The 105,650-nt window shown below is 39.0% G+C and overlaps 3 protein-coding genes across 3 annotated transcripts; 2 read left to right on the forward strand and 1 right to left on the reverse strand.

The window, feature by feature from the left end:
- The first annotated feature begins 5,653 nt into the window (after positions 1 to 5,653).
- Positions 5,654 to 71,587, forward strand: LOC140238418 (uncharacterized). The gene is made up of 39 exons (XM_072318324.1): positions 5,654 to 5,801; positions 10,814 to 11,119; positions 28,317 to 28,508; positions 29,100 to 29,183; positions 29,929 to 30,056; positions 35,775 to 35,940; positions 36,469 to 36,575; positions 37,127 to 37,354; positions 37,934 to 38,278; positions 39,289 to 39,463; positions 40,459 to 40,658; positions 41,461 to 41,643; positions 43,290 to 43,417; positions 43,979 to 44,142; positions 44,656 to 44,886; positions 45,412 to 45,588; positions 46,412 to 46,556; positions 47,169 to 47,338; positions 48,202 to 48,381; positions 49,126 to 49,260; positions 49,762 to 49,823; positions 50,177 to 50,352; positions 51,652 to 51,837; positions 55,683 to 55,801; positions 56,455 to 56,580; positions 57,465 to 57,744; positions 59,413 to 59,604; positions 60,179 to 60,396; positions 61,766 to 61,987; positions 62,544 to 62,786; positions 63,218 to 63,358; positions 63,965 to 64,104; positions 64,871 to 65,000; positions 65,851 to 66,051; positions 66,872 to 67,041; positions 67,981 to 68,122; positions 68,790 to 68,898; positions 69,520 to 69,747; positions 70,576 to 71,587. Exons 1-39 carry the CDS (start codon positions 5,763 to 5,765, stop codon positions 70,659 to 70,661), a joined length of 6,654 nt encoding a protein of 2,217 aa, XP_072174425.1. The 5' UTR covers positions 5,654 to 5,762; the 3' UTR covers positions 70,662 to 71,587.
- LOC140239099 (uncharacterized) lies at positions 19,214 to 23,637 on the forward strand. Its single transcript, XM_072318992.1, has 2 exons — positions 19,214 to 19,285; positions 23,053 to 23,637. The coding sequence occupies exons 1-2, from the start codon at positions 19,214 to 19,216 to the stop codon at positions 23,635 to 23,637; spliced, it is 657 nt and encodes a 218-aa protein (XP_072175093.1).
- Positions 71,588 to 78,816: 7,229 nt separating the features above from the next.
- On the reverse strand, positions 78,817 to 88,401 carry LOC140238781 (uncharacterized). The gene is made up of 4 exons (XM_072318676.1): positions 88,317 to 88,401; positions 80,201 to 80,327; positions 79,572 to 79,681; positions 78,817 to 78,845 (listed from the first exon to the last, which is right to left on the reverse strand). Exons 1-4 carry the CDS (start codon positions 88,384 to 88,386, stop codon positions 78,817 to 78,819), a joined length of 336 nt encoding a protein of 111 aa, XP_072174777.1. The 5' UTR covers positions 88,387 to 88,401.
- Positions 88,402 to 105,650: the final 17,249 nt, after the last annotated feature.

A 105,650-nucleotide genomic window follows, 5' to 3' on the forward strand; every position in this document is an offset into this window, starting at 1 on the left:
GTTACATTGAAATTTCGCTGTAACTGAACAATAAGTGATAAACAATAACATTACAGATCAGATAATTTTATAATTATTATTATAATGTTATAACACTTAATGTTATTATTATCATTATAATGTTATAACACTTAATGTTATTATTATCATTATAATGTTATAACACTTAATGTTATTATTATCATTATAATGTTATAACACTTAATGTTATTATTATCATTATAATGTTGCGATCTGAATTTTTATTTCGTTGTAACCAGAATTTCATTGTAACTGTGTTCGTTATAACAGGAGTGCGCTGTATTAGATACTAATTTTTTTTTTTTTTTTTTTCAGATCAGAGAAAAAGAGAGAAAAGGGGGGATGGGAGAGCACAAGAACAGTGATGGAGAAGGGGAAATAGAGGGGTTAGAGGGGTTAGAGAATGGAAGAGCCAACACAAGAAAGTGACTGCACAGTATGTGTGTAAAGGCATAATTAAAAAGCAATTAGAGTTTCACTTTGGTGGACTCGGTATGATGCTTCCAATATAAAAATATGATTTTTAGGGTATGAAAGAATTCACCAGTTGGATTATTTCAGATCCTCTGAAAGCACCGTATAGCACGTAGCTCAAACATCCCAATGTGTTATTCCCATGCTGCTTTATCATCATCATTTCAAGAGTAAACGGTACCGTTGGAACTTGGGTCGCGGCATGGCAAGTTGATTAGTACACCTCTTGATACTGCACTCATGCATTCCCGCAAAATTAATTGAAAAAATGCAATTTTAAAATTCAAGGCTTTTTAGCTGCAGGTATATCAAATGCCTTTGCTTGTTACAGTATTTAAGAGCAATGAAATGAACTTATTTTGCACCCAAGCCCATTATGAAGATTGGAAGAATATGAAGCCAAATAGGTATTTGATAGCAGAATGTGCAGCACAAATTTTGGTATAGATTATACATATCCTAGTGAAGCATGAAATAATTTTCAGCGTCAAGGTGTTACATGAATAATTAAGTTGATTAAATTGGGGAAAATTATTGTGTGGGGCCAAATGTGAAAGGGCGTCTGTTGTTTGAGACTACATGATGTGTGACCAGGCTTTGTTTCTCTTCAATATCTGGTTGCGCCACTTTGCTCATATTAAAAGCGCCTTGTAATGTGCCACTTTTGTGATAAAGGGTCGCTGCACAAATTGAAAAGTGAACTCGGAAGGCAGCTCATGGGTATTTCATATATCGGAAAGGACTTCAAGGGCATGACTGGAAAGCTAGCAGACAATGATCAAAGTTGCTCATTAAGATGATTAATCCTATGAAATGTTAGGATGATAACAAATTAATCATGTAATTGCATGCTAAGATTCTTTATAACAAGTTTGCAAAACTATGTACCTGCCCAGAGAGGCACTGAAGTTTATATCCATAAAGTTTCTCTGTGAGACTGAGATTATCTATTCATAAAGCATCTTAAAGGGATGGTATAGTATTGGTCGAGGTGACGATTCAGCTTTTAACATTTTGCGAGATACTTAAAATCCGCTTTATGACATGTCAAAGAGAATACAATTCTAAGATGATTTCAAAGTTTACTTGATGGAAATCAGTTTGAAATGGCTGACATATCCAAAAACAAAGTAAAACAAAGTAATCGTAATAAAAGGTAGGTCCACCTTTTATTAGGATTGTTTTGTTTTGGATATCTCAGCCATTTCAAAGCCAATTTTCATCTAATAAACTTTCAATTCATCTAAGAATTATTATATGTTCTTTTATATTTCATAAGAGATTCCTCATTATCTTTGAATGTTATCATCAAGAAGAGTTGGAAACCTGAAGCTTCATCTCAACCGAAACTGTACCATCCCTTTAACCTAAAAATATTGAAGATGTAAAGATATTCCAAAAAACAAGTTGTGTGTGTACGTGTGTCTGTGTGTTTGTGTTATGTCCTTTGTATCTTGTTAAACACCATAATCACACAGATATAATACTGCAAGCTGTCAGTCACTTACAGGAAGAACACATTCCTTATAAGGAATGCCCTGATGTGTAGAAGAAATGATATGCAGCGATAATATGTCTACAAGTAGAGTGTAGGTGTGTGTGTGTGTGTGTGCGTTTGCTAAAATAGGCTTGGTTGTGAGTTGAGTAAATGGCAGAGAAACTTGCAAAACTCGCTGTAAATGTATGAATAGACATTAACACTCTATAACTCGCTGTAAATGTATGAATAGACATTAACACTCTATATGTCAGTAGTTGAAACACAGGTAGAATGAACATTTTAAAAATCCCTAACTTTAGTGTAGCATACTTGTAACTTATTCTCAAAAGAATTTGAGTCATTGGAGACCACAACACTCTGTGTGGGAAATCTTAGACATGCTACTGGGTGTCTGTGAAGGGAAAGATCCCATTCACAATGACCTTCGACCTGAACATGAAGTCAGATCCGCAGAGAGACACAAGTGGGTATTATGTGTATTCCACTGACACCTCTTCTCACGGCATGTGGGCATTGATTTTGGATTAAAGTGCAACAGGTTGGATCAAGTTCGGCTTCACCCGTGTCCTCTTTGCTAACCGATGATGAAGGACGCCAAGAGATTGCGGAATAGTGGGCAAAGAGAATGCTGCTGGAACAATATCATATGTGGACTGCAGGCCACTGGTAGAGAGGAAATGAGCTTTCAATTTTCATAGGGGGCTCATTATGCGAGGCCATCAGGCATGGAGGTAAATAGAAGTGATGCAGGGGACAGGAGGGTTTAGTTGACGGCTGCATGGACTTTCCACAACCTATACATCTGATTTGTCCTGCTGCAAAAGAACACTGATCCTTTGTGCTCCGGCGGGTTAAACAAAAACTCAAGGAGGGAATGTTATGAGAGTTTTGCAACATCACAATGACAGAAGCCTCGGGCACTGTGTTTGCCCAAAATTGTGGGGCAGTACCATCAATACCTTTGAAAGTGGCTGCCGTGCGGGCTTTGCTCATGTTTGACGAGTACAGGCACTTATTCTGTAGCAAGTCTCTCTGCTGCATATCAAAGTGCATGCTCCATGGAACTGTGTAATGGTCATCAATCTGAGCATCTGTTGCACTTTGTGCCTGGGGATACTAGTGTGTGTGAGTGAGCCACGAAGATACACCTGGAGTGAATTACCTTCATAGAGATAATGTAACATAAGGAATATCATATGCGCCATCAAAATGAAGGGCACCCTCTACAGTCTGTCTGTGGCATGTCATGTGACCTCCTAGAGAAATTATGCCCAAAGTGACGATCCATCTGACTATGATCGTAAGTATAATTAATCAATTTTGTTATCTCAGTGTAATTGCGTTGCAAGTATCACCAGTATTTTAAAGCATCACCTTTGATCTACGAGATCCGCTAATTTGATGAATTCTCAACAATTCTTTTCTAATTCATTATTTATGTAACTGTTTTGGATAGTGATTAACAGCAAGCGTTAATTTATTTGATGACTAATAATGCTTGACTACTCAAAATGTTAGGGCATAATTCCAGGTAATATCAAATGATGTATCACTGCTTTCTCTTCTAGATTGTTTTTTAAACTTTTCATTTAAAAAAAAAACAAGAAATTGTACTGACGTTACAGGTAATTACAATCATTGAAGGTTCGGGGTTTGGTTTGCATCATCATAGTAGAAATAACTTGTAGGCCTATATAGGGGTGGGGGAGATGGGACTTAGTAATATATTTGTGTGTGTGTGTGTGTGTGTGTGCGTGTGTGCTCTTGGGGTCCAGAAATTGACATGGGAAATTGGAACCATTATCTCATATTTCATCCACCTGACAAATGGAAAGTGTTTGTTTTCATGTGTGAATGCTAAAGGTCCATCCCACAACATGTCTCTACTTAGTCTCATTTTCTAGACTTATTGTGACTGATGTGGAAAGAGAGTCATTTTCTCACTGAATATGTATCCAATTCTCATTGAAGAACAAGCTGGAATAATCCCTAGTGACATGTCAGCTTTCTCTAGATGAGAGCAAAAATTGGAAAAAGTTATTGTCTCTTGGACAAAAAAAAAAAAGTGCAACTCACCTCTGTAATTGAACTCTACATGGGTTTAGCGCACCAGGCTATGACCCATCTGAATCGGGTGACTCAATTCTTTAGTAGACTACTCTAATACCTATACATGTTTTATGTATGCTAAAGTATATACACACGTATGGGTGTACATGGGTACCTTGATGTCCTTTTTGTGTCGGGCATCCCTTTGCATCGTGTTTTCAATGTACTTTATGATTATTATATTTGTTCATACATGTATGTATATATGTTAATATCATGTTTGTTGTATTTTACTGTTACAAAGACATTGTAAATTTCTCATACTCCGAAAGGGGTCGCTAGAAATTGTTCAAATAAACTTCAAACTTCAAACTTCAAACTTCAAATCCTATGTATCATCAAAGAGCTCACTATAGATGCAGTCTCTTAGAAAGATTGATGAATTTGATCTATATAGGTCCTAGATTACTTACCTATACAGTTTGGAAAAAGATTGAGGAAATTCATAGAGGCTGGAAACTTTTGGAAATGTTGCTGTATTTCCAATTTCTCTGTAGAGTACAAAGACATAAAAAGTAATAGAAAATCATACTTTTATTTATGATTTATTGTAGTGAGTTTACAAGCTGAATTATGTAACATATACATAATTTTTGTTTATATTCTTCATGCTTTTATGCATTATCAATTATTGTGACTTTCATTAGGTCATGTTCATGATTGCTTTTCCATTGAAGTGGTCAACATATTGAAGTAGATTGATAGTTACACTCAATTGCAAGCAAAACTTTCTTATCTTGTCCTGGGAGATTGGCATCAATCGATCATCCCTATTGTGGGACTTTAAGTGACTAAAATAGCGTGCTTGCTTGCCTCAGGCCGGGTTATTTGCTTTTATCCCCTTCTTCTTCCTCTTCTTGGGGTGCCCGCTAAGTTTACTTTTCACCCCTATTAGCATAAGAAAAGACAGACGGACGCTCGGTATCTCTTTGGCAAAGTTCTTAACTCGTTACCAAGCAACGCAACGCTTGAATCCAAGAATCTGCTGGGGGCCGCGTGGGTGCCGCCTCCCGTAAATTGACCTTTGACCTTGCCTCGTCGGTGTCTGATCGACGAGATCGACTGGCTGCTAGCTGCAGCTCCTACTCACACACAAGATCCTCACATGCGCTAATACGGTTGTAAACGCGCTGCATGCTGTATGATACTACGTGGGGGAGAAGAGTCGCAAGAGTTCGGGAGAGCGTGGGAAAAGGGTTCGTGTTGTGAATGGGATCAGGGCTGCTTTACCGTACCGTAGTGATTTCTCTATACCGTCGGATACACTGTTCAAGTGGGTACTGTAAATTTGATGGTGTATTCTCTATCAGATCATCCAAACATATTTTAAGCGCACTATCGTACCTGCTGCTGCTCTCGTATTTGCCACGGTACGCAACGGTTTACCGACTTCTTACCCGCCGCCGCGCTCCGCGGTGTGTACTGCTGAGTTCACGCACTTGTACCGGATATCGACCAGCTGTCGTTTTTATCACAACTCATTCCGGTTCTGAAGGGCCAAAATACGGAATTTGGGCAAACGCTACACGTTCTAAACACAAGCGATCGACCACCTTGACATATGATGTGCCAATATTTAGCTTCATTTTCGCTTATTTGACGGAGGATATAGCAGGGAAGCCAAAGAGCTAAAGCCAGAGTCGACTGTTGATTAAAAATGTCTGACAAGGACGAGCGATTGGAACGTGTTATACAGGTTAGTAGCAAACAGTCCCAAACAAAGCGATTTCTGTTGGTTGCAACTAAGGTGAAAATGTCGCTCGTGTACAAGAATTGTAATATGTAATAAATGACAGTTTGATTATGAGATGGGTCATGGACATGGTAGCTGGTAGCACTTAATTCAGGAATATGTCTATGTGGAGATGAAATTGGAATATAAACAATAAACCTTACTTTTTTTTTAAAAATTACAGCTTTAAAACTCTTGTTGGTGTTCAGTTGGCTGCAAAATTAAATGAATGGTGCGTTGTGTTGCCATTTCAATTTTCATGTTGGACTTGTCAAACTGAAATCGGTGTCACTGAGACTTTGTTTCCCTTTCATTCAATACCCTTACTTGACTGTCCCTGATATTACTCTTGTTTTCAAAAGGTGAATGGTATGCTCGACGAGTGCTGTACTGTAAGAGTAGGCCTAAGGGTGTGAAGTTTAACCATCCCTGGTAACTATTTGTATACTGATAGTACAAACAGGGAATCAGAATCACACAGCACAGGGTTTGCCTCCTGAACAACTTTTAGGACTATTCGGCTTTTCATTACTGAAAACATAATTGAGCATCACAGACACAGTAGATTCTACAATCTCCATCTTTTCGCCGACCCTACTGGACATATATGTCCTATTAAACAGTTGGCATGTATCCACAATTGCACAAATGCTGGAGTAGTCACATCGCTAATCCACTTACAGTGCTGTGCTCAGGATATCTGGCACACTGAGTTCTAATCTTGTATACCGGTACTACACATGTGTGGCCAATGACAGGGCAAGCCAAATTAATATCTAATGTCACACTCTTTGTCACTGAATAATGCTACAAATTTGTACGTGGGTGAAATGACTTATTCTTTTTTTTTTTAAATCTTAGTGAACCATCATGTGAACATTATCTAAGCAGTGTGTAGTAATGTTGCTCCATGTCCGTGTGGCTGAATTATGTGTGGCCAATCTAACAGTAGCAGTACATTGTATTTGTACGTTGTATTGGCACCCGTGCCAAAGTTTGACCTTTTGCAAAAGCACTTAGTTTCTACGTATAGCAGATGGTCAATTTTTGGATGGTGTTGTGGTCGAATTATGGGCAGCTTGCCTTAATCCATTTAGTGAATAAAAGCAGTGTTGTGCTATTGCCATGGCACAGCCTATGACAACATTTTTATGTGTTGTAAAATTTGCGATCCAACAGTGATTCGTAAAATTCTCCAAAAACAAACAAACAAACAAACAAACATCAAACCCTCATGAAAATAATGGCTCATACAGTAATCTAATATTGTCAAAAGCTGCTCATATTGACAGAGGTTAGTGAACAATAGTTTCATGTTAAAATCCATCTAGGCAGAATACTCGTGAAGAAAGTCTTTTTTGATTTCCTACAACTGCGCATCATTTTTGATGCTGGGTATATCATAGTAGTTTCCAGGCTTGTTTGTGTTGGGTTTCCCCTGATCCATTGTGCATTGTTATAACTTTACTCTGGAGTGAGTGAAGCCTAGTGAGTACTGTACAGTAGTGCTTCACATTGAAAGATGCTTCAATGCACATTTAACCCATTGAGGACGAGCTGATTTTGCTACATGTACAACATGCATTTCTCATCTAGGCACCTGTCCGAGTGTACTCTGGACTAGTCTTCAACAGGTTAAGGTAACTCTAGGGCCTATATTGACCATGAGAAACCTGGCTTTTTTCTTCTTCTTTAGATTACATTGCATTTTTTTTTTAAGCCAGTAAATCATTTGAATAGCAAATATCGAAGCATGACATTTTTCAGACTGACCCTAATTTTGTATGAAGGCATAGATGCAGTAAAATACCCTGATTTGAAATGGTTGTCCAGTCAAAAAAAAAGAAAAGAAAAAAGATTAAAATGATTTTTGGCAATGGGTACATTTTATCGTGTGTAGATCATGAAGGAATGAGATGTTTTGTTTTGCCTGAAATCATGCGTAAAATGTATTTGAGTACGGTACTCTTATTTAGTCTCTTACAGTCTATTGAACTTTCATGGAGAGTTGTAACTAAAATATCCTGCCCAAAGTTGTCCTGAACAGTTTTGCTTTTGACTGGTAGTCATTCCAATAAAGTTAAGTCACACCAAGGCCAGCCAGAGCTTATTTGGTGGTAGTGACAAAGTTTGAGAGCATCCAACACTGAAGGTTTCCATTCTCTCATGCATCTTGGGGCTGGCTCTTGCTGATGAGATCATGGCTGTTGTAGTGTGACTGTGACCACGTGTTTGTACTAAATCCCCATCCCCCTTTCTTTGTTATATCCAGTGCAGAGCAAATTTGGGGAGTAATTACCCTGCTTGGGAGAGAAAGAGCTTTAGTAAATCAGCAAAGCCTGAAGATGCATTGTGATCCAACACAGGGTTCAATGGTATGCATGAATGGAGCAGGCCTGGGAGCTTTCCCTAACTGCTGAGAAGAGATAATTGAAAAGAGGCTCTGTACTATTTTTAAAGTCCATAGCCTTCTTGGCGGGAACTGCTCAAGCCTTGACTGATTGATCCCTTGTAATACACCTGTACATACAGGTAGATGAGATTGACACTTGAAAAGACATTAATGTTATTTTTACATTGTACATTCTAGGGAGACCCCCCCTTTACAGTCTTGTAAACTTTAACCTTTTAAGAAATAGCCTTAAGATTTGCCAATGTACAACTTTTACATTGTAACCCACACATTTTCACCCGTGACAAATTACATGTTGTGAATATCAAAGTAATTGATTTACAGTGTATGAAATATCTAAATGGACATTTTTTTTTTTCCCCAAATGAGAAGTGTCCAGAACACAAAATGTACATTGTACAAACACGGTGACAATGCTCTTCATGTATAAATGTATTTGGGACTCATGCATGTACATAATTGTAGTTTGTTGTGCTCATTGGGCTTTCTTTCTGATCATATATTTGTACTCTCTTGAGCCATTATACATGGAGCAATTCAAGCCTTCTTATAAAAAAAAAAAATGCAAAGTTCATTCTACAAATGTAGCTCATTCAAACCTTAACTACATTTAGAATTCAAGGAACAGGTTAAAGCTCAGTGTTGTTTTGTGTAGTAGTACAGTGTATGCAACATGTGGACTGTGTAATTCACTGTGCTTGTACCCCAATGGGATAATAGCTTTTAGCTGAAGCTAGAAGTAGAGTCAATAAGAGATCATGAAGTAAACTGGATTATTTAAGCTTTACCACATCAAAGACTCAGTAAAACTATTATGCTAAGTCAAGTTTGTACAAACATGTTTGCCTGTTATCTATGCCCAGGGTGTGTGTGACATTCCACCATCTCCAGGCATTCTGCCCATGTGCACAGTTGGAACTGTTGAGGGTCGCCATGGGAAACTAACTCGAACTGAGTTTGCAGCTTTTGCTAAAGAAAATGTGCTTTGCCCACAGTGGTTATTTAAAATATTTGTTGGGGGAGGTATGGTTCACTGTTAAATGTACAGCAGACTTAGTGTACATTATGTGTAGACCTGTGTCTTTCTTCAATATTCTCAGCCTCAGGCTTTTTTTTTTTTTTTTTTTTTTTTAGGTGCTGATAAAATAATGATAAAGGAGTCACTATTGATTTGTATGAATACGTTGTTCAATCAGAAATACTCATTAGTTCATTCATATTTAGCATACATTGCAATAATGGAGATGTTGCTTATCTCTAATACTGTACGAGCTGAAATTTTCGTGGTGGTTTTATTTTCGCGAATTTCGCGAATTGCCTTTGAACCGCGAAGATAACAACACACGAAAATAACAACACGCTAATAGCTAAATGTTCAGTTAGACCCTCGCAACCGCGAAATTAACAACACGCGAAAATGTCCTCCAAGTAGCAATTCGCGAAAATATCTGTACGCGAAAATTTCAGCTCGTACAGTACAACATGTGTATAATGCTAATTTAACATGTAATTTTAGGAATGTTCTGTTGTTTTACCATTTGACAATGCACCATACCTGTATGTACAATGTTGTACTATCAATATCATGTATTAAAGAATCAATGTGATAATCCAGCATGAATGGCTTTGTTACATTCATATTCTAAAGTATCTTTTTAGAAGATCATGAATGTATACAAATAGTACCAACAGGGTACTTTGTGACTTACACTCGGTGTTATATGACTCCCTCTGTCAACAAAGCATCGTTCATCAAGCCAGCCGTTGAGGTCTAGGGTTCTTGGTTAAATATTCTGATCTACCTGCAAAGTCTCAGATTTACATTTGTATTTTCTTGCAAATCCAGTATATCGCTTTATGTTCCCCTTGCATTCATTGGACATATTTGGGAGGAGAGATGGGAGAGCAAAATAGGGAGCTACAGAGAAAGGAATGAGGGGAAAAAGGAGAAGAAATATTCTTCCCACAGGGTACTCTTCAAGTTTGATTTACCCCTGCAGGGGGTTGCTGTTACAAAGCTGCCGGATCAGTACATTTGGCTAAGGATTGGAGAAAGATGGACAGTTGGAATCTAGTTTGTCGTTGTGCACATGTCTGTCACGAGAGGTTGTGTTCAGTACCACATGTCTTTAACCGTTGAGGACAAGTTCCGAGTATGCTCGTGCAAGCGTCTATGGGAAATGCGTGTTGTAGCAAAATCAAACCGTCCTCAACGGGTTAATGGCCTTCTGTATGGCTCTTCATACTTTGATCTTCAATGATATACTGTAGTTTAGTGACACAGGAGAGATGAATGTTCACATTCAGGTTGCAGGAAGAGTCAATTTCAATCTGATGGTGAGTTTTTCAGTGACTAAATTATACTGTATATAGATCTGAATTACATGCAGTAGATTGAAAAGAGTACAACTGACTCCCTGACTGATAGGGGACGAAGATTTGTTTTTCACTTTGGAGAAAAAAAAGAGTGAGTACAATTGTAGCAACTCCATGGACAAATTTCTGTTTTATAGCAGATATTCATCTCAGTTTACGTTGTAATTCCCTGTCCTTTTGAACTCAGAAATTGGAACAGACTGTACTATCTCACGAGAGCAGCAACGGAGAGATCACACCCCCTGTGAAGGGGGAAGGGGACACCACCACCAAGGTACCGGCCCGCATCCGGGAGATCGTCACCAAGAATCTCGCGGCCGACGACGCGGACCTCGACTTTGACGGGATGGCGGGGCGCCACCCCGCTGTGGACTCTCTCCAGGAGGAGAACCGCATGCTGCAGAACGAGCTGAGCAGGGTGGAGGACCTCCTCTCAGCCAGCAGGGCGGACCGGGATGAGCTGGCCATCAAGTACCAGGCTCTGGCAGACCGGGTAGGTATTGCATGAACTCTGAGACGTAACACAAACTTGTCATTCAAAACTTTCAAATTGCCACCATCAGCTTTGAAATGTTCTGTTGTAGGAAGACATCAGTGGTCTTATGCACATAGCAGCTTTGAAAGAATCCAGAGCACATTTGAAGATATTTCACCTGCATATTACAAGTGACTGTTGCTATGCTCTAGGTGATGTGTCTTTATATGTGGGGATGTTAAACCTTGAGCATCATTTCATCTTTCAGACACTCACAATGTATGATGAGAAAATTGAGCTGGATGCTACTACAGTGCACTTGTACTTTAGTGACTTTAGGTCGCCATGGGTAAACTACCATGCCTGTGTGTTTGCGAGTATTTGAACCAGAGTCTTCTGCTGATGTCTGTCTGGAATGAGGGAACATAATGTTTACCTAATCTCCCACTGTGACACAATCTGGTCCAGATACAGATGTGATTGTGCCCAACGAAAAAAAGATCAGTGACATGGCCACTATAAAATGCAACTAACTGGCCTGGCATAATACATTGTAGCAGTGCTGGTTTTTTTGGCTGATGGTGTCTGCACCAGTACTACGACTCATTGTTGCTGGTAGAGAAATTACAAATGTCTGGATTATATCATTTCAACACTGTATGAGATATGAAGTTCACTATTGCTAGTGTTCAAACTGATTTTAACACGATGTCTCTGTTTTAGCAATGCACTAAAATGCAGGTTTAAAAGTGAGCCTATTTCTTCTAGTTATTGTGTATTGCTCCATATGCATAAATTTGTATAAAGGAGTCTGCTGTGTGTGAATTATTGATCTCACATCAGTTTGGTCAAAGCTGGCTTAGAAATCTAGGTGAATACAGAATTTGCTCATTGAAGAGAGACAGAAAAGCAAAATATTCAAAAGTCGACTTCATGATTTACCCTGAATAAATGTAATGTTGACACAATGCTCCTTATTAAACAAGATGTGTAAGAGGAGAGACAAGTTTTCATTTCTCTTTCTCTAATGTACAATGTACCAAATTTTAATGGTGACATTCTAGTTTTGCCTTGGTATGAAATTACAATATCAGATATTTAACATGTACATTGACAGTTGTTTGCATGAATGCAAGCAGACGTTGTCTAGTAACCAGCATTGTCTACAACTGCAAGAGCAGCTGACCCATTGTGTAGATAAATCTGACTTTGATCTTTGTGGAGCCAGATGAATGTTTCTATCGAGATTTGTTTTGTGGCAAATGCAATTCACCTTTAATGTGCAAACTTCAGAAAATAATCATACAGATGAATAATAGACATACAGACTAGCTGACAGACATACAGACTAGCTGGTGTGAAGAGGAAGTTCACATTTCAGGTTTGACTGAAGCCATAGAGTGATCGTGAAACTGGGGTAATGAGTCGAAAAAACGACAGGTGAATACGACCATGCCCATTTTGACAAAAGGACGTCTGGTATTGACCCAAAGGACAAGTGTGATTCTGGTTTGCCAGTTCCAGGACAGGTACATACAACCTTCGGCTTATTTCAGCACACAAAGGCATTTATGTTTCACTTTGCCTTGAGAAGAAGATGGAACACGGGTGCAGACAATGGCCACCATTGATCTGTTGATGAGTGAATGCACCATTTCAAGGTCTGGGCAGTTCCATAATGTAAACAAAGCTGCGGGAAACAATGGACGGGTTCCCCCATTGGGTGTTTTTTTTTTCAAAACTCCAGGGTGAAAAAGGGACAAATGCGACGCGGACGATGCCTCAAACGCGTCCCCGTAGTAAAGTCATTTCGTGCGAACTTTGACCTCATCATGCAATCTTTAAGTGTTTGACGTTCACACAGTCTGTTTGAGCTGTCAGCTCAGGAGGGCATGATTTAATGATCCCAAACATAATCCCACACTGTTATCATCTATGTGCCGGGGGTCCAGTTTATATTTGAGTTTGTATGCGAGGGTTTATTCAGATAGCATGACAGTTGTTTCCAAATGCGCATTACCCTACATCTAACTCTGTGCAAGAGATTCATTTGTACACAGTGAGTACAATCTTTTTCTCAGCAAGTTTACTAGTGGTGGAGATTGTACATGGTGTATGTCATGCTTCACACCTCCTGAAGCTGAAAATGATTCAAGTTCTCATACTCAAGTTTTTGTGGAAGTTCATGGTGTATTCTCACATTGAGGAATCTTAGAAAGACAACTTTCTGCAGTTGGCCTAATTTTGGGAAATGAATCTACTTTTTTTTTTATTGTAATTTTTTTTTTTTGCTTTTTTTTTTGTAATTGACTCTGTCATTTATTTCAAGGAAACTTCATTTTACCAGAAATTAATACTTTGGGCCTCTTATTCATAAAAAGATGAAAAATAAGCTGTTTTTCTTTTCACTACATGTATGTTTATTGGCATTTAAATAAACTTGTACTATCTTTATGCAGAATAATGCCAAATACCGCACAGCAGAGACTGTCCAAAATATTACCGTCTTGGTCCAGTGATACATTTATTGTCACATTTTGGTATGAGATTCATAAACAAATTAAGACAAATGAGGAGGGCTAGCTATTCAAAAGCCACTGTTAGTGTTAGACTAAAGTAAAGTGCATCCAGGTATTTGTCTATTAGATGTATGGAACACCTGCCTAAAAATGCTCATTGTAATGCAAATGGGAACTTTTTCTTTTTCTTTTCTATTTTTAATGCCCTGCTCTTTTGCAGCAAACTGATGGCATTCCTTGGGTTAAGATAGACTGTAGTTGCAAAGTAATCAAAAGTGCCTAGTGCAAGGACAGAAAGTGGAAGCAAATGGGAGGCAATGTAATTATCAAGAGAGAGAGAGAGAGATTATCAATAAAAAAAGAAGCAAGCAAACAACTGTTCATTACGAGGATTACGTCCAAAGTATAGTTTCAGGGCCATCATTGTAGGTTGTAGTATTATGTTCCATAAAATGGGTTTGGCTTTTAGTCGTTGTAGCTCTCAGACGTGTGTGTACTGATGGGGAACGCGGAGTAATCACTTGGCACCCCATCAAACTCTAGTCGAGCATATCGTCAAGGTGAATTTAAAGCATGAAAATGTGGAAGTTTACAAAATGCTTGTTTAGTCGTCGAGGTGCTGTTCACACGGAGGGTGTTCACTTGTGCTGAGAAGTTACAGGAAGTTGTCCTGTTCGCGTCGCGAGTTTCCTCGAAAGACCGGCTCGCCGCGCTTGTCGCTGTTGACTAGTGATTAGTTTGGCCAGTTCCTGGACACGTTGTCAGGCAGTCTGCTCCTTGAGAATCACTTCCTAGGTCGGCCAGCCAAACAGGAAGTTTCCAATCTCAACCTTTCTGTGCACACGCGTAAAGTGCTGTACTAGTTTCGATGGCTTGTTAGGGCTTCTCTGTATACGTGTGTGTAGCAAAGGCAAGCGTCAGTAGGGCTGTGTGAAGCTGAACGTGTCACAGAGCCAGCGGCAAAAGTCAAAAGAGGCAGCTTCTTCTATGCTTCAGGATGTAAACTTCAGGACTGATACCTCAGAAATGTGAACAAGGTCCATCTGATTTTTAAAATCATGGTAAGGAGTAAATCTTCAAATTTTATCTTGTCATTTTAAAGTACACTTATACTTTAGGTCCAAGTAGAGGTAATTCTTGGGACCATAGTAGTCAATATTGCCATGTAAACGGCTCATTAGATGTTTTTGTGTGCAGTCCTCACTGGAAGACAAGGTGTACGATACAAATTCTAGTGTCAACTATTGCTTAAATCGATTAACATGCTAGCTATATCTGCTTCAGTATCCTATTAATAATTAGATGTTAGTATCTGCAGCAAAGTGTTACAGACACACGTGGGATGCAATGTTCTTTCACTGAGTGATTATTTGATATTGACTTTCAGCAGCATGGAATCCATGGATCTCTAGCCTCTATGGCATCAACATCCCATTATACATGTACTTTCAATGTGGTTTCCTGCAGAGTTTTCTTGTGTCATTAGTGCAAGGGAGCCAGTTTTTATAGAGCCCTGTGTTAAAACTGAAAGTGGGATAGCTGATAATCAAGTGATATGAAGAACATTGCAGGCTCTCTTTGTGTGGCCATGCTCATTAATGATCATTTTTATAAGATATCTAGTCATTTGTGAGTTCACCACTTCCTGACATTGTTTGTTCCAATAGTGTGAATTTTTTTTTTTTCTCCACTAGATTCAGAACAGTTTTCTTGGCATCGGGCCAATGAAAACAAGGAACACTAAAACAAGAAAGCAAACAATCCTGTACATTATGGTCCACACTACATTGTATGTAGCCTTTTGTGCAGATCTTTCACATATAATTAGTGAATCACTTTGTAATGATGTTCTGAGTTTGCATAAAAGCACGCTTCATCATTGAACTTTGGTCTGTCTGTCAATCTTTCTGTGCCTCGGGAGAGTTAAAGTTTGAATGCCCGATGAGTGCACACTTGTGTATTTAGTCTCATAAATCATGAGGACCGCCTGACCAATGAGATGATTTTAATAGAAAGAAAGCGGCTGAGGCGGAGTGCTCACAATATATCACTCAGTGCAGGAGATGCGCTGGTCTTTTGCTTGTAATGAGACAGAAAGCGACATACAGTAAACTCCTCCCTACCTGAATGAGTATGTACACACAATCTATGCCTTTTTGAGCTGGTTTAGTATGGAGAGAGTGTATACATTGTATTGTGCCTTTATAATCATGCAAAGTGTAAGCATTTAAATGCAATATGGCGATGAATCAGATCATGCAATTTCAGCATTGTACAGTATTTGTCATTTATATATTTTGTGAAGATGGCATTTCACAAGCATTTCAGATAATCTCTCAATTGCTCTAATTCATGAGTAATAATCACATTGGTATAAAATGAGAAATAAGTATCACCACTTTACATGAGAAAAATTGAGTGATTTCCCACATCTGTAGACAGATTTTACATTGCTGTGAGAGAGCACAGTTACATTTCTGTGATGGTAGGCGATATTTTTACCAGATAATTTCACGTCACTCAATTGACATAAATCAGAAAAACAAGAAGACTGTCAGGCTTTAATACGTATTTTGGAAATCAATTTAACGAACCAGATTTAGAAAGACGATTTGCTGTAATTGATTCAAGGGAAGTTGTAGAGTTATGTCAACAAATGCACACTACATCAAAGAATACATTGTACATGCTGTCTTGCCATGTAGTTTCATTTCTGAGTAGCTGAAATTGAGCAAACTCTGTTCTCCAGGCTGGTCTTCATGCGTATCCACTTTCCCGGATACCTGGAACAACATTGTACACACTGTACATGTATAACAAATGAAATGTACCAGTACTCGTTCCACAATGTACCAACCGGTATTGTACACTGTATTTGTAGAGCTGCATCACTTGATCTTGTTCTTTTTCCTTGGAGTTCAGTACATGATAGACCCAGTGGGCTCCCTGAGGTGTTCTCGTGGTCGGCCAGGGTGATTTCCCTGCTGGAATCCCTGGTTTCCCTTTTCACACCAGCTTTCATGGTTTCCACCACTGTAGTCATCCTTTGTTCATTTTATTATGACTGAATCACATGATCCTTACACTTGACCTCGGTCTAACCTTTGACCTTGATGTAAGAGTATATCCGTGGTACCAAGAATTTCCCTCAGAGATGCGTGCATGAAGTGCGCTGTGCAGGTGTGCATCTAGGCATGCATTTGAAAAACTAATGTCTCAATAACCTGATTGAAGGCCTATACCACATTACTTTCCTGAAATCAGGTTTAGGATTAATGGTCATTGTATTTTACACATTTTTTTTTTTTTCGCTATCAATACTTGTGTGTGACTTACCTAGTGAATGGTAAATGTCTACTGCGTCCTGTTTGAAGTACATGTATATGCATAGTAATCTCAGAGTGAGTAGTTTGGGAATTTTTACATTTCTATGATGTACAGTGTACAAAGCTGGGACCACCATTGATTAGGAATAAAGAAAATGTCTTTTTTTTTTTGCCAATTGAAATTCTGTTGTACTCCCTGTATAGCACCTGTATGCAATGTGCAAAGTTTGAACCACCATTGAATCTTTAGAAGAAGAGAAAATTTGGTCCTGGGTATGAATGTTCCTCAGCATGATCATCCTAATATTCCTATAGACAAGATACATAGTTTAATACCAAAACATGTCCTTCTTGACCAGTCTGTATAAATGGGTGCCCGGCAATCCCAGGGTGGTCAAATTAACAATGACAGGTCCCTCAGATGGAGCAGTGGTAATCCCAAAGAGGGACTACCCTTGATTAATGATACCATGTTATGATGATGATCGAAATGGTGATCATGGTGATGGCGATGATGGCGGTGATGGCATTGATGAAGGTGATGCTGCTGCTGCTGCTGCTGCTGCTGCTGCTGCTGATGATGATGATGATGATGATGATGATGGTGATGATGATGATGATGATGATGATGATGATGTTGATGATGGTGATGATGATGATGACCAGTGATGATGATGATGATGATTATGACAAGGAGGATGAGGACAAGGAGGGAGAGAAGGAGAGAGAGAAGGAGGATTCTCGATCGGTCATAACACCTGATAGAAACTTACAAAGATACGATGAGTCTCTGTAATATTTAGTCATGTGGTAGATGTACAGCTGTAGTAATGATGAATCATAACATACTTGGAACCATACCAGCATTGGGTGGGTTTGTGTGATTCAGAATGTTGTACAGGGTCAGAGAAAAATTTATTACGACACCAGTTGTAACATACTGAAGCTCCTGAGATCTTAAATAGATGTCCTGTTTTTGTAGCTCAGTTTGCATTTTTGCTATATTTTCCAGAAACTCTTATGACCTTCACTTTTTGCGTTTGGTGCATATCATCATTTTGTATGAGCCTCCAATGGCCAGGTCAGCACCCACCTCGATTAACCCCCCTCTTCTTCTATAATGTCTCCTATTCAAGATGATAATGTAGATTTCGCACCCAAACAAAAACCTGTACCCATTCTGCATTGATCGCCCCTGGTCAGTGGAATGATGTCAGTCCATTCAGCGGCACAAAGCTTGACCAATTGTCCACCCCTTCTTGCTTGAGTAGTTTCCGAAAAAATAATCCCCCTCCACTTCCTATAAGAGGATTGCTTGTGAGTGCCTTTCCCTCAACATCTCATTTGCATATGAAGGGGAGGGGACGCTATCCCTCTCAATCATGTGACCCCCCAGCTGAGACCAAACTGTTAACGGTTAAACAGGCTGCCCTATGCATATTCATGAAAAGCCAGGCAGCCAATCACGAAGCTCCTGACACTGAAGAGTATACCTGGGAACACCTTTTGATTGTATGATCTGAAAGTCCCTAAGAGCAGTGAGAGTTATTTAAAGCAAAAGGAATATACATGGCAGTTGTAAGATAAGAAGATTAAAGCTGAAGGAATGTTTCATTCTCACCAATTTTGAAACAGGCACTTGTCACCAAACAGCATCATGCACCTCCTAAGGGGTGTGAAGTTAACCTACTTACATCTCAATCAGATTAAAATGTCACAATAAGTTTGTCTCTGTGGAAACTGCTGCCTAGTATTTCAACAGACACCAACTTGTTGTAATATGAAAAGTAGAGAAAATGTTTTTGTTAATAAACAGATGATGTCCCAAAATGTATGAAACAGGCAGTTACAGCCTTCATGATCCATATTTCCAGATGTAACCCCTGTCAATTCTCATTTTAATCATCTACCTGCCGATCTCGATCGGGCGAAAAACACGCTTAATTTTACGCATTGTGGTGGGGCACACAGGTTGATTTAAATAATCAATACGACCTTTTGTCAATGCTGTTGTAAGGGACGCTACATGTACATCAGTATGTACAATAAAGCAACTGCAGCACCGTAGAATGGTTCCTACCATTAGGCATCTGACTTTAACGGGCTGGCTGTAAACACGCCGTGTTTAGCAGTCACCTGTTGGCGCGGTGAAAGTGAAGTGCCTTTGAACTTGGATGCAGCGAGTGGCAGGGTCCAGACAAGAACTGCTGGACACAATGGATTACTGAATTAATGGATTAGTTTTATAGAGAGAGATTAAGAGCGAGATGGATCAACACCAGAGGAGAGCGCTGGGACACAGGGACGAGCCTGGATGGGTCAAATCGCGGATACAGCAAGCAAGTTTTAGGCACTACCTCATTGCACTTTGCACTCTAACCACATGTCTATTTAATATTAAAAAGCATTTCAATTACAATGAATTTTTGATCACTTTTGTTGTTTGTCAGGACTAACTTTAATACTCTAGTTTTCTAACTGAGAGATTGCCATCTGATATTTTCTATATTTTCAGATAAAAATATTTACTGTTTCGAGAATATGTTTGAATTTTCCAAACCAAACATGAAAAGAAATTCAGTTCAGGATGTACAAGTTTATGTTGTGCTGCATACAACATTTATAGATGGCAGTGTTTTTCTTTCTTTGCTTCCTTTTTTTTTTTTTTGTAAGCAAGCTCATCATTTCAAAAAAGAGGCAAATTAGAAGACATTATTAATGAATTTGAGGGTAAAACAAAACAAAAAAACTTGATTGTGTTAATGTGTTACATTGATTCACTTGTGGTATTGAAAACAAAAATTAATCTCTTTGATGTGTCTAAAAACAGCAACGAGTTGCACTATACAGTATTTCAAGTCATTGAGAAACTGAAAGACAAACACAACATCTAGTTCAACCAAGGAGGTATTAGGCGAGCCTAGTACCTCCTTGGTTCAACTCTACTGAATGTTTGTTTGTTTGTTTGTTTGTTTTCTTAACAGTACAGCTAACCTTGTGATGATTTTATTCAGACCTGGTGCTTGCTGAAGAATTACCATGAATAATTGTTTAAAGTTCTACACGTGATGCCCCTTCTTGTAGAATGGAATAAAACAAAACCTGAAGTGTCCTAATACAAATTTCTACATCTAAACTCAATAATACTGACATTCATATTGATATCAGATGCTTACGAAGGCAGTATTTATTTTGTGTATGATACACAAAGATCAAGTACATTGTACCGTGTATGTAAACACCTGTTTGCTCATAATGTCTACATTTATATACAATGCTCGTTTTTGTGTTTTTTGAGGTAGAAGTTTTGATGAGGTTTTAAAATGACTAATGACACCTAAAGTGTGCACGCTTTATTCCTAACCTTGTGTTCAGATAATTCTGCCTGTTCCACAACTTTCTGTTAATACTGATGATATGGGTATTTGATATGAAGAAAAATATGAACTACAAATTTTTACAAACTTTGGATACAGTGAAAGTGAATAGCTGGTCACTGTACCTTCTTCTTTACATTGTATGTGTACTACATATATGCTTATCATTGACTATAATAATGAATATGAAATATTTTCCAAATTATTCCACAGAAGTTTTTTTTTTTTATTCAAATAATTCCACATATGTGAGAAATATACATGTAGATACACGTATACTCAAATATTATGGCATGCAAAAATTGAATGATCTGTACATGTCTGCAAAATATCACCTTCAAGCATGCAGTTTGGCAGAGGTGTGTTTGAATACTTTGTACACCCACTATTAAATACAAAATTTGTATGTGGGCATATGCCATAACTTTGTAAATATTTACTCTTTCATTAATCAGCATTTTTTTTTTTTATATTCATTCTTTGCCAAGTGCATTTGTTAAAGTGAAGGCATTTATGTTGTATGCATGATTTAACGTTTCTGCATTCCGTCAAAAACTCTGGCATGCAAAGGTTGTATACATTTGTAGCCTGTAATCATGCCAAACGCTTTGGGCAAAGACTTGCAGTTCGCAATATCTGCATACCCTGAATACATAATGTAGCATAACCCAGTGTCGGATACTGGCTCTGCACTGTGTGTATATTGAGAAACACCAATAATAGCTGTCCTTGATATAGAGGGGCAATAACTTTTTTATGCATAATATATATTTGGTATTGAATTACAATACGGGTTTATTGAGTGTGGATTTCTGTGTTGTATTCAGTAAAATGCCCTCTCATCCTATCCAGATACTTTATCCCACTTTTATACCTGTCTGCAATTACAGAATGTGTGTTGTGTGGCTTCTCTTCTTTCTCCTTTTCTTTTCTTTTTTCTCCTTTTCTTTTCTTTTTATTGACATTGATCCTTTACTGTTTTCCTCTCAAAGTACTGTATACGCCGAATATTTCGCAAGGTTTTTGTTTTCGCGAATTTCGCGAGTCGGGTGCTATTCGCGAAATTAAAGACGCGCGAAAATATTGACTCTGATCACGCTATGAATGTGACGTATGCGTATACATTAATTCTCCATTCGGTACAGGACTCCACAATTGCGAATTTAACCACTTGCGAAATCATTGGGAAGTTTCGATTCTCGAAAATCTACACAAATTATGGCGTATAGCATTAGGATCTTCTCTCTAAGAGTCTGTCTTGTTTCTCTTTTTTGATACGTCTCTTTTCATTTCATATTGTTGTATCTGTGTTTCATGTGTGTCTGTCTGTGTGTGTGTGTGCTTGTTTGTGTATGGGGTTTTAATTGTGTCCTTGCATTTCTCAGTTTTAATTTCCTGTAGTTATCACTCCAATCCAATAATCAGGAGTAGCTGTGTGGGAAGTTCCTAACTTTGATGCTTCTCTATCTATCATCTATAGCCTTGATTAAATTTTCCCATTATAATGCAGCCGCATTGCGCTCAGTTTTCACCGTAATGAGATATGAATGGCAATTATAAGAGATTATTGTTTTTGTTCATGGCCACAGCCTTCATAGTGAAAGTTTATGTCACAATCTCAAGCCTTGTGCAGTGCTGACAAATTGATACATTGGTGCAGTGCAGTTGCCAGTACCAGTAGTGTTGTTTATCATTACTCTGTCTCCGAAGTCCTATGGTGATCGTTCACACACACACACACACAAAGGACTGACATTGCACAGATGTTTGTTGTGATCCCTATTCTTGACTGCATCACAGTTTTCATGTTAATCCATTTGGTGTGTTGTTGTTGTTTTTTAAACCCTCTTCAAGGAGACTATCTTGTGCACCATTACATTTGTGATCAGATGTAGGGAAAGGGACTGACTGTAGAATTAAAGAAAATAAGGTGTTGTGCGAGATACTAACAAAGTCGTGGTTCACACTCTGTCAAGAAACTTTGCAGTGCAAAATGGGTAGCAAGGAAAGTGAATGATGAAGATATTGTGCAGTTATGCAGGAATTAGGATATTTTGAAAATTGTGGGGCTCATCCAAAGTGAGCCTGAAGGCATGAAAATAAAAGCAGCAAACCTTGTCTGTGTCTGAAGAGTTTTGGAAATCTCTCATAGCAGAGGAAACTACCTGTGGTAGATGGGTATCGGTATTCAAAGAAGTCAGAGAAAGTACTCAACAAATCTTATCAAAGCTCATTAATCATTTGGTGTTGAAATACATTTTGATTTCACAGAGAAATTATAACACAGATTGTGTAGGTGGTAGTTCAAAGTAAAGCTTTAAAATGTGAAGCAAAACAAAAACAAAAGTTATCAAAAGAATTAGAATAAACAGGCCATGGCAATATTTTCCTTTCACCATTACATGTATGCTTATCTGCCAATATTGATTATCTAGCAAATTATGAAAAGGTAGCATATTCAGCCTGATATAACTTGGTTGCTCCTCAGTGTGATTTCAAATCTTCTCTGAAGCAGCTGGTTGATAGTGTTTATACTGGGATACACATAGGTTGTCATTTGAAGGTAAAACAATGCTCAAAAGTGAGATAATATGAGGGCACCGTTTACTGAGCATGCATAGCCTGAATCGTGTTCAATAAGTTGCACTGCAAAGTCTTGAGACAGAAAAGACAGTGACCTAACTGAAGTGTTTTCCTTGCACGCAAACACACGCACACCCTCGCGATAGTGGGAAGACACGATCCGCAAGACAGACTCGCGGTACGCGGACGCGACGGACGAGGAGCTGACACAACACGTCCAGCACCTGCTGGATCAGCATGGCCACAACAGGCGGCACTCCGACTACAGCCTCATGGGGTTCTCCTACCTGCCGGCGAGCCCCACCCAGCAGGAGAGACTGTCGCCACGGAGACACTCCTCCCTGGTGGGCTACGCCCCCAAGATGCCCATGTACGAAGAGGGGCGGATGAGGTCCATGGAGCTCGAAACCCCCCTCGAGGAGGACGAACTCGAGGCGGAGAATCTCGAACATGACGACGAACGCGGTGCTAATGGCGAGGCTGATGGGGACTTTGACAGCGAAGACCACAATCACAAACATGACATGTACAATGATTACATTGACGGCAATAATTACCTCAATCATCATCAATCAGATTGGTATGAAAAGGAGCATCTAGGCCCCCATGAGGGAATGGACTTCGACGAAGACTTAGAAGACAATGCTGCAGAGAAATATGTGTATATTACGATGGTGAATGCCAGCTGTGATACCAAAGAGGTGCTTTTTTTTCTCTCATCTTTATCTTAACCACCTATTTGTCTGATTATTGTCCAATTCTTTGTCTTTTTTCTTCTTTTTTTTTTGGGGGGGGGGGGACAGGTATGTAAAAAGATCAGGTGACCTTCTCCTTTGGGCAGTGTCCTAGTTTGCAAGGGATGGTATCCATGGCAGTTTAGAGGACTTCGGTAACCAATGCAATCTGGGAAACATCATCTTTCCTCTGCCATGAAAAAAAAAAGAAGGACAATGCAATAGATGCCAAGTATCTGACATCTACAAAAGACTTTTATACAAGTGCTTTGATTCTCATTTATGCTCATTTCCATCTTGGTTTACAGGCATTCATCTCTTTGGTTTCTTGTGATGTACTTCCAGTCGAGTCTACCGTGCAATTCTAACATTTCAATGTACAAGTAGGTCAATCAGAGTTCAGAGTTGTAAATGGGGAAGGGGTAGCATGGTGCATTTTTTGAAATTCAGAAAGAAAAATAAGACCAAAAAACTGACAACAAGAAACAAACAAACAGACAAAATCTTGCAAGCAGCATTTTTCTTGTAACTTAGGATGCCCGGTCTCCTAAAGAGGGGATGACAAATACCCATTGAGTCCCATTCTGACAGTTTCCAAGCTTGTTTTAGTGTTTGATAAATGTGTGTAGAACTCTTTGTAAATTCTGTCCACATCGCAGCGTGTGGTAGAGGTGAGACTCGTAGTTTGCTTGCGTACAAAAAGATTGAGCTGGAGGAAATAAAAGATTCAATCAATTGCCAGTGTCTTTGTTCTGATTGTGAAATGCCACTCGAGCAGAACAGAGTAACAAACAATGTTTTTGAATGAACTCTAGCTCTCCCTCGACCCCGTTGATTGTCTGCATCCATCCATATTTGTATTTTTATCAAAAGTTCGACTGCTTTATCAATTGCCAAGGTTTTTACTGTTGCTTTTATCTGTCTGTCTGATATACCTGTATCTTTCTGTTGTAGTCTGTCCAAGTCTCTTTGAAAATTGGCTGTGTGTGGACTGGCTCTACATATGTATCTGCGCTGACCGCTCAAACTGGTCAGTGTTTACATTCACAGAAGAATGCCACACCATTTCATGCATATCAGTAGACCTCTTACTTCCTAAAAGCATTCATAGTATTTGCAGTTTTTCTATACCATGTGCTCAAATTGGTGTCAGAAATTTCCATTGAACAATTCAGTGTATGCATGCTGTGAAATAAGGACAAGGGGGGGGGGGCAGCATTATGACATCAGAATTCATGATACTAAAAAGTTTATTTATTTTTTTTATTTATTCAGTATTCTGTACCCAGGGTAGCCCCATTGAATAGCAGTTTATACACTGTCATTCTTGGGGGCCCTGCAACAAACTTTAATAGCCCCGTTTACAGTGCGAGCTGCGGCCGAGCCCGCCTTCATTTCAGTGTAAATGCGCAAAAGGCCAAATGCGGGGCCAAAATTGGCCTCGCATTTGGCCACGCTCTGGACTTGCAGTGGGCAAACTATTCACATTCATTGACTATTTTATTCCAGATCTGAAAGCAGATATGGGTATCAAGTGAACTGGTTGATAAAGAATGTATTATATTTCAATCTTTGACTTTTAAAGATGTTGGATAGCTAGGTTGATTGGGTGAGTTTTGTAGTTGTGCCATTTTTGTACATGTTATAGCCTGTACACAACAAACTTTGGTTTGAGACTGCCGCCGAATGAAGGAAAAATTTACAGTATCTTTTTGAGTGGATTCCAAACTATGATGTCGACATTTCATATTGGTAACAGCTGTTACAGGAAACCTTCCAGTGGGGCTCACCCTTTATGAAGCTGTACAGATGAACTTGCAGCTGCTTCTGGTTTCTCTCTTTATGTAGTGATATTATTTTTTCAAATTTAAGGTAGAATTTCACTTTTTTTTCCCTTTCAACCTCAGATTAATTAAACTCAATCTCAGCCAGTGCCTGTACTGGCCAGTCACAGCTTTAGTGACACGTACAGTTGTAGACCACCTTGTGGGTGTGTGTGTGTGATGATGAAGGAGATGTACATTGTAGCCCCCTCTCCCTTAATTACAACAGCATAGACAGGACTCTGTCAGCCAAATTGGCTACAAAGATTAATGGCAGAGGAGGGTCTGTTGCAATATTTGTGTGCTACCGCTTTTCATAACAATATGAATTTGACAAAGAACAATTTGAGCTCTAACCTTGAAAAACAACTAGTCATCAATTTCAATACGTAGTGTTAATCTGGTGTTGCAAGGAAAAAATATGCTATATTTTGGGTTGATGTTAAGGCGTTATTAGTTTTCGCTCAGTAAAAGTGCAATGGGACGATGACATGCAGTGTGCAACCTGTACGCACGCAAAGTGATAGATCACTCTGCGGTCGTTTCCCTCCTTGCCCGCCTTTGTGCGAATAATGGTGGTGAGAAAGAATGGATCGATCGGACGATGTCATTCTGTTAGAATAAGTGTGATTGGATAATTGCCGGGCATGTCCATTGAAACTCACTCCTTTGCTGATGCCAATTGGTTAGATGCGGAGCTGCGTGAATGTTTGCTGATTTGGCCGTTGTTTATTAATAGTTTGCTTGTGTGTGTCATTTCCATTCACAATTAGTTTCAATCAGCTCTTGTGTTTTAGGAGATTAATTTATTTGTGCGTGTGGCTGGTATGATGGAGAGTTATTCGCACTGTGGTGCGATGGCATTCGGATGCCATGGAATACACAAGTGTGTAAATTTGTACAGTAGGTGTAGAGAACATGCCCTCTTGAAAACAAAAACCTTTACCTAATAATCATTTTTGATTAGTAAAATGTTCCATAAAGCATGGAATGCATGAGTATGGTACATTAGCTAGATACTGTATGTTTCATTGTTAAGAGGTAGAGTTTATGCCTATATCCCGCTAGTTTTTCTTTGTGTGTGTGTGTGTGTGTGTGTGTGTGTGTGCAGAAATGTTAAATATGTTTCTAGGATAATATGTATGACACCTTTTGCGCTGCAGTACAGCATGCTTGTACTTCTCTGATACGATAAACAGCAATATTTTCTATTAGATTCTGGCGTTGAGCTGCTCAAAAACATAGTGGTGGATTCTTGAATTTGTGCTTTGCAATGTCAACCCATTTGAAATGTGCAGAGAAGATTATGAAGATATTTTGCGGGTTTTAGAATTTGTGCTGGCCAAAAGTAGCGCAAAATACATGAAAATTAAATGTACACCGCAAAAATTTAACTGCCGTTTACATTAAAAGATACGTAATATAAATGCAAGTGTTCAATGCACAAATGAGTCGAAAAACCTTCTGAGGATTTCTGCTTTAAGACATATGATACAATAACGTTGTCAGTGATCTTGATAATGAGACAACAAAGTGTTCTCAGCCTGTTACTTTCTCATTAAAATTTTATGCCGTACATACTGCATCCAGTAATGAGAGAGGTTCATAGATTATTAAGCAGGGACGTGTTAGTCTTGCTCATTGCCCTCGCAACAAATTCTTCTCTGCGAGTGTGAGGACAGAGATATAATACCCCCTAAAACTGGCTATCAGATTCAGCCATGAACATTTTAGAAGAAATTAGTCACATTGTTGAGAGTTGTTGAAAAGCTGGCGCAGAGCGTGTCGGGTTACAAATGCTCACGGATCTCGATGATAGGATTTCAGGGGCCAGCCGTGGAACATTTTTGTGCATGTGATCTCAGTTTTGTGATCATTCAGCCTTTTGACGGGATTCATCGCTGAACTTTTTCAAAGTCTAATTTTGGAACAAACATATCCTCTGATGCATCACCTTTACTGTATTTGGCCCCAGTATACACTTGTACCTGATCAGATTTTAATAGCTATTGCTTGACACAGCTTGGGAAGACTCAGTCATTGTATGGAAGGTTATGTACGACACGGTGGATTTCGCAGTGCCTATTTAGGAGGGTTTCTAATGTGAGGATCATTCCCTGCGAGCAGTTGTGATATATAACCCATAATGTATCTCATCAGCTTCAAGCGTTTTCGAACTGTGAGTGTGTGTCATTTTGATAATGTTATCTTGTTAAATAATGGGAGTAGAATGAGGTTTGGTGTGAGTTTACAGGCAAGTTCAGCAGACCCTTGCATTTATTGATTTAAATGCATATTGTAATGAAATTAGAATTGTATTGATTTAAAAGCATGTTGTAATGAAATTAGAATTGTATTGATTTCGAGCACTGAAGTGTGTACCTTTGTACTACACATATTATATGATAAACTATTGTGTGTGAATTAGCTGTGTTTTATAGTGGATCAGTTCAATTTGAGTGGGGATCTGAAATGGAAAAAGTCAGTCTTGATTTCTACAAAGATAGACTTGTTTGATTTTAGTCAGATGATGTTGAAAGGACCTTTATGTGTTTAGTCTCGCATTGTTGGGAGTTTCCAGTGTGCATTTTGTGTGAAAGAGTTGACATTTATTAGTCATACTGTACCAGGTAGACAGTGAGATGCAGGAAAAAACAGACATTGTTGAATTGGTGAGGTTTCCAGTAAATCGTCAGATGTGCTCTCTCTCTTTACTGAATATTTTTGCCTCTTCTTTCTGCCTCATTTCAAGAATTTTATTCTCCATTTTTTACAGTCAATGTATCATTAATAAAGAGAAATATTTACAAAATTAAATTTACTCTTAGCTATATTTTGTTTTTTCCTTGCCAGCTGGAACAGAGCTACAAGGCTGATGCGGGTATCGAGCGGGAACGGGAGGAGCAGAACCGGAGCCTCGTGTCACAGAACGTGGAGCTGCGGCGCAAGCTTGAGGATGAACACGCCAGCTACAAGCGCAAGCTGCAGGCCTACCAGGACGGCCAGCAACGCCAGGCTCAGCTGGTGCAGAAGCTTCAGGCAAAGGTGAGTCAGGGCAGGGTGTGTGCTACTTATACAGTCTACATGTATACAGTCATCACCGCATAAGTGTCTGTATGTGGGACAACATGAACACTTCTATGCGCTCTGACTGTAGATGTTACTACTTATGGAGGTATTTCTCATGACAGATTCAGTTATCTCAAATTGTAACAAACATACTGGGATATGACATAACCAAAGCTTAATACAAGAAGGTAGTTTATACTTGCAGACTATCTGTGCTTTTATTTAAGCAAATATTTTGACAGTAGATTGCTTGATTTTGCACTTTACATCCTTGTCTATTTGTCTATTCTACATAGCAAAGAATTACATATCATTCAGCATTCACTGAAAATCATTTTGTCGGTTGAGGATGATAAGGGCGTTAAGTTGCCAATAAAGCCATTGTAGTGTTTGAGGCACCTTAACGCCCTTATTCTAGCTCACCCAACGATTTGACCATTGCCAACTTGTACCTTTGTATCACTATAAAAAGGGTAAAAAATTTTACAAAATGCTGAACTTTTAACTACAGTGAGTTATTGAAAGCTTTTGTTACAAACTTTGTATATCATTTGTCTTTTCTCCCAGGTGCTGCAATACAAGAGGAAATGCGGTGAGCTGGAATCACAGCTTCAAGACAACCTCAATGACACTGAGAGGCAGAAGATTTCTGTGAGTATGAAAGGGACATGTGAAAACTGCACATTGGGACACACAATTCTTTCTTCAGCATTCCCAATTCCCCCATGGTTCATTTCATACATTCCTTTCTGCAACTTTTTCATGAAGAGAGTTTTAAAAAGGAAATGCAGTATGCAGGGATATGAAATATGACACTATGAAGGTACATTTTGAATTTACAAATTGATATAATACAGGCTTATCGTAAAACAATGAGTAATATAACTTGCATACATTCTATGGCAAAATGAGTGATAGGGTTGCAGGGGTTGACACAAATTGCAAATCTTGAACCTGCAACAACTCTGGAAAATATCTGTAATCTGTATTTACTTTCTTGATACAAGAGATGCAGGGGCACCTATAAGTGATTTGATAGTCATGAGAAATAGCCAAAATATGAGAATTGTGATCACAATCTCTGAAATGTTTCTTCTGTTGGTGATGTATCTCATTGGTAGAAGCAAAATCCACATGAAAGGATAAAATTAAAAAGGAACAAAATGCAAGAAGACACCACTATGTAAGAATGATGTCTGCAAAATTTTTGTTGCAGCTAGCAGGTCTATCTTGGATACCCCTGTGACAGTATTTTGCTAAAAGGGTTATTATTTCAGACACACTGTGCCCCTCACCCTATCAGAATCTTTCATCGAAAATTTGGGACTTCCCCTTTTCTAACTAATGGGACTTTCCCTTTTACTTCCCCCTCCCTGGCCCTCTTTGTTATGTACAGCTGCAGTCCACCACAGACAGCCTGCAGACCCAGCTGGAGGAGGCTGAGACCAAGCTGAAGATCAGAGAGGATGAGCACTCCACTGAGCTGGAGGGGACCCTCATTCGTCTGGAGGAAGAGCAGCAGAGGTAACTCCCCTCCTTACCTCCCCCCCTTCCCCTCTCCTTCCCTCCTCCTTCCCCCATAACTACAATTGTAACACCCTCCCATTCCCTTCCCCATTGCATGTTTTTTTTTTTTTTTTGTATTATAACTCCATTTCCCCTCCCTTTACCCTCCCCTCCCCTCCTTTCTTCCTTCCCCCATAACTAGTGCTCTCCCCATCCCCTTTCCCAATGTGTGCTGTTTGTCAGTCAGCCCCCCCCCCCCCCCATACGATACCTCATATTTTTATTTTTTCTATTTTTTCTATTTTCCTGGAATAGAACATTGATTTGCTGTTTTGCATTTTGTGTGTAGTTTTTTTTTTGTTCTTTTTTTTTTCAGTTTTAAGACAGAATAGAAACTTTACCAAAAGCTGTAGTATTATTGATACATGTACATTGTACATACAACTTCCATGCACACATAAAGTGTACATTGTGTACACATAATTATTATTTCTCTCTTGTTCTCTCAATGCATAACTATTACATCATGTATAAACTATTGTTCCATATGAACATTTTTCCTGTGATGCTCAAATCCTCATAAACTTTGCACATGACTCACCAGATTTCATGTCTTTCAGTAGTATATTGCAATGAGTGAAGCAGGGAGATGAAGGAATAAACTACAGCAATGTCACTCTATATTCAGTTATAACCATCAAGATATTGACTAAAAAAATCTGCATAACAGTTCACACATCATGAAAGAAATCTTATAATGTATGGAAGTGCTAGGTACGTGTATATTATATATTCCATATTATATATTATATCTGAGAGTTTTTAATATATTCATATAAAAATGTTGAATTGTAAGCATATATTACTCAAAACGTGATTGCTAACGGTTTATTCAAGTACATACAATCGACTTCAACTTTGACTAATTATTAGGAGTGATAACATCTATTTCTTATAAAAATAAAAAAAAAATGCTTTATTTCTATCTTCCCTTTATAACAGTACCATTGCAACTTTTAGCAGCTGTAGGTAATCTTTTTTTTTTTTTCTTCTTGTTCTTCTTAATTTGAAGGCAAATATATATGAAATATATAAATACTTTTTAGAAAATATTGAGACATTCATATGTCAGAAGCTTGTATGGTCCTGGAACACTAATGGTATATCTTAATCAATGAAATAGGAAGTATCTGCCTTTTGCTTAATTGAAGTGATTAGATAAAAACAAGACCACCTAAAATGGGCATATTCTCATGTTCATTAAATTTGCAAGATGAAGTAAAAAATCACTCACAACTGATTGGATATGTTGCTGGAAGAAAAAAAAGAAATGTGCCTAACATAACTCTGATATTAATTCCCCACAAATGCATGCATGGGAATGGAGAAGCTGTGTTGATGAGAAAAATTAATTTGCAAAGACCCCCCATCCCCTGTTCATGGGAGGCTCAGCAGGGTGTTACTGAACCCCTGTTCAGCCGAGCTAATCACCAAAATATGCTGCCTGTCACTCTTATTTCATACATAGAACACTTTTGTTGAATTGATTAGATGGGATGAGGGATGGATGGAGGGAGGGAGAGAGGGGCACGCGATCGTTTCTGGGAATAAAATATTTATGTAACCTTGATAAACATTAATGGATTCGCAATCCAGCGACTCCAAGCAATCATATTGATTTCAGGGGAGATGACATTTCTAGTCTGACTCGGCAGCCCTGTTTGGTCTTACGAGCATTTGATTTAGCAGTGACTAAATGTGACCCGCTACAACAAAACGGTCCTAAAGTTGCGCACGGTCGAAGCCGTGAAAATCGAGTTTGAAGTTAGAGCATCAAAATTGTTAAAAACTTACAATTTTCTGAATTTGACATATTATTAAAGTCTGACATGTCTTCTATCATCTGTCGAAATTTTGAAGCAAAATGATGAAAGGAAAGACCAAAATATAGCGTTTTTCTGGGCCATGTTTTTTTGGCGTTTCAACGAAGCAGAAACTGGTTCGAACATTTGGATTGAGCGCCACACATAGGCTCCGCCCCTAACAACGACCAGAGTGATCTCATTGGTCAGTTTGCTGCTTGCCGCTAACCGAAGCATGAAGCTCGCACACTGCCCAGTCGACTGGTGCGTGCGGGCGGGTTGCGCTATGCCTAGCCGCTTCTCCTGACATCCTGGTCACTGATTGGTCGGTGAGGAGACCGCCGACGCTGTGTTTGAATGAGCATTTCGGGGGTTGCTAGGGCTTAACTTCTATTGTCCGGAGGTGAATACTGACTTGCGTGTCTCTTGATTGTGATTGCGTCGCAAGGAGAACATTTGGGGCACTTTTCTCGAAACAGTGATTTCCCAGACGTCTTGACATGCTCTCTTTTAAACATCAACATCTCCGCAGCCGATTATCTTTATAAGACGTGTTATATATGAATTTAAAGCAGAAGGATTAGGGAATTGTGTCATGCAAATTTCAAATAATCGACCTCGCCCGACTTTAGGATCATTTTGTTGTAGCGGGTCACAAATGTCAATTTATCTGTCACAAGTCTTTTGAGTGTGTACTGTCCATGTATATTAAAATCTTTAGTTAAGGTGTCTAGTCTTCCTGGGCTCTTTGCTTGGTATGTTATGATATCAATTTAAAAAGAAATTGTTTTGTCTTTCTCCTTTAAGAGCCAGTAAATGTTACTTCCTTACATACTTTGGAGTATAAATGTCTGTCAATATTAAACACAATTTGTTATGTGAAAGTTATCTAGGCATGAATGCCTTCCTTGAAGGCCTTACAAATGAGCAATCATTCTGAATATCATGCCTTTCAAAGTTCACATTATGACCATACTATTCATGTGTGCATTCTTTTCTGATAAAACCAGAATTCTTGCTTTTAACTTTTTTGACACAGAAATCCAATTGAGCATTAATGTTATTGTTCGCTTTTGTTACAACTACAAATGGTATGGCAGGGAAAATGTCTAATCCTATTTCTTATTATTTGATGCTTGCAAAGTTTAAAACTGCAGCTCAAAGATGAACTTGAAAGGTAACTTGTGATAACAAGTGTTGATTTTCTCTTTAAGAGCAGAAGTCATCCATTAGTCTTTGGCAAAAGCTCTCGCTCATGCAGTTTCACAGCTTATTCTGCGGCCAATTTGTGCAGCAGTGGTCCTTTTCGTTGTGGTTCAAAGAAATAACACCCTTTTATCGTGATGAGCAAAATGCTCCCCCAAATCCTGTAATTCATGGCTTCTGGCGTACAACCTGCTCTCTTCTTCTTGGTTGCCAGGGGAAAACAGAAAACAAAACTTTACAGCACTCCTCTTCTGCAAGAATAATGTTTGCCTGCTTCAGTGTTCACATTCTGAATGCATGTTTCTTCACTCTTGTGACGTGGATGTCCTGATCAATATGTGCAGTGTACTTTATATGTACAAATGTCTAGGCTTTCTCTCAGAAAATTAGAGAAAAATGGTATGAGTACATGTGTAATTCACACCTTTCTCTCTTCACTCACTATCATTTGTGATAACTGAAAATGGCTGACCTACATATATTTCAGGATTATAGTCTGTCTAGATCTTTTGACTGGAGTGCTTTTATTACTTTTTGAATAGACATCCAAAAGTTATGCATCTTTGGAAATTCACGGAGGTACCCAGAAAGTCCAAATTATTCCCTAGAAGTTAGAATAAGCATTAGCCCCACATGGGAAAAAAAAAGATTGGAAATTTACGAAGGTTAACCAGAAAGTCCAAGTTATTCACTGGAAGAAAGAATTTTAGCGCGAGCCCTGCTTTAATAAACAGGAGAGAAGTTCATCTGCTGACCCCTGCTGATCAGGTTAGGGGGAGGGGATTGTTGCTGTAAGTAGACCTTTCGCTGGTGGTGGCACTATCATCATTGACTGTGCAAAAATATGAGGTAGACCTCATATCATGTTGTACTGCAAATTCTTGCTAAGCCTCTCCAGGATACAACTTCTTGCACAACTGTACTGATGTATGTTGTCATTCATCCAGTTTGAGTTGTAAATGTATTATTTACAATTGTGGTTCCCATTACTGGATGCACTTACACCATTTTAGGCCAATGTTCTTTGAGTAACCGTTTGCTTTCTTTTGGCCATCTTCCTCAGCTGTGAGGGAGAACCGCCTTACATTGTGTCCAGTAAGGGGAGTTATGATTGCAAATATTTAACACGTAGCTGCAAATGTTATAAATTGTTTACAAAAACTACACCAGCAAGCCTACTCTTTCACCTAGTCGGTACATATTGTTCTATGTCACTCTCATCACGCTACATGGTGCATGTACAAATAACAGTCCATGACCTTTCACTTTTACATATCACTTTTTCAATGGCAGTTGATATTGCATGGAAATTCACCTGTCTTCTATTCGTGAATTGTGTGTACATTGAGATTTAATGTGCATCACGATTTTCTGGAAATAGAAATTTGCATGGAGTCCATCATTTCTGCCTTTTCTTTTTATCTTGTTATGATTTGCAGCAGCCCTGAAATAGATCATTCTTCCTCTTAATACATTCCAATGCATAGACTGAGATTTGTCAGTGCAAATGTTTCTGAGGTTGTGGAAACTTGTGCATTGTAGGGCTATTTCAATTCTGATGGCGTATGTGTACGAGAATCTCTCTTCTACAGTCTAGTTCTTAAGCCCCATTCGTTGCAGCCTGCATGTAGCAAATTTTCTCTGTTTAGCCTGTACAGATGTACTTTACTCCAACTCTAGTATTTATAGAAAATGGTATTATAATTAGCAGACTAGCTGACGAAGTGCAACTAACATTACTTCAGTCTTCACATGAGCTGACTTCTAATAAATTCTTGTTAGCTGTAGTATATTTAGTGGTGGTGTAGGGTTCCCTTTATAATTTCACTTTCAGCTGCAGCTGAAAATAGAAAAATACAATTAAAAAAAATGTTTAGTTCCATTTTGAAAGATAAGCAGCATCATTAAGTATTTATAATACTGAGAGTAGTATGAATGAATATAATTCTTTAAGTACATACAGCGTATATTTGCAGAGTTTCTTTGTTGTTTCTTGTCTTTATTGTTGCTCAGAAGTGATGATTAGTGGGTCCATGTATACATTGTATAGAGGGTATTTCATGTATGTTTGCAATCGTGGCGAGTTTTAGCGAATATTAGGTCTCATCAGTGTTCATTGAATGCTGCAATCAAATTTGCAAACAGTTTTCATTTTTGCAAACAGTTTTTCTTGTCGCAAATGAAAACGGTTTGCAAACTTAATTCCAGCTGTGCATGAGTCTTGACGAAACCGTAAATTCACTTCGTTTGCAAACACTTGCCGCTTAGTGTGATATCCCCTGTGGCATTTGAAGAGCAACCATTTCTACAGAACCGAAGAGGCAGATGATGTATGATCTATCAAAGATTGATATCAAATACTAGTACTCACAACAGGGGTAAACTAAATTGTTAGACATCACAGCATCAACATACCACATTAAAGTGTAACCTGTGATCCATTTTTACCCTCTCTCCATCAATGTACCACATTAAAGTGTAACCTGTGATCCATTTTTATCCTCTCTGCGTCAACGTACCACATTAAAACGTAACCTGTGAATCGGCACTCAAAGCGCACAAAGGGGTAACCCTTTCTCTGCCAGAAACTTTGGACAGTGTGTTCAAAACTATGTGGTTTACTGTGTCCTTTGGCACTCAAAGGCTTCAAATGCTGCTTGTTTTCCAGGAGTACCAGCCTAGCCCAGGTGAACTCCATGCTGCGGGAGCAGCTGGACCAGGCCACCGCCGCCAACAGGTCACTCACCCAGGACATTGACCGGCTGAGTGGAGAGGTCAAGAGGTCGCAGGACGAGCTGGACAACCGAGAGGCCGAGTGGAGGGATGAAGAGAAGGTGAGGATGTGGCCACATTGCCATGACAACAGGAAATGCAGTCCTATTTGATTCATTGCCAATCATGACAGGATGTTTTGATAAGTGTGACAGAAATTTTCTTTTATTGTTTCATGCATTTGTTGTATTGCTGGTAGTTTCTTGCTATGTCCCAAATGCTCTACTGAGATATATTTACATATTCCACCGTGCAATAGAATGAAAGAATATCATATTTCCAAGATGCTTGAACTGTAAAGCACATCAGCCAGCTATTTCCTCTGGTTAACACTGAAATGTATTTTTACATTGTAGATCGCTTATTCTCTGTATAATGTAGTTATTTTCTTCTCAATCATAATAGTCAACATCCATGTATTTTGCTTTAAGTATCTGCTAGAGATCCAATTATCTCCTGATGTATTTGCAATTAGTAAAATACATCTTTTGTACACATTTGATATGAAAAAGGGGAAGAAATTCGCTTTGTTGGGCTTTATGCTAACTGAAAAGATCATAAGAGCATACTCTCTCTGTTTCTTGTACTAGTCCTTCAATGAATATTTCAACAATGAGCACAGTCGGCTGCTCGTTCTGTGGCGCAACGTTGTGGCATTCCGGCGTAACTTCTCGGAGATGAAGAGTGCGACAGAGAGGTAAGTCCATCAGAAACTTGTATAATACTTCAATCTGAAGGTTCAAAGAGGAACTGCTCTTGTGAGGTGCCTTTGCATGCATACATATTTAGCTTCAATTCTTTCTTTTTTTTTTGGTGGGGGTCCAATAGTCAAGATGTGTCAGGAATCCTTTGTAAGAGCCTTTCTGTTTTTTATTTGATTTTACATTTTAAATGTAGTTAATGAGAGTGTTTCATAGCTCATGGGGAATTTGAGTCCAGGTCCAAGTTAACTTAAAAAGAAAGAATGAAATTTAACAAATCAAACAGTTAAAATTGCATTTAAATCGGGGAGTAAAATCAGGCAAGACATAAAAAAATTAGTGGAGTTCCACTTGGTTTCGCAAGACAGGAATATCTTGTCATTATTGTTTATGTTGTATTGAATGCAGTGCTGATATTATTTGCTGACATTTTGTGCATGGTTTGCAAATGAATATACTGTACATGTCTGTATAATACTTACGCATATCTTACTATCTCTCCCCCCCCCCCCTCCCATCCCCCTCTTGTGTCATCATTATCACCCAGGGACCTGGCCCAGATGCGCTCGGACGTGACGCGCACCTCGCGCAACACGCACTCGGCGTGCCTGAACCTGCAGTCCACCCAGCGGGGCTCGGAGACGGGCACCGCCGTGGCCCTGGAGAGGGAGCGGGGCGAGCGGATGCAGCTGGAGTCGCAGCTGCGGGAGAAGCTGAAGGAGATGCTAGACATGCAGGCTAAGTTTGATGCGGAGAAGGCCGACCTCTCCTCTCGGTGAGTCACTTACTGGTCTAGGACGGGGTCGGATGTCGCAAAATTCTGTGAAAGAAGACGTTGCAAATTTACCCTTTGAGGAGCAAGATGCAGCAGGCAACAAATTGGTAGTATCAAATTTGTCAAAGCAATAAATTCATAGTATCAAACTTGTCAGAGCACTAAATTCTCAGTATCAGATTAGTCAATGCAATAGATTCTTAGCATCAAATTTGTCAAAGCAATAAATTCTTGAAAACAAGATATCATTCAGAGGGGTGAAGGTTCAGGTGTGAGTTTCTTCAATTTGTCTCCCTCTACAAATGAAATTTGTTATGGTTGCAACTGCTGATCTATAGATTGATAAATTCTTAGTATCAAATTTTTAGTTTGGCTCAAAAATAGAATTTAATCAGTATTGGTGGTTCTGATTCTCTGGTTTTGAGTTGATGGTAAATGGGTTCGCAATTTCACTGGTCAGTTTACACCTTGTTGTCAATATCCTCCATTCAGTAGTGTGCATATTGTGCCAGGTATTTACAAATCATGAGGAACATCATTTACTGAATATATGCACTGTGTTCCTTTCTCGATGTCCAGCATCAATGAGCTGACGATCGCCAACGAGCGCTACAAGATCCAGATCGCAGAGAAGGAGAACCAGATGCGGCAGCTCCAGCAGCGGTTGCCGTCCACCTCCTCCGCCGCCGGCGACCACCTGGACTCCGCCCACTCGGAGGTGTCGCACGACTCCTTTGTCATCCCTGGGGCGGACGGGAGCTCGCTGCGCGCCGTGCAGGAGGAGTGCGAGGCACTGCACACTGCCCTCAGGGACATCGCGCAAGCGGTCATTCAGGATGCCGACGTGTCCGCAGCGGAGATGGGCGAGCCGGAGGGTGAGAGCATCTCGCTGGCATCGCCCTACGCAAAGTCAACACCGCTCAGGTGAGAAAAATGAAGTGCTCTGTGTTGACATAACTAAAGACTTCTGCCTACTCATTTTCTTTTTATTGTAAGTAACGTTATCCTGTCATGTTGTAAGTGGATTTCAGTCATAGAACGAATGATGAATAATGAATGTGTTGTGAAAAACAATTTTACAACAAATTGCAAATTGCATCGCTTTGCCAACCCATGAAAGACAGCTTATAATACCTTGAATATCACCAAGACTTTGGACTAATGAATACTGATGGAATCGGCAGATACGAAGATTTAGTTTTTGATAAAAGTTCTTTCCAGAATCTTGAATGTCGTTGTGTGTCTTTACTGTGATTGCTTTGGTGATTGAACAGAAGTTTCAGTGAAGTTTTTTATCTAAACTTTATCATGTTGTGATCTTTTGTGTCTTTTCCTTATCAAAGTTTGTATCTTTCTCTTGTTTCTCTCATGCTCCTGTTTTGGAATACCGATTACCGTCCAACTCCTGTAATATTACAAATAAAAACTTATTACTTTTCACTACCAATGTATATATACCTTTTGATATTCAAAATATATCATGTGCACGCGTGTCATCTGTCTCTGCTTCTATTGGAATGTGATTTTTATGTTAATGTTAACATTATTTCTAACTCTGTCGCTATCTTCATTAACATTTCCAATGTGATGTATAATTCCTCTGTTGTTTTTTTTCCTGATGACACTCAATTGCTGATAATTGCTTGAAATATTTTTTTTCCTCTAACTCATATGAATAAATGATAATCTTTGTGGCATTCCCATGCATGAAATCTATTTGTAATAATTGCTGTGCCTACCGCTTGTCTTACTGCTTCTTTAACAAATTATTCTTTGTGAATTACATGTATGCTCCACTTAACCTCACGTCAAATTTCTCAACACCTGTGTTGTTTGATTTAATCTGATTCTCTCGCCTTTATTTGCTGGCTGCACAATTCTAATTTCAAACACACAAAAAAAATATGCTGGACCTTTGACCTTGCCGCAAGTAGGTCCCAATCACATTCCCCGTCCCGTTACCTCCGTCGTCGCTCCCCCTCTCCCCGCAGACCTGTCACTCCATCGCGGCGGTCCATGTCCCCGAGCAGGGCGCGGTCCCCGGGTTTCCCAGACTCCACGTACTCGGCGGTCCAGGCAGCGCTGCAGAAACGACAGCTGCAAGTGCAGGTGAGTCCATCTGGTGATCTCTCACTTGGTCTACTCCCACTTTGTCCAATAGCCATTTAGTCTCAATCCTCATGGTCTAATCCTGTTTCGTCTACAACCAGTTTGTCTCATGGCTACCATTTAGTCCGATTGCCACTTATCCTCATTACCAGTTGGCCTACTTCCATATGGGCTCTGCCCATTTTGTCTAATATGCTCAGTTTATTAGACCAAATGGGAACAAATCCCAAGGAGACAAAATTGCGATTAGACCATCTGGTTATTAGACGAAACGAAAATTAGCCGAACTGGGCATTGGACCAAGTGAGGATTAGACCATATAGGCATTAGACAAAATTGACAGTAAACCATATGAGTTTAGCCGTAGTGGTGTTAGACAAACTGGAAAGTAGACCATCTGATAGTAGACCAAGTTGCAATAAACCAGTCCAGACTTTTCGTCAAACACTGACAGACCGACCTTCTTCTTACTTCAGTCGACTTCAGGGGAAGACTCCACGCCACGTTCTGTTTGACTTTCATAGAAAGAGATTTGTCATACAAACAGAACAGTAAAAGATGAATGTAGAAGAAGGAAGGGTATGGACTTTGAAAGTTTCATACATTTTAATGCAACAGTGATGTTCACCACAATCAATTACATATGCAAATTAGTAGAGGCGACGATGTCATCACCCCACAACTCTTACATTAGTCTCTGCATGAAAGCACTTCTGAAAGCACTTTTTCCTTTGAAGTGAGAAAAAAAGAAAGCACAGGAAATTCAGTGAAGATTTCTGTACAGGCTAATGTAAGAACTTGATAGCTGCTCTATGGAGTACTTTAATTTTGATAATGCCTGTGGCAATAACTGTGTCATGAATAGCATTGTGTGTACCAGTGGGAGATGGATTCTCTGGGGCTGCCCATGTAACCAAGTACCACAGACTTGCCACTATTTGTCTTGACACCGTCTTCATGTCAATTGGGGTGTGGCCTATTGTTGTCGTCACCAGGAGCTGAAGGCCAAGCTGAACTCCGCCCGGGACCAGGCGGCCACGCTGAAGAAGAACCTGGACACGAGCGAGAACGAGCGACGCCAGGTGGAGCGCACCGCCCAGACCCACCGCGACAACCTGAGTCTGGCCCAGCGCCAGGCTGAGGAGGTGAAGAGGGACCGGGATAGGCTCAGAAACTCTCTGGAAGCCACTGGAAGGTAAGAGACCGCAATGTCTTTGTTGTGTATATTTATGACGATTACATTGTGAATATTCATGAGCTGTCCAACTGCGTGGAAAAAAGTGATACAGTATCATTGGTATCCATAAGAAATGAGTAATAGCTTTATATCAAACAGCAATGTGTGGATGATTTGAGATGATCTCCATGCTCTGCTTATGCATTTTTATTACAAATGCTCATCCACTTGTCAAAATGTTTTAGAAGGTATGAAGGAACTTCAATTCTGTAAAAATGCATAATTTTCATTACTTTTTCACTGTGGATAATTAGAGGTGAAGTATTAACAATACTTGTATGTATATCATTTTTAATGATAAATATTTACAAAATTATTAATGTATTTGGCAAGACATGAAGTGATGGCTTTTGCATGAGGCAAATGCAATCATGAATGTTTATCAAGTTGTTCACCTGCTTCGGATTAGGATATTAATTAGGATAGGATGCATGTCAAATTGGTAATTGTATGGGAAGGTATTATTCTGATATCACAAATGTAAACAATCATTTTAATCATTGCAATCATGAATATTGATCATATTTTCAAAATCCATAGAAGGAAATTGATGTCATATATATATATATAGATATGATTGTCAATATTCTTAATTGTTCACATGCATAAAGTTTTGCAGTAAAATAATTGAGTATCTACATGTTTGAAATACAGTCCACAACAATGAAATCGCCCTCATGTGCATATCCTGCCTCTTGTTCAAATTTTCCTGTTCTCTGCTGCTTCCAATAATTTTCCCTCTGCTTTTTCCGGTCAACAGCGAGAAATCCGGACTGGAGAACCTCCGCCTGTCCCTCAACGCCCAGATCGAGTCGCTGAACGTAGAGAACGAGCGTCTCCAGGCGGCCAACTCGGACCTCCAGAGACAGCGGGACCACCTGGAGGATGAGATGGAGGATAAGGAGAAGGATAGCCACCGGCAGAAGAAGGAGATTGAGAGAAGGTGAGAATGGGGAAATAAAACCTTCCTTTCATTTAGAGAAATATGCCCAGTTATTCTTCTTCCTCTGTAGTCTCCAAGGAGCTATGCAGACTGTCATGAAGACGAACTTGACTTGCCTGTTTTGGGAAGGAACATGGTCTTGCTCAGAGGATTTTGTAAAATGGCCTATAAGGAGATTGTTAAATCTTAATTTTAAAGTTTAATTTTTGAATGGAGCTTGGTAGATCATTCCACTCAGGTATTGATTATTGAACAAAGGCAAATTTGTCTATATTTCTCCTTGGATGGTATGTTTGGAGAGCCATGTTAGATATTTTTCTTGTTTTGATAGTACTTGAGTGAAAAAAAAACACACAAACAAATCATCTGAGGGTATTGCAGTGTTGATTCTATGTGCTGTCAATCATGGGAGTGAAGGGGTTGGACTGGAAACTAAGGGTTGCCTGTTTGTGTCTTGTGCTGTCCACTTCATACCAACGACACATCGTCCTCTTTGTGAGTGGTCATCTGCTTTTTGTATGGTATCTTGTGCATGGTTGATATTATTTATTACCTACAACTAGTCATTTGGACCGAGCCATTAAGGATTGGCATTGCTCAACTATTCTCCAGATTTTGTGTGAAGCAAATTGCTAGTCTACTGAGTTTTTCACCCTCATTCTCTGCAAGAGATACAGGCGTATGACGTATGTACCTGGGTTGAGGCTATCACTCATTTAGGGCCTCCAATATCATTTCCATGCGAGGAGACTAAATTCTTTTCTGCAAACAGAGGTTATGGCATGTAGCGCAGCTGGTTTGTGAAAGATTACCAGTCGAGATTAAAAAGGACATTTATGATGTATAAAGTCTCTAGAATTATAGTGACCTTTTTCTCAACTGATGTTATGTCTCACCGAGTCTCGTCTGATATATCGTTTTGGTCACCTTTTTGATTCTTTGATTTTTTTTTTTCTATCTCTGTTGAATTCAATGTTGTACAGCTCCATCATCAGTTAAAGCTATGAGCGCATTCAAATTCATGAAATTCTTCCGTCGAGATGTTTTCATTGCAACTGATTGACAAATTGCCCTACATCGACGTAAATAAGCACTGAATTGATCAGTGTTTAAGTAGCAGCCATGATAAAAAATCATGGGCGTACATACTCAAGCAGGATTCGAACCTACGACCTCCTGATCACCGGACAGGCGTCATCTCCACTAGACCACTGAGCTTTCGCCCGACAGCAAGTGTTTGGTTCTAATCCTGCTAACAAAGCAGTACCCACTGCACGCTATAAGGATTAGAACCAAACACTTGCTGTCGGGAGAAAGCTCGGTGGTCTAGTGGAGATGACGCCTGTCCGGTGATCAGGAGGTCGTAGGTTCGAATCCTGCTCGAGTATGTACGCCCATGATTTTTTATCATGGCTACTACTAAAACACTGATCAATTCAGTGCTTATTTACATCGATGTAGGGCAATTTGTCAATCAGTTGCAATATGAGCATATTTATGTATACATATCTGTAGAATCAATGGCCTACAGCTTCTATCCTAGTGTAGTATCCCTAGGATTCTCGCTTGCTAAATTCTTGATCTGACTTTCTCATACAATACATTGTTTCCCCTCTCGCTCTCCCTTTATCACACTTACTGCTCAGCCACAAGCTCCTTGAGCAGATGGAAGGGAAGAACTCGAACCTCAAGGAGGAGATTGTGACCCTGAAGGAGGCTCTCAACAAGGCCGTGCTGGAGAAGGAAGTCCTTGAGCAAGAAAAGGCCGAAATCAGTGAGTGACTCATTCTGCCTGTTGCCTCATTTACTCAACACAGAACCAAGTTTCATAAATGCCAGTACAATTGTGGTATAGTGAATACCATGGTAGTACTGTGTGCTGCACGGCTGGTATATTGGATTCTCAGTCCATGTGTTCCAACCCCAACATGGTACCAAGGAGTGCTGGAAGTGTTTGTAATATTGTCAGGCGCAGAGTGTGCGAGAGCTTTGCATAATTTGCACTTTGTACCGAAAATGTTAATAATTATTACTTGAAATGGACCAGCTATCAAATGATGTGTTGCTCTGAGAAGAGTACATACTCAACATTTTGCTTAGCTTTTCTTTTCCTGAACTCAATGCACATATACAGGCATTTGATAATAGTCAAATCTGACACCAAGTCTTCTAATACGTACTTCAACAAAAATTAGGGACTTGTTGTATTCCCTTCCTTCTGTCCATCCCTCTTTTATCTCATCCCCTTCCTCTGCTCTCACCACCCTGTTTCTCTCTCTCCTCCTCCTCCTCCCCCATCTCCATGTTTTACCCTCTCTTTCTTCCCTTGGTATAGGTGAGAGCCTCTCCCGTCTGGAGGTGCAGAGGGCGGAGCTAGAGCTGGAGCTAAATCGGCTGAGGACCGAGGAGGCTGGGCTACGGGATGCCCTGCTCAAGATGCAGGCCCTGAACGAGGGGCTGGGACAGGACAAGATTGAGCTCAACAAGATCATCATGCAGGTGGGGGCACAAGCCTTAAAAACCTCCCTTGACCTTTGACCCATGAATGCTTTGGAACAGTCTATAATTTTTCATCTCTGACTGTTATTTCATCTCTGTGTTTTTCTGTAATCTAAAAGCTTAGTGTGAAGTTCACATGAAAAATAAAGTGGTGTCATTGCTCTTAATCAAGATGGTTACTGTAGATATATCAAACATGTGGACTTTTCACTCTAGTCATTGAATATTACTTATTGAGCTTTTATATTTTGATTTTGATCTCCCAATTTCAACTACAAGTGATTCTTTTTATAACGAGGTCCTCGGGACCAGCAGTTTTCTTTGATTGTATAGAATTTTGTAATAGTCTAACACATGAAGTTTATATATATTTTTAGAAAACAATTTTGGGACCTGAATGTGTAGTTTGTTGTAATAGCATTTCACTCTGCTGTTTTCACAATAAAGGGAGTGCACTGTATTGTCATCAACACAGCTGCTCTATTGACTATTAATCCCTTTCCTTCCCTTCAGCTGGAGAAAGAGAAGAATGGCCTCATCGAGAGCAAGGACGCGGTGGAGCAGGAGCGGGCGTCCATCCGGGACGAGCTGATGCGGGTGGAGAGTGAGAAGGTTGACACGGAGACAGAGAAACTTGGTCTGAACCAGAGCCTGAGTCTCCTGGAGGAGAACCGCACCCGGCTGGAGGAAGAGATCGGTCTCGTCAGTCGGGAGAAGGGCGAGCTCCAGGAAAACCTCTCACAGGTGAGATAGTCTCTTTCAATTTTTGACCAGATTTTTGTTAATTTCTTATCTGAATTAATTAATGGTTTTTGCAGATTTCGGGTCTGGAAACTTATGGGGTCGTGACCGAGTGATCATACTTATTTCTGGTATAATGGCTGTCCACCATGTTATGATAACATCCATATCATATACTGTTTTTCTATCCAAAAATAAAAGCCATAAGTTTAATTTGTATATTTCCAGTGAGTACAACAGGGGACAAGGTAACAGGAAAACTAAACTGAAAATGACCACATGACAAAATGCAGTGGCATGAAACTGACATAAACAATGTAAAGGCAAACACAGCATGCCAAGGATGTTTTGGGAAAACCAATCAAATCTACTGCTGGATGAACACCACCTTTGCACAGACTGAAAACTTTGTGGGTACATCAAGAGTTGATTAGGCTTATCAAGAACGGCTGCAGTAATTGACAAACATCATCCCGATCACGCATCATCATCTATCATATTAAGCATATCATACTTTAAATTTTGCAGCTGAATAGACAGAAGAACTCCCTTGCAGAGGAGCTGCTTCAGACCAGGAGGGAGGCCGACCGACAGGTGGAGGCAGTGGCCCGCGTCACTAAGGAGAAGGAGGATCTTACCAAGGAGAAGGCGGAGCTTGTGGTGCAGTTGACAGCGTCAGAGCGAGAGAACCGAGCTCAGGCTGAGGTTAGGCTGAGTCCAAGCCCCTTTTCTTTCAGTTTCCCTTTGTGGAATTGATTCTGATCCTGAAGTCATTGCCCCTAAAAATGAATTAGTATCTTACAGTCTATTTGGGGAAATAACTCAAGTGTGAGCTGTTGCTCTGTTTTTTATAACTCTGTCATTGATTGTCAAGAATGATATGCATCTACAGTCATTGTTTTAGATGTCTGTTTCTTTATCTGTTGTCATGGAGACAAAGATGCATTTTTCTATAGCATAGCACTATTCATAAGGCATTTTTCGCAGAGTGAATTCATCTGCACTAGTTATGCTTCCTAAATGAGGTTTTTGGGTGCTGTCATGGCCAGCTTTGTCACTGCAGTCTAGTTATGAAAACAATAGAATATGAATAACATCTGTGTGGTGTTGAATCGTGAAAGGAATAAAGCCCATCTACCTATCTGCTGTTGTGATTGAGTGAAATGAAAAGAGCAGATTATAATTATGTGGTGAATGGCTGTGAATTGATGACCTACCAACGCGTGAAAATACATGTGCATCATCTGTTTTATAAGATGGTGGACAAATTTTCTCCCCAAATCCATTTTATGCAATCATGCATTTTGTAACTAATGATGCATGGCCAGCCATCTCTCGCAAAGTGCGCAAATGCTTGCTAAGTGCACAATAGCATGTTTACAGTGGCTACTGTCAGCAAAGTTAAAATTATTTCATATCAGACGTGTTACCTGTAAAAATCGACAAACAGCTCGCGAGCAACGAGATTGCAAATTTGATGGCAAATTTGTTTGACCGTAACTGTAATCATTCTCCTCTGTTTTGTCAGGTGATTGCGGCCATGAACACGGACAAGGAGAGTCTAGAGACAGCCCTGTATGAGCTCCAACAGACTCTGGCCAAGGTGGAGACCAAGAGAGACCAGCTGGAGAGTGAGCTCCAGGAACAGGGTGTCTCAAAGGAGGGACTTAATGGTAAGATATCCTCTTGATCTAGACCCCTCTCCTCACACAGGGTAACTGGTCTGATACTTCAAATCATCCCTCAAGGGATGAAAGGGACTCGGGTAGAGTAAGAACTAGGAGAATATTACCCATGGATATCATGTCAGCCAATTCTGTTTATGTTTAGTATTACTTGTTGATACTCATGCTATATTTTCATCAGGTCTGGCCAATATGATGGCTGCACAATCTGTTTTATTATCTAAGACTCTTTGCTGTGAGCTATCAGTGTCAGATTTTCCTAACAGTAGCACTGAGTTCACTATTGACACATGTGAAAAGCAAAGTGTGGACTTGTTCTTATCCTCATAAATGTATGCACCACTAAAAATTACAAATCTGTGGTAATTACTTAACTACTGTTGGAATATTTCCCAGATATTTGGTCAAGCGAAAAGTTTCATGTGATACTTTTTCCAAGTAGGTGCATGTGAGTATGAAGTTACGATTAAACATGTATTTTACATTTAAACCGCTTCTGTATTCAAATGGAAATGCAATGAATGTTTAGGGAAATGATGAAGTTACAGTTTTGAAGCTGACTGGTGGAGAGTCATTCCCTATCCATGTTTTACCCCTCAGTTGAGCTCGCCAGGCAGCGCAAGGAGATGGAGATTGAGACGACGAGATTCCAGAAGGACATCCAGCTCCTTAACCAGCGCCTGGCCCAGCAGGAGAGGGAGTCCCAGCTGGCCCTGAAGCAGAGGCAGCAGGCACACGAGGAGGACGTCGAGCGGATGGGCAGGGAGATGGTAAGAGAGGATTTCTTTCCTCTGGGGCAGGGGTGGGGACAGGATAGGAACTGTAAAGCCAGGAACCTTTGTGGCATGAAACTTTTGTGAATTTGAGCCGACAGCCTTGTTCATGTCATAATGCATTCTTGAAGTGGATGCTGCTACCGTCAAAGACTGCAGACAGAGTGCATGAAATTTTAAGCCATGACAGTTTTAAGCAGTGACGTTATATAGAGAGTCTGGCCAACAGCATCGATGGACACATCATGCTGAGCGGTCATTACCCAGCACAGGGTGCATTCTCACGTGTGTATTCATGAGTATATTTGCATTGTTTTTGTTTGTTACCAATAGCCACTGCGTGGCGCGAGCAGTATTGGGTAATGATAGGACACCTGGTGATCACAGGACCAGCTATTGACCACTCACAGCTCATTAGCTGAAAAATGGGTTGGCCAGACCCTCTCAATATATGCCACTGGTTTTAAGCAGTGCCGTATATAAAGAGAGTCTGGCCAACTCGGTTTTTGGCTTATGAGTTTTGAAGCCTGCGATTGATCAATAGCTTGTCTCATGACCTACATGGAGCCATGTCGTTACTGAAGAGAGCACATACGCAGTGCCCATTGTCAACTAGACTCTACTTGGTTTACTTCGATTATGACGTCTGAGCGTACATGCTAACCTTCTAGCGAGTATTACGCTGAGTAATGATGTGGCGTCCAGTTCTGCAGTTGGCCAGACTCTCTTTATATGTACTCCACTAGTTTTAAGCATTAAAGTGCTCCCTCTCTGGTCATTTTGAGAAAGTTTCCTAACCAACACACCAGTGCACAACGTGTCATGTGCCATGTATCCTGGGTGTTCTTTCCCTTCCACAGGAGAACGTGAAGCTGGCGATGGAGGCAGAGAAGGAGGACATCATCCACCAGAGCAACCAGGAGAGGGAGGAGATGAACGTTAGCCATGTCCAGGAGAAGGAAGCCCTGACTGAGGAGCTCCTGGGAATCCAGCGGGAGCGGGATGAGAGTCTCCTGCTGGCAGAGAATGACAAGCAGCAGGTGTGGACTCTAGATCCTTTACTTTTCAACCATGTCTGTTCCCCGAGAGTTGTCGCTAACTTGTAAAACTGGCAAGCAACAGTTACAAACTCTAGATCCCTTGCTCTCTGACTACAATTGTACATATGTTTGCTGGCCCACAGTGATGGGTAACTAGTAAAACTGACAAGCAACAGGTGCAGACTCTAGATCCTTTTGCTTTTCAGCCACGTTTGTGAGCCCAGAGTTGTTGGTAGTTTGTAAAACTGACAAGCAACCGTTGCAAAGTATAGTTCCTTTGCTTTTCAACCATGTCTGTTAGGCCAGAGCGGTCATATACTTGTAAAACTGGCAAACAACAGTTGAGGATTCTAGATCCTTTACTTTTTGACCATGTCATCTCAGAGGTGATCATTAACTTGTAAAACTGACAAGCAACAGGTGCAGACTCTAGATCCTTTGCTTTTTGTCCACGTTTCTTTGCCCAGAGTTGTCGTTAACTCGTAGAGCTGATACCAACAGCTGTGTGGACTTGATGCCTATTTTCTCATCTTCAATTTAATCATCAGCTGAAAGGGGTAATTAACTTGTAAGCAAAATACCACTGGCCATATGGCCTTGTTCTCATGATTTTGTATGTGTGAATGGGTAGCTAGATAGAAATGTATGTGCAAAGAGAAAATAAAGTGATTATTTGACTATGAGTGTGCCCACCTATCTGAAGGGAGCCATGATTCCAATTATCTTTGGTTGAATTTACTGCAGGCCCTGTCGCTGGCCCAGACAGAGCGCAACCAGCTGGTAGAGAAGCTCAATTCCTCCCAGAGAGAACTGGCCAACGCCTCCATGGAGATGGATCGACTCAAGAGGGAGGCATTTACGCGAGCTGAAACTGACAAGGTGGGGGATTATTCATCGTTTTTATTGTGTGTTTCGGCTTAATACAGTGGATCATGACTTACCCAAATTATGACTCTCGTGTGGTGTCGTCACAGTGGATGCAGTTTAACAGCATTTCAGGCAGTGTGCAGGAGTTATCAATTTCGAATTAACAACATTGCCTAGCTGGTCATCATGATGTACACGAGACTATGTTTTAATGAGGACAGACAGAAACTACATTATTCTGCTCTTAAAATTATACTTCACCTTATGAACATGCATGCATGCACGATGGTATGTTCACGAAAAACAGAGACCAGGTAAAATTGTTCGGTATTTCAACGTGATGAAGACAAACGTGTAATGTACACTTTTGTACTTGAAAAGGACACAGAATTTCTGTTGAGATAAAGGTTATTTTGAAAGAAAATCAAGAGGATATGCTTTGCTTTAGGTGTGTCATCTAGTGATAAAGGTGGTTTAGCATTGTACTTCTTGATCCTCTTCCCATGTCCACAGGAAGCTATTCGAGATGTCCAGGATGAACTGAAGGAGCTACGAGCAAGATTTGAGGAGGCCACGTAAGCTTGAAACACATTTATCATATCTTCCCTGAAGTAGCAAGTCTTCTTTGCGCTCTTTGTATAATAATCCTTTATCTTCACCCATTTCCTGTCAATAATTCTTTATTCTAGTGTTTGTAAACAAAAAATGCTGGAATATCTTTAGATTATCAGTCTTCTGGCATCAAATTTGAAAATTATTACATTCCATGATGTTTTGGGTTTCCTATGTCGGATTTGGAAGGTTATACTTGTCTCCATGACTTATACAATATGTGCATATTCCAAAAAGTCTATTGATGTCACATTGCTAAAAGGAGCCATGTTCTGATGCGTCCCTCCATATGCTTCCCTCCCCCGCCCATGAATAGGAACTCCCGGGAGCACCAGGCCAAGGATCTGACCAATCAGATCAAGGATCTGCAGAAGGCCAAGGAGGCCCTGCTGCGGGAGGTCAACGAACTCAAGACACAACTCAAGATGGCGGAGGAGAGCCGGGATGGTGTGCGCAGGGAGCTCATTGAGGCGCACCGCAAGATACGGGAGGGTAAGTGGGAGGTTCTCCTACCAGTTGATGAGGGGTGCATGGGCGTGGTTGAGGAGGGGGAGGGGAATTCCCCTCTGCTTTATATAGGTGTGTAGTCCCAGGAATGGTATTGAAATTGATGTGGATGTAGATTTGGAATTAGGGGTAATCCTTGGAAAAATGTACCAGTTTGTAGAAAAATGTTGATGCTCTGAAAGTTGTCCATCATCTTCAAAGAAATGTGTCAGATATGTTAACCCTAAAAAGACTGGGGGGGGGGCTTTTTGGGCCCCCCCTCAACATTTTTCGCGATAAATCTGGAACGTAAAAATCTCGCGCTGCGATGTTTTATGACTTTTTTCTTTTAAGTCTTACGCAACTTTTGAGACCAAATTCGCGACGCCTGGGTACGCGGTTCTGAAGTTATGCAATATTTTGTAAGTGCATGTCAGACCCGAAATTGCTCAAAAACGTGATTTCATGTACAAATCCAATGCAAATTCTGTTTCTGACCAAAATTCATAAATGTATCATTATTTTTACTTTTACTGATCAAAATCAATTAATTTCATGTTGTTTGTGATTGAAATAGTGTCGCTGATGATTTTCATCGAAAAAACAATAAAAAACAAAAAGTCGAAAACAATTAAATACATAAGAAATTTTAAAAACAATAAAATACATAAGAAAAAAAATTGATACCGCTGTTTTTTTTATTCACATTCAATAAGAATCCTACACAGAGTACCTAAACCAAAAATCAGCAGTTTTGGACCTTTGATTACAGATTTGCAGCCATTTTTTAAAAATTCATGCATAAATTAGCATAATTAATTCATTAAAAATAAATTTGAATATTTGTAAAATAATTACCTATTCAGTTTTGTAGATTGCCTTGTGGGTGGCGCGCGTGCCAATTTCCCTTGCGATCACGTGGTCAACGGCCAAGATCTTAAAGGGACCCCAATGAGCCCACCCCCCCCCCCCCCCCCCCCCCCCCCCCAGTCCTACGAGGCATCAAAATAGCCCAGTCTTTTTAGGGTTAAGTGTATACCTTTCTTGGGAAGTCATCTCAAGTATCAAAAAATGACTCTTCTGCATTGCTGATGTTGTTATGTGATAAGGGTTTCCATTCATGAAATCAAGTTGGTTGGTATGTGAAGACGAGGTATAGATAGGAGGGTGCATAACCATCAAGTAATGATTGCAGCATTTTACACAAACAACAGTAATCTTTTTGCGCTGCAAGCTTTGATGAATTCCATTTACTTCATCCACCTTTTATATATTTATTCATTTATTTATTTATTTCTATCTCAGCCGATGAGGGCAGTGAGATTCAGCGCAAGGAGATCGCTGACCTCAAGCGGCAGATGAACGACGAGGTGCGGGAAAAGGACGCCATCAACCGGGCCAATGAGGAGCTGCGGCAGAAGATCAAGAAAGTGGAGACAGACCGCATTCAGCTGAGCAGGGGAGTGGAAGATAAGAACCAGAAGATAGCAGGTGAGGGGTTTAAACAGAACCAACATAAACTACTTTATGCGGGACTACCTCTAGGTAAAACTCTGTAGCTAGAATATGAAAATAAGGTTTGGGTACACTGCAAAATATCATTTTTATGCCTCCGCCAACGAAGTGGCCGGAGGCATTATGTTTTTGGGTCGTCCGTCCGTCCGTCCCGTTTTGTTTTTGTCGATATCTCAAGAACCGTGTGGTGGTTTTGCATCAAACTTGGTATGAGGGTATATCCTTGGGGGATGATACTTTGTGTGGATTTTAGGGTCACAGGGTCAAAGGTCAAAGGTCACAGGTTATTTTGTGAAAAAAAAAATTTAAATTTCATGTTTTTCTCCATATCTCGCAAATGGTTCAAGGTATCTTCATGGAACTTAGTATATATGTGACCCGCTACAACAAAATGGTCCTAAAGTCGCGCACGGTCGAAGCCGTGAAAATCGAGTTTGAAGTCAGAGCATCAAAATTGGTCAAAACTTACGATTTTCTGAATTTGACATATTATTAGAATCTAACATGTCTTCTATCATCTGTCGAAATTTTGAAGGAAAATGATGAAAGCAAAGACCAAAAAATAGCGTTTTTCTGGGCCATGTTTTTTTGGCGTTTCAACGAAGCAGAAACGGGTTCGAACATTTGGATTGAGCGCCACACATAGGCTCCGCCCCTAACAACGACCAGAGTGATCTCATTGGTCAGTTTGCTGCTTGCTGCTAACCGAAGCGTGAAGCTCGCACATTGCCCAGTCGACTGGTGCGTGCTGGCGGGGTGCGCTATGCCCAGCTGCTTCTCCTGGCATCCTAGTTACTGATTGGTCGGTGAGGAGACCGCCGACGCTGTGTTTGAATGAGCATTTCGGGGGTTGCTAGGGCTTACCTTCTATTGTCCGGAGGTGAATACTGACTTGCGTGTCCCTTGATCGTGATTGCTTCACAATGAGAACTTTTAGGGCGCTTTTCTCGAAACAGTGATTTCCCAGACGTTTCGACATGCTCTCTTTTAAACATAGATATCTCCGCAGCTGATTATTTTTATAAGATGTGTTATATATCAATTTAAAGCAGAAAGGTTAGGGAATTGTGTCATGCAATTTTCAAATAATCGACTGCGCCCGACTTTAGGATCATTTTGTTGTAGCGGGTCACATATGCTTGTACCGATGGGCAGTGATTATCTAGGGAAGTTGGGGGTCATGGGTCAAAGGTCATGGGTCAAGGTCAAGGTCAACTCCTCAAAATATAACTACTTTCCTTATATTTATGCAATGCCTGAAGGATTTTTTTAAAACTTGATGTATGCATGTATAACCCAATATACATTCTGTGGGAAGTTTCTTGCCAAAAAGTCAAAGGTCAAAAGGTCAAAGGTCAAGTGAAAGTGCTAAATTGCACTTTTTCCTCCATATCTCAAAAATAACTCAAGGTATTGTCATGAAACTTACATATTTATGCATGTTCTACCTAACAGTGATTCTCTTTGGAACTGTGGGGTCAAAGGTCAAAGGCCAGGTTTCGATAATACTATTTTACCATTTGATACTGAAATTATACTTTTTCTCAATACCTTGAAAATTACTCAATGCATAAACTTGTAAAAGGGTCAAAAGTCAAGTGAAAATCATCAGTTCCCCCAAATACCTGCACTCTGACATTTTAATCATTCATCCAATTGAACCTAGTTCTAGGAAAGTGAACATTCAGCACATTTGTGGCAAACCTGTCATGTTAATATTTTGCCAATTGTGTGAAACTGTCATCACACATTGTCAAGACATTGTACTATAGACCAATTAGGAGAACCATGTATTATGGCGGAGGCATACACCAGTCGCCGTAGCGACATTTCTAGTTTACATTTGGTATTAAATTGATTTTCCTTGCTTGTAGCTTGGAAACAACAATGAGCTGCTGGTAATTGATTTGTTTCCTTAGTAACTGCAGTCAGTATAATTCACAAATGTGTTTACTTTTGTTTGGGAATGGATGACGGTCTTAGACCTGTGACAGTAGTTTCCCCTTTGACTGTCTGTACACACTAATACTTACAAGTTGTATGTGTACAAATGTTTTCAGGAATGGCATTGGATCAGACACTTTTGTAAGTTGGTAATTTAACACTTTGTGGTTTTTATGCCTCCGCCACGAAGTGGTGCCGGAGGCATTATGTTTTCGGGTTGTCCGTCCGTCCGTCCGTCCGTCCTTCCGTCCGTCCGTCCGTCCGTCCGTCCGTCCTTCCGTCCGTCCGTCCGTCCGTCCGTCCGTCCGTCCGTCCGTCCTTCCGTCCGTCCTTCCGTCCGTCCGTCCGTCCGTCCGTCCGTCCTTCCGTCCGTCCGTAATGAATTTTGTGGACAAGGTAACTATCAAAACCTGTTGAGGTATCCTAATGAAACTTGGCATGTATGTGTATTAGGGGGTGAAGTTGTGCCTATCAACTTTTGGGTGCACATGCTCAAGGTCAAAGGTCAAAAGGTCAAAAGGTCAAGGTCAAATACATAAAATTTCACTATTTCCACCATATCTATTGAATGCCTGAAGATATTTTCTTGAAACTTAGTGTATACATGTATTACCCAATTAAGATTCTCTGGTGAAAGTTTGCGTCATGAGGTCAAAGGTCAAAGGTCAGAAGGTCAGGGTCAAATACATGAAATTTCACTATTTTCGCCATATATATTGAATGCCTGAAGATATTTTCTTGAAACTTAGTGTATACATGTATTACCCAATTAAGATTCTCTGGTGAAAGTTTGGGTCATGAGGTCAAAGGTCAAAGGTCAAAAGGTCAAGTAAAAATATCAAAACTTCTTTTTTTTCTCGGTGCCTTGGAAAATTGTTCAAGGTATCTTCATGGAACATAGTATATACATGTACTGACTTGAAGTGATTATCTAGAGAATGTAGGGTTCATGGGGTCAAAGGTCAGGGGTCAAAGGTCAAGTGCAACACTTCAAATTTTTACTATTTCCCTCATATTTATGCAATGCCAGCAGGGTTATTATTTTTTTACACTTGGTGTATGCATGTGTAACCTAATAGAAATTCTCTGGAAAGTTTTTTTTTTTTCTTTTTTTGCCTCAAAGGTCAAAAGGTCAAAGATCAAGTGAAAGTGCTGAACTAACTTTTTCCTCCATATCTCGAAGTGGCTCAAGTTATCTTGAAACTTAGTACATATCATGCATGTTCTATCTGAAAGTGATTATCTTATGAATTTTAGGGTCAAGGGCCAGGTGAAAATGGTAACAATTTACTATTCAATTCAGAAATTGCACTTTTTCTCCACACCTGTACCTTGAAAATTACTCAATGCCTAAATGTATGAATGGGTCAAAGTCAAGTTAAAGTCCTTAAATCCCTAGATACATGCTCTCCTATTCATCCAATTAAACCTAGGTCAAGGAAGGTGAACTTTCAACACATTTGTGACAAACTTGTCATTTCAATATTTTGCCAATTTTGTGAAAATGTAATCACACATTGTCCACATGTACTATCTAGACCTATTGGGAAAATCATGCATTATGGCGGAGGCATACCAGTCGCCAAAGCGACATTTCTAGTCTAATTTATGATGATTGCCAAAAACAAACAAACAAACACAAACCATCACAAGAGAGTGTGACTTCTCAAACTAATGGTCTTGTTAAAGAATCGCTTGAAAGGAAATTAAATTTCTCAGCATAAGTACTTGTATTCAAAGGATACGATCAGATGGCCTTATGGGAACAGCCCCTTTTAGTAATGGCTGGCAGTGCTCCGTGTGAACTTTGATATTTTACGTAGTTCACCCTCTATAGTTAGCGAGTATGTAGCCTCTTTGCTTTCTGTCTCATGCAGTCCTGGAAGAAGGGAAGATTGCCCTGCAGAAGGAGTCTGGAGACCTGAGATCCAGTCTTAGGGAGGTGGAGAAATCTCGGCTGGAGGCTCGCAGGGAACTCCAGGAACTACGCAGACAGGTGAGGATAATGTTTGCCCCTCTTCACATCTTTTTTTATTTTTTCTTCGATAATAAAGATTGTCACATTATACACTTTCAGGAGCATCTGATGTCATGTTACAAAATATTTTAATCAAAATCAAGGTGTAATGAAGATGATATATGCATTATAGTAGTAGAAGTCTTTGTGGTACACCACATATTCTTTCCTGGATATGTGTGTAGTCCTGTAAAGGGTCTACCCCACTCTCAACGTTTCGCTGAGCATGTTCTTAGCATTTTAAATATGCACATTGCATATAGCTGTATTTGATAAATAGTGTATGTGTGATGTGATCAAAAATGATATTCACTGAGATACTCTGACCAAATAAATGTAATATTGTTCACACCTGTTGCCATACATCTGATGCTTTAATGCTTTACATGTGTACTGGACTGAGAGTGAGGGGTAATGATGAAAGTACAATTATACTCTTTGTCAATTTGCATTCTGTGAGTTTATAGCAAACTCTGATTTATAGCGTAATCAATGCGTCTTCAGACTTTAGACTCAATGACTGAGCACAGAATGTGTAATGGAATACAACTACACTCAACTAAGAGAGGTATCAAGCTATTATATGCATGTTTCCTCCACACCCCCCCCCCCCCCCGATATCTTGAAATTAGGTCAAGACCTTGGACACAGATAAGGCCAAGCTCAGCAAGGACATCAACGACCTCCAGAACCGAGTCGCCAAGGACGACGAGAAGGATGAGGAGAATCGGAAGGAGATCTACGCCCTCAAGCAGAAGGTTCGTTGTCCTCTAGGGGAAGAGGAGTGAAAATGACGGAGGAATATCCGTTGAAGTTTTTCATTTGCAGGAGTGCCAACTTTCACTATTTTGTAGTGTTTTGTATTGTGTGTTTTGTTTGTTTCTTGTTGTTGTTGGTGTTTTGCCATAAATACTAAAGGTTTCGTGGAAGATACCTTTTTTCCCCAGTTTATTTTTACACATGGTCTATTGCCTGACAGGTATAAGAATGCCAGGTACTGTTTCTCTCGAGAAATACACCTTTTCAGCCTGCAGAATACTGCAATGCTGTTTACAAGGTTGGCATTCCTGCAACTGTCATGCATTCCCCTATATTTGGTCATCCTCCCATGTCAGTGATGTCTTTTGCAAATCAGGATATCTGTAGGGCCTACATTTAGAAGATGACAAAGTGTGATAAGTTATTGATAATTATTGTAAGAAGCAAAAGAGATAATGCTTTGTGGTGTCATAGAAATCAATTTATATATTGAAGTGGCTCTACTGGTGAGCTTTCTCATTCATGTGACTAATATTACTATTAGTGTCACTAATGTGTTGAGTGAAGGCAGGATAAGAAAAGAAAAGAAAAAAACAAGAAGTAGAAGGATGGTAACATTACTGCAAAGTCTATTGTACCATTTGTCCTGCTCCTTTGAAAGTGATAACGTCACATGGAAGAAAGATGACTTGACTGAATAAGTGATTTAAACCCGTTGAGGACTGGCTGATTTGGCTACAACACACATTTCTCATAGACACTTGCCCGAGTGTACTCGGGACTCGTCCTCAACGGGTTAAATGATGGAGGGATTGAATGTGTGGATCTCTCGGAAACACACTGAGGAGGATATTCAAGCTTCTCCACCTGAATCTTTTCTCAGGTGATGGAGACAGAAGCCGAGAGGGAGTCTGCCCGCAAGGAGGTCCAGAACCTCCAGCGTCGCTACGGCGACCTGGAGGAGGAGCTCCGCCTGAAGGAGAAGGACTACAGCATGGCCGTGGACGAGGCGCGGGCCGCCGAGCGCCGCATCACGGAGCGGCTGCGGGGCAGCGAGATGAACCTGGACGGCACGCGGGGGGAGCTGGGCGACATCAAGCTCAAGCTGAGCGCGGCCGAGGGGCGGGTCAACGGGCTTGAGGCCCAGCTGGCTCAAGTTGAAGGTGAGGCTCACAGCACTGGTTTCCCTCTACTGTAAAGTGGATATTTTTGCGCTACTGATTTTTCATGCTCGGCCGGACAAGAAGAGTTTCGCATGTTTTTGATTCCGAGGAATCAAGACATCAACTACTGGAACATGAAGGCATGCAAAAATATTTGTGTGTTTTTATTTTCACACTAGTTTCTGATTTGCATGAAATGCGCGAAAATTTCAACACTGCGGAAATTTCCACTTTTACAGTATCAGTATCGTATTGCTTTGGCATTATCAAAATTTAATCACTACTTGATTGCTTGAAATTAATCATTACATTATAGCTATTTAAACAGTGACACATTGCTTTAATAGTGATGGTAGATTCTATAATATGATTGGTCTATCAGCCAAGAAATATATCTTATATCAATTGAATGAGATCATTGCCCCTGTTGTATTTCAAGTTCATTGTTCGTTTGTTCAGCTGCCTGCACTTGAACCGATTACAGTTTTACTACTAGCTGGCAGTACATGTCCTCCACCAGTTGGTTTATATAAAAGAAAGCACAAGTGCTGAGTAAACCAAAGTTTCTGAAATATGAAGTAGGGGTCTAAGGTTTCAATGAACATTTCCCAATGAGATGACACTAAACGATAAGATTGTTGCCCCCTGCCTGTTCTTACATAAAACGGGAAATGTATACAGTCTGGTGCTGTATTCCATGAGGCCAAATGGAATATGTCACCAGACAGTAGATATTATCCCATATAACGGGAACAAGCAGGGGGTAACTAATAATGAAGTGAAGTGCTGTGGATAGATCATGATGAGGAGGACAGTCATGATAGTCATGTGATAATGGGGCAATCATGTGACAGTCATGTGATAATGGGGTCAATTATGCTATTGGAGCCTAATTCCGCTTTCGTCAAATTTTGATTATTGAGCTCGGGACGGGTTGGGTTATGACCGGTAACATGATATATGTCATTTTTCTCAGTATTATGCAAGTTTGTTTAAGTGTAGCATACTGCATTTCAAAAATATTGCTGACCTTGGACAGAAACAAAAGCAGCAGCAGCTGTGAGAGTTGTGAAATACCTGCCAACAGATATGGTCACTCTGAATATCAGCTTTTGGTGAAGTGAAAGACAACAACAAAAAAAAAAGATGTGATATGTAAATCTGTATGTATAGTATATCAAAAAAGCCGTAAAAATGCATTATAAACGTGTGTATATCTGCTTCTGTACAGATGATATAGATATGGTCACTCTGTGTATTAGCTTTTAGTGAAGGGAAGGAGAAAAAAAAGATGTCATACATGTATGTAAAACTATGTAAAATATGTCAAAAAAAGATGTAAAAATATATAAATGTATGTATATATATATATATATAGATATATATATATATATATATATATATATATTTATATCCCTAGTTGGCACCTTAGGGAGACATATTGGGGGGAAGTGTCTTCATTAGGGAGACAACTGGTCATTAAGGAGACAATTTTCGTGTCTCCATTGCGTAAATTGCCATTAAACATGTATTTTAAAATTTGCATATAAAACAAATGGAAATGTCTTCCAAATGACCCATCTAGGAGTATATATATATATATATATATATATATATATATATATATATATGCTTGTAAGAATCTCAACCATGATGTACTTTACACAGGTGCAAAGCAAGAAGTGGAGTTCAAGCTGGGCAGCCTGCATTCCACCCTGCGCCGGACACTGGGCATCGGTGCCGGTGGCATGGGCAGCTCCACCAGCCTGACCGGCGGCATCTCGCCGGGCACCAGGCAATCACTCAGGGACAGGAGCCCCAGCCCTGTCAGGGGTCGCCGGACAAGGTCACCGGTCAAAGGTCAGTCACAAGACACTCAAGTCACTGCGTGGATGCTCATTATGTAACTGGAAGTAGCAAGACTTGCCGCTGTAAAGCTAGTTATGTTGTAGTTAAGGGCTATATGAAAGAATGATGAAGATATGATGAGGTTCATATGAGACAATATGGATGATAAATTTGTGCTTAAGTGACACCTATAAATCTCGTTCAGAAATAAAAGGATCTTACTTTTGAGCTTACTATGAACTTCAGCATTTTTGCATTACACTGAAAGCCAGAAGGTAAGATTTTATATACATGTCAAGAAAACTCATATTTTATGTCCATGCTGTAGCTACTAGGATGAAGTTAGTGACAACTTTTTATGCCTCCGCCACGAAGTGGTGCCGGAGGCATTATGTTTCTTAGTTTATTAATTACAGATTATAGTGATAGCGTGAGATTATTGTAACAAAATATATGATGTCATGTATAATTGACCAAGATTTCTGTCTTTGATGACATGTTTTGTCTCATAGCAGTGTAATGTAAACCATTCAACCTGATGGGCAGTAATCAAGGGTCAACCCTTGACATTTCTCATACCATTCAGGTTTTGACAACACCTTTGCATCGACGGCTGAGGGTTTGGGGTCCACCATCCCCCGCATTGGGTCGCCCGAGTTCCAGGACCGCTCTGGCAGCCCCCTCCCCACCAGGAGTACCTCCCCGACACGACTAGAGCAGCTGGTGGCTGACATCGACCCCGAGACGGTCAGGATAGCCCTCAAGGACTTCTCACAGCAGCTCAAGGACACAGAGAAAGAACGGGTGGGTTAGATGGAGCTTATACCTCAATTCTACAAAGATTTTGTTCTCATCGGTCACTCATAGGAAGCAAATTTTGTTGCTTCCAACCACCCACCAAAGTGTGTCAGATGGCAGTCTGATGAATCCGATTTGTGATGGTAGACCATCAGGATTGTAAGACCATCTGATTTCATGAAGCGTTTTGTCTGACAACTTTGTCGGACAAATTTGCTGTCACCCAATCAGATGCAAGGATTTCGGTAGCGTATAACAGTTTGTCAGACGAAATATCTGACAAAACGCTTCATGAAATGCCCCCCTGGTCAGTGTCAGACACACTGGGTGTGATCCAATGGGGCAAGATTGTCCAATGAGGACAGGGCCCCGTTGCAAGAAAGTTGCAATCAATTGCAAATAATTGCTAATTTTGAAACAACCATTCTGATTGGCTCAGGGTCTGCCCTATTAAGAAGACATGCATGCAACAATGATTTTGATTGGCCAGTGACAATCAGTTGCAAGTTGCATTTAAACGCAAAGTTTCTAGCAACGGGGCCCAGGTCTGAGACTGATTCAATAGTCCATCAGCACAAGTCAGATTCATCAGACTGCGACCAGATACACTTCTGTGGGTGGCCAGAAGCGACAAACTCTGCTTCCAACTAGTGACCGATGAGAAGAAATCTCTCTGGAATGAGGGTATTATTGAAATTCTTAACAAGTCTGAAATGTGCTATATAAAAAAGCAACTGTCATTATCATTGTTATTGTCATTCTTATTTGTGGCAAAAGTGCACAGTCCCCCTGATCAATTTTCAGTGTTGATTTATGAGAGGTTGGGTGACTTGATGTTCATAGCAGTATTAAAGCCTCTTGCCAATGATGTTGATGGCTGCATTGAAGGCCACAGGGTGGTCTGGTAACAAGATGTTTGTGTACATGGTAAAACCTCTGTACCGAGATCCGAGCCGGTATTTTTTGCAATAGTTTGTACTGTTTGTTTGCTTGTTTTTGTTCCAGAAATACTGCAGATTTCATGGAAAATACTGTTCTTCCAAAATTGCAACACTACATACGTTTATCAGAGGAAAGGGTAAAAGTGCTGTCTTTCCACCAAAAATATGCCTTTTCAACTCTCAGAATACTGCAATACTATTTACAAGGTTGGCATTTTTGCCTGTAGAGATTTATTGGTTCAAAGTTTATCCTCAATTTTTCTGAAATTTATTCCATTTGATTGTAAGTGCCATGGATTTGACCCTCTCCCCTTTCCCTGACTGTTCACCACTCTGTCAGAAAAGAAACTCCTTAATGGAGAACAAAGACAAACAAACGTGGTTGCTAAGGGCCCTGCCCAACTACTTTGTATGTTGTGATTTTCTGTATCCAGGATGATGCCTTTGGGCGGATCCGCCTCCTGACCCAAGAGCTGACAGAGAACGAGGAGGCCAGGCACAGGGTGGAGGTGAGGCTGGAGCAGCTCCAGAAGACGCTGGGTGAGGCGGAGGAGGGCAAGCGAGGGGCTGACGGACGGCTCAGCAGTGCGCAGACTGCCCTCATGCTGCAGGAGGAGACCATCCGGCGCAACGAGCGGGATCGCAAGGGCATGCAGGTAGCCATCGCAAATTCAACAAATGGGGGCGGGGTGGGGCAGTGTTTTATTGATGTGGATTGAAACAGCAAATATTCTTTTGAGATGTGCATGGTTGCAGCACTCTTTTGTGTATACGGTATGTTTTGGCCATGTATTATTTTGAGAAACTGTGACTAGTGTCATATTTAGTGTCATTTGCATGATAAGTAGTGATGTTGATGGTTTGAGATGTTCATTTAGTGAAGTTATGTGGACATATTAATTGTTCATAAATCAGTTATGTGTAGGTGGAATGAGATGAAGTTTTATACTACACGTTCTAGTTTACTGTAAAAACATAAATCTTTGCGTACATTAATTTTCGCGCAATTTTGTGCTACTTCTATCTAGCACGAATTCTAAAACACACGAAAATATCTTCACAATTTTCTCTGCACATTGTAAATGGGTTGATAACTGTGCTTTGCGAATTTAACGACTGGCGAATACGATTTTTATCCACTCGGCGCAAAAAATTAATCACACGAAAATATCGACATTTACAGTACCTCGTTCACATCCCATCAATTTTCAGGAAAAGATCCATACCCTGGAACGCTCCCTCCAGTCCGCCGAATCCGAGAAGCGGAACCTCAATGACCGCATCAACAAGATGCGCCAGACCGAGCAGAAGGCCGAGGTGGAGAAGCGCAGCCTGCGCGAGGCGCTAGAATCGTCGGAGAACCGGGGCACGCAGCTGGAGCTGAAACGACGGGCACTAGAGGGCGACCTTCAACGCTCTCATCTCTCCATGACAGACAAGGAGACAGAGAGTCAGGTACACGCAAGATGGCAAATGTCATATCAGCATGGAACATTTGTTGTTGAAACTGTTGCTGAAATTATGGGTCTTTGAATAATTTCTTTAATGCACCTTGATATCCCGTTCTGTTGTAAATATGTTTAGATTGTGGAATTGAATCAGTTTCAGTATCTCATCTCATGTTTGTGCAGAAATGCCAACCCAAAATGTTTCGAGAAGAGAAAGATAAACATATATATTGCTAAAGACATAGTTTTGTGGTGCAGGTCACCCAAAGTCACCAAAGTTTTGTGTGCTTCTCTCTCCATAATCTAATCAAGTCAGGTAAAACTCCTGAAATCCATGATAAAGTTCTTGTCAGCAATCTCTGTCTTCCATGATCTCATCCATGTCTTGTGTTTCTTGTCTCTCCATATATCTATCTCTCCTTCTCTCTTTGTGCAAAGGTGTTGCAAGACAGGATTGAGTCCCTGATGAGACAGATCCAGGACCTGGAGAGCAGGAACACCTCCTTACAGCTGACCATTGACCGACTGTCCAGCTCTCTGGCCAGGTCAGAGGAGGGAGAGAATACTCTCAAGGACAAGGTAGGACCAGCGGCCTGTGATGGACCTCTTTACCCCCCTGTGATCTGGGGACACGAGATGTCATTATTCCAGGAAATTCAGTGCAAAAACAGCACATAGATTTATTGTGTTAAAAGAAGAAATGCATGTACGAGTCAGAGTGATTTTTAGTATCAGAAGATTCACAAAAATGAAAGAAATTATACTGACTTGATCTGCAGCCCTTTTAAATATGGCATCTGATATAATGCATTTGAACCCACTGAAGACTAGTTCCGAGTATTCTCGGGCAGGTGTTGATTGGAAGCGCATGATGTACATGTAGTAAAATCAGCTCATCCTCCGCGGGTTAACAAGTTGGGTTTTTTTTGTTTGTTTGTTTGTTTGTTTTTCTTCTTAGTGAATGCTAGTTGGAGTGTAATGAGCCACAGCCACTAAACATCCCACAGGTCAACATAAAGTATGTGAAATATTTTGATGCACTAGAATAGGCTTTCCCCTTCTCAATCATTAATTTCAAGTCAATTCTCTATTCCCTCCCCTTCACTCCACTCGCCCCCTACCCCTTCCTCCCTCCATCCCTATCACCCTTCACGTACCCCTCCCCTGCCCTCATTCTGCCCCCAGCTCCAGTCTCTGTCCCTGTCCCTTAATGACAGCACCATGGAAGCCACCCAGAGGCAAGAGGAGATGCATCAGCTACAGCAGACGCTGGCCAGCAGTGAGAAGGACCGCAGGGTGCTGCAGGAGAGACTGGACGCAGCCAGGTGGGTCGGGGGTTCAAGTTGGGGGGCCAACACATTTTCTTCTCCTTCTTGAAAACACATGGTCAAATTTGGCACCAAGCCTAGAACATCATCACAAGGGTGACAATTTATATACTTGATACGAGGACCACAAAACCCCCTATTTCAGAAAAGAAAAAAAAAATATTTAAAGCTGGAAATATTCTGAGTAAGTTAGTGAATGCACTTTCAAGGTTATTGATAGTAGATCCAGGGGTCAATGGGAGTCCAATGGGGGTTGGGGGTGAAGGAATTTTTGCATTTACAGTATTCTAAGTCTGTGTTATATTTTAACTGCATAACAAAATTTTGTAAATATACTGTGTACTTGGCAGGTATTTTTTTACCAGTGTGATGGAATATGTATATGGATACACATGTACCATGCCCCCACAGAAGCCTTCAATGCTGCTCGTCCCCCAAGTTTGCAATGTTCTCAGGTAGTAGTCTGCAAGAATGCATGGGATGTGAACTTGCAATACTCAGATTAGCGCCAGACCCCCAGGTCTCTTGTTTTGATACAGAGTCTGTGCTTCTGTTTTAGCCTTTCACTTCCTCTTGAGCTCATCTCTTTATTTTTCCTCATATATATCTTTTGTTTCCCCCTTCTCCAATCTTTTCTTGTCTTTTTCATTTCTCCTTTGTGTGATAATGTCTGTTTCTCGTATGATTCAAATGATGTTGAAGTGATCTCCATCTTGATTCCATCATTTTTTTAATCTGTTTTTTTTTTTTCTTTCTCCTCCAGACATGGATCGAGCGATGCCAAGAAGCAGAACCACCAGCTGATGGAGAGACTCCAGCAGACCCAGAATGACCTGGCAGAATGTGAGCTGAGACGATCAGAGCTAGAGCAGCAGATCAGGTCCTCACAGCAGGTGGGCATTGCTGACCAGAACACATGCGCTTGGAAGAGAGAAGGATAGAGATGGGTAGATAGATAGATAGATAGATAGATGGATAAATAGATCAGTGGATAGATAGATGGTAAGATTGGTAGATACATGGATAGTTAGATGGGTAGATATATAGATAGTTAGATGGATAGATGAATCATTAAATGTATAGATGGATAGTTAGATGGGTTGATAGATTGATAAGTAGATGGATAGATAGATGAATGGTTAGCTGGATAGATAGATGAATTGTTAAATAGATGGATAGACAGATCATTAAATGAATAGATGGATAGATAGATAGATAGACGAATGAATAGATGGGTAGTCAAATGAAATTTCATTTTGCATTGTGTGGCCAGTGTGGAAGCTTTGTATGTTTGGAGAGTAAACAACCACTGAGGCAACTACTTTGAGTCCCCGCCAAAGGACCAGGCATTGAGGATGAAATGCCTTGCCCAGAGTTATGACTGCAGCCAGGATACTTGAACCAGAGGACCGTGTTATCGATAGTGAGTGGTCTTATCCACTGAGATGCAACAGCTGGTTACCTAGATAGACAAACAGACGGACAGATAGGCAGGCAGACAGACAGATGCAGGAGATAAGAGAGAGAGAGAGAAACTAATTAAAGTCTATATGCTGTCTCCACATTTCCAAGCTATGTATGCAGCACACAGTGTTTGTTTTACTATGTTCTTATAGAAGTCCATCTGAGTTATATAGATTTTATAGCCTTCGTGTATAATTCCTTTTTTTTTTTTTTTTGTATCTACTGTAACAGAGGACACAGGGGAAGTAAAACATTTCTTTTCAACCCAAATCTGTGCAGGTGTTGAAGCAGCACCAGGATTCGGAGGAGATGACGATGACACAGATCCAGCGGCTGCAAGCAGAGAAACGCTCCCTCAAGGAGCACGTCACCACCCTCCAGAAGGCCTACTCCAACCTGGAGCAGGAGAAGAGGGAGGTCCAGCGCAGCGCCGGCCGCCTCGAGAAGGACAAGACTGCCCTCAAGAAAACTCTGGACAAGGTATCGTGAGAGCTTTGCTGTTTCCTGCCTTCACATCACATCCAACTTTTTAGAAATGTGGTGTAGTGGTTGAATCTGTGGACTCTCGATCAAGAGGTCCTTAGTTCAAATCCATTTCTCCCTTCCTGAGATGCTTTACTATCTATGTTGCTCTTTACCCCCAGGAGAAAGAAGGGATATCTGCCAGTGCTTGAGAAGTGATTAGGGCTGGGCCTTCCGGGAGAATTATAGAGGCTACCTTGGGTAGATAAGATCTTATCAAATCAGCTTTTGATATATCATATCTGTCACAAATTGACAGTGTGATGAGATAAGATAAGTGTTCGGCAGCAAGAGAATTATTGTCTTGCTGCACTCAATATTGCAACTGCTAAGAAAATGCCAATCTTGCAACTGCTAGGACACTGCCAGTCTTGCAAGTGCTTGGAAACTGCCTATTCACATTGCACACTTATTTTACCAGTCAGATAGTATTCTTATCCAAAGGAAATGATCATTCATACTTTTAGAATCAAAAGGGTATTAGTACTGGAGGTCTGTGCAGTAATTTCCTTCTGAATCTCAACTAACCATTGTTCCATGTGTGTATACCAAGGCTACCGGCAAAAGAGCCAAAATCAGGAACCCAGTCTACAAGATCTGATGCATTGGAGATGCTTTTCGCAAAGGGTCAGTCAGGAAATAAGAATATAAAACAAAGCAAAGAAGACCCAAATTTCCAATGTACATTGTATGTGGACTATATCCACCACCCCCCCCCCCCCACCTAATCACAAATTTTCACTCAATTTTTTTTATTTTCATTTGTACGATTTGACAGGTTGAGCGTGAGAAGATGCGGCACGAGGAGGCGGTGATGAGGGCCACATCTGAGAAAGGAGCCTTGGACCAGTCCCTCAGCTCTCTGGACCACGAGAATGCCGAGATGCAGCGTCAGATCCAGGCCCTGCAGGCTACCCTGGCTGAAACAGAGCAGCAGCATGCACAGAGGTACATATGTGGCACCCTCATTTGACCCTCTGAGGCCATGGCATCATAGCGATGTTGTCTGCAGACTTTTCCCATACTACCTTCAAGGGGGCCCTTTCTGTGCTTGAATTTTTAGCTCTTTTTGTGGTGTTGATTATCCCCATTGGCTCTACTTCCCTTCCTGCTTCCATTAGCAATGACCCATTTCTTTGATTCCTGTTTTGATTGAAGAAATTGTAATTTGCAAAATGACACCTTGAATAAGGGATACCACATTGTCTCCACATGGATTTCAAAGGAATGGAAAAGGTGTGTGTATTGACGATGGTGACTATTTTTTTTTTTTTCCTGTCACGCTTACTTTGCCCATGATTTTCCTTTTAGAAACATTTCATTCAGGATTAAAAAGTAATATAAGCCAGTTTGAATCAGTGAGAAGTAGATGTAAGCAGTTTCTAGTGAAGTAGAAAACTGTCCTTGAGGAGAGAAGCTACTTGCCAGTGAAGTTTCCATCATGAATATGAGTACATGCATTCATTAATTCATCCATCCATCCATCCATTCGTCCACCAACCCACCCATTTATTTATCCACCCATTTATCCATCCATCCATTTGTTCATTCATTCATTCATCCATCTATCCATCCATCATCTATCCCTTTATCTATCCCTTCATCTGTCCATTCATCAATCAATCCATCATCCTTTCATCCATCTGTCATCTATCATCCATCATCAATCCATCCATCCATCCATCCATCCATCCATTCATCCATCCATCCATCTTTCCGATGATCTGACAGTTGTAGTATCTATTGATAATAGATAATAGTAGTAAGTAGTAATGGTGCCCCCTTATTGAGATGATACCACCCTCACAGGAGTGTCGGGCTAACTAACTCTCCAGAAACCCATATGCTAATCACCCTCCTACATATGTATCTCCCTCTGATCCAAAGGTTGATAGAGCTGACAACAAGACACCGGCAGGAGACTGAGATCGAGACGGAGCGGCTACGGACGGCTCAGCTCCAGGCAGAGCGCACCCTGGAGGCTAGGGAGAGGGCCCACCGTCAGCGCGTCAAGGGGCTGGAAGAACAGGTGGGTTGGTGAAAGGGAATTTCCCTCCCATCACCCTTTTCCACAATGTTTTTAACCCATTGAGGACGGTTTGATTTTGCTACAACACTCATTTCCCGTAGACACCTGCCTGAGTATACTCTTGACTCGTCCTCAACGGGTTAATTAAAGGACACTAAATCATAAATGATGATATGAACACTTCTAATGGGCCATTATCCATCATGAATAGGTACTCATGGCGCAGCGAAAGGTAGATAGAAAATATCTGTGAAAAGAGATGTGAGAAAAGAGATGAAAGGTTTTAATTAGTCTGAGAATGCATTTTTTTTTAAAATTTGATGTCTCTATCTAAAGATTTTCTATTCTCTACAGTAAAATGCTAAATTAAATCACTTTGATACTGTCAGTCAAATCTTTTAACAAAAGAAATCAAAAGCAAAAACTGAGAAATCCCATGTTGTTATATGATATAGTCTTGATATTTTTGCACATTATATGCCACAAAACATCCACAGCCAAAATGATACCATGAAGTGGGTTCAAGTTGAACTGAAATTCGGAAACAATTATTCTAAACTGTGTGAACACAGTCCTTTTTTTTTTTTTTAATGGGAGGATACCAGTTCACGTGTCTTCTAGTATATTGTGAATTTATTTTTGTTTCTTCCGATATTGCCAATTTTAGAACTCTACCTTGAAAGACCAACTCCAGCGGGAGATCAAGAAGCGTCAGCAGTACATCTCCATGAGTTCCAAGACCAACGACGAGATCCAGGACCTACGAAACATGCTCAGTAAGTTTCTCAACCAATGCCTGTTCTTAGTTTTGTTTGATTCTGTTACTTCCTTTTGATGTGAAAGATATATGCCCACATGCAAATTGTGAAAGTGCTGTGGCAGGTAAATATTTATATTTTCATTTCATCTTATTGTCGCTGGGGTTACAAGACCTTGTATCTGCAATTTTGGTGAAAATGACTTTTTTGGATTAATAGACAAATAATGGGTTAAGTGATGTCCTGTCCAAATCCCAACTGTCTTACTCCAAAAATGAAGCCACCACAGCATGTCAAAGGAAAGGCTATCCCATTCGCTACAGTGCTTTGGCCGCCATGTTTTTTGGCTCTCCTGAACATTTGACATTTTGTAGATACGAGGTCTTGTCGCCCCAGTGACGTTATGGTTCTCAGACTTAAGTGCATTAATTGCCAATTTCCTTTGCCACTCTACTTTATAGGCAGATTTCTGTTGATGAAACTAATCATTACTGGTATTATATGAAATATAGAAGGTTCTGTCAGTGTCTAGTGTCAGTGATAAAATAAGAATCCCAGGTCCAAGAGCACTGATTTTAAACACCCCAAACTTGATCTCTGACCCTGTGCCATATGTGGATGTTTCTTTCCCCACACAAGGTGAGTCCCTCCACTCCGTCTCGCGGGACCCGACCCTCGACCCCATCCTGCTGGAACACGAGACGCGCAAGCTGGATGAATCCATGGGCTACGGCTCCGCTTCGCGGCTGTCGGCCCGGGGCCCCTCCCCACCCACCAATCTCTCCCCGCGGCTGGCCAAGGACCGCACCCGGAGTATATCCCCCGTCAGGCTGGGCCAGCCCTCCAACACCTCAACTCCTGCCTTAGGTTGGTAATCGTAACATAGTTCTCTCACACTTCACACGTACTGTAAATGTGGATATTTTCATGCGAGTAATTTTTTTTTTTCATTCTGCTGGGAAAAATGAATTTTGCCTGCCTTTAATTCTGCAGAAAGAAGACATTATTTAGTGGAACATATAACAAGCAAAAATATTCATGTGCTTTAATTCTTGCACTAGATTCTGTAAGAAAATTTCCACTTTTACAGTATGCCCTTTAGAGGGGCTTGGTATTTGTTATAGTGTAGTTGAGATGGAGTGTGTGCAACAAGTACTGACATATCATAAATCTAAATATACGGTTGATTTCTTAAATTCTCTTGTATTCAAAATCAAAATCTGCTCATACTTGTAAATACCCATTAGTAACTGAACTGCCAGAAACTGCACATCTTATTACTCCCTAAAACCCCTAAAACCGCCTGTCCGCTTTTGTATAGTTTTATGCTTAACCATTTTTATTGATTTTATATAGAATATATAATTATGTAAATTGAAAGAAGTCAAAGGTCACCAAAGTATGTAAGAAGTACTTTTGTGACACATCATTTTCTTGGTAAGGTCTAAATAGGCTTTCAGATAAACATAACTTGCAAATTTCACAAATGACTACAATGCAGCATATATACAGTATACCACCATCCCATAATGTGCATTATATAGTGAGGAATAAATACAACCCTGTAGATACTGAGAGTGCTTTTGAAATATGATGCTAAAACTGTCTTATTCTCAACCTATGATTGAAAATTGTGTTGCATTTAGCCTTCTGATGGTTGCATACCTTAGTGTTTGTCTCCCTCTTTCTCTCTAGATACCAAGCTTCGAAGCAGCAGCGCGAGAACCCGCTCAGCTCGCGGCCTCAGCCCGACCTCGCTGCGCGGCTCGCTACGCAAGTGAGCATGCCCTCGTCTGCTCAAAATCCAGCTGCCATTTTTTTTTTTTTCAGCTCTCGGCAATATGTCAAGACATTCTATTAAGCATTCCAAGAAGAGCAGAATGAAGAAAGACAGAGAGAGAAAAGAAGAAGAAAGTGAAAAAAGAGTGAAGTAAAGTTTACATCTTACATCTTGTTCTCTAGAGATTTAATCATGAAAGGTACATTCCTGTAATATATGGTTTTGTCAATCTTCATCGTGTGTTGTACAGTGGTGGAAATACATGTACACTCACAGGAAAGGACCAAGCCTTGGCCAAGATGAATGTTGTAATCACTATCAGTGTTCAGCTGTTTTCGTAAGACCTTGCAAGTGTAGAATGTTGTCATCAGTGTAAGCCGGATCTAAGATGGTCCCTAGTCTTGCTTTCAGGTGTTTGTAGATAAATCCATGTGCAGACGATGTAGTCAATGCTTTCCTTGCTTTGACGTGCTAAAAAGAGAGGGAGAGTAGAAAATGTGATGAGGATGAACTTGAGGCCATTACTACTGTATAAGTAGCAAGCGAGAAAGGCTTGGATATGTCGGGGTGGGGGGGATGACAAAGTGTGGACTGGAGTTGTGTAAAGTGGCAGGTAGTGTTTAAACACTGGAGTCTTCTGTTTTCATTGGGGAGCTGTGGCTCACCTTTGGAGCATGATGAGATCTACATGTTGTTTAACTGTCCAGCTCGCTGTCATGCAGCTTGAAGGCGTCAAAAATTGCTACTTACTCTAGACTTGAGCGAGCCAGTGTTCTCTCCCATTACACACACACCAGAATGGTATCTATAATGCCATGGTGCTCAGTAATTTATTCACAGAAACAGTAACTTGTTTCATAACAGTAGTTTTATCAGGACAGCAGTTTTCACAAGGCTTTGCAGATACATTTCTGAAGGATAGAGAAGAATAAAGAAATTGTAAAGTTTGCTTGATTTTTTTTTTTTTTCAGTATTAGGTGTAGCGTGGTTGAATTGCAGAAGAACTTTCTTGTCGCATGTAGATTCATTAGTTTTATTCAAGGAAATATGCAATTTATAGCACATTTTACACCTAAAAGTCACTTCTCTGGAAAGGAAAATAATCTTTGCTTCATACTCTCAATGAAGAAATTTCAAACCATTTGTGTTTAATCAGTCATGTATCACCATTTTGCAATTTGTGTATTTTGTGATGACGTGTGTATTAAGTTATCACATGCCAGGTGTTGGACCAGTCCAAAATGTTTTACAGCAAAGTGCTCATGTGGCGTGGCGCTTCAAGGTTAATGATAATATGAACACCTTGTCATTCTATGACTCGAATGTAAGTTAAGAGGTCTTTGATTGTGGTTTGTTAAGCCAGAAAATGTGTTTGCAAAGGATGTTGGTTGTTATCAGTGTCATTTATCAGAAATCAGATAATCATTGTAATCACTGCTAATCTAAAAGAAAACAAAAAATATCGAATGTCAGATCATATCACAGGAAATATTTGTCATCAATGCTTTCAAACATTTATAAAGGGAAGACCGATTCTGAAATCTGTAATGAAATCAAATTGTTTTCAACCACTTGAAAAGTATCGCAATCATAAAACAAAGTGCTCAGTGTTTTAAAAGAAAAACTTATGCCATTCGGGGGGGGGGGGGAGGAATTGATATGAATCTCGTGGTTTTTGTGAAGACTATGGAAGATAAAAATCAACAGTGGAAGAATAAACTTGCTCAGTTTCTGAAGTAGGAATGTACTCTCCTTGTGCTCTCTATCTCTCAAAAGAAAAGTTGGGGACGAGTTCTTACTTCCACACACACGGGATATTGAGGCACGTGATACATTTACACTACCGTCGTGTCAACGGACACTTTCTTTTAGGATGTGCAGTTTGTCCCTAATAATGTGACAGTCATTGTATTCCTCGCATGTTGCTGCTTGTTTGTATGTTCTTTTTCTGATTGTATAAAGTCTGTAACAAATGATTGAAGTATGATTGTTCTGTTCTGAAGATAGTGGATAGGGTTTTGCATTCATATTTCTTGATTGTTTCATGCGATGCTAAAAGTGTCTTCTTTTTTCGGGGGAGGAGGGGGGGGGGAGGAAGGTGATATTTGTCCTAGTTTTGTTGTTAATGAGAAGGATTCATGAAATAAGTCTGCTGTGCTTTATCTTTTCAAAGATATTAAGTAATGAAGGAGAAAAGTATCGTCTGTAAATTGAAGATGCTGAGATTGAGTGGCCTGCGGTACAGTGCGGTTTGACATCTTTACGTTTTTGAATTTATGCATTTTCTTCTAGTTCAAACGGGATCAGGGCGCAAATTTCAAAGCTTATGTCGCTGGTTTGTGTGTGTTCTGTTGTTCGTCCCTTTTTTTTTTTCCCCCATCGATTTTTACCGTGAACCATTCTAGATGCTTGTTCTTTGTTTCTACCAGTTTCACGTGATGAAAAAAAAAAAGATTTGATTTTGTTTCTAGTGTGCAGTAGGATTTGTTTGCAATGAATCGCGTGCCAATCAGGAATGTAAATTTTTGTCTTATCTCTGTCGCTGTTGTTTGCAACATTTGAGAGGTTACTCCGTGTCATGCTCTCTGTTATATAAAAATGAAAATGTGCAGTCGTGCAGTGTGGTGACTCCATTTGCAATCAGAAAGATTGGGTTTACCATGATTTAGTTCGCTACCTAGAAATAGCATTATTGTTTGTTTTTAGTGTTTACATAAACCTGAAAGTTTTTACCACTGGCCGAGGCTCACGGTTTTAGGAGTGGGCGGGAGAGGTCTGTTTGCTCTCTCTTTGTTTGGTATTGCTGTTGTTCAGGTGCGTGTCGGTATCAGCAAAGTCATCTGTGAGCAAAGGAAGAGGTAATTTTTTTCTTTTCCTAGATGCTGACTCGCAGAAAGGAAGCGAGAATCGACTTTCAGTCACTTGGGATTTCAATCATGAGCTTCTACTGTGACAATTCCTTTTCAGAATGCTTTATGACAATTTGCGCCACAAACCTTGATTTTTTTTTTTCTTCTTCATCTTCTTTCATTTCCGTCCACTTGATTTTATCACTTTGTATTAAATTTTTGTTATTTTGTGTATGTGAGAGAGAAAAAAAACCAGGTAGAAACTACAGCATAGTTAGCATCAGGGACACTTCTCAAACAATCTACATGTATTATTATCATCACAATGTCATTCTTTGGATGTTTTTGCACTGTGAATATTTGACCTAACTGAAAAACAATCTTTCATTTTGTCAGAGTAGCAAGTATTAGTTGTCCCAACCCCCTAGAAAAAATGGATTGGCCCAGTGTGGATGATTGGCCAAAGTACCATTCACGGAATTCTCCACCTTAAAACAGGGGTCGCATCTGATACAAGTCTTGCTCTCCCTCTGGGGCTTAGTGACTCACTCACATCCTTGTGGGAAATGCACCTTACAATTTTTGCACAAGTGAGATACTGTATGAAATTGTATTTGTCCCACCCCAAAAGAAAATGAGGTGGGCCCAGTGTGGGTGATCGATGTGTGTACTATTCATGGAATCCTCCACCTTGAAACAGGGGTGTGTGCTTTTGTGACTCTTGTGAAAGCCTTAACTCTTTGTGGCCTTGTAGGATCACAGCGTGCCATTTTTTAAATGTAAATCAGCAACGTCTGTGGCAGATGAATTATGGCAGTGTGGCTAGTTCATCCCCACAGGTTTTGATGCTGGAGCGGGGGTGATAAAAGATTAAGTGTGTTTGTTTTTAATCTCTTCGTAATGTAGATAGACAATATGCAAGATTTTAATCCTGTCACTGTGTACTAGAACAAATTACAACTGACTTTGCTTCATTCAATCAGGATTCTGGAAAAAATTTATTATATGCAATCTTTTAATGAGACTTTTCTATTTTTACCATGTTGTCTACTATATGTATATACAGAGATAGGAAAAAGATTCCCGAAAAAATGAATGTGATAATTAAGATAAAGAAATTCAATGTGTGCTGTGTTTTAGCAAATTTCTGAGAAAGAAAATAAAAGCAGTGAAAAATTCTATCGGAGTGTCGTGCCTTGTAGCTAATACTTGTAGCCTGCCAACTGAGTATGTGATACTTGTGTATCGGTCCATAGGGGATGTAACTTTAGTCAGTTCAAGTGCGCCGGAAGGTTTCTGGAGAAGTTTTCATTCTGTGTGATGTGAAGGTCTATGGATAACAGTCTTTGCTGCATTCTCCTTGATGTGAAAAAAATAAATAACGATGAAATAAAAACTGTAAAGAATGAGACCTGTGTTTATCGCCTCCCTTTCTATTTGTGTTTTCAGCTTGACGATTGTTCATCTGTTACAACTTTATCCCTCAATAATGCTTGGAAATTTTCTTTCAGTTTAATTGTAATGATTCCAAGAACTCTACTACACGTCTAGTCAACTAAATTTTATCGGAGTCTTGCATGCAAAATTGATGCGTGTTGACTAGTTTGAATTCATGATGCCTTTAATATCGCTAATGTGGCTAAATGAATATCTGAAGACGTGTCATACTAGTATATTTTATAAGAATTTTTCTACTACTCAGCTATTTTTCTTCAGATTACTTGGATACGCCCACAAACACACACACGCACACACACACACAAAAAAAAAAATAAATAAAATAAAACGGCAACTTTCAGACCAAGATTCCGTCAGTGACATCATCTATCAATCATTGCTATAGTACTAATATGATTAACAAAAGACATCGGTTTGCACTTTTCCCTCGATGGAGCATTAGAAAACTTGCTTATTGCCGTGTCACTAATATGATTCACATAAGACATTTCAGGGGAACACTTCCATTATATTTTCAAGAGTATCGCGCCTCATTATTATACAGGTCGTGCACAGTCTCGTAGTTGCATTGCAGCCAGTCACAGACCAGTGTATTTGGGCAGACTATTCAAAATCATCAATTATACCATTATTTCATCACGATATGGCTGTCAGTTATTTCCAATTCAAGTTACCTTCTGGCATGCTCAAACTCAAATACATCTGTTTACGTTCACTTCTTGTTTTGAATATTGCTCTACCACAACTAATTAATGCACCTTGCTAAAGTTACTGATGAGTCTATTCGATTATTCAACCCTCCCATTTTAATTTTTTCATATATTTAGTATTTTTCCACATATATTTTTCATATTTATAATATAAGTACACATTTTTTTTTAACCTTAGTCATAGAATACGGGCTACGATAAAGCATTACATTCCAAGGTGCATCCATGTTACTGCTTTCCAAGGTACTTTTTTTTTTCTTTAACCTTTACTTCCATATTCTTCAGAGAAATATTCTTGGACAAATTATTTGTATAGGGTCCCGATTTTTTTCTCTCTCTCTTCTTTCTTCCTTTAAAACAACAACAATATATTTAGTATAAAGAAAAACCTAGTTGTAAATGTTATCCAAAATCTCTTTCCCCGTCTACATTGCGGAGTTGAATGACAAATATAATGGTATATTGATTCTCTCCTGAATTGTAATCATCTTGTTTTGATTCATAATTATGTGTTGTGTCGTCAACAATACTATGTTGGTCATACTTTCTGAAATCATTCACAATTCAATCTCCAATTGCAAGGATGATCGTTACTGATCTGGGATACCATTAATCATAACGGAGGTTTAGAGACACAAGGACCGTGATGACATACACGCGGATCCATTTTCGAATCTATTGCTTTGAAGAAGAATAAGGAAAGTCAGAAGTTATGAAGGTTGAAGGGAAAGAGTGGATTTCGGATAATGGATGCATCTTGAAATATATTTCTCTAAAGAATATACCAGTAAAGAAAAAAGATATATGTTTAGGAAAGCAATAACGTGGATGCACATTGGAATACAATGCTTTGTAATGTCCATATTTTAGGACTAGGGTTTAAAAGAAAAGATAAATATATGTGTTCATATTATACAAACAAATATAAAAATATATATTATGTTCGTTGCCTGCAACCTTTTATAGCAGCTTGCTGAAGGAAGACGCGTAAAAACGCGTATCGGTTTTGATAACTACGCTTTAGTGCGAGTTCCTTTCTCCATGTTGCACCTCTACTCACTGGGTTACTACGACGACAGATTTCGACACTGATGTACACGCATAGCATAATTATGAGAATCATCAAAATGATTACTTTAATGAACTTTGGTAGACATCAATACATATATTTGCGTATATAAACAGTGCCTATTACGATTTGATAAACACGCATCGGGGGAAAAAACGCTCAAAATTGGACTCCATGCCATGATACATACATACAAATTAGTTTTTGTCTAACATACAACTGTAAGACAGATCCAGCCCTCATTCACACAACGTAGACTGTTTTGACATAACCGCCAAGAGTCCAATATTAACGGAGACATTTATACTTCGTAGCTACATGTAATAGTTCACGTGAAAAATTCCAAGGTTAGATTTATCGCAGCGTAAGAAAACTCATTGACACGTGAGATTTCGAAGAAAATTTTGAAATAACACATAGTCATAACTTGTTTCCACTATTGTTTCAAGAATGAACGATGTTATGATCACTTCGAGCTTATCATTTCTCTCTCTCTCTCTCCCTCTCTATCTCTTACATACATAGACACACACACACACACACATGCACATACACCAGACTATGTACAATATAGCCTCTAGCAAGTATATACTAGTAGTAAAACTCAACCTTTTGCACCAGGTATGTTCACATACACAAAAATATAAATGTTACCCCTATACCCCCTCCAACTTTTAAATCAATGTATCCAAAAGTGAGGATACACTTACTGTAAGTTGATATACGAACGTTTCAGATCTGTAATTCTTTTTACCTTCTTCATGGGCGTTCACTAAAAGTTATAAAGTTCTGAACACCATGATAAGTCAGAAAAGGTTTTTAAAACTTGAACTTTCCTGATTTCAAACATCACACACGACGTGTATGGTTAATTTCTACCTTTGTTGGCGTCCCTTTTATTACTGAAAGAAGAAAAATAGTGCATCTGCAAGCCTTATAATATACATTACAGCAATATCAATCATTCTTCCGTGACTTCATAACCCAACAGCAAAATCTAGCACAATAACGGGAAGTTTATTTGCACAGTCACAACAAATAAAACTCCCACACCACGGGTGACAATGCCAATATAGAAGTTCACAAAAAAAAATAATAATAATAATAAAAAAAAAATAATAATAACAATAAATCGGGCGTGGGAAGCTAACCAAAGGAATATAAAGCGACACATACAAACAAATTTTGGCGTTAAAGTAATTTGAAGGCTAATTCTGGAACACTTTTGTGTATAATTGTACAATGAAATTATTTGCTGAGGAAGCGGCACCCGATTGTGTAGTATAAGTGAGTAATACAAACCCATATATTACTGTATAGGTAAAATATCTGGCTTTAATCTTCGCAATGTACCTATCAATCTTAAGTAAGATTTCGTACACTAGAATCAGTATGGCAAGTACAGTACAGTTAAATGCTGCTATGGTCAACTGAGCGTCTTAAAATCATGTTTTGTTAATTAAAATCGATGCGATCAGAAATAAAGTTGTCGCTAATAAAGTTAAAATGATAACATTAAAGTAAATACAAAAGCTTTTGACAGTGCTAAGTAACCGACCCGTGCATTAAAGACACTTACCTTGGTCTGACCCAATAACAATTAGCTTGCTCATGTTATCACAAGCCTAACGTTGATAGAAAGAAATTGCGGTGGCATTGAATGTATATTACAAAAAGGTGAATGGATATTGGAAAGTTTGCTCTAATTGAGAGTCACTTTAAACAGTTCATTGTTTTCTCTGGAGCCGGGTCGGATGGACCGGCGTTGGTAACCGTTAACCTCCGTTCATAATATGGCCTACGATCCCACTCATGAGAAACGTCAATTGATATGGAGTCCCTTGTATAGCTCCCACGCAGGCAATAATTGAAAAGTCAAATTCCCATAGGGGATTTTTATCCCATGCAGGAGGATGCATCTCGTAGGCACCATTAACTCTTTCGCTCATTGGAAACCACAACGCTTTAGATGCCAGTGGTATTTGCCGATCATGGCGTTGATGTCGAAGGGGTTAATCTTGGAGGGACAAATGTCGATTCCAATGGGCTCCATGCAAACACTCCGGCTGCTCATTCGAGCGTCATGACTTGCACGAATTCTGTAAGGAACAAAAGTATCAAAATGAATACGATGATGACACTGGATAGCAATTAAAGTTCCAGATAATGATGATGTAGGGAGCCTAATGTGAACAATAACGATGGGGTAGTATCGGCGTCATCCGAGAATGACAAAACAAATGCAATTCTAGTGATGTGAAAACTGACAAGAGAGTTATATCGTTTCAAAATATCTAAAATATAATAGAAAAAAATCACAAGCAAGAACAAAATATAATCTATATAGATATGATGCAAATTATGTGTAGCCTATAATGGTAATAGTTACGTACACTGAGAGGGCAATTAACTATGTAGGCACAACTTAAATCTTACGACAGTAGCGATAATACATTGCATTATGTATACTCTAAGAAAGAGGGAGTGTTGATATTGGACATTAATTTCTTCTGAGATTGGGGTTGCGGAAGTATATATCCGGAGACAGGAGCAAGTTTGAAAAGTGAAATGAATTTGGAAGAGATATGTGGCGCCAAAATTGATCTGCAAACTTGCTATCTTAAGGAAGCACGCATTGTAGCATGTTGTAGAATGTTGACATGTTCAAAATATTTCATGATAGTTTCATAATATGTCGGACATAAATGTACGAACGAAAAAAAAAAAATATCCTACTATCCATGAACGAGAGATGAAACGAGGAAATGATCAGAAAAGTTAAACGAAAAAAAATGCAAACGTGTACGATCGATGCACGACCTCACCTTCGTACTCGATTTTACCGTCGCCGTCGATGTCGGCGTCATTCACGAACTCCGCCACCTCGTCCTTGTCGATTCCCAGGCTGACGAGCACATGATGGAGAACCGAATTTCTGCGATGAACATTGTCGATAGTTATTTAATCACTATGGTTACAAAGATTATCCAGAAGTCTGACTCCAAGGAAAGCTTTGTTGAACTTGGTTAATTTTGTGACAATCTGTGGTACATCTAGTATCTTACTATGTATAGAGAACCTGGGAATGTACGATTGCAGTAGAAAGGATGGTAATGGTGTAATATCAACAGTAGTAGGCCTCGTAGTAGTAGTAGTGATGATGATGATAACGATGATGATAATGATACTACTACTACTACTACTACTTTTAATGATGATGATGACGATGATAATAATAATAAAGAATAATGACAATAATAATAATATTGTTAGAGTAGAAACTCACTTATATTGGAAATTTGTTGACAAAAAAGATGTGTTACTGGAAATAAAATTTCATTGAATTTCATCAAATATTCAGCTGTTAACGCCATAAAGTGCAGCCTTCATCAAAAGTTGAACACCAATTTTAATAATAATGTTCCTAGAGTTGATTGGTGACCTTTGAACTCACTCGATATATCCTTGTCCAAACTTGTCGAACACCCTGAAGGCTTCCCGAATCTCCTCCACGTCGGTTTCTTCCTCCATCTTCTTCGTCATCACCATTAGAAACTCCGAGAAGTCGATCTTCCCGTTTCCTAAAACCATTGAGGACAAGAAAAAGAAGTCGATAATACTCGAGACCGATGAAGTTTGTCGCTTCACCTACCGTCAGTTCTAATTTAGACCTCGTTTACAGTGAGTGAAAAGCCCGGCCTTCATTTCACTGTAAACGCGCAAAAGGCCAAATGCGGTACCAAAATCGGCCGCGAATGTGGCCAAGCTCGGGAGGTCCGTTAACAGTCCGCGGCTTGGCCCGTCCTGCACTGTAAACGGGGTCTAGATAGACGATATTCAGCATCACTATCAACATCCTCAATTGACTGCAACCATTCTGGAAAAAAGTTTGCGACCGACAATGACCGATACAGCATGTCAATATTGTGGTCTGACCTTCGCTCATTGCCATTTTCATCTTATTTCAACACGGTAATAAAAAGGAATTTGCTCAGCCATCGGCTGTTATTCTCCAAGTCCGTGCATGTATACAATTAAAAAAAACAGCAACAACATAGATTCATACCATACAAATGATGCACAGGATAGAGTGCGTTAGTGGAGATGTAGCGCACTCGAGGGACTTACAATTGTGAAACATGCACGAGGCGAAGCCGAGTGCATGTTGCACTACATTGTAAATACCCTCGAGTGCGCTGCATCTCCACTAACGCCACGAAATAATCATGTGCATCATTTGTTTTATGAAATGGGTCGAAAACTAACAGCATTTTTCACGTACACAGTACCTTTGTGGGTCATACCAGTCAGCTACATGTTGCACTCGCTCAAGAGTATGATGTCCGAAGTTGTTCGTCCCAAACATTTACGCACGTCGCACTCGGAAATCCCGCACATATATGTACTGTACGTATAAGAGTATACGTACGCCACACATGTTATGCACAGAAGAAAGGCCGGCCGGCAGCCCGAACTAGAAGTTGTTTACAGGATTGACAGCGCATATAGTAGGGCCAAAACCATTAAAAATGTACAATTCAGGTTTTGAAATTTTGAAAAAATAAAGTTTTCTCAAAAACATTCCGACAACGAAAAATTGCTAGAGGATACACTGAATTTCAACTTAAACAAAAATGAGCAACAAATATTGCAAACTTTTTATGTTCTGAAATTTGAAGTTGAACATGAAAATTTCATCACTGTAACTTACGTTACTGCGCTTATTTTTTCTTTGACCATATTCATTCTGTTTAGGGATGGACAATTTAACTATCCTTCTATTGGTGGATAGTTTCGAAGATATGACCATTCTTATTTCAATGTGCCTGCTATATTTTCCATTCATTTGATGAGTTGCTGTAACCGTGAATTAAGATATTGATAGATATGATGGAGGTAGTTAACTATGTAAAGTTAGATTGTTTCCTGTGGTTTTTTTATTCGTACACATAGAACTTGCAGAAAACTGCCAAATGATTTTAGATGGATTTGTCCTGCACATATTCTCAAACAATCTCAGTCACCATATGACAAATGAAAATGTGACTGTTTAAACCTTGGTAACGTTTGTTACGCATATGAGTCACGTATGTTACATGAATATATTAAACACTAAAAAAGAAGATAAATTTTAAGAGTTCTAATAAATATCAAAAGTAACAGCGTTGCAAGACCTTCAGTATTTCTGGAAGCAGATTTATTTAATTGTCGTCTGATTTTATCGTCCTTATAGTATATACATTTGGCCAAAAATGAAAAATTGGAATACAATATTTAGATTTCAAGACTTTATTTTGTCTGAATATCATGAGTTTCACTGCAAAATTACCTGTTGAAGTGCCCTGTTTAAAAGCAAAGGAATGCATTTATATAAGAGTCACAAAAGACATTGTCAAGAACCCCTAAAATGTATCAGTGTGTACTATAAACAATTGTAACGTATGTTTCAAATGTTTCCAGATTGAAATATTAATCACTCGAAAGTGGAGATGCATTGGAAAGTGCATTAAAAAGGAATGATGCATCGCTAAACAACATTGCACAGTGTGAGTGCACAAACTGGTCAGCACTTAACTGTTTAGCATATTAAAGTTTACATCAATAAGGTATATCAGGCATAAGAGTGAAAAATGTGAAATAAATCACATCGAGCCTATGAAGTTTAAAATGCAAACACCAGCACTGCTTTATGATTAATAATGCATGATTATCACGAGTTTCATTAATGAATAAACCATGCATTATTGTTGCTTAAAACGTACAGATTTCTTGGCACATTATTCAATAATGTGCTAAGAAATCTGTAAGTTTTAAGCAACAATAATGCATGGTTTGGGTAATAGTCACAAAAATACAGAATTATGAACAATTTAAGAGTGGTCACGTAAATAGACAGCTTTCTCACGGTTTTAGATTGAGAGTATAACTGACCTATGACACACTAGTCTATAAAGACAAGAATGATAAACACAAAAAGGCGCACCTTTCATAATTTGGATACCCCCCCCCCCCCTTTTTTGGGGGGGGGGGGGAGGCAATGGAAAAGGCATAGAAATGTCAGAAGAACAAATTGCAGTTCTTCTATTTCCATTACATAGAATAAAAGTTCGGTGACCTATAAAATGTTTTCAGTGGACATCATTATAAAAGACAACTGTAAACTCACAATCTAGTATTTTTCTGCAAAAGGCAACTTTCAATAAAAGGCATACTGGGTAAGAGCCAGTGTAGGAGAGAATAATGCAAAAGTGGCGAGTTGTATTATAGTGAAATTATATAAAAGTTGGTATAAGAGCGTTAGTATGACGCTTTCTTCTATTTTCTTGGTTAAACTTCATATTTTCATTATATATCTCGGAATAGTTAGATTGGGTAGAAATTTTCATGGATGATTTTCGGTGCATAAACAAGGAAATTTACATATATTTCATCCTTTCAATTTGATATCTACAAGCCAACACTTTTATACAGTACTTTTCATTGTAAAGCATACATAAGTATACATCATTAGCAAATTTTTAAATTTGTGAATCAATTTCCTTGTCAATCCTTGTCAATCAAGTCGACATTATCACCTTCATTCACCCTTTGCTGAGATCGGTTTAAGTCTTCTTTTATTTTCTTGCCGAACGCTCTGTGCTTTTTAACTCTTTCATTTTTTTTTCTGCGCTCTTGTTTTTCCCAACTCTTAAGATTTTCCACAGGAACGTAATACTTTTTTACACGTTGTTTCTCGGATTTACTCTCTAAAAAAAATCGAGTTAAAGTATTCACTCTTAATGGGGTGAATAAAAAAAAAGAGTGAATTTAGAGTGAAAATGTTCATTTTCACTCTTTTTAGAGTGACCTCAGGGACCACTCCTACATCTTCGAGTGATCCCTGAGGTCACCCCAAAATGAGTGAAAATGAACTTTTTTTCACTCAAAATTCATTCCAATTTTACTCTAAATTCACTCTTTTTTTGTATTCACTCCATGAAGAGTGAATATTTTCACTCATTTTTTTTTAAGAGAGTACGGAAGGCTTCTTCTCCAATCTTTTCCTTTTTCCTTCATCAGTAATCGGCCTGAATCTTGGCTCTTTATTTTCCCATTTTGACCTCTAGGAACCGAAGGAGTAATGATAAGATTCCCTTAACAGAGAAATAAGAAAATCCATACTGCAAATCAGTAATAAGATATTCTTACATAATTACGTAACCTACGTTACCTCTAATTACAAGGAATGAAATGTCACATAATGAATTTGGTAGACTACAGTCACTATAACTTTGAAGTAAATGATATGATAATTAAAATGAAAACCATTATTTTCATCATTCATATATCATTAACATACATATTGGATTGATTTTGATAGAGTGATTGAAACCTACGTTACCAGGGTATTCAGGGCCTCATTGACAATGATTATCGCCAAAAAGAATGGTTAGTGCAAGCGTAAAATTGAAATATGTTTTTCATCTGTTTATTTATGGATATTAGTCTTTTTTAGGATAAAGCTTTGGTGAAAAGTACGACAGTGTACATGCAGATGTAAAATTGAAACCTACGTTACCTTAAGTGAAACCTACGTTACAATATTGACCCTATGTTTAAGTACCTTAATGTTGTATAAATATCTGAGTGTGATGTAAACTTATCATTCTCCTCGACAAAACAAACACCAAAGTACTTGCTTATAGTAAAAAAGTACCAATATTTGAATGTGATTACGCTAAACATGACTTTGAAAATATATATACCGTTCGCTCAGAACTAAAAAGATCTCGTGCAGTCCATTCCCTGTGAGTCGTCAACGTGACGTGCCATTTTGTCGCAAGGACTGTTTCTATGCAACTATGGAGTAAGATGGCTCTAGATAGCACTTGTTATCGATGAATGGTTGCAATGTTAGTGAATCTAATTAAGATTATTTTTTCGGGGGTAACGTATGTTTCGGTAACGTAAGTTACATCAGACCTTCGATGTGACTTTTTCAAGCGATTAGTAATGGCTCAAAATTGAAAACTCAGTGGAGAGATTGGGGTACCGTATGCCTATGTTTGGCATCTTCCTTGTAACATTTTCATTTTTAATTTTCCATAGCGGTGGTAACGTATGTTTCATTTCTTAACCATACGGTCTGACACATATTAGTGCTTGAAGCTTTTTCTCTGCAGCAGATAACCAGGTGGCACAACTATTGTTTACAGCATTGGACGAGACATTTTCTAAGTTTTTAGGACGGATAATTCACAATTTCAACCCCAGGGAATGTTTTAAAGGAAAACTTGAAATCATGGTAACGTATGTTTCACAGGCCTTTGCGACAAATTTGACTTGTAAAATAATTCAACTGAACAGTTTTCAATTATATTTCTTTTTATTCTATCGTGTAGGCAAATGGCTTAATTTGCCTTAGAACAAGTTTTAATGAAAAAAGATCATGCTTTCATTTGCATAATAGTAACATATCGGCAAAACTATTAATTTGCGACATGCTGTTTTTGGCGGGTTTACCATCTTTATGAATGCATAACTTCCGAAAGAATCATAACTGGATGTTCAAATTCTCGGCAGTTCTAGTTAACAATGTACTAACGGTAACTATTACCCGAAACTTATGACAATCGGTCGTTGCTTTATTTTTTCTTTGGTAAAACTATTGCGACAAGTATTTCACTAAATTGTACATATTTAGTGGTTTTGAACCAGTAGCGCGCGACGCACTTGTAACAACTGATTGAGTGCGCACTGCTAGTGTAAACATTGTGACGTCAGGCCGTGCATGTTAGTGAGAAATTAATACACGCACACGTGACTCATTTCAGCGCTTCCAATTGGCTACATTCTTGAACCCATTTTATAATATTTATTATAAAATGGGTTCAAGAATGTAGCCAATAGGAAGCGCTGAAATGAGTCACGTGTGCTTTGGTTATTTTAGTCCCATTGCACTGCGTGTTAAATCCTATTGCCGATCGTCTGTGCGCGCGGTGGCTCCTTTGAATTGCATGCATACGCGCTGTCAATCCTGTAAACAACTTCTAGTTCGGGCTGCCGGCCGGCCGGCCTTTCTTGTGCATAACATGTGTGGCGTACGTATACTCTTATACGTACAGTACTTATATGTTCGGGATTTCCGAGTGCGACGTGCGTAAATGTTTGGGACGAACATCTTCGGACATCTTGACCCACAAAGGTACGTGAAAAATGCTGTTAGTTTTCGACCCATTTTATAAAACAAATGATGCACAGGATTATTTCGTGGCGTTAGTGGAGATGCAGCTCACTCTCGGGTATTTACAATGTAGTGCAACATGCACTCGGCTTCGCCTCGTGCATGTTTCACAATAATTGTAAATACCCTCGAGTGCGCTACATCTCCACTAACGCACTCTATCCTGTGCATCATTTGTATACTGATGCATGGTTGTTTTAGCCAATAGGCGTCTCGTACTGGGTGCGCGAACGCTTGCTTAGTGCGCGAATCTTTGTTACAAGTACGCGTACTCTTGCTACAAGTGCGCGATAACATGTTTGTACCACTGTGACTCAGCGTGCGGCCAGTAAAAATCAACACATAGCTCTCAACCAATGAGATCGCAGGATTCTCGCTACCCATTCTATAAATTTTAATGCCATAGCAATGATTAGAAAAAAAAAGAAGAAGAAAAAAATCACCAAGAGAGAGAGAAATATATATATATATATATATATATATATATATATATACATATACATATAACAGCACATGGAGAAAATACAGACATTGACAAGAGATTGACATAAAACAGATGTCAATGATACTCATCGCCTAATATGATATGAAAATTTATGATATACTGATATGATATAATATGATATATAAGTGAATATTAGACTACAACTGCTGCTGTTTTAAATGAAATCTTCTTCGAGAACACAAAATTCTCAACTCTACTGCTCACACATTTCATTTTGCTTAAATGCTTTAACCCCCCTCCCTTATTCCTTCAGCTCCATGCCCTTAACTTCTAATCCATCCCTTTTGTGTTCTTTGTTCTGTGTCCCTATATAGCCCTTCCCTGACTGTGCTTGTTGTGTGTAGTCCTTATGCATGTTATGTTTTTGCTTTCACTGCCTGTTTGTCATTTTGCTTATGACGAAGATTCTGCAAGGATTGAAAGCCAGGCCACCTTTTAAAGGGGCATTCCGGACGATTTTCATAATTTGACATCATGTAGTACATAAATCAACAGCTCCATGTATAGATTCGTGGAATTTATTGTGGTCCTTTAGCAGAGAAACCAATAAATTGAAAATCTTAAACAAATTACACCGAACAGTGTTGATGACATCAGAGCCTCATATATTTCAGAAATGTAGCAGTGTAATTCCATTACAATACCGCTTGCTCAACAAGTTCACCTGTGAAAAATCTATGCATGCCTTCTTCTTTTGTTCTGCTTCCTCGAGCCCGAACTCATGCATTCTTATGGTGAGGCTGTCATGTCATCATCCTTGTTCCTTGCAATTTGTTGTAAATTTTGAAAACATTCTCATTCCTTATCCCAATCACTATAAATTCTGAAACTCTGTACTCAGTTTGACTAATTTATAGTTGTTCAAATGTAAAAGTCTGAAAATCATCCGGAGGTCCCCTTTAACTACATTTTATTTTCGTATACTCTTAGTCTTCTACTTTATGTCAAAATCTGTGTCCATTTGAAAAACGAAATGAAAGTGGTGATGCTAACAATGACGGTGATTATGATATAGGCCTGTATAAGAATGATAAGATGGATGATGAATGATTGTCATTTTTTGGACTACCGAGAAGAAATAGCACCAAAAATCCTCTAACAATGTCATGTTTATATTATTGAAACATTTACACTTTGAGAGCATGAGTTAGTTACTTAGCGTACTTCCACAGCACCTTGAAATTGACATAAATGAATAGTGATACAGTAGACCACATTGGTCGAAATTTCGTTAAGTGTACAATAATGTTCCCTAAAAACTAAAAACTGTGTCTAGGGTCGATAATCAATTAACTAAAGCCCTCTTCTCCTAAAAATTATTATTATCAGGTTATTGTAACACAACAGCAATTTAGGACAAAGGGTACACGTTTCTTGTCTTCATTTCACGTTACAAAAGGCAATTTAGGAAAGATTACATCCTGAAAAGGAGTAGTATCATGATGTAAGATAACAATAAAATGGTATATATATATATATATATATATATATATATATATATATGTGTGTGTGTGTGTGTGTGTGTGACGGGGAATGACTTGCAGTATAGACGTTGCAGTGATGTTCACTATGGCCTTTATTTCCCAAGCTTTCGACTGTGTAACCAGTCTTTTTCAAGGGCTTATAAGGCGTTGGGATTTGCTTGTTGTGAATATATATAATTATATATATATATATATATATATATATATATATATTCACATACATATATATACAAACTTGTCTTAACGACCACCTATCCATAGCGGCCACCTGTCTTATAACGACCAAATTTTCGCCTCCCTTGGGTGGCCGCTATAGACGGGTTTGACTGATATATGTTTTCTTTTCATTGTAACTGACCATTTATGTCGACTTCATTGACGATCTCCTGCACTTCGCTCTCCGTAGGGTTGAGTCCCAGTGATCTCATCGCACTGGTTAGTTCCTTTGACGTGATCTCGCCATCTCCGTCCTTGTCGAACAGCGCGAAGGCCTGTTTGAAGACTGTCAGATAAATCATTATTATTATTATGATGATTATTGTTATTATGATTATGTTTTTCAAATTCATGAAATTCTTCCGTCGAGATGTTTTTTATTGCAACTGATTGACAAATTGCCCTACATCGACGTAAATAAGCACTGAATTGATCAGTGTTTTAGTAGTAGCCATGATAAAAAATCATGTATGTACGCCCATGATTTTTTTATCATGGCTACTACTAAAACACTGATCAATTCAGTGCTTATTTACGTCGATGTAGGGCAATTTGTCAATCAGTTGCAATAAAAACATCTCGACGGAAGAATTTCATGAATTTGAATAACAAAGCAGTACCCGCTGCATGATATAAGGATTAGAACCAACACTTGCTGTCGGGCGAAAGCTCGGTGGTCTAGTGGAGATGACGCCTGTCCGGTGATCAGGAGGTCGTAGGTTCGAATCCTGCTCGAGTATGTACGCCCATGATTTTTTTTTTATCATGGCTACTACTAAAACACTGATCAATTCAGTGCTTATTTACGTCGATGTAGGGCAATTTGTCAATCAGTTGCAATAAAAACATCTCGACGGAAGAATTTCATGAATTTGAATAACAAAGCAGTACCCGCTGCATGATATAAGGATTAGAACCAACACTTGCTGTCGGGCGAAAGCTCGGTGGTCTAGTGGAGATGACGCCTGTCCGGTGATCAGGAGGTCGTAGGTTCGAATCCTGCTCGAGTATGTACGCCCATGATTTTTTTATCATGGCTACTACTAAACACTGATCAATTCAGTGCTTATTTACGTCGATGTAGGGCAATTTGTCAATCAGTTGCAATGATTATGTTTATTATTGTAATTATTATTATTATTATTAGTAGTAGTAGTAGTAGTAGTAGTAGTAGTAGTAGTAGTAGTAGTAGTAGTAGTATCAAATAATTCCAACATTTTGTCAGGGTAGCCCACTCACCAATAAGAAGCGGTCTTCCATGGAACCATAAATGATATTGATGAACATTAAATACTATATAGTAGCAAAACGCATACAGAAGATAATTGCAAAGTAACATAAAGAATACAGTGTATATTGATTATGCCACAACATGAGTTCATCAATGCGATTTAACAATTAAAACGCTAAATACAAAATTTAAATATCCGGTGTAAGCTTCTTGAAAGAACACAGTCACTAGAACCATGTCATCTCTTTATTTTTTTTTTTTCTTCTGTTTTGGTTTCAGGAAAGACTTTGAGATCGCCACGACAACTGTGCTCTCTGAGACGTGATTGAGGTCACTCTTTGAAAGCTCAATCTGCGCAGCGTTTGACACGTCTTCTTCTTCTCTGACGTCACGCCATAGTCCATGTAAAGGACGAGTCTCTGTTGAATGTACCCTAGTATGTAAACTCAGACACGATGAAGATTTACGAAGACTTGTAAGTGCCAACGAGAAGAGAAGATAAGACCTCTCATTTTTACCTCTTTGGTCCGAGAATTCACAATGATCTCACAACTCGCCATGGATCTCGCCTTCACCGATGCGATATGTCGAAAAGGTCTGATTTCTCTACTTATCGCCTTTTCATACTGAAGAGATCAACAAAATGAAACGAAATCTTATCTTCCATTTTTTCCCTGACACGCAAGGCTGTGTTAAGATGTGCTCTCTTTAATGAAGTTGACAAAAGCTTACTTTTTTTTCGTCGTTTTTTAAAAGCCAAATAAATACGTATAGTTTGAAGACAACATGACACGTGCAGCCTTGTCTATTGTAAGATCGGTATGTGAAGTTGTTCTAATGCAAATGCCACGATTTGTGAGTTTAGATTCGAGGCTACATCATCTATACGGGACAAGGCAAAATATCTTGAACAAATTGCGAAATGACAGAAAGAACATAAAGTCTTTTACCACTAATTGAAACGAAAAATGTGTAGGGCTTGCTGAAGCACATTCGAGCAAAGGGCAAAGTAAGTTCAGCCGTGTTGGTTGGTATCTGCATATTATTTATAGTGTCGCATGTTGTCATAAGCCAGTGCAGATATCCTATCAAAGTTGCGATGGAAAAACTAATCATTGTCACGCGTTCATTGATTATAAATAGATGTTTTACTGTAGCTCTCCGAATAGGTACGATTGCATTGATCGATCGGTAGTGCCGCTGCCCATTATAGGCAAATAGATGACCAGCTGAAATCCCTCGCCGGCTGATACGTTTCTTGCAGTTGGTCGATCATTGCACCGATCGATCGACGCGATCTACACAGAGCTACAACAATAACAACTCTTGGCATTTATTACACTCTCTCCATACAAAATATCATGCAACTTCCCCTGCTCAAAATGACTGTATTTTTGAACAAGGAGCTATGCGATTATGCAACTTACTCCAGGCCAACATAACATAACGTCTTTTCAGAGTTGCAGCAACTTATCTAGAGTCGTTTCAATTCTTTCTTATTTTTAAGTTTCCTCAACATAGGCATAGGTTCCTTTGACTGTTGATAAAGTACTGCGCACTTTTATACGGGGTTGGAGAGGAAAACACTGACAATTAAACTGCAACTGCAGAGACGGCAAATACATCTAGTCATTGCAGTCGAGACGATTATCATACCTCGGTTTTTTCTCCATAGACATGATAGACTTACACTTGACTAACGACACAAGTAGGCCTAGATGATAGAAACAAGAAAACATTTAAGCAGCATTTAGGTAGAATTGGACGAGTATTGCAGAAATAACGTCGGTTGTAATGTGTTTGCATATACAGGATTACATCATCAAACCTTTTGAATAACTCAAAATGTCACTTTATTTACACGACCCAAGTGAAGTCACTTCCATCGAACTCTGCAATGGACAAAAATGCATAGGTATGATTCTTTTTCTGAATTAAACCCTTAAATCCCCCATCCCCGGCCCAAGATGGGTCACAAAGAAATATGATATAGCTACTGTGCTCTACTGCGTAAAAATTGAGATCGAATTTAAAAAAAAAAAGCAGAACGATCAAGAGGAAAAATGCCGAGACATCTTGCATAAGATGCATTGAAACACATGAAGTCAGATTTGATTTGATTAGATTTCCTGACTTCATAATGATTATGTTTCATTGCATCTGATGCAAGATAATATATAGTCTCGGCATTCCCCCCCCCCCCCCCTTGACCGTTCTGCATTTGCTAAATGTCGGTACTGTTTTGGCGAGGGTCCAGGGAGGTGAGCTGTTTTTTGCCACAAACAATGGACGAACCAGCCAGAAAGAAGCGAGTCTCCTTTTGTTTCATATCAAATCGACACCTGTATTCAGTCTGGTAAAGGCGCGCCAGAAATCGATAAAAATTGACGGCTTACGCACGAACCAACACACAAGGCGACAAAGAACTCTTACACGCCATGATCTTTCAAATTCAATTGTCTCTTCGAGGCAGAACAATATATTACGATGCTCTTCATCGGGTTATGTTTTTAATTCAACGAAGAACGAAACCATATCATTATTATTATTGTTATCACAAGACTATTTTTTAAAACTAGATTGATACTACGCCTTGTTACATTATCTGACAGAGTCGAATCGTGATAGATTGTTAGATAATGTTATTGTGCATTACGCAGTTTTAAAATATACATTTGATATCTAAATGTTGTCTTCTCGTATGTTACATCTTGTTTCTGGTCATTAATATACCTTGTACATTGCATTACTAAGGAGTCTACATTCTACAAGTTTCTGCATTTTAGTAGTTTCTTCATTTAATCATGTTATTAATATTTGTTTATGTATTCGTCTATTTCCATCTCAAGTTGACTGCTTTGTGTTGTGAAATGTGGAACACGGAACAGATTACATGTATGCATATATAAATCATATATATATATATATATATATATATATATATATATATGATATATAATCTTTTTTTTTTCTACTTGCTCCACAGAGTTACTTACCCGTTACTTGATGATCGCCAGGCAGCTCAGCTGTTATAGCATCTCTCAATTTCGCCGCCTGGAATAGACAATGTAACATCACAGTAACACTCTTGTTATAGATATCGCATCATTGCACTCTCTGAGAGTTTCGTTTCCTATTGACCGATTGACCTAATAATACAAATGTTTGCAGGCCTTATTACACACGAGCCGCAAGAAGCAATTATCAGCCTATAGCAAGACATGATAAATCATTAATTCTTCAACCTCCCATCTTTTCTATATGGCAGTCATGCATGTAAAACCGAAATGTTGGTAACTCGAATATTCTGTGCGCATCAATCGCTGAACAATATCACTAACGCCACGCACAATAGCACTAATTAACAACGAAACCGTATCAAAGAATGGAATGGAAAAAAAAAATCCTTCTTCACCTAAATGTCTTTGCGCTGTTTGTCATCATCGCTTGTTTGTTTTGTGATTCGTCCGTGACATTGTAAAACATTTGCCAAGTTCTTGTAGATATTCGTGTTATTTTGTTGTTCTCGTTGTTGTTGTTGGGTTGATACTTTTTCTGAAGCTGCTGTGCGCATCTACCAAACGATTGAACTTAACTCAGCTGCTTTAACACACCGACCGGTCAATAACTAATCATAGCATGTCATCGCAGTCTCACACGGTCAGATGTGATTGGCCAACTGTGGATTTCGATTGATAACATGCATGCGAGAAACCATTTTACAAATCAATTAGACTGCCGTCCCCTTTTGTTACGGGTATAGCCGTAACTCCATTCGTTTCATTCACCCATATATTCCGTTTCTTCAAAGGGTGAATAGAAGACGCATGGACCGAAACACACTCGACACAATCTCTCAAACTGAAGTATTCTCATCAGACATGTGTCAGAAGGACATTTAGAAACAGTCGTCTAATTATTATTCATGGTCATGTCACCTTGAATATCACTGCATGCAATGTAGCGCATAACGAAACACTGCATTAACATCCTAAGTAGATTATCTCCCTCAGACTATCAATGCTAAAAAATAATTCATGAGATCCCAATTAAAGAAGTATAATGTCTAAAAAAGTGCATGAATCTATAACAAGGCTTCATGGAAAATGGAACGGCACGAAAACAAGTAAAGACCAGTATTCACATATAACTTTGAGGTTTGGATAAGATATAATGTAACCATCGTGCATGTAACCGAGAACCATGGTCATGTTTATTCAACAATGTAGCAAGAGTAGTACAACTGTACCCTCGAAATTTGACATAGTTTTGCGTTACGACAGATCAGCGATATACGTGGGCGATGAAGACGAAAACAAGTATGGAAATTTTCCTTGCATAGACGAATCGCATGATTAGATTAGTATTGTGTCTTGACCTGGATTTCACAAAAGAAAAAGGAAGATAGCCGGCGTGACGCATTAAACAAATGCATAGACTTCATTATTAAATAGGCTGTTTTTTCCATAACTAATAAGGTAATGGCGAGGGTACTACATGATTGTGTTTCAGCTGGAATAAACATGAATATAGACTCTGAGCTTGTCAAGGGAAAATGGGCACGAGGAATCACAATCCCAAGGTCTAACGCGAAGAAAACAAAGTAGCCTTAGTCTATAATGAACTGTATTTTTGTTTACAGTAGCACAATGGGGCTGTCATAACCTCATGGGAAAAAATATCAGTGATAAACATATCGAAGGGCACATAATTTAGTCAACAGGAATGTAAAAGAGGGAGACCGAACGGCGAAGAACATAGTGCATCAGCTGAAATGATCTTTTTTTTTTTTTTTTTTTTTTTTTTTGCATGGTTAAATCAATTTTCATGCATTGGATTATGACCTATTGTGTAGTTCAGAAGAATTTAAGATACCGCTTGTGCATAAGTATTGTTAAGATATGAAATAAGGAGATTTCAAGGTTACATAACATATCCATAAATATCTATCTATCTTTATTTCTCTTTCAGAAGGACTTATCATTATTCATATTTTTTGTTATTATTTGCTCAAACTAGCGTTCTTTCCTTTTCAGAATTGCAAGAATTCATAATCAGAACATGATGGGAGACGCTCGTTTGAATGCATATTTGGGCTTGTTTTCAAACACAGTATCTTTCATTGCTATCTTCATTTAATTCCCAGGGACAACTTTCAATGAGTTTTATATCATAAAGCTTGGTACAATATATTTTGGCTCGACGCTGACTTTTTTTTTTTCTGTGGTGGCCTCTTCGGTCTATTAAAATGTTTATCTTTGATTTTTTTTTTTGTCCGACATCAATAAAGTTAGAGGCTCATGGCCACCGAGCCCTGTGAGTATATATCTATATCTATCTATCCATCTATATGTATATGTATATATAAATATATATGATATATGATTCATAAATACAGAGATAGAGAGAAATAGAGAGAAGAATTAATAGCTAAGACAGACTACAAAATTACGGTAAATAAACAAATTCAAATATTCAAGGATAAAGTGGAATTGAGCAAAGCGTTTCCTCTCACCTACAATTTGGTCAATGGTGTCTTGTATAATTAATTGATAACCAGCATTTATATATTATCCCCATTTTCAAAAATACAAAGCGCTCACAAAATGTTACAGCAAAATATAACAAATCAACAATACAATTACTGATCTATCTTTGTAATCTGAGGAATGCACACGCCGATGATGAAAAGACACATAATGATCAAAAGAATCAGTGAAATAAAAAGTGAGTCAACAGTTCCGTTCTCACCATGCTTCAAAACAACTTTGAATTTCAGCTCGGCGCACTGCGTTGGAAACTTTCCTGGTTGGATGACGAATATTAGAGGGGCGTCTTCCGCGGCACCTGCTGGGCACGCACCGTATACGGTATACTACTTCAAGAAGTTAGACTGTGCAGGTAGATCAGATCCTCTTGAAACTGTCAATACACTAGCCATTCTTTATTGGCTGGAAAGATGATGATGATAATAACATCAATCTGAATCCAGTTTGGTGTTGTCAGTGATAAACTACTCGCTTAATCAAACGGTTCCTCGATTGTGCGGCTACCACACCAAAAATATGCTACTCCAGAAAAAAAAAGCGTAACGCATTTTATCAAAAGGTATAATGCATTGTATCTGTGGCGCCAGAAGAGAACGAGCCACTAACTTTGCATCCTATCACGCCTGAGCAGCTCCGTTTGACGAGGGGCACGCCACCCCCGAAGCAGAGAGCGTCAACCGTTGCGCAAGAGATACCTCCCACAAATTCTCAAGATCGATAACTTTTTTTGTCCACTGTTGTGATGAGGACGTTTTCCCATACAGTCGAACTGATTCCCTAGGGGAAAGGATTGGGGCAAAGCGATATGAGACCATTGTCTCATGTACGTCATATCACCTATGGTAGCATGAGCCCAGAGGGACCAGTTGAAAACATCATTACCATATCAATTAACAGCTATATACCATCAACAGAATCTGTTATGAAACAATGTAATTGAACGCTGTTTTATCTTTCCGCAGCAAGATGGCAAACTTTGACTTTGGCATGTATTCTCCGAAAATATTGTTTTGAATGAAATCGATAAAGTAAACCCATCTGGTCACTGAAAGTTGAACCAAATGTAAAGATAGCTTTGAAACTGTGAAATATATTCGTATGTCATTGCAAACATCTGGGCGTGGCGTCTAGAAGGTAGCCTAGTTCTCTAGTTCTCAACGTCGCTTCAGTTTCCTTTTGAATATTCGACGTCTTTATTCTCACAACTTTAATTAAAAAAAAATAAACAAAATAGAAAACAAAAGAAGAAAAGCATGTGTGTATAAGGTCGTTCTTCTATGTCATATAGTACAGTTACAATCAATAATGATAAAACCCTTCCCTAATATCTAGATACCATAATAACTCCATACAAATCTGAAAGAAACCTTCTCTGATAAGCATTAACTTACTGTACCACATTAAATCCACCTGTTCAAAATTTGGAGATCGTCCTTTTGCTATTGCATCGCCTATTTTTTGGAAATAGGTTGCCAGACAGACTTGTTGCTGAGACAGACAATAAGCAATTTGTGAGAATTGATTTTTTTTTCCTGATGTATAAGACGGATGATAGAGCGCATGGAGAATCTTTTAGGTATATGCTGTATATAAGTGGTTTTATTATCATTGTTATGATTATTTATAGTTGTGATATTATTATTATTATTATTATTATTATTATTATTATTATTATTATTATTATTATTATTATTATTATTATAATCATCATCATCATTATCATCAGACCCACTAAAAGTGTACGTTCTTTGGATGAAGGGACTTTACATGTTTCAATATTATATTTGAGTCAAAATATCTTGTGATGTATTTTAGATATCAAATACAATTACATGTTAGGATGATGTGTTATATGGACAGGTACTTATCCTTTTCGGCCTTTCTAGGAGGTCGTATCATATTGACTATCCTTCGTCAGCACGGTGAAAACATGCGCATCTCTGATCGTCTGAATTTCGACACTTCTGAGCAGCTACTTAGTTACTCAGTTCCAATCGATTCAGACTTAATTTCCAGTACAACGTACCACAGAAATTCGTTCAAGACAAGTGCAACGATTACCCAATCGAAGTAAATGTAATGCTGAAATATTATGAACTTATAGTTTAAAAAATGAAAGAGAAAAGAGGCATGCAATTATTGAATACCCTATTCAAACTGTTTCACCGAAATCACGGTGTTGTTGGAATAGTGAAGCCCACGAAAAAATACAAATTTCTAGAGGTGTGCAATATATATCATAATATTAGTGTTACTACACAGTACACAGTATATGGGAACACACAGATGCACACACACACACACACACACACTTTTTTTTTCTTGTTCATGTGACATTATATACTTTTTTTGATAATTCTTTATTCGAATTTCATTCAATTTCATATCACAGAAACAAACTTTCACAGAAACAAAAAAAAAAAAACCATCAAAGACACACACACACACACACACACACGCATACACACACAAACACACACAGGTTCACAAAGACATCGATAAGACAAAACAGTAAGAAACTGTCAGTTCTTGTCAACTCTTTTTAGAGATATCCAAGAAGATTTCAAATAATGGTCCTATTTGCAAGGCTCTCAACTGGTGACCCCTAAAATTCTTTTCACACATTATGACGCACCTCACCAGGCAAACACATGCATTCAAAAATCGCATTCTACTGTGCTGTCTGTTTGATATTTATACTCTTTATATCGCATAAACGTGAACATATAACAAAGTGGCGTTTCAGTTTATGCTCCTGGTCGGAAATTTGCATACAAGAGTCTTTACAGGAGAAAGATTCACATAATTAAATAAGACTTATATGAGAAAACCAGCGATAATTTATCACGTCAACTATTGACATATATATCGACAACCGGATGTTTTTAATTCTGCTTGAATTTTGTCAGTCATTGTGTGTTGTACTTTGATCCATTTCTAGAAATTGTCCTTTGATCTATATGAATGTAATCATTATGAGAGCACGTCATCATTAATTTGTTGATTTAGATATTCATAACGGCTGGTCAAGAAGTGTTTTCCGAAAAATTGTGAAATTGATTACGACAACTATTAACAAAATATTTTTGACCCTGTTGGGGTAAAAAAAAAAATATTATCGACGACAGGATCTTTTGAATTCTGTGTGAATGCTGTCAGTCGTTGTATGTTGTAGGCCTACTTGGATCCATTTTCAAATATCTAAATACTAACCTTTAATCTGGTTCATAATTATGAATGTTATTTTGATGCCAAATAGCATGATCAATACTGCAATTGTTTACTTCTGTCACTCATTAATTTTGTGTATAACCATTTTGCAAATCTCGTGCACTTGCAAAATATCGATAATTTCCTTTTCTTTCTTGTGCATTAGCATTTCGATATTTTTGTATATTGGCTTTTATGAATACAAATACCCCATAAACAAACATGCATTGGCATTTCGGCTGATGACTACCAAATAAGGCTTGCCGCTATCAAAGAAGATTTAACGATGCTAATCTCAATAAAATTTTTCAATAGATTTGATCGCATATCCAATTTCCTTCCGATAATCCTTTTTATTTCAATTTACGCGTCTAATTAACTTTGATATGTAATCGCGATGGCGGTTCGATTTGTAAAAGAAAAGGATCCCATTTGAAATTGTGAGCTTATAAAGATAATAATTCACCGGGAACGCAGATTAACCATATAGTATTATAATACTTGTTTCTCTGATTTCATACCGATTAAACGGAAGGGCATGGGTTCTCAACACATCGCATTAGTGTGACTGGAATATTTTTTTTTTTCTGTATATGAAATGAACAAGAAATTGTGAGAGCACGTCATCATCAACTTGCTGATTTGAATATTCATTACGACTGGTCAACAAGTGTTTTCCGAAAAATTTTGACATTTCAGAATGTTTTAACTTCGTTATTTTTTTTTCCGATTTTGATCAGTTTTGCACTGTTTTGTAGAGATTCTTCCCCTCTTTCTTATGAAATTGATAGAATTTTGAAGTTGGTTTCTTCTTTAACTGGCTTATACAAACACGAGCACACAGAAATATATATATGTATATATATATATATATATATATATATATATATATATATATATATATATATATATATATATATATAGATAGATAGATAGATAGATAGATAGATATAGATATATATATATATATATCATCGCGCGATCATACTGTTCCATTCTCTCCTCCCCGATCTCTCGTTCTGCCTGTCGCCCTCTCTTGCCGCACTATCGCATCAACGCCACTTCGAGGCACTCAAACACTGCGAGTGGTCAGGGGATAGCGAGTAATTATCAAGGGGATGATAATTATGAATCTAGTCTTGGTCTGTTGGTTGAGATGGAACTTCGGGTGTCCAACTTTTTTGTGTGACATAATGAGAAAACTCTATTCAGCTACTCATATTCAGCACCAGGCAGTACGAACTTTTTTCTTGTGGCCCGTTTGGAATACTCGGTAGATACTTGATTATTGAATCTTCATTTTTTGGTAGACCAAAAATGAAATGTTGTGACCCGAAAAGAAAAAGCATATCAAAAACATAAATATATGATTGATTATGAGACAATCATTTTTAATACTAGTTTCCCTATTGACCATCAAAAGATAGAAAGTTGGGTGGTCCGGGGTCCGCCACCAAATTCTGGTGGCCTCGGGCCCACCAGACCACCGCCATCATGTCCCGCCCTGACATTATTTATATCCATTAATAAATTTGTACAAATGATACTAAAGCAAACATGAATTAAAAAAAAAAACTTTAAAAAGATAAAGTAAATAGATAAGCAAGCAAGCAAACAAACAAACAAATACAAACCCTAACCCATTTGCCAATCTGATGACCGAATAGAAAAAACTAATTTACGTGCTTAGAGACAGACGAAGAGCTCACATTTTTTCGTTTATGTGAAATATTTTTCAAGCTTCCATTCTGATAATTTCATTTTTGATTATTAAATGCACATGCAGTCTCTAAGGGGGTTTATGGCAGCGTGCTGTAAATATGCGATGCCATAGTGAAATAATAGGACACAATCGGACCAGATTTAATGACAAAAAAGGAATGGTGTCATTTCTCGCTGCTCGACATGTTCGAGTTGGCGCTGGTCTGATACGCACTCGTCCGATACCACAAATGTCAACATCTCGTACGCAATAACTTATTCTTAAACGCTATTAAAGGCATAATTTACCATTGGCAGATGAACCCAGAATAACCTAGCATTATAGTGCTTCAAAATAGTTCTAAAATGTGAGTTAGGGGTAGAAACAACCAATGTATAACTTTGAATCAGTATAATCAATGTTAAATATTGCTAAATATACAAAATGTGAACAATAGTTATACATGTAATAACAAATTTTCCATACTAAACTGTCTACAGTTACGGTTTATTGAGAAAAATAATGATATCTCCTTATATTTTGGGTTTTATTGTGAAATACTTATATGGCAGGATGTTTTGTGATACAACAGACCTACACATATGCATCAAATGTCATATCTTGAACATTTTTTAAATCACTCCTCCCAAAGGTAAACAAGACCTTTAAAGCTTTCGTACTATAGCTGCTACCTCTATTAAAAGGTAGGATAACATGGATGGATTGAATAGAACAGAGTTCTGCTCCTAAAAGGAACCAGGACCTTGTTTCATAAAGGTGTTTGTAAAGTTACCCGAGACTTAAAGTGTACAATGTATTTTTGCCCCAGTGTAGATGAAATATTGAGATAGAGTCGCACTTTGTTAAGAAAAAAATGGGCATACATTGACATTTCATATTTCGGTCGTTCGTAAAGTCATGCGTAACTTTACGAACAGGCGCTTTAGGAAATAGGGCCCTGTTCCTGATTTCATTTTTCGTTTATTCTATTCATTTCTTTTTGAATAGGTGAAGGGAACCAAAGGCTTGCTCCAGATGAATAACGTCAGATCGGGACCGAGCGCACACCATTGCGCCGGAAGTGTGACCTACGACCCCATCCATTCGGACATACTAAAAAGATACGAGGAATCGTACCGGCATGAGATGACCCACTTCCTAGACGTGGTAGAAGGTATTTATAAAACAGATGACCCACTTTCTAGACGTGGTAGAATATAAGGTATCTATAAAACAGATGACCCACTTCCTAGACGTGGTAGAATATAAGGTATTTATAAAACATGCAGATGACGCATTTTTAGATGTGGTAGAGGGGTATTGATAAAAACAGCTAACACACTAACAAGCAAGCGAGCCAACAAACCAACCATGTCAAAGTACCATCACCATGCACTAAGTATGATTTCGTCGTTTAGAACTACCTTTATAATCAGCTGCATACATGCTGTATTGATATAAATAGGTAACGTTTTGAGTTTATACGGAAGATCTTCGAGTGCCGCCGTATGGACGGCAGAGAGTATAGTTAGACATGAATAAAATCACACTCTTGAGTTTCTGAAACAACGTACGCGTCATCCCTGATATAATATATATGTGTATGTATATATATATATATATATATATATATATATATATATATATATATATATATATATATATATATATACATATATATATATCAGGGATGGCCCTTTCGCATTGCATGAGAGAGAAAAAAAAATCATTACATGATTGTATATATATATATATATATATATATATATATATATATACACCTGTTGCGATGGGCAAGAATTTTATCGAGTGACAACGGGCAACTATAGCTGTCGGGAGTTGTTACAATTTGCTATTTGTTAGCATGTGTGCTAATCAAAGACTGACAGTACTATATATCTTTCATTATAGCAGCTGAAATATTGACACTATACTACAAGGTATAGGCATGCCACCTGTTAACTATATAAATTATGTATATATATATATATATATATATATATATATATACAGCGTGTCCCACAAAAAAAAAAATGCTAATGGCACTCTAGATGAGTATGATTTCAAAATTACCAAATCATATTGTACATAATTGTATAATCGTAAGTTAGCATTTATTTTATACAACTGGCCTAAATTTTATGCGATATGGTCCATTGAACACAGAGATATGAGCCTTCTTTCAGCACTCATCAGAAAACCTCTCAATCCAAGTTTCGTTTACGTTGAATAAAGTACGTAGACCAATTATGTGTTGAGCGTTGTTTTTCCTGCAACTTTGTCGGGGTTCTTGAATGAGGCTTTGGTTCATGTCAATGTTTTCTTGTGTTTTAACTGTCACCTGCTTCTGCCCTTGTTAAGATTTTTGCTTGTACCCATTTCCCTGTATTTGAGCACATTTCTGAGCATTGTCGCCTTGCATGGTGCTCATTGATTGAATTCTGCCTCGAATTCATCTTGTACCCTGTTTAGATTTTGATCAGATTTCGTCATGTTTCGCTGAACGCACGGGCGCAAATATGCAAGAATTTCTATTCGAGAGAGGGATGAATGAATGGATCATCCCCAAGTCCTGAGCAATAGAAAATCCTTTCAGATTTATGCCCGTGACTGAACGTGAACAGATATAATTTGCACCACTTGAATAGATAACAAATCTTGTTGGCTGAACCTGACTACACATACTACTTATTGGATGGAGAGGTTTCCTGATGTGTAATGAAACAAGGCAGGTGCCAAAATGTGTCTCGCCCATTCGTGTAGAAGAAATTGATGTTTTTCTAAATCCCGAAAGTTCATTGACCCCGCCTATGACCTTTGACTTTGTGATGAACTTCATCTCCCCAAGGGACATCTACCATCCAAGTTTGGTCACAAACGGACATGGGGATCAAAAGTTATGAGCCATAATCGAAACATGCCATAAAAACTTAACATCGGGCCCTAAAAGTTAGTTGACCCCTGTCTGTGACCTTTGACCATGTGATGACCTTCAACTTCGTAAGGGACATCTACCATGCAAGTTTGGTCACAAACAGACATATGGATCAAAAGTTTTGAGCCATAATCAGAACGTGCCGTAAAAAACTTAACATTGGGCCCTAAAAGTTTGTTGACCCCTGTCTGTGACCTTTTACCTTGAGGGACCTTCATGTTTAATAAAATGTGCTACTAGTACTTATAACCTACTCTTCCCACCAAGTTTGATTGAAATTAAAGTCCTCAGTAGAGAGTTATTCAAGTTTTTGTAGCGTTACGGACGGACGACGGACGGACAGATGCCGCAGGCTATCCCTTAGTATTCCTGCACCTCCGGTGGGCTCGACAAAAATGATCATATCTTTTTGATTATTGGACCACATCTCAAAAAATTTCATCCAGTTGTAGAAAATGAATTGTAGTTTACGGGTCTAAAGATATAAACAATATACTGTTGTAATTTTAATATTATACCTATCTAGATTGCTTTTACCATTTTTTCTGGGACACGCTGTATATATATATATATATATATATATATATATATATATATATATAAATCTTAGTTGCTAAAAAAGAAAAAAATGAACATACATGTAATTATCAGGTCGTTTATGTTGATTTTGTATGTGAGCATGCAGCCATGTGTATTTATCAGGTTAAAAAAAAAGAAAGTAAAAAAGGTAAACGTGACTACACGAACATTTTCATGACTCGTTCCAGTAAAACCCAAATCATGGGAGATTTTATTTACAATGGAAAAAACAATAAAAAACAAAAACAGAATAACAGTTGCACAAAGTTGATCATCAGTTTTACAGGCATACACCTTTTTTTTCCAGCCTACACAGTTTCAGCCGGTGTTCTGATACCAATATTATATGTGCTGACAAAATCAATGAAAGAAGAAACAAATGTCAAATTATGACATAACGTGAATAGAATGAAATCAAAGACTTGATCTTTCCGACACAGTTCGACCACTACGGACAAGAATGTGAGAAGAAATGAATATTTCCTTCCTGCAGGCACATTTAAGTTTCAAAAGTACTTATATTACACAAGCAACGAGAGAATCCTGCCATTATCAGGCGCGCATCACGAGTTTGAAACTCACGAGTCACACATTACACACCCACAGAGCCCGACTTCCCACGAATTATACAGCCACAGAGTCTTACTTCCCACGAATTATACAGCTCAAGAGCTGTAGACACTAAGTGAATTTTACCTAGTGTCTAGCTCATGGGCCCGTTTTACGTAGTGTCTAGCCAGTGGGCCTGATTTACTAGATGTATGGCTCGTGGGCCATGTGACTCATGGGTGTGGAGCTCGTGGGATGACCCCGTCTTTATATCACGATATGCATGAATATGAAGACTCGCTGTCACAAGGAAACAATATTCCCTTCGTATATATAGGCACATTACAGTTACTTATATTACATAATCAACGAGCTAGTGAAAAAAGACATTCATTATTATAGCGTCATACCTCTGATGACATTTAAGGGGTGAAGACTCACTTGAATGGTGAAAATACAAAAAAGTTCAAGCTAGCATTTTGAAATGCTATGGAGGAATGAGGTCAAAGTTGAGGTCGGAGGGAGCATAACATTTTCAAACCATAGAGTCATGTAACATTCTCTGTATATTGCCCACAACACAAACCCCATAGATTATGTTATATCACATGGGTCATTCAATGCAAAATGTTCAAGCTAGGAAATTGACTTGCTATGGAGGAATGAGGTCAAACCTGAGGTTGACGGGCATATAATATTTTCAAACCCTACAGATCCATAACATTCTTTGTTTATTGCCCACAACACAGAACCCCGTACACTGTATTATGTTTTTATTATCGCATGGGTTAGTCAAATTAAGCACGACCCATACCCTCTACTTATCAGTCATCTGTCGGGGTGTAAAGTCCCAATATCATCTGTCACCCGTTTCTTTCTTACTTTCTTCTTGCTTTTTTTTTTTTTTTGAAGTGTTATACACCACAAAGATATGTAGCGCTATGACATATCTCCATTTTATCTTTTTAGGTCGTATGCCACTTGTTCACTCTGGTAAATGTTCTTCCAGATTATGACGAAATATCTACCCTCCACTTCACATCACATTTGTTTATAGGTCTACTATCCACTCACTGGCTGGTTCATGACTAGCCAATGTAATGTTCTCAAAATGCTGTGTAATCACAGACACCACGGTTACATTATTGTCTGATAAAAGTACACCATACTTAGAGAAAACAAATCGGCCTCACGGACTGGCGCTCGCACATCTTAGATTGGTTGTATCTGCACTAGTACTGATGTGTTCCCAACATTTTTTCAACATTATTCAACTCTAAAATCTGCATGTAACTGAATAATCATGAATAATCTAAACTACTCTATGCCTTCATTTTGTAGAACAAAACAAAGAAAATACAAATTTGCTCTTTACTCTAGATAACAGTGTGAGAAGGTAAGAAACCCCCAACACAACCAAACTATTTTCCACCTGGACTTGTTATTGTACACTTACAAAATTAGTTTAGTAAACCGTCTTGGTAATGTAATAGGCAACAAAATATAAGTTCCCCCACATTCATTCATGTACATGTATATCTTGGTCTGCAATCCATCCCCTTCTTTAATTCTGTACGATGATGATTTGACTTTTATCACGTGCAAATAACATAATTATCTTCACAATGTAGAGACATCCACATTCATTGTGCATTGCCAAAATATTCATCCTTACATGTATCAACCCTTCAGAACAGTGGCGGGTGCCATTGACACATTAA

This window comes from Diadema setosum, chromosome 15, assembly GCF_964275005.1.
Source record: "Diadema setosum chromosome 15, eeDiaSeto1, whole genome shotgun sequence".
NCBI lineage: Eukaryota > Metazoa > Echinodermata > Echinoidea > Diadematoida > Diadematidae > Diadema > Diadema setosum.

Coding starts and splice junctions, on each gene's coding strand:
- LOC140238418 (XM_072318324.1), top strand. CDS start 5,763: ATGTCTGACAAGGACGAGCGATTGGAACGTGTTATACAG. Junction 49,261..49,761: donor CGCGAGCTGAAACTGACAAG/GTGGGGGATTAT, acceptor CCATGTCCACAG/GAAGCTATTCGAGATGTCCA. Junction 57,745..59,412: donor CCAGCTGGCTCAAGTTGAAG/GTGAGGCTCACA, acceptor TACTTTACACAG/GTGCAAAGCAAGAAGTGGAG.
- LOC140239099 (XM_072318992.1), top strand. CDS start 19,214: ATGGATCAACACCAGAGGAGAGCGCTGGGACACAGGGACGAGCCTGGA. Junction 19,286..23,052: donor TCAAATCGCGGATACAGCAA/GCAAGTTTTAGG, acceptor CCCTCGCGATAG/TGGGAAGACACGATCCGCAA.
- LOC140238781 (XM_072318676.1), bottom strand. CDS start 88,386: ATGAGATCACTGGGACTCAACCCTACGGAGAGCGAAGTGCAGGAGATC. Junction 79,682..80,200: donor TTTGGACAAGGATATATCGA/GTGAGTTCAAAG, acceptor TGTTCATCGCAG/AAATTCGGTTCTCCATCATG. Junction 78,846..79,571: donor CGGTAAAATCGAGTACGAAG/GTGAGGTCGTGC, acceptor TGTTCCTTACAG/AATTCGTGCAAGTCATGACG.